The 101,435-nt window shown below is 38.0% G+C and overlaps 2 protein-coding genes across 13 annotated transcripts; one reads left to right on the top strand and one right to left on the bottom strand.

Moving 5' to 3' along the window:
- Nucleotides 1-299: 299 nt before the first annotated feature.
- WARS1 (tryptophanyl-tRNA synthetase 1) lies at nucleotides 300-28,124 on the bottom strand. Of its 8 annotated transcripts, XM_082317623.1 has the most exons (13): nucleotides 28,004-28,107; nucleotides 26,082-26,137; nucleotides 23,950-24,022; nucleotides 23,026-23,242; nucleotides 21,705-21,912; nucleotides 14,866-14,974; nucleotides 13,990-14,109; nucleotides 13,200-13,382; nucleotides 11,767-11,867; nucleotides 11,154-11,266; nucleotides 9,870-10,043; nucleotides 6,672-6,812; nucleotides 981-3,594 (listed from the first exon to the last, which is right to left on the bottom strand). In XM_082317623.1, exons 4-13 carry the CDS (start codon nucleotides 23,137-23,139, stop codon nucleotides 3,436-3,438), a joined length of 1,422 nt encoding a protein of 473 aa, XP_082173749.1. In that variant the 5' UTR covers nucleotides 23,140-23,242; nucleotides 23,950-24,022; nucleotides 26,082-26,137; nucleotides 28,004-28,107; the 3' UTR covers nucleotides 981-3,435. The 8 variants fall into 8 exon arrangements, with proteins under 8 accessions (XP_082173748.1, XP_082173749.1, XP_082173753.1 ...); XM_082317622.1 differs by lacking the exons at nucleotides 23,950-24,022; nucleotides 26,082-26,137 and adding an exon at nucleotides 300-839 and having other exon boundaries at nucleotides 3,428-3,594; XM_082317627.1 differs by lacking the exon at nucleotides 23,950-24,022 and having other exon boundaries at nucleotides 28,082-28,113.
- Nucleotides 28,125-28,384: 260 nt separating this feature from the next.
- WDR25 (WD repeat domain 25) lies at nucleotides 28,385-101,066 on the top strand. 5 transcript variants are annotated; one of them, XM_082316998.1, is made up of 9 exons: nucleotides 28,423-28,437; nucleotides 28,750-28,811; nucleotides 30,336-30,389; nucleotides 31,036-31,807; nucleotides 66,620-66,767; nucleotides 77,032-77,162; nucleotides 95,513-95,683; nucleotides 97,991-98,131; nucleotides 98,519-99,523. In XM_082316998.1, the coding sequence occupies exons 4-9, from the start codon at nucleotides 31,091-31,093 to the stop codon at nucleotides 98,738-98,740; spliced, it is 1,530 nt and encodes a 509-aa protein (XP_082173124.1). In that variant the 5' UTR covers nucleotides 28,423-28,437; nucleotides 28,750-28,811; nucleotides 30,336-30,389; nucleotides 31,036-31,090; the 3' UTR covers nucleotides 98,741-99,523. The 5 variants fall into 5 exon arrangements, with proteins under 5 accessions (XP_082173123.1, XP_082173124.1, XP_082173126.1 ...); XM_082317000.1 differs by lacking the exon at nucleotides 28,423-28,437 and adding an exon at nucleotides 100,836-101,066 and having other exon boundaries at nucleotides 28,617-28,811; nucleotides 98,519-98,659; XM_082316997.1 differs by lacking the exon at nucleotides 28,750-28,811 and having other exon boundaries at nucleotides 28,385-28,437.
- Nucleotides 101,067-101,435: the final 369 nt, after the last annotated feature.

Raw genomic sequence — 101,435 nt, 5'->3', positions numbered from 1 at the left:
AGTACTGTAAACACAGGCACATAAATATGAACCAATTTTTGTTTAACGACATGACACATTGTACATATTATGTACTTCACTGCATACACACCAAGCTGGCTGTTTGGCTTCTGGATTTCAGAACTTGACTGCTTTATTTTCTGATTTCTTTTTATTACCTTAACCTTCAGCTACTCTAATAATCACAGAACTATTTATTCTGATAACCTAGCTAGCTGAAGGCCAGCTAGCAGAATGAAGACACCACATTTGCTGTGCTGATATTGGGTTTACGTTGCTATAGGGACTGCAGCTTGTTGTATAGATGATTCCTCTCGGTAACAAAGTTGGTGGCCTTGAAAAAAAGAAAATTTTCTTTAGAAGGCACATTCTGCTTCATGGTTTCATGTTGCTGATAATTCCTGTTTTCTCTGACAGTGTCTATGACTACCCAAGTAGGTTTCGGCACGCCGTTTCAGCATGCCTCTTGGCGACCGTGGAAGAGCCACGTGAAGCTATTCAGGATCTGTGCTCTTCAGACAACAGCAATTGTGGCGTATCATGTTTCCACTTAAGTACCAGCCTTTACGCCAAACCTACTGAAGGGTCATTGCAAACGGGTGACACTGACCTTCCCCTATTCCTGAGCCAGCTGCTGTACACAGGGAAATGCGACATCCCGTCTTGCTTGGGATGGACTAATCTTTGGAAAACTGACCCTTATTAGCTTGCTCTGGGAGCAATCTGATGTCTACCTGGGAGGACTGGACAGAGCGGGTTATAGGGCACCCTAGGTCACTACTTGAAAGGCACTGGACATCAAAACAAGGACCGGCTCCATCAGATGACTAAATCAATACCTAAAAGGGTAGGAAGAGAGGTCAAAAATAGAGTAAGTGTAAATTAAGACTTTTAAAAATTAAAAAAAAAAAAAAAAGCGTAAAATCAAAGAAGTTTGATACAGACTTTTATCTACATTTTTATTACAGTGAGATGAACAAAATACGAACAAATTGAGGAAAATGTAATGAACATTGCCTGATAACATTCTTACACATTTCACATATGCTTTTGAAGACTGCCGTGTCTTGACTTTTAAATATCTCTGGGACATGAATTGTAATTACAACAGACTTAGGAATTTTCCAAGACTCCTCTGAGAAACTGTATCATTTCAGAAGCATGTTTGTAAGAATCCAACAGAGTACTTGAGTAAGGTGCTTGCTCAGTAAACAAATAGTAAATAGTTTTGCTATCACTTTCCTTTCTAGAACTTTCAAAACAGATTTTAATTGCTGTATTATAAAATTAATCCATATGCTTAGTTAGAATAGAACACACTACTGTTTCTCCTACAGCATATTTCCCTTTCCTGAATAAATTAAATAAATCTTGGAGGGCAGATCTGCATATAATATTTTAAAGAAGAAATTTGCATTATGAGTTCATAAAAGCCCTTTAAAAGTCAATTTAAGTCTTATATTTTATGTATAGCTTAAAGATGACAAAGAGTGGACTGCAAGAACAGGAAGGTCATCATTAAAGTCTACAGTAACTAAGAATTAGTTTATTTACTACTGGATTTAAAAAGCTGTTTTTCTTTCTAAGAATTGCTCCACCACTTTAAAAAAAAAAAAAAAAAAAGCTTTTCTACTGATTGTTAAACACTTGTTAGCACTGAGATACTACGTCTGTGCGTTATGGAGAGACAGTCGCTGGTAAATATTTAGTTTAATACATTAAAGTCAATGGCATTAGATTAGCGATGCCAGCTCACGTAAATCATGAAGAAAAAGACAAAAGCTAAGCATTGCTGTTTTCAGCACAAGTTTGAAACACATTCAATAGGACTAAACTTGCCTTGCATTTCAGTCTTTCCTCGGTTCCTTGCACAAACATAAACTAATAGGGGCACTTCATACACAACTTGGCACACAGGCATTTCCACCCCAGAAACGCAAGGTCATTGCCGGGGAGGACGTGCCCACTGGGTTACAGAACCGCTGGTGGCGGGAAGGCAGCGGCACCAGCTCCCGGCAGCACAAATAGCCCAGCACGTTCTCCCGTACTAACGGGCTGATCCAAGGCCTAGTGAAGTCAGTGAGAAGTCTCACTCCTGAAAATTCTCCCTCAACCCAAATGTAACCAACTGGCTTCAAAGGTTCACAGTCAAATTAAAGGTGTGCTGTTTGGGTTTTTAATTTTCCTTTTTTTTTTATTTTTTTTTATTTTTAAAGAATGCTACAGTCAATATATGTCCACTAGGCCCCACAGTACAGAACCTATTAAAGTTTAAATCTTTCACACCTCGTTCAAGTGCCTTCCTTATACCACACATCAATACCACCTGTGTTATCAAAGGTATTTTTATTTGATGTAGATAAGACTACGTCTGGGCTAGAAACTTTCTATTCTATATAAATACAAGAGAGAACTAACACTTTGCATTCAGCACTGTACATATTAAAACAAATTAGCTAATAATTTGAATTTTTCTTCCATAAATCATAGCAAAGACATAGAAGTTCTTTTTAAGAAAGGAGATAATTAAATATTACATGAGGTATTCTAACAAAGTATATTTTCTCCCTGGAATACATCTTAAAATAAGTACCCCTAGTTTAAATGACTTGGTGCAGTAAAACAGAACAGACAGTACTAGAAGTATCCCTGTGTCCAGCAGCAAATTCATTTTCACAGCATGATTTAATACTTGATATCTTTTTATAACTAGAAACTAAAATTTGCATGTCTATACTATCTTCTACCTGAGAATATGAAGGAACCGTATAACCTTGTGATAACCTCCTTTCTCCAGAGGCAGTCAGACCAGTTAAATAGCTGCAGAAACTGCAACTTGTCCCAGGTCAAAGAGGAAGACGATAGCAAAACCAGCCTGATATTCTTTCTCCTGTGTTCAGCTCACAGATCTCCATTCTTTCTGTATTGATGCCAGGCCTAAGTCACTGTGCAATCCACTTTGTAACATTCACTATCTTTTTGTGTGCAGCTTGTTCCCAGAAGCCCAAAAGGACGTGCAGTTTAGTAAACCAAGGTACACAGGACAAAAGAAAATGGAGCTATTAATTATTAGTTTGAGATATGACCCCTTACCAACGTATCTAAAACAATTTCCAAGTTAGGCTTTATCATCAAAATGAAAGTTTTATTTATATTTTCAACATGAAATACAATAAAATACAGTGTTGTGCTGACAGACATGCTTTTCTGCAAGATTGGGCAATTCTGTCTTATATATTCTGATTTTAAATAGATACGAGTCCTATTTTATGGGACTTTTCCTGTACCTGATGTTCCTTGTAATTAATTCATTAAAAGCAGTATTTATAAAGCACTGATTGCAGGCTGTACATAACTAGGGAGTGATGACATACAACAGAAGACAACAATTACTCAGTTTTGGTTTATCAAGTGGTAAGTTACATACGCATTTCTTCAAAATTCAAAAGCTAGCTTCCGTGGAGTCATGAATTGCTTCACCATTTCATCTGTGACCTGCTTCCGTCTCTCTTGATGAGCTGCTATCAAGGGCTGCAATGTTTCAATAAGAACCTTCTTCAGCTCCCCCGTGAGCAATTCCCCACTTGTGTATGCCTGTCAAGAAAGTGTTGATTGCTAAATATGGTGCTATATGGAAAAAAGTCTCAGTGACAAGTATTTCTTTAAAAGCCTGGCCCTAGCAAATATAGATTTGCATGTCTTAAAAATAAGCACATGCCTTAGAAGATCATGTGGTATCACTCTAAAAATGTAACTTGCAAAACTGCTTGTTGCCTTTTAAAATATTAAGACAGCCGGGCAATTTCATATGTGACAATTTATATGGACCGAATAAGCTACATTCACAAGAATTTAACTGGGAAATCCTGTAATTATTTCAGGAAACTGCATATTTTTCTCCCCAGAATCTCAGTTCAAATAAACAGTCACCCTAAGCTGTTTTTTGCAGTAAGAGGTACAAATTCTTGTCTTTTTCTCTCATTGCATTTGGGTAAGTGATTAGATGTGATTACAGTATCTTTTTTACAGCAAAGACACTCAGAATCTATGTTCACACTACTAGTCATATTCACAGTTGGTAATTCATTCAGCTGCTCTAATACTGAAAATGCTTTAGCTAGAGGCACAGGCTAACAGCTGAGTGGTTCAGCCCTGGTTAGAAACCGTGGCTGAGGCAGTTCAACTATGATTTGAAATGGCAATAAACATCATACTCTTACCTCCCCTTGTCATCAAGCCATTTGTAATACCAATTCAAGGTGTAACTGTTGCTGATGCTCACTCAGCAACAGTAAAATATGTTAAGACTGAACTGAATTGTAATTTCGGTGGTGGTTTTTTGGGGGTGGAGGGTTTTTTTATTTTTTAGTTTGCTACAAAAACACCAATATTGCTTTCTCTGAGTATCCACTTCTGAAAGCTTCCTCCTCTGGTACCATAACTGAAACAGCTCTGCTAATGCTGCTATAAGCAGTGACTTGATGTTTTCTGATCTGGTTCTGAGGCAGCACTGCAGCAAGCTGCTAGCTGTGGCCTAGGCTTTGTGCTCCGCAGCAGAGTTAGGCCGATACTGTTGCAGTCGTTGGAGACTAACGGAAAACAGCTCAATAAGTCAAAGATGCTCCAGATTTGGAGGTGACTGGTGACAGCCAACATGGCTTCGCTAAGGGAAAACTGTGCCTGACACATTTGGTGGCCTGCTACTATGGGGTTACAGCATTGGTGGATAAAGGAAGAGCAACTGACGTCATCTACCCGGACTTCCGCAAAGCATTTGACACTGTCCCGCACGACATCCTTGTCTCTGAATTGGAGAGACATGGATTTGACAGATGGACCACCCATTGGATAAGAAATTGGCTGTATGGTTGCACTCAAAGAGTTGTGATCAATGGCTCGATGTCCAAGCGGAGACCAGTGATGAGTGGCATTCCTCAGGGGCTGGTACTGGGACCGGTGCTGTTTAACATCTTCGTTGACAATATGGACAGCAGGATTGAGTGCACTCTCAGCAAGTTTGCCAACAACACCAAGCTGTGTGGTGCGGTCAACACGCTGGAGGGAACAGATGCCATCCAGAGGGACCTTGACAGGCTTGAGAGCTGGGCCCATGTGAATCAAGTGCAAGGTCCTGCACATGGCTTGGGGCAATCCCAAGCACAAATACAGGCTAGGCAGAGAACGGATTGAGAGCAGCCCTGAGGAGGACTTGGGGGTGTTGGTTGATGAGAAGCTCAACATGACCTGTCAATGTGTGCTTACAGCCCAGAAAGCCAACCATATCCTGGGCTGCCTCAAAAGAAGCGTGACCAGCAGGTCGAGGGAGGTGATTCTCCCCTTCTACTCTGCTCTCATGAGACCCCCACCTGGAGTACTGTGTTCAGCTCTGGGGCCCCCAACATAAGAAGGACATGGACCCGTTGCAGGGAGTCCAGAGGAGAGCCACGAAGATGATCAGAGGGGTGGAGCACCTCTCCTATGAAGACAGGCTGAGAGAGCTGGGGTTGTTCAGCCTGGAGAAGAGAAGGTTCCGGAGAGACCTTATAGCCCAGTACCTGAAGAGGGCCTACAAGAAAGCTGGAGAGGGACTTTTGACAAGGACATGTAGTGATAGGACAAGGGGTAATGGCTTTAAACTGAAAGAGGGTAGATGTAGATTAGATGTAAGGAAGAAATTCTTCACTATGAGGGTGGTGAGGCACTGGAGCAGGTTGCCCAGAGAAGCTGTGCATGCCCCATCCCTGGAAGTGTTCAAGGCCAGGTTGGATGGGGCTTTGAGCAACATGGTCTACTGGAAGGTGTCCCTGCCCATGGCGGGGGGGTGGAACTAGATGATCTTTAAGGTCCCTTCCAACACAAACCATTCTATGATTCTATTTCCATAAGGAATTTACAAGTCTGCATGGGGCTCAGTAGCTATCCAACCCTGCTCTTGTGTGAGAAAGAGTAGAGGGTTGGAGAAGAATCTGCAGCTCTTTACTTTCTTGCAGCTGTTCCCAGCAGGAGAAAGCTGATAAACCAATGTGACATGGGTACTATCAACTGTGGAGACTGCCTTCCACAGAATGCATACTGCCTAGTATCGATGATGATCATATAGCTGAAGGAAGTGAAATGTCTTACTACCACCTCTGGGGACAGAAGTCTGCCAGACAGGTTTAAGGAAAATGCAACTTAAATGAAGCAGTTTTTGCTTGGGATCAGTGAATCAATTCCTCATTACATTTCAATTCCTGTTATATTTCTTGCGATAAGGAAAACCAAAAAAACCAGCAAGCTTTAGACATGAGCTTTTGTAGTTTTGCAGAGTATTTAGATACCTTGCACATAAGGAACAGGCACAGTATATTATACAATTAAAACAACTCTAATTCTAAGGTGGCCTCATCTGAAAGGTTGGGGACATATTGTCCTACACAGTGTTCGAGATCCTTATGAAAATACTAGGGATTTTTTTTTTTTTTTTTAAGAAGATCTAGATTGGCCTGTGAGAAAGAACAACATTGCAAACAAACAAATACAGAGGTCTTAATATTGAAAATTGCAAGGGATGGAGAGCGCAGGAGTAACACCACAACTACCTTCCTGGAGAAGGTTCATAGGAAGACTTAATTACAGCTTTGTCCTCACAATAAGGAATGGATAATATTATCTTCAACTTGGCTACTTACCTGCTTCAGTTGTTCAAGCCTGTCATCATCTTCTAGGAAGAAAGTCAGGTACATAAAAGACACGTCAACATCACAGTTACCTCCATACTTCCTGTGCTCTTCAATGGTATCTCTGCCTCCCGAGAAGGCATGCTTGTTAATCTAAAACAACATAATGGTGTTATGGTATAATTTCTACTAAATTCTGGATTACTATATTGTAAACAGACGTCTGTCACAATCCTCCAAATTCTATATTAAGGGCTAGCTGAAGGGTGAGTGGGGCAAGTTAACACAGAGCCTCAGGACTGAAGCAGCGAGGCAAAAGTAGGTTCTTAGAATCCAGCAGGGAAAAATGGCTATACACATCCTCCTCAGACTGCATAACCAGAACAAAAATGAAGAAAAAATTAAATATAATCACCCAAGATTTTAAGTCCCAAGTTTTTTTAACCACCCAAGTTTTAAGTCCCTTTTGCTGAAGCTGTTGTCTGTTGGATAGAATTTGTGCTTACAGGAAATGTACTTCATGCAAGAAAAAATAAGATATTCACTTCATCAAGAAATTAATTTTGAAAGAGATGAAGAAGGCATGGAGAATTTTGAAGAAATCCTAGAGAGAACCTAGTCTCTTCCTCTTTTCAGGGAAAAGGAAAACAAGAGAAAGCAAAGTTAAAGATTACAAAACTCTGGCTAGAATGGCTAAAATTAGACAAGTGCCCAATTGTTCAGTCTAAAAATGGAATACTTGCTGACTGCCCCCCACTCTTTTTAAGCATAGCTTCCTATGGGCAGATGAACTACACTGGTGAACAGATCTACCTGCTCATCATATTCCCAGTAAATTCAGAAGCCACTGGCCTATTTTGAAAATTTATACATGTGTAGAATTCTCAGAGGATGCTAATCTTCCTACAAATTTAAAGAAAATAAATTGCCAGGAAGAGAGAAAACATAAGCTGAGCTTTCATTTGGCTCTTGTATCTTTTCAGATATCATCATCAACCAGCCAAGAGACACACATGCATATGAAGTAGATTTTTTTTTTAGTTCTGGTACCCAGGAACTGTTAAACATTTACAATTTCTGAACATTCTTACTATCTGTATGACTGTCTAGTGCTTTTTTGAATCTTTCTAACCACCATGTTACAGATGATGTCTTGTGGCAACAAATTACATACAAAAATGATGCACTGATGAATATCTTAAGAAAATAAACTGCCATCTGTCACATTACATCTATTCTTATGTTGTAGGACAGCCTGAATTAGTATCTGTAAAACTAAGTTTTTACATATTGTTTTGCACTTCCCCTCACCTCTCTCCTTACTGGATTTTGAAAGACTTTGTATGAGATTTTTTCTATGTCCCTCATCTCTACAGTTTGTCTTCTTGCTAAGGTGAGAGGGATTAAATACAATACGCCAGGTGAAGTCTCATTATTGTTTTACACAAAATGTTTCCTATATTAATCTCAAGTTCATTTTTTACATATTCTGGCAGCTACTCGTTGACTGAGGATTTCAGTGATTTACCTAGTGATGCACTGATTTCCCTGACTCAGTACAGACTTAGAATTTAAATAACAGTTTCTAGAAAAACAAACAAATAATTGAGCTGTAATTTGGTGCTGATAGGTGAAATAAGAATAGTTTATTATAATGTTGCCATTAATCTCCTTGGATTTCCCAGAAGCTTCTCAGCCTTTCCCAATATCTAGTAATTTTTCATCTTATATTACCTGTAAGTTTTGAACCTCATTACTTAGCAATGTACTAGTGACCTGAAAAATGCTGTCAGCAGTAATTTTTTTTCTGCAGCAGTGGCACTCTCTTTTTAACCTTCATCCATCACCAGAAGTCACCTTTCCTACTCTATTTTTTTATTTATTGGCCATAACAATATTTTGTCATTCACTCAAGCTCTATTTCCATGAAGACTTGTTTCTGATGGGCTTCAGAAGCTGAAAAAAATCTCAGTTTGTCCTCCATTACTCAATACTTCACATTATGTTCACAATTTTCTCTTTATAGCCTTTATATTCCAAGTAGCTAGAATTATTTTGTTATTTTTCCAACTAGTTTAAAGACAGCAGAAATGGGACTTTTTAACTGGACATAAGGCCTCTTAGATCTCTTCGCAGATTACTAGCTACTTGCCAGGAAAAAAATGGAAGGATGTTACCAACATTGCCCCTAACCATGTAACCTCTACTCTGAAATTACAGGCTTTTTTAAAAAGCAACAGTGTAACTGTGCAAATAAACTGGAATTATTATAAACCAACACATGAAGAATTCCAGTTCTTCAAAACAGTACTGTTTAATCAGTTTCTACATAAGCTAATGAATAGTTATGAGATTGCTACAGAAGAACCTGACCTATACTTGGGTTTGTCAACCATAAGAGAATTAATCCAAGCCCACCCAGCAGAAACAACATATACATATTTTTTCTTGTTTTGACAGATAGTTATTTCATGTCTGGTTATCATGCCTATAAATCCTTTTCCAACGACTGATTTTTATTTATTTTTTTAAATACCACAACATAGGGGAACTTTTGCCAAACTATATCATCTGACACTGGGTAAGAGGGATTTTCCTTTGAGCTAGAAGGAGCACTAGAAATAAACTCAGATAGGAGAAAGTACCTTCTAAAACTTAGGTGAAATTCAACATAATTATTTGTGAATTGGGGGGAGGAGTGCATGGCAGCAGCAGATCCCCAAGCAGCAGGAAAAGTCTGACCTGTGTTGTAACAGATACGGTGCAACGCTTGGTGCTTCCAGCATGCAGAGGCAGTCAAGAGAAAGAGCTGTTTATTTGATTTACATCATGGACTGTCAGATTTCAAAACTATGGCACCATAATATTTATTTTTAGAGCATGAGCCTCCACAGCTCTTATTCTTACACCACTGCTCTGCAGATATCAGATAAACAAACATGATGTTTTGTACATTATTCTAGCTAATGTTTGAACTGTTAGACAACAAGTTGTTGACTTGTTAGTTGGCAAGGCAAAAGATTATATCTGATAGTCTAGCTAAATTTGCATAACTCAGTCAATTCCTGAAGATGCTTTGCCATGAAACGTATAGGAAAAAGAATTCAAATATGTTCAAAGAAAACGTTAAAAAATTGCCATTGTAACTGTGAGGACCACCACTCCTCTTTGTTATAAAGCTTTGCGCTCTCAGGTTTTGCAGATCCTTACCTTTGTCTTGATTTGTTTGGGTGTATCAGTGAGGAAGATGGAGGAGTTTGGGTCACTAGCACTCATTTTTGTCTGAGCTCCTTGCAGGGCTGGGAAGAAGACTGAGTGCAATAAGGCTGGTTTAGGATGTCCAATTCTAGGTGCTACATCCCGGGTCATTCTAAAATAAGGATCCTAGAACAACCATCAATAAAAGCACAGAATAAAGCTGAAAAATGTGATTTAAAAGCTGATCAGTGCTGACTCGTTCATGCCTTAATGGGTGGTCTCAAAAAACCAACCAACCAACCAACCAACCAACCAACCAACCACAAAACGTTCCAGAACCTACTTCCAATCCAGTTCATCCAGAGGAACAAACACATAAAATCCCTTTTTTTCATTTCCATAGTTTCGCTGTATACTCTGATTCCCTCAATTAAATAGGCATATGTACAAAGATTTACATGAATTCAAATAGTTGTGAAAACTATGCTTAGTACACCTGGAGATGGATGCAGACTAAGATGCAAGCTTCCTCCCAAAGTGCTTAACAATCAGCACAGAATCTGAACTAAATCAGTGATCAAGCTGCCAGCGCTGTGCTGATGATCTGACTTAAACCAACTGCAATAATATTACTACATAATATTGTGGCTGATGAATGTAATTACATCATCTTCCAGAGACTGTGCCTGTGACTAAAATAGTTAAAGATTCAGAGAGTGGAGAATTTGATTCCTAGAAACAATACTTATTTAAAGTAATGACGCTACCACTGTCATTTGGAGCTGATGTTCTTCCAACCTCTCTACATTGATCTGAATTGTTAAGGTTCTGCAGCCTTTCTGGCAAACTATTTCAATGCTTCTTTATTCTTACTGATAGAAGGTTTTTCCCTGAGGTTCAATGTAAATCTCTTGTGCTGCAAGTTAAGCGCATTATGTCTTGTCCTAGTTACCACGGAGATGGCCAAAAGTTTCTTCCTACCCCCATGTCAGTACACTTTTGCATAGATTTTACTGCTTTTGCTTTCATAGATGTCAGCTCACTGTAAAGCGGGTTGAGATCAAGACAGATCCAAGACTGGCAAGAACGAGTAACGCATAAATACATGACTGTTGGGTTAAGCCTTCATCTTTGTCAGGACGCAGCACATCATCCTTTTATCTCTTCCAGCTTCTGCCCCAGAAAGGTGCTTGCAGGAATGTTTTACAGATGTTTTGATATACCACCATGAAGCTTGAATGGTACATGACAAAAACAAACGCATGAAAACCAAATTAAGTACTATGATTTTCTTACCTGATCGATAGCACATGGGATAAGACACTGAATGTTCTCCTTGCCATTGAAGATCTGTGGAAATGATGAACTGAAGGATGGAGCAGCTTGAATAGCAGGAAAGCTGATCTTTCCTAGAAAACAACATGTTTGGAAAAGCTAAGAAGCCAATATAAGCAACGATAAATAGAGAGAACTTTTTGAAACGCACAAGTGAATCATTCAAATACCCAGTTGAAGACCAACATCTATCTTTATCAAGCAGTGTTGCCTTATCTGAGGAAACTTTTTAATCTTTGCCTTCTATGATGTCAACAACAAACATAGAAACTAATGAAAAAAGGCAGGCTGTGATCACAAAGGTTTCAGAAAAGGTTCATCAGCGCATACTCTCTTCATCATTGAACTATCTACATTTCCCAGAAATACAATTGACTGTATCATCACTCTGAGCTGCTCATTGTTTTTTCTCTTTGTGAGCGAATGACTAGAAAGCTACCTATCAGGCAAGTTCCCCTCTAAGATCTTACAATCATTGCTATATGCATGCTGTACTCGTGAAGCATCTCAGATTAAATAGTGCCATAGAGAGTGAAAGCAAGTATCACTTCTAGTAACTCATGTTCTTTCCTACCAATGCAATCACTGTCTGTAAAGCCAAAGATTCCTTTCACTTGGTTAAATGTAACATGCTTCTGAACTTTGACGATGTTTTTGTAGAATCCGGTACTTGACCTGTGAGAAAGAAAGTGGAAAAATAAAACAAGAAGAGCAGAAAAGTGTAAGTAGAAACTTTCACTCCAAAAGCTGAGAATGTCAAAAATCCTGCAGGATTAAATCTCACCGTTTCGGACTTTTTGTGGCCCATTGAGAAGATTAGTAGAGAATTATTTACAAATAACAATTTTATGCCTTGAAAGTTTAATTTATTCTTCCCTCCCCTCAACATTTACTGCAATCATTTTTTGTCACAATTAACTGTGTAAACCCAGAAATATTTTGATTTGGAAATGGTGCCCAAATGCCTCACAGCGTCTGAAGTTTACTTATCCTTACGCTTCTCTGTGAACTCAGACAACCTGAATGGATCATGTCTTCTGTGTTGCTTGGTATCCCCAGTGTGTATCCCATACAGGACACTGCAGTTCACCAAAGGAATAGTAGCTCAAATCCTCCAAATTCTCATTTTCTACAGGCTAAGTTCCCTGGTTGGACTTTCTCTGTCACCAAATACAGCAGCAGCATTTCCAAATCAAAAATAACTCAGCAACTTCTTCCTTTTTTATTTCTGCTGAAGAGCTGAAGCAAAAAGAAACAGCAGTTCTGACCTGCCCTCGTTCAGCCACGGGGCAGATCTGTGTTAATGCAACTTTTCTAAGACAGGAAAGTCAGAGGAGTGAAATGAGGAAAAACTCCTTTGTAGGCTCCGCATTCTGGGTGCTGTATGTTATACAGTTTGTCTCCAAAACATGTATTCTCTCATCCAAGACTTTAAGGAAGCTCATCACCCCACATGGAAGAACAAAGCCCACAACTTCAGTTCTGAACTCTGCCATAAAACTTCCTTCTGAGAAGGCAGTTCCAATAGCAGTTTCTTTTACTTAAATCTTCTTTAAACTTTACTCAAGGTTCAAATAATGATCTTTCATGCTGTATTACTGAATTAATTGACCACAACAAGTTGCTGAAATGCCTTTCATTAATGCAGATGAAGTGTAAACACATCTCAAAGATTTTGATATCATCTTAAACAAATCAATCTGATAGTTTCTTGGTGGTTTAGGTATTCTTATAATTTAGCCAGTTTAATATATTTTTCATAATTTAAATTTAACATTGCACACACAAGTATTGGTTCATATGTTATACAGAAGAATGACAATAGTATATATATAAAATGTTATAAAGCAGAAAAACTAATAAGTTTCTGTTTTAACTGTTGTCAAACTTGTCTTGAAGCTTTCAAATTTAGATACACTTATTAAAACATTGCTGGCTGTCAAAGTTGGAGAGAAAATACTGACTTTTTTTTTTTCATTGCAATGCCCTAAAGAAATTTATACTTACCCCAAATAGTCTAAATCAGAAAATATGAAGGTTTTATTGACATCAAAACCACATGCAATGATGTCTTTTGCATTTTCTTTAGCATACTCATATGCCTTCTCAGTTGTCAGGTCCTTCCAGAGGTATTTCTCATCATCAGTTAACTGTATAACTAAGGGAACATCAAATACTTCTTGCAGCCACCTAATAAAAGCAGAAAGATTTTATCTCAAAGTAAGTTAAAATGAAGTCATAAATCATGCAGCTAGAATATTTTTATACATTTAAACAAAAGGATATAGAGAGGTCTGCTTCTCTTTTCTTTGTACGCATATGCAGTTATGTTTATGTGAACAGAATTAAAGATTTTATACAGATTATAATGACAACTTCCCTGGGAAAAAGACTCACACTTATTGTTTCCTGTACATATGATAGCTGTCACCATTTGCAATGGAAACAGAATTCAAAGAGACTTCTTAGCTCTTTGATTCCAGTTTCTCTGTGTCCGGCTGCTGCAGGCACATTATACAGTAATGTTACTGAGTCTCATCACAAACTCATTTTTAAGAAGAACAAAAATTCTAAAGAGTACCACAGGGCTGAGGGTGCAAGGAAGGGCTTTATAGTGATGCAGAGATTATGGTAATTTTAATGAAAAGGTAAGATTGCATTGTTTAAGTTCATTAATATTCACCTCAAATAAACAGAACTCCTTGCAATGTATCATTTTGGCCGTTCCATAAACAGCGTTCAACATTTCCTTAGGAAAAAAATCTTTTGATTAATACAAATGGTAGAAATAACTTACTTTGTGAATATAAATGGGATAAGATGACCAACATGCATTGCCTGAGAGGATGGCCCTCTGCCTGTATAAAGGTAAAAGGACTTCTTATTTTCATAAACATCAAGGATTTGGTCCATATCTCTAAAGAAAAAACAGAGAAAACATGATGCAACTGTTTAGGAAGAAACAACTACAGCAGAAAACTTCTATTCAAAATTTGAGTGCTTTTAAAGCCAAACATATTTATAAATAAAATAAAGTATGTTAAGGGTCCTAGAAATAAAAAGGTTTTGTTTGTTTGTTTATTTAATTTAAGAAAAGTGTTGTCTCTTTCAGTGTCCACAAAAAAACACTCAAAGAAAAATTAAATTATGTCCTGAATCATGCTCAGGTACTTATCTGAAAAGTGCTAGCTGCCATGGGTCAAAAGCCCGTGCATGCTAACAATTAAACAGGGTAGATGACTGGCAGGCTGGTGCTTAAGATTGTTCCCTGAGCCTTTTTTATGCAACAACACATATGCTTACGTCCACGAGCCATGTGGACCCTTGATGAAGTCAGCAGTGACACCATATAAGCCCTGGGGTTCTTTGCTAGGCCAGTTCCTCCATCTGGCTGCTAATGTAGAGTCAAAATGGAGCCTGTACAAAGCAAAGATTCCCTGCACATTTCCTCTTCAATTTGGGATTAGTGAGGATACATCAGAAACTGATACAACCAAGGGTTTCAAATGGTGCCAGGGTGAACCTGCAGTAGTTGCCAATTTCAAATGACGCAGTTGCCTTACCTTGGTGTAAAAGAACATGGTCTTTTGCTGGTCATAGGTTTCTCCCAATAACGCTCACAGAAAGTTTACCTAATTGGACCTTTTTGAATTTTAAAACAAGAAAAACTCACCTGTGAGAAAAAAAGATTCCTCTACGTAGAAAGCGGTGAGGTTTTTGCCCAATAGCTCTTTCTATTCGATTGATGAGATCTGTGTCAATTTTACTGCTACCAAACCGAACTATAATAATAATAAAAAAAAAATAAGAATAGCGTAGCTACAACCAGATCTTGGATTTACTAAGAACATACTGATTCAGCCTACGTTAAAAAGGACACCTCCGTCTTCAAGTCTTGGGTAAAATGTAAAATGGCTAGATTTTCCTGATTCTTGCCTGGAGTCCCAGCAGTCACCTCTGATACTAACTCTATGCTAGGAGGCCCAGTCTATTCACAATCTGTAGTATTGCTCCATCCCTGACTGATTATAACCGCAATTTCCTTATAGCGGGACTACTGATCTTCAGAACAAAAAACATTCCAAAGAAACATATTTAGGTCAATAACTTGACCTCTGTAAGCCATAGGATAAAACTGGCTGCGAGGCTCTGAATGTTTCTTTCATGATATCTAAATTTTCTGCCCTCAGATCACATGTTTTTTCACCTTTCAACCCCAAATACTCTTCTGCAAACTTCATTCTTCTTTTATATGGCTGTGATTACAGACACTGCTCCCCTCAAGAGGCTTGAAAAGGTAATGCATAATACTCTTCATTACAATCAAGTAGGACTTATTACTTGGTGGTTTAGGAAATCAGCTGATTAACAACATTTTGAGACATAGTCATTGAAGAAAGGTTTTGACAGAGTGAAATAGCAATATTTTCTCCTATTCCCAACAAAACTGAACTGGGGAAATCTTTTATTTCTTCAGTAAAGCTTCCTATACTCCAATTTCAATTCTTGGACCCTAATAAGCAGGTGAATGCTCCACGATTTGGACTTGATCAAAAAAAATCTAGACAAGTATCTACTCTTTGCTACTATTCTGCTCTATTCAGCTTTAGAACAACTTGCACTATTTATTATTGGGATTGCCAAAGTATTCAAGAGAACAAAATGGAGACTCTGGATGTAAAAATACATTTTATATGTACATAATATCTACATCCATCTATTCTGAGTATCTTATTAAAAAGAGACTACACTGGCAAATTCTCTGGTTATAAGACGTGTCCCACATGGGATAAGCACTTAGGTTTTCCTAGCTGTAACAGGAAATAATCATTCCACAGGAACATATTCATGACATTTGAGAAATTTCAAATATCTTGAGTTTCGTAAGGAAACTAGAAACAGAAAAATTAACTTTAACCCATTCATTACGCAGCTACTAAACTATAACTTACATGACTACTATAGTTCTGCCCTGTGGAAAACACCACAATCACTTTGAAGACCCCACATAGAATCAGGTTTACTTTGAATTCCATCCTCATGCATGTTCCTGCCTCTAAATTTTCAATTTCTTTTTAAAGCCAAAAGCAAGTAACATATTAAAAGCCTTCCTGCAGGGATATTGTAATTAACTGAAATGTCCTTCCAAAGACTACAACTTCATACTAGAGCAGGTGAGCTTCTAATGTTACATCCTAGCTCATGGTAATGATCCTCAGCTGGACAGCATAACAGTACACCGCTGGACAACGGAGACAGACTATTCCAGCTGGAGGCAGAGCTCTCCACCTGTGTTGGTTACCCAATGTACTGCCTTGGGAATGCAACTTATTTTACAAAGAAAATTAATGCACGGGGGCAGCAAGGAGTACTGAGCACACTGGGATAATTTGAAAAGCTGAATATTCGGACACCCTGGGCTTATTATACTAGACTAGACTAGTCACTTCCCTGGAAAAGGGAAAGGAAAGAGGCCTTCCAAACCTTTACAGCACAGATTTTCAAAGCTCAGCAAGGAGGCTATTTTCAGTCCATCAAGGCTTTGCATACATCTCAAAAAGGACTATTTAAAACCATAGCCATCCTAATCACTGAGACTGCAGTGCTCACAAGGGATTTATGAGGGATGGGACAGAAGAGTCGGATCAGCATGTACCCTGGAGCACTGGGATGCTGAGAAGCCCTGAGCACAGGGAGTTCCTCTCCTACACTATGGCTGAAAATGGGGATGCATAAGTTTGTTGTTATGTGAACTACTGAACTATTTGTTATTTTGTTCTGTGAACTATTCGCTGAACAGCCTTTCACAAACAAAAATCAGGAACCCCCACTGAAGGAAAGACTCAATCTTGACAGGAGAGAAAAGGATCAACTTGGAGGTAAGCATTTCTGCTGTTCCAGACCCTCTGTACCCATTTCATTTTCTTCTAGAATTACTGGTTATGCACAGCATTACTACAAGGCTTTGTATATAGTCAGTAAACTTGAAGTTAGTAGGAATTCATTACTAAATGGGAGGGAAAAGTAGGCCTATTATGCACCATTATCCAATGGGAAACAAGTTCGTGCTTACAATTGTTCATTCACTCCAGGTGAATCAAGCAGGGTACTGTACAAGGGAAGCACCAGGGCCATCCACTAACCCATTAAAATAAATGTCACTAAAAAAGATGAATGCTGGTTCACAATTCAGCAACCAGTGCTTTAATCCGTATGTTTTCCAAGCGTTATCACATCTGCTTGTCCTAAGGAAACCTTAATTACTGAATGAATTTCTTCCTAGCAAATAAAATGCATTACAAAATGGCAAAGTAATTATAATCTGGATGAATGCTAAAAGAGACCAAATGAACATGAAAATGTTTGATTCGGCAGAACAATAGCAACTGGTAAGAGGCTAATCTTACAGAAACCATGAGAATGCCCCAGACTAATTGGGGCTAGCCACCCTAGAAATATTTGTATACTGTCATAGAAAGTGATTAAAAGCTCTCCGATATATAGAATACTTTACTGGAAATGCGTAAACATCTTTATTAAACATACACAGACTGCACAACTCCCTTTTCTTTGTCCATCTTAATCTTTCCTATTAAAAAATTGGATATTTTTTCCCTACCTATTTCTTCTTATTCCTCTTATGGGGACCTTCCATACATTTTATGCTCTCTATCCACTAAGAATCTGCCTTCCTAAACAGCTTCTGACAAGGACAGTCTCCACTCCTTAACAAGCTTTTAAAAAATTCCTAGCTTGCTTTTGATCTCTAGTGTTCTAGCTTTTACCAAAAGACAGCTTTCAACTTGCTGTACATAAGAAGTCCTGAGAGCTGCCATTTTCAAAAGCATATTTGCATTTGCTGAAAATTTATTGTGTACTTTTCCTCTTTGCCATTGTCACGTTGTATTTGCATACAGAAAACGAATAGCCTACTATTTGTTATATAGTAACTTTACTGACCATGCCAGTCTCAATAAGCTTTGAACAGTCATGGCAACTGGTTGAGGTTCCTCAGAGCTGGAAGAAAGCAAATGCCGCTCCCACCCTGAAGAAGGGACTGTGGAACTACAGGCCAGTCAGCCTCACCTTGGTCCCTGGGCATGTGATGGAGCAAACAGTCATGGAAACCATTCCCAAACATTATTTAAGACATGAAGGTCAGTGGGTGTAGTCAGCATGCATTTATGAATGGGAAATCATGCCAGACCAACTTAGTAGCCTTCTATCATGATATGACTAGCCTAGTAGATGAGGCGAGAACAGTGGATAATGTTTATCTCAACTTCAGTAAGGCTTTTGACACCATCTCCCATCTCATTCTCACAGAACACTGATGAAGTCTGGACTAGATAAAGTGGACAGTGAGGTGAACTGAAAACTGGCTGAACTGCCAGGCTCAAAGGGTTGTGGCCAGCAGCACAAAGTCCAGCTGGAGCCCAACATTAGCCATGTACCCCAGGGGGTTGATACTGGGGCCAATACTTTTAACATCTTCATTAATGGAGTGGGTGATGGGACAGAGAGCACCCTCAGCAAGTTCGCAGATGAAACCATACTGGGAGGGGTAGCTGATACAACAGATGGTTGTGCTGCAATCCAGAGGGACCACAGCAGACTGGAGAAATGGACTGACAAGAATCTCGTGAAGTTCAACAAAAGGCAATGCAAAGTCCTGAATCTGGGGAGGAATAACTCTGTGCACTGGTACAAGCAGGAGGCCAACTGGCTGGAAAGCAGCTTGGCAGAGAAGGACCTTGGCATCCTAGGGTCCCGGTAGACAAGGAATTGAACATAAGCGAGCAATGCACCTCTGTGTCATTGAAAGGTCAATGGCCTCATGGGCTGCATTAGGAACAGCGCTGCCAGAACATTGAGGGAGATAATCCTTCCCCTCTACTCAGCACTGATGAGACATCTGGAGCATTAGGGTCCAGTTCTGGGCTCCAGTATAGGAAGGACATGGACATACTGAAGTGAATCCAGCAAAGGACCATGAAGATAAAAGGCTTAGAGCGTCTGTCACACGAGGAGAGGCTGAGAGAGCTGGGATTGCTGAGCTTGGGGAAGAGAAGGTTCAGGGGGGATCTTATCAATGTATATAAATATCTGATTAGGGAAGGGGCGGACGAGTAAAGAAAATAGCACCAGACTCTTCCCAGTGACGCCCAGTGAAAGGATAAAAGGCAATGGGCACAATTTGAAATAAAGGAAATTCCGTTTAAACACAGAAAAACCTTCATTTCATGCACATGGTCAAATATTGGAACAGGTTGCCCAGGGAAGCTGTGGGATCTCCATCCTTGGAGATATTAAAAACCCTACTAGGCAAGGTCCTGAGCAACCTGCTCTAGCTGAAACTGCTTTGAGTACAGGAGTTGACTAGATGATCTGCAAAAATCCCCACCAACTTCAACCATTTTGTATCACTGGCAATATTCAGCTCACGGAAGTATCACCATGGTTAGCATACAAAGGTCTTTCTCACTCATCCCTCTGCTCTTTGCTCATGCTCAAACAGGGAAAAAAAAAATTCTCTAGGGGTGTTCACATCTAGTACTTAGCTAACAGAACCTTTCTTCCCAGAATATCTCTAGGCTGTTTTGTTGTGTAACCATACACTTAAGTACACATCTAGGATAACCATTTGAGAAGAACATCCCTTTCAATTACATGGTGCTTTTAGCACTTTCATTTCTTCCGAGTAAACTGGCAACTTTCTCTGGTACCACTAGTAAATAAACAGATTATAGGTGGAACAAAAATTTCCTTTACAGTAAGACCTATCAGATGTCAAGTTCTTAGACAAACCTTTTTATTAGTATTTTTAAAAGGGGGAGGAAGAGGAGGAAGTTTATCAATAACAAGCAGTAACTCTTTCACTTCCTGAAGTGGCTAGGCTAGCATTCTCTGAAAAATTTCCAACACATCACTTAAAACAAGCAAAATGACTCATCTACCAAATTCCCCAATCTGCTAGCAGTGTAAAGAAGTAAAAATACTTCAGCACAACCCACCGCTGGAGGGTAGATCAAAAGGCCATACATATACACACACATACACAGTTACTGGAAAGAAGAACATTGCTGTTCGGCTTTAGCATGGCTTTAGAGAATTGTTTTACAGTGAAGTCATGCTAGTCATGCTCAGAAAGACCTTGAGATTGTGCCAACACAAGTATTCCACTCTTCCCACTTTTCTACAAGACTTGGACCCTCCCCCCCCCAAAGAAAACAAAAAACCTTCTCCATACCTCCTACACAAGTAACAAGATGATGAGAGATCTTGTCCATTTCTAGATTCTAACGATTATCTTTCCTCCTTCTCCCCCGCTGACATGTATTTTTCATAGAATCATAGAATCATTTAGGTTGGAAAAGACCCTTGAGATCATAGAGTCTAACCATAAACCCAACACTGCCAAGTCCACCACTGATGGTGATTCAGCGAGACCTGGACAGGCTAGAGAGTTGGGTGAGAGGACCTAACGAAGTTCAACAAAGGCAAGTGTAGGGTCCTGCACCTAGGAAGGAATAACCCCGTGCACCAGTACAGGTTAGGGGTTGACCTCCTGGAAAGCAGCTCTGCAGAGAAGGACCTCGGAGTCCTGGTGGACAACAAGTTAACCATGAGCCAGCAATGTGCCTTTGCAGCCAAGAAGACCAATGATATCCTGGGGTGCATTAGGAAGAGTGTGGCCAGCAGGCTGAGGGAGGTTATCCTCCCCCTCTACTCTGCCCTGGCGTGGCCACATCTGGAGTACGAAAGTATGAGTACTTTTTCGTACTGGAGTACAAAAAGGCAAAAATAGTAAAAATTAATGAATAGTTCTCTCACCTGTTTCTATGCTAGACTCAAACAAGCTATAAAAACAAATAAGGAAATTAACTAAACCCCTGTTTCTTAAATTACAAAACTTTGCAAGTTTTGTAACATCCCTGTCTAAAAAATTTTCCATTACATGCATGTTTTTCAGATGCAGTGCATCTTTTTCATCCAGCCAGCACTTGGCTGTTTGACAGTGTGTCTTGTGAAGGAGTCATTACGCTTATAGATTTCTGCATTAGTTGTGGATCATCCCTGCTCTCCCTAATTCCGAAGTCAAGGCAGATGCGGAGAGATGGTATGAAGAATCCTACAGCCTAGTCAGAACGCTCATGGCTCTAGTTGTTCTGCATCACAGCCACTGAAGATGCAGATATTCAGTCACAGTGTCTTCATTAACATAACTTCTAATAACAGTTCTTATGCCAAAAAACAAACTACGAGTAAAACTTTTATCTTAAACTGAAAAGTTCTTTGCAAAGTATTTAAGTCTCCCATAGGAGATCCCTGCCTGGGAGATTTTCAACTCCTACAGCAAATACTTTAGACATGTAAATGCTAATATTAGACATAAATTAAATGATAACTATGACGGTTTTGATCGAGATTTGTTATTATCCCTTGTTGGTTTTGTGGTCATTAGGATCACTTGACATAAATTTCTTAGTAGCAGTGAAGAAAGAGTTATACCTATGAGTTTGTCATAATCCACGCCTTTAGCATTTGATGTCTGCACAGTCCATGGGTCCACAAAATCCTCATCCTCTTCTTTAGTTGTACCATTGTTTGTTAATACAAGGTCTCTCGGAGGCAAACCTGCCTGATAATCTTGCCCTGTTGTTGTTTTATATGACAGTTTTAATGATAATAGCATCCTCACTGCTGCATCAATTTCATCCTGAATAAAGGGAAAAAAAAAAAAAAGCTGTTTGACTTAACATACTTAAGACACACAAATACATTAATGTCCCAACCCTTCAAAATCCTGCATCCATGCTTTGACTTGAATTGCATTATTCATGAACTCTAAGCCTTTATTTACATGTTTGCAGCATCACTGCCAAAGGTAAAAGAAAAGCAAACAGTAGGTGACTGTTTCCTAACTGGCAGAATTTAGAGCATCACCATTGCCAAGATATTTAAGGCACCTCTGTCTCACTTTTCAATTTCTGGCTGAGGAAAAAAAAAATGCTTGCTTGCTTTTCAGAGGTACAACAAGCTTAACATTTTAAGCACAAATTACTAAGATATATAAATATAATATAAATTATTATCTAATTTACTTTACAATGCTTTTAGTGGCTCACCTTAAAATAATTGATTCATTACAATTCATTGACAGACTTGAAGACAAACTAGAACAAAAAGTTCTTTACAACTTCCATTGTTAAGACCTTATTAATACAAAGCTATTGTAACATCTCATGCAAGCAATAAACAGATTGACACTTTATTCGACTCCCAGTTTTCAAGGCTTACTCCCACAGGCAATACACTAAGAGAGCCCATATTAAAACTGACCTCTCCTTGCCAACATAGTGATGACAGAATAGGGAACTTGAAATTAATGGCAAATTACTAAGTTAATTAAGGGAGATTAAGCAGGGACTGCCAGTACAGTTACAGGAAGACATATTTGCTAACGCGTACAATAATATATGGAGAAAGAGATTTTAACAAAGAATCTAAACCTGGGCAGAATACAAGGGATACAAACTTCACTTGAAAACCAAATACCTGGGATCCCATCATGTAGCATGGCAACTAGCTGAAGCAGACTTCTAAGCCTATGACTATGTTCTTACTTCAGCAGTAAAGAACTTTGTTCTTGCTAGTAACTACCTTGCTACAGGTATGTCCACAGTTCACAAAATGGACATAAATATTTTTTAAACAAAAATTTTTTCTTACTACAATACAAAATAGATCTCAGAACAATCATATTCTTCAGCACTCTTAAAGACAGACCTAACTTGAAAAATGATGGGTTGAAAACATGAAGTGGAAATACCTTTGGTGCTTTTCCTGCTTTCAGTGCTCTGACTTTCTCTCCTTGTTCAGTTACTCTTTCAAACAGCTGAAGTGGACTCAGAGATTTCAAATCACAGTTCGGACTATCAGCCATTTTGCCAGAACGCAAAAGATCTGTTTATTTACAATTCAACTGAAGTTAATGTCTTCCAATTCTTTGGCTTGTGGAGTCAAAACAGCAGCAACAACAAAGAGAACTGTAGGGCAAAAAATACTGTGTTTTATTCTTTTGTGTATACCTTGAAGATTAGATGAACAGAATAAGAATATAAAAACTATACTGACCCCACACCTAATTCTGTTCATATCAGACTGATAAATGTGGAGATATAAACACAATGAGCTTCAGTTTCATAGAGAAATGGACCAAGACTGACAAGAGTACCAAACAAATTTAGAGATCACTCTTAAAGTTTTTTGTCTAAGTACTTAACACTAGAACACCTTTTCAAACTCCTGACAAAAGTAAAAGTAATTAAATATATGTACAATTCAGAGCATCTCAGAACAGTTGGTAGAGGTTATCTGATTCCTGATTAGTTAATGTTTTTGTACTACTTGATACCCTGTCAAATTATGTATGATAATGAAATTTTTATAACTATCATATGGAATTTTGTCTTAGTATATGTAATATAGTACTTCAGCCCTAAGAAAGATATACAAGAGAAAAGCTTAGTCATCTTCTTTACAGCTTTCCTCCAGAGGTTACGAAACACACTGATGATTAGTGAGAAATGCTGCTTTCTAAAGAACAATCAGTCCTTGGGTAAGCAATAGGCTTTAAATTCAAGGAACTATTATTTCTCAGGGGTATGTAGGAAAAATAACCCTAGGAGATGGCTTAAGATGATGAGATGGCCGAGAATAATAACACAGCAGTCTTCCTGTGTCCAATGTATACCTTGATCACTGGAGCTTCCTATCACAGAGCACACCCATGCTTCCACAAATGGGCTTCTCTCCCAGGCTAACATCTATAACATTGTATATATTAATAACATCATCTGAAAATTTCTTATCGGTCTATTAATTAACAGCAATGAAGACTTTGGAAAACTACAACTGCATAGTTTACAGTACACTAACACAGAAAGTACAGAAAGTTAAATAATGCTGTCAAAATGTTAAGTAAGCATACAGTTTCTCTTATCAAATGCATTAAAATAATTTTCACTCTACATCAGAAATATCTTGATCTTTGTCCCATCAGTTATAATCTAAAATGTTATAAATAAGCTCTGCTGTACTTAATTTTAATGAGTACCTTGAACACCTCTTAGTCATTTCCAAGACAGGAAACTCCTGTAACATGGATTGCATTGAATTAACTCATACTTTACTACATATACCTCCCATAAAGGTGGCACAGCAATTCATGGTATCCCAGCAATTTCTTCCTCTAATTTTTCTAAAATTACCTGATAAATTGTCTTTAGATAATCTCTGATATAAAAATAGAGTTTGATTTATGTCTAAGAAAGCTGGTGAATCTGTTATCAATATGCCACGAGTGAAAACTCATTTCAACTGCAAAGGCAGAATTCCTTATTTTAAGAAATACTTATTTTCAAAAATTATTCATGCTCAGCAGCTATCTGTACAAAATGATGAGGTCTTTAGAAGTATATATGCTCTGAATAATTTTTTTTGTAAAAATTCAAGCATCATGCTGTTTAAATATTCAGAACTGAGGATAAATAAGCATTAACTTGACATGGGAAGAGAGTTTTAAAACCACTAGAGTTCTGTTATAGTGAGCTTGCCATATTTACATAGAAGAAAATAAGTGTTAAAAATGGGTAAGGAGGACACCATCTGTCAGAAAAACAACACTGTAAGTGAAACTGCAACTACCTCCAATGAATCCATTTGGGATGAACATACCACAATAACAAGGTACGCAGAGAAGCATATAGAGAATCATAAAAGAATTTCATAAAACCTGAGGCTGTTAAAATAAGATAACAGTGCAGATTCTAATGACAAAGGTGAACTGAGGGAAAAGTAAATTTTCCATTAAAATTATCATTGCAACTTGGCCAGGGTTGTGAAGTGCTGCCTCACAATCTGACATGGTTGATTTATGCAGTCACCCAAGCTATTGTATCACTTGTTTTCTTGAGGAAAGTGATGTCATCTAAATTCATACACTGATGCTTATTTTACATGCACTGTATTCAGATGTGATAGTGACAAATGCAATGCAAGTTGAAAGAGCAAATTAACTTCATACTGAGTTGCAAACAGCAGGGTATTGGAAACACAGCATTCACCCTAAGCATTCTCTGTCATGCCACGCCCATGTCCATGAAGGAAGAACTCTGTGCCCACGTAAAGTCCTACTGACTTGCAAAGGATTATGTCTCTCTGGAGAAACTCCCTAGCATATTATTGATCCATTGCTACGCATGAAGCATGAATAGATTGAGTTTACAAGATACATATGTAACTGAAGTGAATCATAAAAGCTATTAATAAAAAGCCATGTTCGTTTGGCTCCATTTCCCCAGAATTAAAAAAGAAGAAACAAAAGCATATAATAGTTGCATTAGCTGTTTAGCAGTATTTCAAAGCCTTCCTTCTACAAAATAATCAGCCTAATCACAACCTTGGTTATATTTACCTGGTATGTATTTAAACTGCCACTGTAAAAAGCCTTCACCTGCCTAGAAACTTAAGAAGGTTGCTTTGATAACTCGCTGGTTACCAAAACATATCTATCATTAAGGCTTTGTTTGTCAGACAGCTGCAATATTCCCAGATTTCCGCTTCAGTTGAATACCCTGAGAAAGCTGAGGAGGGTATACATCCACTTGTTAATTTAATTTGTTTAGTCTATTAACACTGATACCATACTTAGATTACATAATTGACTAAAATAAGACTGACTAATGTATTATCAGTAATACTTAAGTTTTTAACCTGATCTCGATCCCTTCAAGCTTGATTATTTGCAGTTTGACAGTGTTATTTTAAAGAGGTAATTTGAAGCATATCAAACAATTCTCTGATGTATTCCTACAATTTACTTACATTCTTTTATTTGGATACTAGTGTTTTCCTCTTTTTCATGGGCACAAGATATTTAACTGGAAAAGAAAGTATATAGAGTAAATTCATATTAGAAAATGTTTATGAAGATTAACACACATCCTTTCTGTAGGAATACACCAGTTATATTTACTGGCTTCAATTTTACAAAACAGAAAAAGGTAAACAGGAATTATTCTTTGGTGTAGAACAAATTGTGACTTGGTGTTTTAACTTAATTCCTGAACGTACTTTCTTCCTGATAGATTGCCTCCATTCAGAAAGGCTGAGATGTCACAGCTGAGACTGAGCACACATACTGGAAAGCAGTATAACAGAAAGACTCTTTAAAAAGTTTGCCATAATATGGATTTAAGCTGAGCAAAGAATCCCAAAGGAAGGTGCATTTTCATTACGAAGGAGCAAAAGTAATCTAGTCCCTGCAACAAGAGATGAGGATATTATGATTACAGAATGCAAAACATATTGATTGCTACCTAAAACTTATCTCTGTTTACCTCAGGACTGTCCTATTTACTGGTGGAATTCAAGCCAGGAATTCAGTAATATGGAACATAGGTCTTTATCTTTTGAAATTCGTAAATACAATTGTGAACCATTTAAAAGAAACAACTGGATATTCTGCATTTTATCAAGACATTTTTTCTTGCTTTCTTCTGAATATTATGAAAACTAACAGTCCCAGACACATTAGATATCATATGCAAACAGATTTGGAGGAAAAAATGATACACAGGAACTTGAGAATGGACTACTAGGACATCTAGGACCAGAGTCTAAGATGAACTTAAAAGCCTCACTTTCACAATGTGAACTTGAAAGCTCAGAATTATGTGCCTTTTCTATCTACACAATGCATGGCAACTTGTAATGGGTACTGCTCTTGTCACTGTTTCAGAATATTGAATTGTCACGAGACAAAGCTCAAAAATAATCCTTGGCATAGGTATCAGAAAACAACTGTATTCTTCTCTCTTTCCAGTTGGATGACAATCACAGATCTATGATCATTTTCACTGTTTGCTATCTGATCTGGTAATTTAGAGACCTGAAAATCAAAGAACAAGGTTTCACGTTATGTTAAGAAGAGCTCTTTCATGACAAACATTGCATGAAGGTACATCAAGACTTCCAAAGAAAACAGTAATACAAAAGTCCTGAAAAAACTTTCATGAATGAACAAAAGAATACGAATTTAAGTCTAACAGCACTTATGTACCTGAAAACTGTTTTGCCTCCTGGAAATAAAACAAAAAATGAACAGTGAAATTAAAGCAGGTAGTACGCACACAGATGTCGTGTGAAACATGCCTTGAGATGCACTCCAACATAGGCTGCATTTTACAGCAAGCCTACCTTCCCAGTCATGGTAATCATCAATTTATGTACGAAAATACAATAAAAGTGTGCAAAATGATTCCCTGAGATGATAATATGACCACTCTCATCTGATGAAAGTCCAATATGAATCTTTACTATACTATAGCTATTAAGGGCTAAGCTCTTGTGCAGGAACGATCACGCATAAAATCAACCAGCAAGCTAACGTTTCTAACCTGGAACCCTGCAACGCTTCCCTACCACACGCACGCCCGGGCAGGGCAAGGTCAGCTCTGCCCTCCCTGGGCTGAGCCCCATTTTCCAGCGGCCAGGACTCGCCCCCTCCACCGCTTCCCAGGGAAAAGAGCTTTCTCTCCCGACGCGTTGGCGATGTAGCCACGGGGGTTGCGGCCCCGCACGGAGTGGAGGAAAAAAACCCTCAAGAGCATCGACGTCTCGCAAAGGGAGGGAGGAAATGTGCGCCGCAGAGACCCCCGCTCCCAGCGCCCCGCACCGGCCACGACAGCCCCTCGCCCGCCCGCCGGGATCTCTCACCCAGGCCTCATTCCCAGGCCGGCCCTCACCCGCTCGCCAAGGCCCGGCCCGGCCCGGCCCAGCCCAGCCCGACCCGGCCCGGCCCGGCTCAGCTCCGCTCTGCTCACCCCTCCTCTGTCACTGCCATTGCATCACCCCGCAGCCGGCACGTCACTCACGACTCCCGGCTGGGAAACGCATACCACCGGAACCATTGTTTCCCCCTGCTCTCCCTCCACCTACAGTCAACAGCCCAACGAAGCGCCCTCCACACTGCCCGCAGCGGTGGAAGAAGGGCTCCACCGCGCCCAGTGAGCTGCGGCTTGACCCCTGCCCTTCCCAACACCCAGTCCCTGCGGAAGGACGGTGTCACACAGAACGGGACACCTTGTTTCCACCCGGCGCGCTTTTAAACACGGAGCCGCGGCAGGCCGGCCAGTGAGTTCCGGGCTGCGCTGCCGGCGGCGGCGGCGGCGGGGTGCAGGTACCCGCGGGGCGGCCCCGGCCCCGGTGCCGGGCTCAGGCTCAGGCTCTGTGGGGGGGACAGCGGCAACGGCGGCCGTGCCGGGGTGGAGGTGGCCCCACGAGTGGCCTCGGTGCTCGGGGGGTGGGGGGAGGGCGCGCGTGTGTGGAGAGCGGCAACGGCTCCGGTGCCGGGGAAGGAAACGGCCTCGGTGCCGGGGTCCGCCGGAGACCGCGCTCAGCTTTTACGTCACGCCTGCGTTGGCACAGTCACTTAGCGGGCGTGTGGCGTTGTGCCTGTCAAACTTAATGCTCTTTGGTTTAATGGGTACAGGTAAATCAGTCGTGTGAAAACGGAAGAAAAACAAAAGTTCTGTGAGTTTCCCTCGTAGCTTGGTACGTTGTGAATCATATCGTTAATCAATTCACAGTCTAGTTACAGTATGTTTCCAATGAACTACATTGTGGCTTGTTTTCTTTTTTCCCTGCGTTTTTTTTTAGTTAGGGCAGCGTTAGCAACTTTGGGGTGGTGTTTCTTTAAAAACAGAAGTTGAATGGGAAGTCTTAAGAGGACAGAGATGCTTTGTTTTTACAAAAATACTAAGGCTTATGGATGATGTGTGTGATGGTGTGGATTTATGCTGACCAAATGTAATGGGACAGTTTCTTTCCAGTATACCATAGGAAACTTTTTTAACCTGGTGTGTGCAAGGCATTGTCTTGCACTTACCTCTGAATCTCAGCTTAAATTTTTTGTGTTAAAAGAAAGTAAAGTAACTTTGAAAGTCTAACCCAATCCACTTGTGTATCTTCATTTATAGCTTTCAGCCAGAGGTCAACTTGTTACTGTATTTGTTCTTTGAACATGATGCATTTTGGCTGGGGCCTGTTTTCAGCACTGCAATACAAATAGTAACCACTTGTTGCAATTATAGAAACGCAGTCCTTTAAAGTTACTATTTATTTTATAAGAGGTTTCAGTTTACTGCTAAAAAATTCAATTTACTGTTTTTGAATTGATTTGTTAGTTAAGTTTTCCTGAAACACTACTTAATTTTTTCCCTTGGCACTGTTTAAATGAAAAGCGGTTTTAATAAAGAAAGCTGTATTATTAAAAAAAGAATTTTTCCTTGCTCTTAATTGCTGTCACAAAATTCAGTTAAAGAAAAAATGTCCTCTAGAGGGAGATCTTGATGCTTCTATGTGCTAAAACGTTAGTCACCTCGTTCCTTGTTAAACATCTTGATCACTTGTGTTGGAAAGGATCTGTGATGATGAATGTGTATGTCTTAATAGCAACCTGTCTTCTGGATCTGTGCTTGGAAATTTCATTACAGAATACAGACCATAGCCTGTAATGTAACACTTCTGTAGGTTAAATGAAACATGCTTGTTTTAATTCAAATAGATCTAATTCTGAAGTTAAATGACTTTAAATCTTTACAAGTTCCACTGTAGTACTCCTGCAGTAGTATTTGTAGGACCTGCATTTGTGGCATCAATTCTGCAAATGCTTAAGTAGATACTGACTTTCATACAGCATTCTCATTTTAATCAAGATGCTTTTGAAGGCAGCTTCTTCACTGACCTAACCAAAGAACTTCAGCAGCTGATCTGAAAGTGCTGTGGGTTAAATCACTTTAGCATGATGAGTGCTAACAGCTGGGCCAGGAAACAAAGCAGAAATGAAATGTCCCATTTAATCAATCTTAGCAATTGCAGGATAGCGGTACTTTTTGACTATAAATAGCAGAGGTTGAAAGATTATTTTTGCAGACATATCAATTGTTTGAATGTAGTTAACCCTATACTCCGCACGCTCTGTCCAAATTTTTGGAAGAAGCTTGGTGGGATTGTTATGGTGGTGAGTTATTCAGCATGTTACATATGCAGTCTTAGCATGATATGTCTTTCTTGCAGACACTTTGAAAAAGTATTCCACAGTAAAGAAGGCATCTGTGCTCTTGTTTTTCTGTAAGTAAATGCAAACAGTGAATTCCGTATAGCTTCTAGCATAAGCCCGTTCTGTAAAAGTAAAGGCGGTGTGGAACTTGCTCTGTGGATATAATTGAAAATTTCCTTATACTGCAAGACTGCTGAATGGGTCAAAAATGTATTTACTTTTTTAATTGCCAGGTGAATCCCTTCAGACTTCTTTCAAGTCATCTGTACAGTTAAGAAATAGATATTGTTAGACTGACTCCAAAATAGTTGTAGTATTTGTATTCTTGTAAATGTACATACAAAAACATTGCATAATTAATTACCCCTTTTTGTGTGTATGTGTGGGGAAGTGCTACTGCAGGTAAGGTTGAAGTGATTTGCAGTACTTATGTCACAAGTTTGTTTTCCTTTTCATGCTCATTTTCATTGTTTTGTGGTATGCAAATGCATCTCTGCAATGCATTAAAGATGTATGCAGAGTGCTTGGAGGCAAACCGTGTTGCATAATTGAATGTACAGATGTGTTATAATAGAGGAATAAATTCCTTTAATAAACAGGAATAAAAGTTATGGATTTTTTTGTTTGTTTTAAGAAAAGCATATTTATATCCTTAAGTTACTCAGATTGTAGACTCTGTAATAAATTGTGCTCTAAATAATTAATTCTTTATTGTAGATCATCATTTTGGAGGATTCCAAATGATTTCTGGAGTCTGCTGTGTCTAGCCATAATGAGTTCGTCACTGGTTGCTTATGATGATTCAGACTCTGAGGCAGAAACTGAAAAGACTGAAGTCCCCAATACTTCTAGCAGACACACAAGCCTTCCAAGTTCTTCTGTGGATCGTGTTCAGTACTTTGCACCTGGTAGTTTGGGTACAAAATGTACATATGAAATGCAACCTACTGAGAACACTGACAGTTCTGGCACAAGCACTGTTTGTGAAGATCCCCCTCAGCATTATGCACAGAATAATAACACTGATTTGACACCTCCTTACTGTAGGAGAGCATACTCTGGCCATACTGCATTATGTATGTCCTACAAAAACTATGAACAGACATCAAGCTCTTCTACAAACGCTGGACATGGTATTTCCCAGAAGAGAATACATAAAGACAGTACTACTGCCATAAAAGGGATTAGACCATATATCCCTAAAAGATTGCGTCAAGAAAATCCCAGTATGCCTGAAAAAAAAGAATCTGATCAGAGAGATAACTCGGATTGTGATGTTAAGCTAGGCACATCAGGAGAGCAGACTTTGAGAAAGATCTCTGAATTAATTAAGCCATATTTGGGATCCAAATATAAATTAACGGAAGTCCCCAAAAGCTTAATATTTTACATGTCTAAACACAGCGGCCCTGTTAATGAAATCCAGTGGTGTCCTGTACGAGAACAAAGTCACATGCTTCTCTCGGCTTCTATGGATAAAACAATCAAGGTAATGTAAAACAAGATGCTTTGTGGACCAATCGTCAAACATAAAAATACTGTATTGAATAATGATCTTCTGGGAATAACATCCTTGCTTGTGTGTATTTAGCAGTTCAAAAGTATTCAGAATTTGAGGAGATGCTTTGCAGTACGAGACCCAGCCCAATCCTTCACTGCACCTACAGTCAGTTCCATTATTTTGGAATGTGGTTTTTCTTTCGCATTAGACATGTCAGTGTTTTAGATCTTAAGAAGTTAGATTTCTACTAGGTCATTTCTTGTAATCTGTATTAATGTTAGGTTTTCATTATTTCCTACTGTAATGTCACAATGGCCATAAGCACTATGGTCTGGATACAGATTCTGCCTTAAGGCATTAAACAACTGACTGCCAACACCGGAATAATATTTTGAGCAACTTTACCTTTCTGACAGGCCTAAGTGACTACTGCTGGACGAGGGTATGTCGGGTCGGTTGGATTTTTCATCTGAACTAGTGTAGCAGGTCTTGCGTCCCAGAACGGTGTCCTGTCATGATCTAAGGAGTCTTCCCACTTTAAGTTTGTTTCAAGGGTCAATTGCTCACTACTTAAAGTGTATTTTCCTTCTAGCTTTAGTGAATTTGGCTTCAGTTCTCTGTTAATTTAGTCAGTCCAATGAGTCTTACTTTCACTTTAACAATGGCTAGTAAAAATATTTTATGCGTATGCTTTCCCAGATACAGGGCTAGCACCACCTCTGTGTTCAAATAATAGTCCTCCGAAGTGGGTTTACGCAGTGGGTTTACATCGTTTTGATAAGAGCGCACAGAAAGTGTCCTTTTTGGTGGACAGCATGCTTTATTGTATCTAACATGTATTTAACGTAGCAGGTACAATTATTTTAAAATTTGGTGCTAAAATTTAGGGCTTTAAGTAAGTCTTACTAAGTAAAGAGGCAAGAAGAACACCCTTTGTATCAGCATACTCCTAAAACCAAAGGAGAGGAGGGAACTTGAAAACTGAATTTGAATTCTGATTTCATGTAGGAGAAAATATTCTTAAATTCTCTTAATAATATTGAGGTTTTTTTTTTTTTTTAACTCTTGCTGTTTAATTTGTGGTGGAGAATTGAGTTTCATTTGGCTTTTGTATGATTTTTCTTATCTTGGAATTTTTTTTTTCCTTTCCTCTTTCCCCAGTTTTGCCATGGGGCCCTGTGAAATATGTGCTGACTTTGCGTCTTTGAAGCAGTGATGTTCTTGAATCTTGGACTGAGTTTTGCTTTTTTCTCCCAATGTCTATTAAAGCACTGGTGCTCATGGAAGAGAAAACCCCAGATCTATAGCATGAATAAAATTTACTCCTCTCAATTGCTTATCTTTTATTCTCTTAAGTTATAACTTCACTGGTTCTGTAGTCAGCATAACCTGTCACACCATCCAAGTCTAAATACTTTGAACTGTGCGTAATTCTTCCTTCATCTTCTTTCCCAAGCTTTTTTTACATCTTTGTCTTGAAGATTAGATGGAAGAAAAAAGTACCTTTGGTTTTCTTTGCAAGTGTTCTTTAATATGTTGAATAAGTTAAATATTGGCTCCTACTTGAAGAACAGACTTAGAGGGAAAAGACTAAGATATGCAAACAGTGCTGATGGGGATGTTTTTGGTAAGGAGCAATTTAAAATCAGATTGTACAAAAGTATATGCACCTCTGACTTCAATATGTCTGAATTTGACTTTTTGTCTTAAACTGTCACACCATATGCTTAATGTTTGTTTACTGTCCCAGAGCCTCATTTTACTGATGAGTGAAATTATGGATGTGTTAAATTTGGTAAAACAATCTAAAAATCAAAGCTGTTATTGCAATGTAAAATTATTAAAAAATGGAAATAATAGCCTGTCTGTTATCTTTCTCTCTGCTTAGAAGACATTATTTTTCTAAAGTAGTGTTACCACATCTGATTAGAAGCAGTCTTTAACAGTAAAGCTGGTTTTTGAAGAAATCTAATTGCCTTAGGTGCCCCAAACCATGGAAGTTCAATGTAATTAGAGCCTGTTAACATTGGCAACGCTTCAGAGCATGCGAGTCTAAAACATTAATAAAGTAATAATGTATACAAAGTATATTAAAACACAATTCCATATTTTGGAAGGTAGCCTGTAGAGAAATACCTATGAATGCTTCTTACTGTTATTTCGTAATGAAATCGAAGCCTATAACAGTATGAGCAGTAGCATCTTTAAAATTTGCACCTTTACACAAGTACCTCTCAGGCCAGTAGAGGGCACGGTTAGATTAAGTATTGACTTGATGGTATGAAACTAATTTTGCTAACTTTCTAGGGTCATGAGCCCATAAATCTCTAGTGACTATGACAGCAGTAGCTTATCTTCTGGGGATTTTTTGGCTGTCTACCATTGCCTGAAGTTCTCCATTTTCTGGTGTAAGCGTAAAACAACTGATTGAAAATGCAGATGTAGATGTACTATTTTCTTCCGATCCTGTACCTTCCCACAGCTTACCTTTTTTGTTGTTTTTTTCCAAAAACACCTGCTTGGAATTGCTAGGTTAAATCCAGGCAGTGGAAGCATGGTCTCTTTCCCTTTAATGGAATATGCAGACACTCAGGACATTTGCACTATTTACTTTGAACATCAGATTCGGATAAAACTCGGAGCACAGTCAGAAGCCTAAAATCCCTGTATGATCAGAGAGAGTAGGCAATCTAAAGCCTCAAAACTGTATACTTTTAGGTACTCATGTGAATAACAGTAACTGAATATTTTTATGTGTAAATATCTTGGATTCAGTCCTTGTATTTGCCCTTTGCATTAAGACATTTATCTGTTGAAGAGTTCAATATTAGTGGAGATTTCTCAGAACTGAGAGTTCTGTCTAAGCAGATCTGACCGACTGTGGTAGTTTAAGTTGTGCTTAAATCAAAAGATCTATAGTCATATGCAATTTTTGTAGTATTTAGCCAGTTTTGCATCTTTTATATGTTCTTATGTGCTTAAAAATTTTCCTCTTAGATTTTTCATCACAAACTAAGAATTTCCCTTTCTGGGAAAGATTTTTTTTTTTTTTTTTTTGGCATAGAGAGGAAGAAATACTTGGTTTAGTTATCTTAGTTTAGTGATCTTAATTTATTTATTCCCATCTAAATTACTATGACTAAATCATCCATATCACACGGGATATATTTAAAATGTATGTATAGAACTGATTATGTGGTTTCTTACTTTTTAAGTGTGTGTATGTATCTTGTTTAAATCAGGGGAAAAGAACAGTCTTCCTGTTATGTTCTCCCAGATTAACCAACATGCACTTTACAATCTTCTTTATGAATCAGTGTAAGTCATATTAAAATGTTTGCAAAAAATGAGTTGATGTTTTCAGTTTGTGTTGACTGAAGAACAGCCTTGTGTCAGGAAAGATCATCTGAAGCAGTTTGTATAAATATCTTGCATATTTAGGAAGGAATGCACTATTTCAGAGGATTTCATATTTTTCATTAAAAGTATTTGCTCTTAATTTTTTGTGTATGGCTGCATTTAAAAAAACCCAAACAGTTATCAAGTGCTACAGTTGAAAAAATCAGTTATCAGTTATCAGCTCTAGAGTAACACTTATACCAGCAGATGGGGCTCCTCAGCATCTTGGAAACTGTGCCTCTAAAGACTGGAAGACTTTAATGTTTGCCTCCATGTTGTATGTTGAAAGACCAAAATTAAAAGTTTATGCATGTGTTGCAAAACGTATAAGAAAACTTCATAGAGACCTGAAAGGAAGATAGAATCTCATATGGGAAGTGATACCTATTGCAGATTAATTACCCACAGTTCTTCAAATCTGGAGCGTTAAGAGAAGAATATTTCATGCTAAATTTTAAATTTGTAAGGAATGGAAAACACCCCCAAAACTTAAATTTAGGCTTTGGCAAGTCTTTTACCCTCTATTTTCTTAGGATTTTGAGCTTCCTCTTTGGAAGGGGAAGCTGATAGTATTTCTAGCCTAGGTAGCTGGAGAAAGGGCCAGGAAACCTGATTCAAGTTAGGGAAAGTACTGTTGGGAGCTCTTGTTGTGGCAGTGCTCTTCTTCACTATTACATCTAACTGTATTATCAGTGGCTTATGTTTCTAGTTTAAGTATGTATTTTAAGGATTGTGAAACATGATTGTCTGAACTGATTAAATTTTGTTTTCTTTGGATAACACTTCTCTACCTTTTGTTTGAATAGCTGCTGTAAATGAAATTTAGGCTACTACTGCCATTTTTGTTTTTGCCTACTTAAACACTGAAATAGTGTTTGTGATTTTAATATCTCGTCTAGTATTTTTTGCATAAATTTTGAGACTCAGCACTGTTATTAAAGGTACTTAGTTTCCATAGTGTGTGGTTATTCAACGCTTTCTGAACATCAGACCTTGTTTTGGTATTTCTGGTTTAGAACCCCAAACGTAGAATGCAGAATCACAGGTTACCACTGAATACAGCTGTTTACCTTAGGTAGCAGGGTAGATGAAAAGTTGTCTCTTGAAAGACATGCTTACCAATTGCAAAACCACTATATGACATTCACATTGTTATTGTCTTTTATTTGGAAGACCTTGTAATTGCGTAGAGCCACAGAGATGTAAACATTTTCATTAGTTACTTATGCTGGACTTAGCTTTTTAACAATTATTGATAACTTGAAGCTTCCCATATCATTATTCTGTATTTCCTATTTTGTCTTAAAATTAACTCAAGGTAACGTCTTTCCACAACCATCTGTAAGCTTTTATTTCTGTGTTCCTGGTTTTCTATTTAGAGCATCACAGCAGGTATTCTATTTGTTGTAAAGTATTTCTTCATTTTCAGCACTTTCACCCTCCGTTGATGAACAGGATCAAGGAAAGAAAGTACTGATTCTTCAGTGTGCAAAATGTATATTAATAGCACTTTGATGGGATGGCTTGTATTGTAACACATTGTTGGAAGTTTTTCTTATGCATTTTGTTCCCTACTTGCCTAGTTGAATTGTATCTCCATTTAGTCACAGCTGTATCTATACAAGGAAAGCAAAAGTTTTTAAAATAAGTTTAAAAATGTCAGCCTGTTGAACAGAGGTGTTGCCTGCTTCTCATGATTAAAAACACAAGAACAGCCATCCTGGTTCAGACCAAGGCTCTGTCTAGCCTAGTGGTCAGTCTCTAGTAGGGTTCATAAGTAGATGCCTAGAGAAAAAGAACAAGTCAAAGGTTTATGGTGCCTTTAAGTCCTCTTCTGGCCTCTGCTTTTTTTCAAGTCAGGGGATTGCTGAGCTCCAAAGTAGTTCGTCTTTGCAACTTGCTACCTCAAGAGATCTCTTCCAGATACTTCTTCAGTCTTATGAGACACTTTTGTGATCATTAGATCTAGAGTGGTATATTACTCGTACTAGTCAAATTTAATGTATGGATTTTGCTTCCTGGAGTGTGTCAAGTACTCCAAGAAATACCATTTTTATTAATATTTTCAAAACCCTTTATTCTTTTGTGGTTGTATGTTCGTTAGGAGAAAGATAGCATAGTAGTATATTCTAGGAATTTGTTATTCTTGATCCTGTTTTATCGAACTGAAAGCCATGGGACACGATAGCCTCCATTCATCCCTATAATGTGTGTAGCACTGATGGTAGCAATAGAGATTTCCTAGATACTGCCGTTACCCTGCCTCAGAGTAACAAACTGTAACGTTTCTGTTTTCAGCCATTCTGCACACAATTCAATTGAAATAGGTGGTGTTTCTTGTTGTTCGGTCACACGCATGTCTGTTTATGAAGGAATGAATTTAAGCTGCCAGCATATTTCCTATAAACTCATGGGTAGCTGTCAAATGGCTATAGCTCTGTTGCTGCTAGGCTAGATTCAAACTGTTTCCTAAGCAATATTAGTTATCGTGCTGCTAGTACCCCAAGTATTGCAATTCTTGGATTAATTTTAAAACTCTAATTGTGGCAATGCTCCTTTAACTGTAGCTGATGCATAAGATGAGAATTTGGGGAGTCATCCTATTTAATACATATATTCCACTTTAATTGAAATGTTTTAAAACAAGATCTCTCTGATGTTGGTACACTTTTAATACTATATTTTAAAAAAACAAGAAGTTTTCCCCATTATCTTGGAAGTGGCAAGGAAATGCTCATATTCTGGAGATTGTGTCCTTACCTAGATGTGTGAAAATAGCATTGTCATTTTCTTGTTGAAGAGGCTATTGTTGGAGAGGCTACTGAAATACTGAAGCTGACTTTTCTTTATGATGCCTTGTTCTGACCTTCTTCCCTTGTCTGTTTAGAACTACGTATGTTTTTTTCCAAGGACTTTAAGCTCGCTGATTATTAAGATGGAAGTACACTTATTATATGATATATGCATAGTAATACCAGTTTCCTGAGTGCTGAAAGGGCTTCTTTGTATACCTTGATCTTTTTGTAACAGAATTATTTCATATGCTTCAAAGAGAAGTATTCTCCATAATGCTTATTTTTTAAGAAAAGGAGCATCATGCAGGAAGGAATATGCTTGACCATCAATGAAAGCTTCTGACTGTGTTTATGCCTAGATGATAATACAGGTCAGGATGTAACAGCTAGCTCACACAATTGTTCTGCAAAAGCCATTAGCACAAGTCAGCAAAGAACAGTTCATGAAGGTGGTGGATTTTGGTCTCTTCATCCCAAAGGTATGTGTAGGTAAGGGTTGTTCCACATTTGGTATGTTAATACCTAGATACGTTTAGAGATCACTGTTACATAGAGATGTATTTTTTAAATTATTTTCTTGTTTCCAGCAATGCTGTTGTCAAGGAAACAGAGATCCTTGTAATGCCTTTGTTCACTTTCTCAGAATCCACAGCTGGAGATGACTTGTATAATTTTTATTATGTTCTTGGTAGTTGACACGCTCTTGTGCCTCAAAGGATTTTTTCAAAGGAGTATGTTTCTTTGAGTATAAATAACACCATCCCGGTCTCTGCACTGTTTGATAGGCCATTGTTTTCTTTCCTTCTTCACTAATAAGTACTAAATTCAATGCTGCTTTGGATTAGAATTTATCTTAACACTTGTGTGAAAACTGACATTTAAAAAAAACGGGGCAAAACCACAGTGAACCTCTCAGCTTCTGGGTTAGGTTTTCAGTTCTGTAAGGGCATTAATTTTTCTTGAAACTTGGCAATGTCTCTTGAATTAAGATCTCCTTAAAGAATACTAGTGTAGTCCCCCAAGTGGTCTTGCAAAGCATTTTTGACTGCTTTGTGCCCATGTTAGAGGATGTGGCTCTGGGGGAGAAGAACGGGAGAAGATGGATATTTCATGGCACAGCTAATATGCTTGTGTTTCCCCCCAAAATTGGGAATTATTTAAAGAAAAATTCAGAAAATAATGTTCTTCCAAGAGCAATAGAGTTAATAGAGCCTGGCTGTATCTTGAGGCTGACTGTAGATCCTCTTCAATTTCTCTCTCCTTTGGGGCTTCTGCAGTGTCTTTCCCTTTTATTCAGCTGATTAGCTTGATTAAGCCTTGAGGGAAAAATACTGAGACCTCTGTGAAATTTGGTTGACATTGACCAATAGGTGCAAAGTGGCCACAGGTGAGATACACAGGGGACATGGCTGTTGTGACAGTGTTATTTCACAACCCTTTCTTTCTGCGGAAATCTGAAAGGATGGAGAGTGACTTTTGGATATCCTTAACAATGATGTGGAAGAAAGGATTCTGTTTCCTCATGTCATCTAAAAAGGCTTTTGGTTACTTGTGTCATTACTTACAGAAATACCAAGAATATTAAGTGTTTACCTGACTTTTTTCTTAGAAACCCCTCTGTCCCGAATGGCTGAGATCTGCACTTCTTTTCTACTGAGAACTCTTCCAGCTGTTTACGAAGTCTCTGAAGTAGCCTGTAGCAGAGAAATAAGCCACCTTGTCCTCCCCCCAGCATAACCAGCCTGCTAGGGAAGAAAACGTCAGGGCTAGACATTTCAATGAAGTAGTGTCTCTAATGAAGCTTAACTGGTATAGTAATAAATTCAGCCCTCCAATTATGTGTAGGATCTCTGTGGGCAGCCGCTGTGCGGTCTAACGTCAGAATGTCACCTGAGATGTGAGACGTGTAGTGGTGTTATCTCTCTTCTGGATGCTTCAGTAAGATTGCTGGTGAAAAAGTCAGGATTTTGGTGTTTGGAAAAAATTGAGCTAGAGTAGTTTTAAGTCTTAAGTGGCTGCAATACATTATGGGAGTATCTCAATTTTTTTTAACAGTTGAGAAATTCTGTATATTTCAGCTGTTTAAAAATATAAATAACACCAGTCTAACTTTGCTTCATTTCTAGAAGTCTAGCTTTATAGAAGCATCTCACATACTGCTATATATTTTAAAAAAAAAAAAAATCTGCTAACAAAGCTACAAGGCATCTTATGACTTCGATTCCTTACCTCTCTTGGTCTGTCGATGTTGTCAAGGAAACAAATTTTTGAGAAGGTTTGCTCTACTTTTTCAGGTTCTATAGAGAGATTACTTGTGTAGAATTTATCCAGCATCAGGAGTAGAAACAATTTGCCTGAAGTTTCTATTCTTTTCAGTATGTTCGTGTCCTTGCTTTTTTTTAAGCAGATTTTATTTTTAGCATGTGTGAAATAGCTGCATCTTTAAGGTCATAATATCAGTGAATGTACCAAAGACTGTTGACACTTCATCTTTAGATGAAGCCTTGATAGAAAGAACTTTAATGACATTTTGCTATGTATTTAAGCTATAAAGACAACTGTTAGTTACAGATTCCCTTTAAATTAAAGGGGAAAGAAACATGAAAAAAACCCTTGTTCTTCAGAGAAGTTGCTTCATTACTGTGGAACTAATGACTTACTGTCCTTTATCATACATCTCATGTTTCATTGCAGTAATCCGCCCTCTTCAAAGAAAAAGCATTTTGTGGCTAGTCTGGAACTGAGCTTAATCTGTCTTCCAGTACGTATGTGTTGGCTGACTGGCTGGTCCTATAGGATGTTATGACTGAGCTTTACCTTCAGTGTGCTTGTGGAGGCTATTTATTTATTTAAATAAAACTGCTGATTTTCTTCCAGGACACATCTAAAAATGTAGTTATGGACACTTCTACCTTTCTCAAATGTTTCAGTTGGTTAATGGATTAAAGATATTGGGCATGACAGATAGGAAAGACTACATGTGCTTGTATGTTGTGCATGTGCCAACTGTGTAACACCTTGCTTTCTGAAGTCAGATTTTGGAATTTGTCCTGTTCTCTAGTCATCTTGTCTTTTTCCAGATTATAATTTCCTCATTAAAAGAATTTTTTCTCATTCTGAACATTGTGACTAGTACTGTATATTGTTATATATTGAGGAAGGGACACAGCTGGTTCTCTGTGGAAAGGATGACTATTAGGGATGCAGGTGGTTAGGGATGACAGTCATTTTAAGCATGTTAAAGCTTGGCAGATATGGTAATTCTAGAACTATGTTAACAATGCAAAAGAAATTAAAATTAATGAGGTAGTTCAGTCTTACTCTGCTTGCTAGTACTGAAATAATACTAGTTATGAATGTCCTCATTGCCAGCAAAACACATAGCTGCTTGACATAATTAATAGTTTATTTCCATAATTAATTACCTAGTTCTGCTCATATTTAAGACTGGTTTATGTCACTGACATCAGTGGGTTTATGATTGCATCTACATTTTCCATAGCCTAGAATTTTTCATCTGTTTGTTTTTTTTGCAGTTATTTTGCAGTTATTAACATTCTCAATAGCCTTGGGATTAATAAACAATTTATTTTCTAGTTGAAAGAATGAAGAGTTGTAAAGAAAACGTTACTTGCCCAGGCTCACCAATAAATGAATGCAAGATTCATAAAAGCTCAGGTTTTCAGATAGCTGTTTGAAATCACTGACTGTATACTGCCCCTCATAGTTAGATATTACTTCAAATCGGTGTGGGCCATAAGGCTGCAATAACTACTTCTTAAAATAAGAAAGCCACCTGGTTAATGTTGGGGATGGGACAGAATTTGCCTGTAAATTTGGATTAGGTTATTTCTTACAGATAGAAATTTGTCCTTAAGTACAACTGTTTACCATTATTTTTAGAACTGTTGTAGCTATTGCACAAACGCTGCCCATCGTGCACCTGCTCACAGTGTATCTGGCTGTGCTGTGCTGTAGAACAGCTGCCACTCATCTGATGCTTGGGTTGGCGGACCTTGTCCATAGCTGTTGTCCCTGCTGGGTCAAGTTCTCCCAGTGGATAATGAGCAAGAATGAGACAGCTTAAATTGCTTCTTTTAATTTGTTGTGTTTGTGCTTATTTGTTTTATTGACTGTATGAATAGAAGAGGTGGTTATCTGATTTTATATATGTACATATATCAGTATAAAGCACAAGTGGCCTTAGCTGATTTGCAATTTTATATTGAAAAAGTATGATAATATAGAAATACAGTACGAATAAATATGTTTTGAATTTTGATACCCACTGTTTAACTGAAGCCTAAGGGGAAAAAAAAACCAACTAAACAACTTAAAAGAGTTGCTCAGTGTTGGTTTTCTCCCTCCTATTTCAGAAATAAGTCATAGATCAACAGCAAATGGAGTGTTTCAGAAGCTGGGGCATATACAGTAAGACTGTACTTATGTTCTGAATAGAACAGCGTTTCTTACTCTAGTAGTGGATGTTCAAAATCTGTGGGATGCAAGTATCTGTGGGATATGGTTTTGTGCACTTACTTATCCAGTCCTTAGTTACCTGTAGGAATTGAGGACACTTACCACAATTTACCTCCAAAGTGCTGTAAGTCTGAAATTGAGGTGTTTAACACTTAAGAGGAATCCCCGCTTTTAATAGAGCATAAATGTCTGTGACTTGGGGAAGTGATTGGTGCTAATGAATATGATATGTAGAGGTGAAGGGAAAATCAGATTATTTAATAAATGGCTATACTAATTTAGCTAATTATCTCCTAGGGAGTTGTAATACATTTGAAGTTCTTCTCCTTTGCCTGCTGGTAAGATATTGATTGCTTAAGTGTTTTTTGGGCACAAGTACTAACTGCTAGTAACCACTACTGTGATTGTGCTTTTAGATGTTCTGAACACGTTTATATCATTCTTAACACACTGCTGTTACACTGTGAAGTTGATGAGAAACTGCCAAATTTATGCCACGTTATTCTTCTCCCATATAGGTTCAGCAGTAGAAAATCTAGTGTTTTTAAAATAATTAATAGCTACTTGTTGTTATTTATTGGCTTCTCTTGAATTAGTTGAATATGTGCATCAGACTGCTTTGCTTTAACCATGTCATCCCAAATATGCCTAATACTGTGTATGAAGTAGATAATTTATCTGAAGTAATTTTTTGTGTATTCTTTATCTCAAGCCAAAATTTTAGTATATGTAGCATACAGCTGGGGTGGGGATTTAAGTCTCTCTGCCATACTCGGATTTGCCTTCTGCTAAAATAATTCCAATTTTTCATATTGTAAAACAAACTATAGTTTAAATCACTAACTGATTTATAAGTATATTGTAACTTCCTTTCATTTCTTCATTTTTAGGAACTTACCATTTGATGTACCTCCACAGGGTTAGCCATATTACAATGATTAGTCACAAAGCACTTACAGGTTAACAGCAAAATAGGTGAGGATTCTTCCCTTTATTTTGGTGTGTGTGGGAAGTTACTTCTCTTGCACTGTCTGCCCAGCATGAATGTACAATTGCTATTTTGTAGGTACAAAAAAACCTAGTCACGCTCATAACTTTTAGCTGGCTGAAAATGTGATCTGTATGAACATTTTCCTTAGAGTCAATGGTTTATGAAGAATTTGTGATTAGCTTCAGGCGTGATTATCCCAGAATCTTTCTGCACAATAAAGAACACGCTACATTAAAAGATGGCAATCGACAGCAGAAACACTTTGCTGTTCAGAAGGATAGAGTTGCTGATTTTAAGTATCCTTTACTGGATATATATACTTATTCACACATTGCCTTTTTGTGAGCTTTGCTTGTGATGTAAAGGTTGCGTGTCTTCAGAGTAAAAAATATTTTTTTTTTTTTAACAGGTGGTTTTCTTTTTAGCTTTTTTTTTTCCTTTTTTTCCTTTCCTTGGCTGCTTGCCTCATTATTCAGCATTTGGTAAGCATACCTCTTTTGCAAATAGTGGGAATGAGCTAAAAAAGATTGATTGGTCCAGATGACTAAAATATCAGATGAAGTCTCTGATCGTGTAAGTCTTACTGCTTGGTCTGATTTGCCTCAGCTGTTCTTGTAACTTGTATTAGATATTTTGGCTGAGAATTTCTGATGTTTCATTTGGACTGCCTAATACATAGGGTGTTAAATTCCAGGCTCCCTTAGTACAAATCTCTGCAGTAATTCAGAGAATACTTAATTTGGATTTTAAAATGGTTTGAGAAAATAGCATGCGTAATCTACATGTTGGGTTATGATGTGTATGGTCTAATACCATCATACTATCTCTGTAGAGCAGATGAATACAGTTGAAAAACATGTTTTAAAATGTTGCTTTCCTCTTTAATTTGCTGTAAATTCAGTAATGAGCATATGAAACATACACATTTATTCTCCTGAAATGTCAAAAGGCATTATCTTATCATACTTCCACAGAAATAAAATAGGAGAACAATACTGACAACATAGTTTTGCTTTTTATTTATTCCTTTTATTCCCTGGTTGTGTTGTTCTAAAAAGCAGTACCCCTTGGAGAGTGCCCAGCTGCTCTGGGCCAGTTAAAATCTGCAGTAGCTTTGAGGACCTGTACCATGGCAGTTGGCCTTCAATTAATGCCTGTTTGGCAACCTGGCTTGCTTTAGGCTTACCATTTGCATTCAGTAATGTTAGCGTAATGTAATGTCCCACTGCCCATTTTATTCTGCTGACCACTTTATATGGGAACAGAAGTAGTTCTCGTGCAACTTTCCAAAAGTGACTGTCACTTAATTTTGACTGTAAGAAAGTGTTTCAACAGTATTTTTAGTGTTCTTCCACAGAATAAAGAGAGGGACAAGAAAGATCTATACTAAGTTTCAGGCCTCCACTGTATTTCTTTTTTTGGATAAGCCTGAGTATGTTGTTTTTTTTCTGAAACGTGCCTTGAGCGCTTGTTGGAGAGCTACAGATGTGATTTTATTGACTAGTTTGGTTGAAGATTGCTTTTATCTGAATTTGTCTTTAGTAGGAGTACAGCAACATGGTCTTAATTCTCACTTGTTCATCTCCAGGGACTTTATAAACATTTTTTTTCTTGCTTTCTCAGTCCATTTACAGCTTAAGAAAACAGATATTGGGCAGGGTGGGTGACATGTAGATCTCTTAAGGAAGTTCTTCTCAAACCTGGAATTGGGAGTCTGAGATGAATGTGCTGTTTGGGGTCAGGTACTGTCCTTACACTGGTGAGAAAAGGACCAATGCTTTCTTGGAGGATGGCATCCCCCCGAGCAAAGTCCAGCTGGCTGCTGTTATAAGCAGGGTGCAGAGTCGGGGGTTGATGACCTGCAGCAGGGAGTGTCTCATACCCTCCTCTATTCTCTCGGCAGTCGGCACTGCCAGTGCTTGCGATGCACCTTTGAAGCAGAACATTAAATGTGGACTTATGCAGCAGCAGGAACTGTCATTTAGACAAGGTCAGGAGTTTCTTGGCACTACAAACTTTTTCAGAACATTTGATTTTTCTTTTTTTAGAAGGATTTCACCTTATTTTTCTCTTACCTTTGGATAATTCTTGACAGAACTTTCATCAGGAGAGACTTCAGGTATAGAATAAAACTGCTATTCAAACTAGGTTGAGAGATACAGACCCGCAGGACATCCTTATAACATACAATTATTCACGCTGTTATTTTGACTGATTAAAAATCCTCTGTGTCAAATAATTGGAGAGCAATAGAGTAAACGTAATCTAGTGTATCTTAGAATGTTGCCTAAATGTTTCTTCGCCATCTTGGAGCACATTATTCATTGATCTCTTTTCTAGTGGAAAGAAGCTTTCTTTACTCTTAAAAGAATAAAGGATAAAATACTAAGGCATGACTGTTTTGACACCCTGTTCTTGGGGTCAGTTTTTTCCTACTTTCAGGGTTTATTTCTCCAAGGAGTCTTGATCAAGACCAAGATCAGTGTTGACGATCAAAGCCTCCTTCCTTCTCTGAAGACAGTAATGGTTATAGCTTTTTTCCCAATGCATTTTCTGATTTTTCACATTTTTTGCATTATGCATTGTATTTCATCCTTGTAATGAGGTTGAATTTTTCTTTTTTTAATGAATTTGACTTAGATGTAAACAAGATGAAGAAAGTATATGACCTAATGTGGATAGTATCCTTAGTATGCACAGTAGTGGTACCCCTGGCTTGATGATGAATACTTTCAAAGAAGCATCCCTCATGTCAGTCTTGTGATCTTGAGTTCAGTTAAGGAAGCTCAGTCATTTTTATTTTTGTTTCTGTCTGATGGTGTGAGGAATTTATTTTTAACTGTCTCTTCCAAGAAAACAATCAGAATTAGTGTGTTATTTCTCAGCTTTTGCCTGAAGGAGAGTTCTTAACAAAAGCCATGTACTTGCATTTGAACACATATCACTATATTAGCAGGTAAGCAAAGGTATCCAATTTTCCTGAGCAACAAAATACTTGATTACAGGTCTAATGATAGTTTAAGAGGTGTTTTCAGATGTGCTGAAATCAAGGACTTGAAGCAGATGAACTTAATTATCTTTGTGAATATTCACAATCACATTATGTACTTTAAATGTCACATTTGGAAATAGTGCCTCATTGCTAGTTAATTAACAATAATTACTCAAGGTAGTACTTATGTTTCTGGAATTTGTTACCCACTGTGAAAAATGTACTTTGCTTCTAAAGGTTTAGCAGTATAAAAACCAGATTTTACTTAACTCATTCTTAAAGTGTTACTGTTGCTTAGGCCCTCCGTACTTTTTACCTTGAGCATTGCTGCATGGAGAATCAGTTATTCCCTTCCATTTGCTCTGCTACATCTGGCCAGTGTTTTTAACATCTGAACCATGCTGTATATAATATTTTATTGCTTTTTAAAAAAAGCAAGCAGTTGATTTTTTTTTTAGCAGAATAAGAAGATAGAAGCAGTAGCAAATTAGACTGACAGTCTAGATCCATCATGAGGTGTTACAAAGGTGTGTTGACATCTTCAGCTAAAGAAATACGGCTTATGATAATACCTGAAGGGTTTTTTCAGTCATAGCACCTATGCTCAGTATGTTTTTCTCTCTGTAAGGATGGTTTTTCTTGGCAAAGAGCATTATACAACCCAAGATAGCTTGCGCTGCAACCAAAAAAAACCCCCCATAGATCCTAGAAAATCTTCCCTGTGTTCTAGTTTTCAGCTTCCTTCTTCCATCTTTCTTTGGCTTTCATGTAGAAACTTAATTGAAATGTCAAAGGATTCCCTTCAAGTTTTTTCCCTTAAAAAATAAATCTTTCTTCAATGATGATAGTCTCCTTGTTTGCAGCAGCACACTTTACCTGTGCTTATGTGTGTATATGTGTTAAGATATATATATATTTATATATATACAGAGAGCTTTAAATTAACAGAAAACCTCTATTGTCCATTAGTTGTACTTACAGACTGCATATTCTCTTTGCTTGCACACTTCATTCACCTGTGTGACTGAGATGTCCATTGAAATCCTGGTAATAATGTGTAACTTATATTTCATAATAATCTTTTTCTGGAAAGTATATTAAATGCTTTACAGTGAAGTTTTTAATTTGTGACAGCACTTACAACATGCTAAACAGATGTTTGAATTCTCAGACATCAATTTAAAGCTAATTCAGAGAACAGCAAGAAAAGCTACTAAATTTTAGAAACAGTCATGAAGATTAATTAAACTAATTATCTGTGCTTTGTGCAGTGGGAGTGGAGATAGCTGCAGGTACATGAAGGCATAACCAAGGAAGTGATGAATATTGTTTAGAGTGGTAAAAGTATTTAAGTGATGGCAACACAGATGGAGAAGAAGCTGAGTGATAGGAAGCTGAAATAATAACATGGATCTGATTGTGGAAGGGTCTTCAATAAGTTATGTGAAAATAGTGTTGGAAGTGGTAAGCACTTCATTGGGGAAACTTCCCAATAATGATTTTTCAGTAGTAGAATGGCTTGGAGAAAACAAGCTTTTCACAACTAACAGGTTTTCATTTTAAGTATTTGGAGAACATCATAGACCCATTCTAACTGAATGGTAATGTTCTGAATGTCAAAAAGCTTTCACCCATATGTCTGCTATGTCAAATGGGTTGAAGCAAAATAACACTTATTGCTTAATTTTTTTCCCAACTTTATACATGAAGGACCCTTCTCTTTTCTTTGTAAGGACTGATGAGAAATCTGCTTTTGGGTATCTCAGTATAGAGCCTGGTTTATCAAAAAAACTTGATAGGCAGCTGCTGACATTATGATTGTTTATTTTAGAAATTGTTCATTTTTATGTGCTTAAATAGGAATTAAATACTCCTGAAAAATATGTTCAAAACTAGTCACTAATCTCCTTAAATTTCTGTTAATATGCAGAAGCCTGTAATGCTACTAGAATTTTCAAGTAACCCAAACCCAAGATATTTACCTTAACTTTTAATTTTTAAATTATTCATTTTGTGGTTCTACAGTGAGAGTGAAGTAAATGCAATGACTTGCGGTAGTGAAGTAACGCTTCTTCTAGGTGTGTCATACAGCAGTGAGAAATGCTGAACCAAATTCTACTCGATGTGAGATTGTATTGCAGTAGTGCCAAGGAGTTGAGCACCCTGGCACGTATGATGGAAGTTACTTTGGGTTTATGTGCATGTTTCAGTGCTGCACTGCATAGAGCAATCAAGTCAGCTTGGGTGCTGGAAGCTGCAGAGCAGGGTTGGCGTGATGCCTTCATGAGCTAGGTAGGTATTCCTCTGGGGTGAGGTTAACAGCGGGATGTCTCATGGTACCACTGCACTGATGTGATGGCTGTGTACGTTGGCGCTACATGAACGTAGTCAGAGGCAGTCTGTACTGATAGAATAAAATTATTATGCATTATTGCTTGCTAAAATGAAGCGTGTTCATCAGGCTTTAGGGGAAAAAAAAATGTGTGGGAGGGGCAGTGGTGTGTAATCTTATAGTTAAAAATAACTTAATTGGGTCCTATGTAAATGCCAGGCAATGCTTGTAAGTATCAGTATGTTCATATCTGCTCCTTGATATTGCCATTGCTTCATAGTTTCATGTCAACATCCAAATAGGAGAAAGCTAGTTTTTAACCTGGTTCTAGATTTTTAGTATGGAATATTGTTATTTTCATTTCCAGCTTGAAAGGTATGCTCATATACCAGCTGTAAAATGAAAGTTAGTAATACTATCTCCTTAATATGGCACAACCACAATAATTATGCAAGCTTTTTACTTAACTTCTAAACTATTACTATGGAGTAATATAGTAGATACTTTTTAACTTGTACAATTCTGAGTATTTATAGAGGGTTTCACCCACACTTTTACAGCAGGACCTGTCACTTGAGCTGTACTACTAGTTTAAATTAAAAAAATTAGTTACATATGGAAAATAGCTTTGAAACATTTGAACTACAGTAATAATAATCCCTCTTTAAGGCACAGCCTCTTGTATCTTAAATTGCTGTCATTTTTCTCACCATGTGATAGCCAGGTAAAGTAAATAGAGAATTTTTAGATGCTTATCAGCTTTAAGAAAAAAAAAATCGTTTTTTTTTTTAAATTAATAGTGAGGCTGTGTTTAATTGTGTTGAATCTATTATTAAAGTAAGCAGCCCCCTAGTGCATTAATAAAGAAAAGGCCATTTATCAAAGTCTTTTGGAGGATGTGAAAGAAATAGCTAGCTGTTCTTTCAAGGTTACTTTTTGAATCTTAAAATTTGATGCAAACTGTTCTGCTTTGTATTGATGAAAAATATAGTCAAAGATCTGTTGCTCAGCTTCAGGTTGGCTATATAACTGTGCTACATTATAGGACTGTAAGCGAGCATAAAGCCCTCTCTGCTGACTAGATGTACATTAGGTTTGCAAATTACCTACCAATGCCCTTCGGGATCAAGGCCTTCATGAAATCATTGTCAATAACTTACTGTTGGGTTGACTTATCTAATAGGTTGTTCTTCAGGATTTCACAGGAGAGAGATTAAATGTTATAAAGTACAAAGTACAGGAGCTCTGTAGGGCAATCTAAATGATGTTATAGGAACTGAACTATATTACAAAGAGGAATATTAGACATATTTGCAATCTTCTGTTATTTGTCGTATGAATGCCAGGCCCCTTTCTGGCTAATGCATTGCATAGATATGCAAAGGAGAAATAACAAAAGCTAATCAGTTTTGTTTTATGTAAAGTTGTTAATATGTAGATACTTGAGTTCCCTCAAAAAAAAAATAAAATCTAAGTATTCTAATGATGCATGTTGATGTTGTGTAAATTGCTTGGAGAAGAGGAGCTGCTGTAATCACTTCACTTGAAAAGTGAATATACTTAAAAAGAAAATAGGATGACACAGCCAATGTTGTACATCTGTGCTAAAATTACTGTGAATTAGTCAAGTCTCAGTTAACCTGAGACAGTTGGTGTAATGTTGGTGGGGGCTTTACCAACTAGGGAAACAAACCAAAACTGTGCCCCTCTCTTTAGTATAGACACACACGGATGTGAAGAGCAGGAATGAGTGCAATGGCCCCAGCACGCTGGGGATAAATGTGGAAGTGAAATATTTTTGTCTGTAACATGGGGGAAGCTGGAAGGGAAGGTGAGACTTCTGTTGGTCGCAGCAAGTTTCTTGGCATGCTTACCAGCCCTGCAACTCTGCAGCGTTCCACCAGTGGGCCAAAGAATAGTTACCGTGATGGCCACACTGGGTGAAGAAACCTGAGTGTGTGTTTGGAGGGAAATTGCAAAAAAAGTTTAAAAAAATGGGCAAGTTCCTAGATAGCCACTGCAGAGGAGGATTTGTCTCTACTACATTTAAATGTCAAGAATATGCTGAGGGAATACCTTTTGTGTGCGCTGCTGCACATGTTAAAGAAAACCTAGGCTCTGTGGAAGACAGCTATCCCCACCTTTGGTGCAAACTGTTTGCTTTCAGTCAGCAGATCTTATAGGAGGCACTGAATAACCTGGGAGCCAAATGTGAACCTTTGAGAAATGCTGAGGTCTTTAGGGCATCTGCCTCCTGCACTTCCAAATACTGGAGACACTCCTTGTGAGTGGCCAGGAAATGCAGACATCCTTAATGTAATAATCACTTGTATCTCGCCACATTATTCATTCTGTGATGCTCTTCAGCTTCCAGGATTTAACAGTATTTTTCAGACTTCATTCTGGGTAAAATCTGCCTTCAGCCATCCAGTGGAGACCGACCTGAGCAGGAATTCCTGTGCAGAGAGATTTGGATCTTGTGCTGATCTCGCTAAGGAGAATCACCAGTGAGGATTATGGAAGGCAGCTTTGTGCTTGGAGTTGTTGTCTGGAGGCTCTTTAATTTACATAGGAAGGACACACTTCAATTCACATACAACAGTTCAGTGTGTGTGTTAGAAGGCGTAATATTCACAACATGTATAGCAGCTTGTTCCAGGGGAAGCAGGAGACCAAACCTTGTACCCAGAGACCTTTGTCACATGGACCATAAACTTCCTGTATGTTTTCCCCATTACTTTCCCCAGTTCTTAGAGACGTGTAAAAATTATAATAGTTCAGTAACGGTACAAACAATTGTTATATAGCAGGATGTTTTCCACAGGAAAAATAGGAAAGATTCTCAGTGTGGGTGACCTTGGTGTAACTTGAACAAGCGGAGGCTCCTATATTGTACATCCATCCTGCTAAATAACATCTTATAGAGAAAAATCTTGAAAAGACCTCAACCAAAGTTTATCCCTTCAGGCTAGGTGTATTCTTCAGAGCAGTTTAAAAATGTTCAGTATAATTTTAAATAAGCTGTCAAAATAAATTACCTTTTTTGGTGCTCTCTTGTTGTCCTGGCTAAACTGATTCTAGTACAAAGTTCTCTCTGCTACAACTAAAGTTTAGTCTTATCCTTAGTGTCACTTAAATAATCAATCTGCTTGTTGTATTTCTCAAACTGTATTCCACTCTGGGAAATGAAAAAATTGTCTCTTACTTCAAGACCTTTACTGCAAGAACTTAATCAAACAGTGGGCTTGCAGCCATCTTTTCTCTTCACCCTGGTTTCTGAACTCCTGCAGGATAGGGCTATTTCTGTGGAAACGAATCAAGCTGTTAAAGCTGCTCTGCTGCCAGGTGGTTCTGATATTTCTTCCTCTGAAGGTAAAGATTGCTCCAGCTTGTTTCTAATTGTGTAATATAGCTTCAGTAAAATGCTACTACAAGCTGTGGTGGGCAGTCCTGAATTAATTATTCATTTGGATATTAAAATATGTAGCCAGAATCAAATATCTTCAAATCCATGATAACATGGATCCTACAGCTTAATATACGCTCAACTTTTTGCTGTTCCCAGTGTGTCTAGATTAGTATAGTTTTCAGAAGTTGCAGCTTCCCTGCCTCTTAGAGAGACGAGCAAGTGCTGTGTGTAATGTGAGGAAGTCACTTGCCTTCACTTCAGGTCTTGGTACTGCAGAGTTTATTATGCTGAAGCCTGCAGCGGAGGGAGCTACGTAGTGCAGAGGATGCTGGCATCTCTGTCCAAGGGTATTTGCTGCCAGCTACACTGCTGTCCCGCAAGTGTCTTGCTGGCCTTTAAAGGGCTCTTAGCCAACAAGGCTATATTTAGAGTGGTCTGCTATCAATGAAAAGCAAATTTTCCCAAATCTTGGAACAGGGGAGAGGACGCTGCTCTTACCTCTATTGCATCTCCATTCTTTGGAATCTCTCCTTTTTAAGAACAAAGAACTGGGAAAACTCTAGCTGTCTGCTAAAATAGAAGTCAAAAGAAGGATCAGTGTATTTGAAGATCTTGATCTCATTACGTGAAGAATTTATGCTGCAAACAGTTGCAATTTTCTACTGTCTTTTAAAATGATACACGCAATATAAAACATTCTAAGAAACAAATATGTGTTTTTGCAGAAGGAATCAATGTGTTTCCAAAGTCTATCGATGTAATTTCCCTGAAGTTTTTAAATGAGCAGGCAAGATAAAACAGTTTCAGGAGAATCTTGTTAATAATGATGTTTTGGTTTCAAGGAAGGAAACTAGAACTGTGAAGATTTCACTTAGCAATGTAGAAAAAATACATAAAAGTAACATAAACATGTCGGCTTTCTCTCAACTTTAATGCTGTAAAAAAATGTAAGTAATTAAAAATGCTAGCAACTGCGCAATGATTGTGTTTTGAACAGATCTATACCATAGGTTCTAACCAACATATGAATTAAAGCTCTAATATATATTACCAGAAGCTAAGCTGCTTTTTCACACCACTCTGTGTACCTGCCCACCTTGATTATAGTTTAAATAGATGACAAAATGTGATAGTTCTCTGGTTGTGCAACGTGTTTCCTCGGTTTTTAGTTTATGCCCTCCTGGGACGGCAGTCATGCCTGTAGAGAAATTGAGATGCTGTCGAAGGAACACTGAATTGTGTTAGTGCTTCTCTTTGTTGCCCGCTTCCCTAGAAGTACTTTTAAACAGCAAGATCATCTTACTGAGCTTGTTTTAATATTTTTTTTTTTTTTTAATTTTAGTGGGAGTGGAACCTGTGCTGCTAGTACTGTTCATTGAACAAGTAAAATACATAGCTCCTACTGTATTTAATTTGTTGAAACTGATTTTGTGACTTTTCAAATGTGCCTTGTTTTCCACTGTCATACTAAAAATAAATGCATATTTGAGACTTGTAGCCTTCAGCCCTGTTTAAAAAACCAAACTTCTCTGCCACACACACTGTACGTGAATAAACTTTGTGCCCCTAAAACTCAAAGCTTGGTGCCATATCTTAACTAGATGTTCACTGGAAATGCTACAAAACAATGAACTGGAGTCAGATGGTTCATGATTGTGTTATGAAACGAATTCTAAAAACACCAAAAGCACCCAAAACCCATTCAAATAAGGAATTGTACACTGGTTTTATTTTCAGGTGAATATGGGAGTACTCCAGCATTTAAAAATGCTCTGAAGTCTCATTTTAAAAACATGTCTTTAAAAAGACTACTTCAAATTTAAAAGCCTTTTGTTTAGATAGTGATCAAAGATGTTAAGAATTAAAACAGATATTGATCCTTAAAGTATTATGACACTTAAAAAATTAGAATGCTACTTTATCTTGCCCTTTAATGTAGTATTTAATATCAGGCATGTGCAACACATTATAGGATGCTCTTTCATTTGTCGAATCTAGATCTGTCTATGTTATCTGGTAATACTGTTGTCACTATTCAAACTCATAATTGATTTTAAGTGCATAAGTGGTTCTGGTTATTCCAGTTATTGTTTAAACAGTGTGTATATATAGACGTTTAGTACTTTGACTCTGAAACATGTATTTTGAGTTGGCTGGGGAAAAATTTTTTACTTCTAAATAGTGTTGAGTAATTTATTCCTCAAGAAAGATGCACTGGTTCCAAGTCTCACCCTCCTCTCGCCTTCAGCTTGTAATTACCAGAGCTAAAAAATCAACTACTGTTGAGGTTAATCAATTTTCATTTATTTTGAGTGAGAGGTTCAAAACTAAAGTACCTTTGTAACAAATGATAGGCCAAAGCTTGCACAGTAGCAATCATACTTCAATAATGTAATGATACTCTAAAAATATCATTTAATAGGTAGTAGTAATGTCTTAAGTCTGTGCTTACTGGATCCTTGGGAACACAGATTACTTCTAAGGGATCCATAAAAAGTGATTAAGAAAAGTTACTTGACAGTTGGCTTAAGGTAGCTGCACAGCTACAATAACCAGCTGATGTCTGGTTATTGTTCCCCTGAACCCCTCTCCTGAGCGGTGCCTGTGTCAGATTCTGCCCTGCTCATGCGTGGGAAGACGGATCTGGTCCCTGTTCAACCGCGAATCGGCAGTGGTGTGATGTGGCTGGGCCGGTGCATGGAGAGGATGCTGCGCTCAGCATCGTGTGCGCTGCGGTGTCGCAACACGCTGAGGCCCAGACAGCTCGCTCTGACACGTCTCCTGTCTTGGAAACTATTCATCAGTCACTTCACTGGGGCAGAGCCACGGCACAATAAATGCTAGATTAGCCTTGTAAGTGTGTCTGAAATAACCCAAACTTTCTGCAGGGATGACTTATTCCGATTTTGAGGGAAATGATCTTTCTGGTGGAAAGTGAAGCAAAGCTTAGAGAATCTCTAGACTGAAAAGAGAAGCCTTTTTCAGTGCCTAAAGGTGAAGAATTACTATGTATTTAATAAACGTAAAAGTCATTTTGCAATATTTTGCCAGATCCAAATGCTTATCATGTAGTCATAATATATTGTCTAATTGTTCTCAACTGCATACTTATGCAGTATATGTATGAAACCGCTAATTGCTTAATCAGAAATTAATATTGGCGTTAATATTCCCTGTTAGGAGGGTAAGTTATAGTAGGTGCTGTAACACTGAGAGATTAAAATCCAAATTTTCAAACTCAATCTAAAGCTTAAAGTGCCAACACATCTGGAAATTGGACCACTTGGATCTTAATTCTTACATAAGCAGAAGGTTAACAAACTTTAAAATTGCAAATGAAAGAGCCAGAATGAGGATGATGTAGTTATTTTGAATTAGAATACCTCTTTTTGGTGAGAATTGCATTTCTCTCTTTAAAATGGTGGTACGGCTTGTAATGAAGTAGCTTTACTGTTGAAGTTAAACATTATAATGGTCTTTTAATGGCACCTTAATGGCCTCTCCGAGGACTTGCACTGAAATAATTTTACCTTCTCATAATTGCGCTTCATAATGGACTGCAGCAGCACAATTTAAGGCCTCCTTAATTTTTTCATTGGTTTGTTAAATATAACAAACCTTCTAAGTTACCATTCTGTCAAACAAAGGAAGTATTAGATGTTTTTGTTGTTGTTACATTAGATGTATCTTCGACACCTAAATATTTTGTCTGTCTCAGCAATAATAAGGTAGTAACTGATTTTTGAAAAATTTTATCTATATGGTGGAATAACCATAATGTGTATATTGAATTGATTTGCTGTCCAAGAGGAGAATTTCTCGTGATATGCTCTTTACTTCATGTGTATGTGTGAATCAGAAGCTAGGTGTCACGAAGAAGTAGATTATTACATATCCAGTGCTTATGTTATTCTGTACAAATAGCCTGAAAGAAAGTGCCTGTTCAGCTTTGTTATTTTTGTGAAGCCCAGGTGCTGAATGGAAATAGTTCACTATAAATCTGGCACGACTTCAGCTGAACAGGCACAGCTACAGATATGCCATAATAAAAAGAAAATTTCACAATGAGTTGCTGTGTCATGAAAGCACAAATATAACTGCTATTGAATAACTTTGAAACTTTTAACTGTGTTTTCATGTAAATGACCTGGCAGGCCAAGATTTTACCCAGTTCATACTTCGACAGTTTTATTTCAGTTCTTGTCAGAGAGATGTTAATTTTTGGTAAACATCCTTTATAAACAAACTAATTCTAATCTGTAGCTTCAGTTTATAAAGGCAGCAGGGCCTATTTCTGAATAATTATGTAATACTCTAGCATTTATTTACTTTAATCAAACAATTAAATATGTTATTAGTGTCCTGATATTTCATGTTGCGACATCCATGTGTGCATTACTTGTCAACGTTTAACAACATTTCACCCGGACACGAAATGTGTGTGCATGCGCTATCCAAACAACTGTAAGCGTTGTGAAACGCGGGAGGATTGAGTGTGTTTGTCCAGAAACTGCATATAATTAACAGGGGAAGAATATTGAAAACCACCAAATGGAAATAATGTCTTGTCCCAGCTATCCATCTTGTCTGTCTTTCTGTTATTCCAGACATGAAAATCATCCTACAAATAAGAATTCACTAGTGTCCATGTTTTCTTTACTTTTTCCATTTCTGAATCAAGGGGATGGAAAAAAAGTGATTTGCAAGTGAGATTAGTGTGTCCTGAGAAAAATACACCATGTGGGGTAAAACTTTTAGCTTTTGATACAATGGCAATACATAATTGACAAATTCTCTAATAGAAATGTCTATGAAATGTTTATATCAGTCTTGTTCAGCCTCTTACCATTACCCTTTTTTTTATAATTTACATATTTCTTAAGAGTTCTGTTTGCCAGTTTTAACTTGAAAGGGTCCCATGGAGGCTACATCAATTATTTATATTAGCAAAACCCCAGCCAGTTTGTAAACTTTAAAATTATTTATGTTTTTGGTTTTGATTGGCTGATTAAATTTTCCTAGTGCTACAATTTAGCTTTTGAAGTATAGAATCGTTAGGTGTATTTCCAAGAGTAGATGGCCAACAAATGGGCTTAGGTTAAGCATAGTAGCTCTCGTTAGTAAAGCTTTACCAAGAACATTCCTGTATTGTATATAATCAGATGGATAGCTCTTGCCATAGTGGTGTGGAGGCTTTGTTTTCTTTTTACAGAACTCTATTTTACTTACCTTGTCCCTCCTTTTGGCAGCTGAAAATGTCAATGTTTTATCTTAATCTATTAGTGTTTTTTAATAATCATTTTATAGGATGCTGGCAGCTCAAAGTACACTTTTGATTAGGTTTTTATTTTCCTGTTAATGGCAAAACCACCCAAATGAAGCTTCACAATTAACAATTATGGAGCCTTTCTTGGGGAAAGGGCTGCTGAGTTTCTGTGGGAGGGAAGATTGAAGTAAAACACACCAAATAGTTGAAATGTATTTCATAGGCATGCTTAGTATGTTAGTGCTGCTTCCTGAAGCTGAATGTAGTGCTTGTACTTAACTCAGCCTTTGCTGGATTCACCAGGATTAACCAGTTTTCACACCACTGACTATGCTACTAGTATTATAACTTAAAATGCTTCTGCCTGAATAAAACCCCTACAAAATAAGAACTATCTTAAGATCTAATGTACTGATCTAATTTTTTTTTGTAAAAGAGAAGATTTTTTCCACCTCATTGGTTTGATAAGTGTACTTGGAAAATTTTAATATTAAAATTTTTGGTGGAAAAAAAATGAAGTGAGACCTTAGGCTGGCTGTCTCAGCTAATTGAATTTATTTATTTTTTTCTACAGTAGTGAGGGTAGTCTAGTCATAAACTATCTATATACAAACTCTTATTCAGATATTAAAGCAATAATAAAGTTGGCTCTTTTTTATCAGCCACTAGTCCTGTGCTTTGGATTAGTGAGACAATAGTGTTTTGAGTTATGTCTGCTGCAAGAAGAAACCTAGTGTAAATCTGTAAGTGCTTGCTCAAATGACAGTGTTGATATGTGCTTCTTAGACTGTCCCTAGATTAGGAAGATGGATGTCATTTAAAATATGTTCCCTAGCACACTTTTAAATTGTCCTGGAGCAAGTGTTCAACACATCTGAAAATGTGTTAGCTTTATCTAGCTTTACAGAATCCTGCTGAACAACTCTTTTTTTGGGACACTTTAGTTTACAAATTAAGCTAGTATGCCCAAAATGTCATCGGTCATAGTCTGAACAATCTGAACATCTATTTACATCCTTCATAATTGTATGAAAATAAGTTTATTAACACTTACAGGTTATACACTAAGCTAGACCTTAGCTCGTAGTTTTTCCTGGACCTTAGCTATTAGTTTTTACGCAGTTTAACTACATGTTTCGACAAAAGAGTGCAAACACAGTGATCCATTTTGTAATTTTCCTTTCAACAAATTGTCTTCTACTAAAACTATAATATATACTAGCTATAATATAGCTAGTATATATTATAGTTTTTTTATTATATTATAGTTTTTATAATTATAAAACTATAATAAACTAGCTCACTATTTTAAGAAAACATTAATTGAAACACCAATGAAACATTCTAAATCTTCCTATAGTTACTCTAGGAATTTATACATGTTACATGCTCATTCAAGATCAGATTTTTTTTCAGTCACACAGCGGCTTGGAGAGGCTTAGGCACGCCTACCTACTCTAATGCTTGGCTACTTACTGCTTTTCAGCTATTTGTTGCTTTTTTCCTGGCTTTCTCTTGCCTCAATTCTATGAACAAAAGAATGTGTCTGCATGTGAGTGACTACTTCTTACTGCTGTCGGTTATAGATACCCAAGGGGCACTTTTAGCTTTTGCAGTCTTGCCCAAAGCTGCACCTCATGCAAGTGGGGAATCTGAAGAAGCAGCAGCAGCAAATACCTTTTAGTAATTTTTTCATGGGACTACTTCTGCCCTCTAGCCCATTGACTATTGAAGAACCTTTTAAACTACAGTTCTGAGCCTGCTTTGCAAGCTAGAAAAGACATGATTTTCTGTAGATAGTGTGGGGTTTCCTCCTTTACTGTATTTATTAGAAATTACAGTATTTAGATATTGATGAGATCAGAAAAGCAGTATGGTTCAGGGAGTACCGTTCTCTTGAATTTATGCATGTTAGCAGATATGACATGTTCAAATTTCAGAGATGAATTTAGTTCTGTAGTTAAAAAAAAAAAAGAAAGAAAAAAACCAAACTTTTTTTTTTTTTTCTCTCCTTGAGACACACCAGGGTGCAATGTTATTCCAAAAAGAGAAAGGAGAGGGTCATGTCTCTTCTGCTTCACAAGTCTGTGAGCAACCTGAGCCTGCTTTGGAAGGGAGCAGCCTATGTTCTAGTTGAAGCATAGAAATTCTTCATCCTTCCTGTAGCTCAATACGATCCCACATCGTCTTGAACAGGGCTGTTTTTTAAATGCTATCTTTGTAGTTAGATTGAGAAGTTGGAAACGATTTCTTGCTGTCGTTCATATAGTAGGAGCCATTGACAGAGGAAGTTGGTAATTACAGAAGAATGGCACAACGTGGTTAAACGGAAGGGGAAGAGTTCTGTTATTTTAGTATGGATGTTATGTTGAAATTAACTTGATCCATTAAAAAAGTTTTGAATTTTGTTATGTATGCTCCAGAAATTAATTTCTTGTTTGGTATTCTTGATTGGCTCTGCTGTAGTTCCTTTATGCATGCAAATTCAAAATGCGTACAACTTAATTCCTGATACTTGCTTCTAACCTCTAATTTATCACAACTGAATCATTGTTCCTTGGTTCACTGTGCAATTAGTGACTGTCTGTTAGAAAGAGAGAGGTGCATCTATTGAAAAAGTAAGGCTGCTATATTTTCTTTTCTGCAATCTAATTTGCTTGGAGGCAAGCGCATTACAGATAATCATAGAATGACAATGGAAGAGATGTGCTCAATTTCTAATTTATCAGTCTTCATATGCTAGATGAGTTCTCACGTTACTTTGGTTACTCTGTTTATGTTGCTGTTACTTTTTTTTTCTAGGAATGAATGCCTCGTTTGGATGGTCAGTAAGATAAAAGCCTTTATTCTGTGTCCTATGAGCTGGTCGATAGCCTAGCAGACCCCTGAACGTTCTTCTGTGGCTGCTATTTACTTGAGTATCAAATGTTTACCCTCTCCTGCTTGCTTTTGTGACTTAGCGAGAGAGTTTTTATTATCTTCAACCGAAAGTACTTTATTTTCAGGCGCTGTTTTCCTGAAAGCTTTCAGTCAGAAAATAGGATCTGGAAACATATAATCTATAATAAATCTCATCTGTTACATTGCTTAGTTGCTTATGTGATTTGTGAACTTTTGATCTGGAGGGTGAGGAGGTCTGGTTATATTACCTAAAATGTTGGTTACAGTATTTTCACAATGTTCCGAAGCTATACAGGAAAGCAAGCAACTTCTAAAGCCTTTATGTCCAAATATTATGAAGTATGTGGAAGAGCGATTGAATTACAACATGCCTCAGAGAAAGTAAAAAGAAAATTGCTTTTGTAAAGAAATCTCTAGTATAATTTTGTCACTTGGCTGTTTGTATCTGCCGTTTTGGCCCCATATATTAATCCTAGCAGATAACTATGTAATCACCATACTTTCTATAATATGAGAGGAAATGAAACGAAAGCAGTTGATGGAAAAGAAATGGAAAGGCAATCTTATAAATAGTGAAGTACGGAAGAGTGAGAACTAGTAGTGAAATATGAACCAGCTTGACATGTTAAAGCTAATTTTAATAAAATTGGAAAAAATGCAGTTAAAGTGTTCATGATACCTTGATGCCGGAAAGGTATTGAAGAAAATGTTTGAAAATAACTAATTTCAAAGCTTTGAGTCTTGGCTGTTTATTTCTTTCAGATATTGGAGAATTCTTTAGTTTATAATCATAGATTTAGGTGAGATAATACAGTAATATGAGCATTTTTCCTAATAACAGTTGCATATTTTATTGTTTTCAGGATTCTTTTTAAAGGGAAAAGATGGACTGATTACTGTTTATAGCATAAAACATTGCTTGAATGTGTGGCAATAACCAGTATTTTCAGAGTAGCAGGCTGAAATGTGTGCTTTTAACTTTTTAACTGAGCAATTAAAATTACATCTGACATCACAAGATAAAAGAACAACCTCAGGTTTAATGAGAACTTAGTATTTCATCTGGAAAGAATACTGACTGTCCGTTAGATCCGAGTTTTGAAGTCAAGCAACACCACTTAAAACAGTTGATCTCTTGGTAAAAATAATTGAATGTAAATCTGTCCTCCTTTCAGACAGATGCATGATAGTGTCTAGTCCTATAATACTTGATACATACGTTTAAATGCCTATGAAGGAAGATATATATCTCAGCCTGTGTATTTTTTATTGAACTGTTCCCCCTGCCTGAGTAATTTATTATGTACTAAATAGGTAAGCCTTTATTCCACGTACATCTATGAGTTCATTTTATAAACCTTTATTTTAAAGGTATTTATTATTAGGCATGCTTAAAGTTAGCAGCCTTTAGTATTTAAAATACAACTTTCTAAATAGTTCTAAGACACTTAATTTCTTAAAAACACTTACTTGAAATTAAAGCTGTAGTTGTTACAACTGTCACTTTTTAAATTGTAGTGTTGCTGCCTTTGCCTTCAGCCTTAGGCTGTTCTTGGATACAAATTCTTTTTCTGAGGTCATATGTAGATGCCATTCAGAAGAATGAGTTTGGCATCCTCTTCTGTAAGTGTCTGTAATTCATGTTACTTTTTGACAGAGAAGTTATGTTCAACAACTTCACTCACTTGAAATAGGAAGGTTTTAATAGTCCTAATTCATAGGGGACTCTTCTGCCCCCTGGTTTGTAATAGGCCCTGAAAAAATTTTCTTTTGAGGCTGAAGTCTGGTGGCTATATTGTAACCTAGTTCTATATTCTTTGCAGAATTGCCATGCTCTAAACTAGTTGATTAGTGTCTGTTTGTTTATTATTTACCTTGGTAATTTAGAGAACATGCTTCTGGGTTCAGGCATCATGTTGGATGCTCTTTGGGGATGCAGCTTATTTCATTGACTCTGCTGGTTACACCCATGCAGTCTTTCAGGCTTATTGTTCCGTCCTGGTTTGGGCCAGCATATCCAGCATATGGAAAAAGTGAAGAAAGAAAGAGTAGAAAAAAATAATTTCCACACAAGTTATTCTTGAAGCACTTGACTATCTCAGTTCAAAGAAAAACCCTGAAATGCCTTTCATCCTGGGGAAACTGTTAATCTGGCCTCTGAGTGTTTGGCAGAGGCAAACTCACATGCAAAGGACTCATCCCTTTGCAATCCCCTTCCTCCTTTTTTTTAATGACAGCAGCTGCCTATACAGAGTGAGCATCAGCTACTGAGTGGATATTCATCTGAAGCTTTGGATGGAGTGTGTTGGAACTCCCCCTCTAGCCACATTTTCCCCTTATTACGATTAAGCAGTAGAAATGCCATACCACAGGAATGGGAAACTGCTTAAGAGACTGTCTCAGAAAATGCAGACTTGATGGTGGCTTTGTGATGATCCTTTGATGGGATTTGAAGCATCTTTCCTTGGTCATGAAATACAGTAGATTCTCTATTTATGGGCGTAACACGGTTAACATCGCTGTCACTTCTAGAGACAAAACAGTGTTTGTAACTTGGGACAGACACACTCTGTTACAGCTGAGCATTCACAGCTCCCATCTTTTCATAATTTCTTATTTGTACAGGAGGTGCATAGCTTGTCCTTTAATTGCCTTGTTTTGGGTTCTGCACACCCATTTCTGTTTCTTGATGTGCAACGGCTCACCTTTATATGACTTTCTATGGGCATGGCTGCATGTCTTAAGCGATCGCTGAAGAGCTAACTGTAAATACCAAATACTACTTCTTGCAAATAGCAAGTAGAGCTTCCCTTTTCCTGTAGAAGATGAATATTGAAACTTAAAACTCTGAAATTGTTCCCCCCTCTGAATTTGGGATGCACTGCACAGTATCCTCCTTGCAGCAGGGCACGCACTAATGTATCAAAGTTACACTGAGCTAAATGCAGCAAATGTGAGACTTGAAGGAAAATACCGGGCAGGTCATATGCAACCACATGTAGGATTGAATGTACCCAGATGAAGCTTGCAGAGCGTTGCCACTGCACAGCAGGACAGGGTTTGCTATGCTGTTCTGCTGCCTTGTTTGACTTCTCTGTCCATTTAAGCTGTGAAGCCACAGCAGAAGTGGCACCTCTCAGCATTATTTAAAAGCACATTTGTGGGCTCCAGTGAATTTGCATTGGACCGTATCTTGATGGAGATCTGTCCTAACTTTCTGTCTGAACTGACTGCTTGTATTGGGCATAAACTGTGGGGTTTGGTAGCAGGAGCTGCAGGGTTCCCCTGTGTGGGAGGAGGTTGCGAGCGGCCCAGTGCTGCTACAGCTGGTTTCAGCTTGCTCTAAAATGGATGAAAACAACTCACTGTGGGCCAGAACTTCAGAGGAGCATGCGGTGCCTCTGTTCATGTGTATTGAAGAAAAGGAGCAGCTGCTGAGGGCAGAGGACACAAGGAAACATGAGGATGTGTGTGAGGACACACAGGAGGAGATGGGAGGAGATAGGGGAAGAGATGTACATCTGGAGAGAAGGAGCAGAGAAGCAGTAAGAAGCAAAGAGCAGGGGACGAAAAGAGTAAGATGTGAAGAGAGGCAACAAGAAACCTCTAGGCCCTGACCCCAGCCTCCTGTGACAGCCACTGTCTCGCCAAAGGGACGTTGAAGGGACTGAGCATAATGCCTGGTGAAAACAGGGGAAGCTGGGGTAGGAATAGGGGAGGAGAAGTGCTGGACTGAAGTGGGGCCTGGGGAGGGAAGGTGCTCCCTAAGTGCTCATTTAACTCTTGGTCTTTTTTCCTCAATACTTGAATCTGTAATTAAAAGTTTATGTTAATTGGCAATAAACTTAAGTGAATTTCCTCAGTCAAGACTGCCTTGCCCACGCGGCTCCAATTCCAGAAGGCATTGCAGCACCACTGTTACCTGAGCAAAAAGAGCTGATGGAAAGCGTAACAGTGGAGAGAAATGTGGTATCTGGTAACTTGTCCTGTGTGCACGGGCAGTGGTCTCATCCACAGGAGTCGATCGTTTGTTCTGTTTGGAACAAATGGAGGGAAATGTGCAGCTTTAGTGGTGTGCTTTTTCCGTTTATGCAACTTTTTTTTAATCAAGTGGGAGCTCAGAAGTGCTGTTGAACTTGCTTTACTTCATCCTTCTTGTGAAAATTGAGTTTTCATACTTAATCACTAAAACATGACAGAAAAATATCTGAAGCATGTACCACCTGTTATTCCTTTCATCTTGATTCATTCATTAGCTTCCTCATATTAAAAGCCCTCCAAGACACAATTAACCCTTTTCTAATACTGTGAAGCCTGAAATGATCATTAAAACTCATTAAAGCAGAGAAACTTACTTTCAAAAGCAGTTCAATATTAAAATTTTCCTGATTTCTTTTCTTGTGGATAGGGTAGAATACTTAGGGTATGGCCATCACGGTTCCAGTCTTAACTGACTATTCAAGTAATTAATGATAATTGGTTGCTTTGCATTGCAGAACTGTGCTCTGTGCTAGAAGATACTTTGATGAAATAATTTTCTGTAATGGAATGTTGTCTTCTGAGTATGGACTATGTAATAATGATATTGTCAGCGAGTCCTTATTGTCCAGTAAGAAGAAAATATAATTGAAGATAAAAATACATTACCAAAAGCCTTGCTTTTTTCTCCCCCTTTACATTCTCCTGTATTGTGAATTGTGCTGTTGCCACAAGAAAGCAAACATCTACTTATATTTTCTGATTTACTGAGTTGTTTTTGTTTTTAACATCTTTTAAAATGCACAAACATGCAGTCGATTTTATTTTGGTACTAACTTCAGTGGTCTTGTGTCAACATACATGAAGGTTGAATTTGATCTCACTTTAAACAAAGTCATTTTTTTGTATTCTGTTAATTACCTAATCTGTTCCCAGCATTAAATAAACAATTTAGAATTGAGAAATTGATTAAAATAGACAAAATTCAGAATAACCTTCTAAGCTCATAAGCAGTGTTGTTTTCATCCTGCCAGTTTTTGCAGGATGAAAATAATCGCAAAGAGAAGTACCATGAAGTAAAATGGTGACTTTAAAGCAATAAACTGCCTTGGGTTTACTGAAACTGCAATAAAACTATCATGAAGCACTGTCAAAGTGTTGATTTATTTGTACTACTAATATTAGAAGTAATAAAATGGAGGATTTACTGGTATGGTTATAGCATTTGGTATCCATTTTATTAGACAACTCAACAGGTATTACATTGTATCGTACAATCATAGGATGTTTTATAATCTATCTTCACCTGAAGCAGAATATTCATAGGGAAAATAGTTTTGATATTTAGCCTTCTCTCATAGAAGAGAGCATACTGGATCTTTATATGGGTGATTTGTTGCTAAACTTCTAATTTATCTTAAAACTATCACAAAAAGAGCACCATGAAAAGGACATGGTTTTGATTATTGTGAACTATATTTGGTAACTGAAATTATAATTCAGACTAGTTCTATTTTCTAAAATATGTTACTTGGAAACAACTGCCTTTCTCTTTAAAAATTATTTTAAAAAATGAGAAGGACTATTTATGTTCTGAAAATATTAGCTGTTATATACTTAAAAAAAAAAATCGGACAACTAGTAGATGAGGATTTTCAGAAGTGCTCAGCATCAACCTAATTCTGTCCAGAAGAAACTGAAAAATGAGAGGACTTAGACCAGTCCTTAGAAATCTTAATGTAGGTGCATGATGATATTCTTATCTGCCTCCTCAGTGAAGTTAAGGTAAAATTCTACTTAAAATGACAAACTGAGTGAGAAATATGATAATAGTCTATAGGCAGATGTGAAAGCTGTAATCTGCTAGGATTCCTCTTACTCAATGGAAAGCAAGATATGATAGAGACAAAAAATTGGAAGAAAAATTATTTAAAGGGAAAATGTATTTGGATACATCCCTGCACTGTGGACAGCATTATGAATGGGAAAGTATAACATGAATTGCCATTAAGAGCAATGTAGACATTTCAAGAAATAACACAAGTCGTAAAAATGTATTACTGATTTGTGCCTTGTTAATTAAATGCCCTAATTCTAATCGACCGTGCAATTATTTCAAACAGACTTTTACAGCTTAGCAGATACAACTTCAGAATGCAAAGCTTTCTCAGCCACGATGGTTTGCTGTAGCTACTTTTCAATACATTGAAAAAAATATTGTGATTCTTTATAAAGTTTTCCTTATCCTTCTTTTTAAGGTATGGGATGCTGTAGATACAGGCTGCTGTTTAAAAACATATTCCTGCCACTCCTGTGCTGTTCGAGCTGCCCGGTGGTCGTCTTGTGGAAGGAGGATCCTCAGTGGCGGCTTTGATTCCATGTTGCATTTAACAGATGTAGAAACAGGTAAAGGTCACGTAAGGGTGCATTATAGCCCTATCTTTATTGAGTACAGATAACTTTGGATCTTGTTAACCTTATTCTTTCTTCTAAAAATATACATAAAATCTATAGATCGAAGTTAGAATTCTTGAAACATGTCCTCACTAAAAAAAAAAATGTCAGCAATTAAGGGTATCTGGAGATATTTAAGAAAACTGAAATATTATTAACTTCATGATCACATGTAATTTCTGTTGTTAGGTAATGCACAGAAGAACAGAATGAAACATGTATTTTTTATGCTCTGTCATGATCATTCATTAAAGCATTTGAAGAGCCTCTTAAGGCTGACTTCAGTAACATTTATACATATGATTAATTTAAACATAGGCTTGTACCTCATTCTCAATTGGGTTGGTTTTAAGTTTGTGCTTAAAGTTAATTGGGTGATTTTTTTTTTTTTTTCCTGAATAGGACCTTTATTATGAGTATAGAAACTTAAATTCTGGTATGAAACCTTGAGACTGAACCTGTGTTGCTTTGATGCAGTTGTGAATTTGATTTGGGATTTGATTGTTGTGACCTTAACAACTAATTTCCTGGATGCCGTCTCTCCTCATGTCTCCTTTACAAACTAAAGTGCTCCTATCAGCTATATTTCTTCTCTCCTTTATGTACGTTGTCAGCATTCATACAGCAGCATTCATTGGGGCTGTACATAATAGGGCACCTCTGTGTGTGTATAAGTGAAGGATTAGGCCTAAAATAGTCCCTTGTCAACTGAAGAGATGCAATTTTATTTTTTCCACTTAATTTATTTTTGAACGTTTAACTCCTGCAAACGTGCAATACTTTCTTGTAAGACTACAAAAGAAATCCTTACAAAAATTACAAGATGTTCTTGTCCAGGAACGTTTTCTCTTAGGTAAAAGTAAGAAGTACGTTGTATGTGACTATCTGGAGAGAAGAAGTCCTATTCAGATAAACTGGGAAAGTGGCCAAGGAAATTTGTGACTTTTTTTCACATGAAAAGAAGATTCTTTTCCATGCTCTAAGAATTTATTTTTCTCAACATTTGTCATACCAGAAGTATTTAAATTCAGTGGTCGCTGGAAGGGAGCTGTTGTGGTTTGGGAATGTAAAACATGTGACACAGTTACAGAATATTGGAGTTTCGAGAATATTCAGGTTTGGTAATGAGGAAAAGAGCCTTATATATCTGATGTAGTAGAGTACATGAGGTTAATATACCAAGTCATTAATTTTGTCAGACTTCTTGTCTGTCTTTATTTTCAGTCGCATTGCAGCAACCTTCTCAATTCTAGTCTCATGTATAACTGAATTTTACTAATCCAAGGGGATTTAATTTTGACTGTAGCGCTTACAAATTCTAAGCAGAATGGCTACTGCTGTTAATGGGATTTATAGCAGTAGAATAGATTTTTATGTGCTTGAGTCATTCAAAGGGACTACTGTGGGGAAAATCTCATTTTATAAAACCATAGAACAAATTCCAAAGATATGTAATTTTAAACATATATTTTAGTTTCTAACATCTCTTTGACTTAACTGTGCAGTGATGGCATAGTAGTCTGGATTAAGTTGATTGTAGTGGTTCATTTGAAAGAAGGTATTTCTAGTGTTTTAGGCAATGACAATAGTAACAAATTATATTTACCATGTTTCAAGACAGATAATCTTATAAATGGTTCTTTCCTTACTGACTTGTGAGTTATGTAGTATTTCTAACTACTTAAATAAACTGTATGTGTCAAGGCAAAATAATGCTTATAGTCCTTGAAAATACCAGTTATTCATTATTGCCTTATTTCAAGGACGCAGGATTCATTGTAGCTCCTGTGAACTGCAGTTGTAATGTTGATGTTTGGACCTGACTTTCAGTGATACACACTTCATTTGGAAAAGTATGATATTAATGACTGGAATTTTATTCTGATTTCCTACGCAAGCAGGCCAGTTTCTGATTTCCTTCTCTGTTGTAAAGTTACTGTTCTTTTCATACATTTCAGTCATTTTTTTTTTTTTTCAGAGAAACAGGGCAAGCAGTTTGCTTCTGGAATTCAAATCAATTTGATATAAAAAGCCTCATTTCCATTTGAAAAAACACTAAGGCAGCTATAAGATTGTGATTTACATTAGTTCACTGAATCATTCATTCCTCCTCACTCTTCATCAGTGCTGAGATGATTTCTTCTTTGATTAACTTCAGATAGATGTTAGAACTGTTCCTTCACAGAAGACTTTTAGATACTTTTTTGGACTTCAGTCTTAATTACTTTCCATTGCTAGACTGAACTAACTACCAGTGTGTTTAAATGCAGTAAATGCATGCTCGTGGGTTTTTATAAATAATAATGCTGTCTTTAAGGCTGTATGCTCTTGTCTCTTGTGTATGTTGTTCTGGTTCAACATTTTTCTAGTCATGTTTGCTAAAGTCTAATCTTTCTCAACTTTGTTTTCAGTATAAATTTTATATATTATATCTGTGTTATAAGAATTGCTGCATGTCCTTCACCAAAAGAAACCTAAGAGTCTGAAGAGAATTCCTTTTAAAAATTTAGGAAAGGTTGCAAATACAGCTTAGTAAGTGTGTGGTATTGAGCTGTTCAGTTGGTTTATTTTTGTCATTTTGTGTTGTTTTTCTGTTAGGAACATAGTTTCTGCCCTATTAAATCAAAATTGTAGTCTAGCTTAGTGTTCTGGGTCTGATGATAGCTAGTTATGAGATTCTTCAAAGGAATGTGCCAGCATTGCTGTAATAAACAGTGCTAGAATAAATTCTCCAGGAAATTTTGTTTCTAAGATTGGACTTAAGTTTGCGTATCCTTTGTCCTAGGATATTGCATTTTCTGGAGCGGTTTCCTTTTTTTTTTTTTTTAATCTTTGTAATCTGAACAACATCAGAATAGAAGCAAACACTGAAGTCTCATTATCACAAAACAGAATGTTTGTTGTTGTTGTCATAGAAATCCTGATGCAAGGGCAGAAGACAAATCCATGAAATCTTGTCCTGCAGTTTTACAGGATCAAACTTTTTCCCCTTGTCAAGTGTATTTAATGAGAGCTCTTATATATAAAAGAGGTTAGCAAATGTGATGCCCATCTACAAGAAGGGCCGGAAGGAAGATCTGGGGAACTACAGGCCGGTCAGCCTGACCTCGGGGCTGGAGAACGTTATGGAGCAGATCATCCTGAGTATCATCACACGGCACGTACAGGACGACCAGGGGATTGGGCCCAGTCAGCATGGGTTTATGAAAGGCAGGTCCTACTTGACTAACCTGATCTCCTTCTACGACAAGGTGACCTGCTTAGTGGATGAGGGAAAGGCTGTGGATGTTGTCTACCTGGACTTTAGTAAAGCCTTTGACACCGCTTCCACAGCTTTCTCCTGGAGAACCTGGCTTCTCATGGCTTGGACGGGCATACTCGTCGCTGGGTATAAAACTGGCTGGATGGCCAGGCCCAAAGAGTTGTGGTGAATGGAGTTAAATCCAGTTGGTGGCCGGTCACAAGTGGTGTTCCCCAGGGCTCAGTACTGGGGCCAGTCCTGTTTAATATCTGTGTCGATGATCTGGATGATGGGATCACATGCACCCTCAGTAAGTTTGCAGACAACACCGAGTTGGGCGGGAGTGTTGATCTGCTGGAGGGTAGGAAGGCTCTAGAGAGGGATCTGGACAGGCTGGAATGATGGGCCGAGGCCAATTGTATGAGGTTCAACAAGGCTCAGTGCTGGGTCCTGCACTTGGGTCACAACAACCCCATGCAACGCTACAGGCTTGGGGAAGAGTGGCTGGAGAGCTGCCTGGCGGAAAAGGACCTGGGGGTGTTGGTCAACAGCCGTCTGAATATGAGCCAGCAGTGTGCCCAGGGGGCCAAGAAGGCCAACAGCATCCTGGCTTGTATCAGGAATAGTGTGGCCAGCAGGACGAGGGAAGTGATCGTCCCCATTTACTCAGCACTGGTGAGGCCACACCTCAAGTACTGTGTTCAGTTTTGGGCTCCTCACTACAAGAAGGACATCGAGGTGCTGGAGCGTGTCCAGAGAAGGGCAACGAGGCTGGTGAAGGGTCTAGAGAACAAGTCTGATGAGGAGCAGCTGAGGGAGCTGGGGTTGTTTAGCCTGGAGAAGAGGAGGCTGAGGGGAGACCTTATTGCTCTCTCCAGCTACCTGAAAGGAGGTTGTAGTGAGGTGGGGGTCGGTCTCTTCTCCCAAGTAACAAGCGATAGGATGGGAGGAAATGGCCTCAAGTTGCACCAGGGGAGGTTTAGATTGGATATTAGGAAAAATTTCTTCACTGAAAGGGCAGTCAGGCATTGGAACAGGCTGCCCAGGGAAGTGGATGAGTCCTCATCCCTGGAGCTATTTAAAAGATGGGTAGATGTGGTGCTTAGGGCCATGGTTTAGTGGTGGACTTGGCAATGCTAGGTTAATTGTTGGATTTGATGATCTTAAGGGTCTTTTCCAACCTAAACGATTCTGTAAGAACATCTAAGATGCTGCAAGCAGGAAAAATGGGCTGATAGGAACCTCATGAAGTTCAACAAGGACAAATGCAAAGTCCTGTATCTGAAATGGAGTAATCCTGTGCAACAGAACAGGCTGGTGCTAAACTGGCTAGAAAGCAGCTTTGCAGAAAGATACCTAGGGGTCCTGATGCTGATTATGAATCAATCATCAGCAGTGTTCTCTTGCAGCGAAGAAGGTCAACTTCATTCTGGGCCAGATTAGCAAGTGTTTACCTAGTACATAGCGAAGATGATGCCAGGCTCTTCTTAGAGATGCTCAGTGAAAGGATGAGAGGCAAAGGACAAATATAGGAACACATGAAACTTTTTGGCTCAACTCAAGGGTCATCAAACACTATAACAGGTTGTCCAGAGAGGCCATGGAGTCTCTGTACTTGGAGATACTCAGAACTCATAGTCATTTTCTACTAGTGATAGTTCAGACACTTTGTTATTTACAGAGTAGTAAGTAGTGGTATATTCAGAGAGCACTGAAAAAAAATTAATTTTAAAACAATTCTAGGTCAAGTATGTTTGACATGTAACTTCTATTACATCCAGATGTAATGGAGATGCTCTACCAACTTTAGAAGGGTAAGTGTATTTTAAAAATTTATTTAAAGCTATTTTATTTTTGGAATATATGTTTTATTCATCAGTGGATTTTTCATTAGTCACAAATGAATTAGTACAATAGCATAGGCAGAACATTGGCTGGGTTGATACTATTTGCATATTGTAGATACTTTTCATTTCTTTAATATTATGACAGAGGGAATGTTCCAAGAAATTTTGGCACATTTCCTATGTTGCCAAATGCTACATTTGTATTTTAGTTCATGGACTGAGCTTGATTTCAAATATAACTTCCTCAGAGTTTTAATGATGAATTTAAATTCCCCACTATTTTGAAAGTTTTCACATTACCATGGCTAGGATACTGAAATTAAGCTGTTGGTTTTGAAGGAAAGTTCAGATTATATATAATGTGGTCACATAAATCTGTGTTTGTTTTGTTTTTTAACTTATTTTACACTATTTTGAGAGTTTCTTAATGGAACATTTTGTACCTCCAAGAGGATGGTCCAAATTTGCTTTTCTATATTTTCTTTTATATATGGATTCGGTAGTCCTATAGATAAAACATTATAATTGTTAGGAGAGAATAAGAAGAGAGAAAAGTGTTTATTTTGGGGACATTTTCAAGGGTAAAAGATAAAATGATTTACTACTTCAAGCAGCTTTGCATGCCAGGAGCTTGTGACTGTAGGGGAAAAAATTAGGAAACACATATAGTCTGTATAACTTTAGTTCTTGGAAAAATAATAAAGCAATTTGTAAGCACGCTAAGATAAAATGGATAAGTAACAGCCAACATTGATTTGTTAAGAACAAATTATGTCTGATCAATCTAATTTTCTTCTCACTATTGTGTGTGAGAGAGATTGTGACTATAATGAGATTTTTTCTAATGTATTGTCTCGTGTCTTTTTGTAAACACAGTAGGGAAATCCCTTCTGTTTAGCAAGATTACTCTCATGTCCTTGTAAGTCTTAGGCTTCACTTTTCTTTACAGATTAGTGTAAGGAAGTGAATGTTTTTGGATTATGCAGGTAGGGGTGTGAACCTGAGGACCACTAAACACAGTTACAGAAGCATCCTGTGCTCAATAACTGTGCTGATGTTCTGTGAAAAATTCACAATGTTAAATAGCCTTTAAAATATCTGATTTCATAGTTGAGCAGTTTCACAGTAGGCTGCAGCATGAAGGAGCAGAAACATATGTTCAAGATCTTTTTAAAGATTTTTTTTCATACTGTGTTTGTTACTGGTGGGCCTTTAATGAATGAGGAATTGAATTAAAGCACTTCAAGAATATAAAACACACTGCAAAGATGTAGTAGATATTGTTACTGAAATTGTGAAAATTGAAGATTGAGAGAAACGTTTGCTTTCTGCTTTGGAATAACAAGCTCTCATACAGGAAAATGATATGTGGTATGGATTTTGCCTCAATTAGCCAAATAGATTTTGAGAAGATGTAATTTTCTACAGCCTATGAGTTGGTTGGTATGCTGCCTTTAGGAACTAAAATATAATAAATATATACACAATAAAGGTATATACAAGCTTGCTGATTTACACTCGTTGTACTTTATTATGGATAAGGGAGTCTTCTCCTCAAAGGACATCTTTTGCAATATCTAAAATAAAGCCCCCAAAAGTTGAATGCTTAATGTCAATAAACTGAATAATCGTAGACAAAAATCTATATAACTGTAAATACCGACTTCCAGAAAGGTGGAGTAGGGTCTCCAGCAAACACTGAAGCTGGATTTCCCAAGCCATGGGGCTGGGTTTTGTCACAGCACAGTTACGGCATGGGAAGCAGCAAATTCTGCTCATAGTAGTAAAACACACTAAATAAAGTTCATCCGGAAAGGGGCTGAGAGTTGAATTAATTGTTTTAATGTACCGGAATGGCATGAGCTATTTTGCCCCACATCATCTTCCGCAGTGATCTGTTCCATCTCTCAGATGGATATTTTTCCTAAGTTTCTGAGGTTCTGAAAGATTTACGGTGCTAGAGGTTTCATAACTGTGCAGAGAACGTGCCTCAGCACTTCAGCCCTGCAGTCCTAATACCTAAAAGGGAAGGGTTTAAGGGATGTATTCATATAAATGTTAGGAAAGTTCATTTTGCTGGGTTCAGGCGTGTTTGTATGGCAAGCAGTCTGATTTAGATTCTGTGTATTGTGCATAAATTTCAGTTCTAGCAATAGGAGGGTTTCCTTCCTGTACTGTTGTGATCCTCCCCTTTTGGGTATGTTTTCTGCTGCTCCTTTGCTTCCATGCTCTTCTTTTCTACATTCCAGCCTTTTTCTCGTTTTCTGTGACATGGCAGTAGAATGAAATTCATGTATGCATCTAATAACACCAAACTCTTCAGAACACTGTTTACTGAGCTTCCAAAAAGAGACATTTGATTGAATTTCATGTGGGGGGGAGGGGGGGAGAATGAGAGAGAGAGTAGAGGGTTGTATTTCAAAGTATTAATTGGAGAGCCTGAGCTTTTAAAATTAATATATCCTGGTTGCTCCTCAGACCAGTCAAAAAGCTAGCATGGTTAATATCTGCATAAAATGGGTTAAAATAGGAAAAGGAAGGGGGGTAGAGAGTATAGACATGAATAAGATGGTCAAGTTGTTTGCATTAATTTTATTTAGTATTACACTATAATGTAGAATTCATAGAATTACACTGTAATGATCTCAGTGCTATGAGAGCTTTTGGATAAATAACAGACTCTAGAAGACAAGAAAATGGCAAATGCAGTGCCCACTTCTATTTTAAAACAGGGGGAGATGGAGTAGGGAATTAGAGAATTTTTAGGTTCTGGAGAAAATATTGAGCAAATGAATGAATTACTTGAAAATAGCTGGGGATGAGACTGAAAGGTGGACTAATTAATAACAAATTGTGTTAAGTCAGTCTTCTTTCTGTGGAAAGGGCAACAGATCTTGGAGTTAGTAGATGAAATGCATCTTGAATTTAGTGCACATCTTTTTTGATTGTGTTTTACCTGACTTCTCATGTCTTAGGCTAGAGAGCACAATGGCAAGAAAAATATATTTATTATAGAAAAAGCAGAAGTATAAAAATATATTTATATATAAAAATATATTTATTATAGAAAAAGCATTATAGAAAAAGCAGAAGTCTTATGGATGTAAAAACATATTTTAGTAAAGTCAATTAATTAATCTTTGTCGGAAAGTTAGATGATGAGTTCTACTGGATCACTTATTTATATGTTTAATGCCATTTGGACAACACACTTTATGGAGCATAATGACCACTTGATGCGTCCTTTATAAAGCTGTTTGACAGGATTAGTACAGGTAGGCTGCATTTTTGCTAATTTCTGGCTGTGGTACCATTGAAAACTTGCTGATTATACTCCCAGAGTGTTTATTAAAATAGGTACTAGTAGGAACCAAATTCCTTTGGGAGCTAAGTGCTTATTAAACTGACTTATGGGGAAATTCAGTATTTTCTCAAGTGCTGTGGATGAGAATAAGATGCATGTGTATGTGGTTTTTCTAAAGCCTGCAAACGATGCCTGGTAGTGGCATACATGAGAGCAATATCTTGTTGCTCCTATAACTGATGATTTTAATACTTTCTTCCTTCCCTGTGGAGTCTTTTTTTTTTTTTTTTTTCCTTCTTCTGTAGATGTTGGGATACTGAAAGCTCCCATGGTGAGAGATGGTCACTGTTGCACAGGACTTGTAGAGAGAATCTCTGCTGCCATTATGACTTTTTTCTCTTTTTGTGGAAGGAACTTATGGACTAAATTAAGTCTTTCACTCAGTAGTGACAGAGAGGCCATTTAGATCTTGCATGGGTAATTGGTGAAGAATCTTTTTAAAAAGAACAAAAAAGCCCCACAAAAACCAGAGTTCACGTAGAACAACACTCAACCCTCCCTTAGGCTCCCTGCCATGTATTTTCCCTGCCCCTGCTAGCTTGAAGAGCATGAGTGATGAACTAAAAATCTCTCTCCTCTTCTTTAAAATGAATAAATAAATAATTTGACAAGTCTTAGCCTCTTCACTGTGTAAGTTGAGTTCAGCAGATGAGGAAATGGAACTGATGATGAAATCAAATAAATTGGCTCCAAATCATGAAATAAGCATAAAAAAATATCTATATGAATGATTTTCAGTACTGTTCACCTAACAGGAAGTATTTATATCTGTCACTAATGTTTTTAGCTCAAAGTATTTTCAGTTGTTCAAGAAAGTTGTCTTAAGACAACTCTCACTTGCTGAAAATGTAGATTAATTAATATTTTAAGAAGCTTTTGTCATAGTATTTTACTTCTGCAGTACTTTCTTCACTGTGGCTTAAAGCAGTAACTTTATTTAATGCACATCTTTATATGTGATGTGTAGAATATAAAGCACAGTTGAAATTGTGAAACTGAGCAAATGTATTTCTCTTGGTCCATGCTGCTGTTCCAAAAATTACATTTCAGTGAATGTACATTAATATCATGAATTTGTTGGGACGAAAGGAAGCAGCAGACTGTGGAAAAGTCCTATAAATTAACCTAGCTGAATTCTGTTGCCTTCGAAAGTGTCGACAATCCAATTGATACTAACCACAGGATCCTGTGGAGATTAGTGTACACAATTAAATGTTGGGAACAGCGTATCCATGGGAACAGCTATTGCCTTCATATGATGGTATGCAAATTAGTTCCTACTTTCAAGATGAAGTTTCACTCCTACCTTCACAGAAAGATAAGTAAACAACTCAAGAGTTGTAGTATAGTTTGGGACATGGTATTTCTATACAGACAATGTTTTGTTCTAGTTATTTTTATCCCAGTCAAAGAGAGACTATGGCTTCTCTGTAGGGAAACATTCAACCATTACATTTGTAGATTTAGTCCTGCGTGTCAATGGAACTGGGACCTTGGTGAAGCTCCTCTCCTTAGTATGTGAAACCACTTGTTCTCTCCTTTCAGTAGGAAACAGTCAGTGGTGCAGGGGCAATTTCACGTGGATAGAAATTAGTGAGTTCAGTCTTGTATTTTCAGTAAATCAGAGTAGCCCCAGATACTTGAAATGTGTTGATATAAACATATTCACCTTTGACAACCTTGATATTTTTGAAACTAGGTTGAAATGCAAATATATGTTGTCTTCAGCTCAAATTTTAATCTCCACTTCTCACTTTGTTTTAGGGAAGCAGATATTTAGCAGCAAAAATGAATTTAGAATCAGCACACTGAAGTTCCACCCTACAGAGTCAAATATTTTCATTTGTGGAGGATTCAGCCCGGAAGTTAAGGCTTGGGATATAAGGACTTCTAAGGTAATGGAAATCTTTTTTTTTTCTTTTTCTTTTTTAGAATGGTTCCTAGGTTGGATGTGCTGTGCATTACTAAGCTGCTAGATGTACTGGTCTTTCAATGAAATGTTATTCTGAAGTATTTTGCATTTGTCATTAATTATGTTGCCATTTGTCGATATGAACCTCTGTAAAGTTTTTGAAGCACGAAAAGGAACATTGAACACAAATGTGATTTCTTTTTTTTTTTTTTTTTGTTTATGTAAATATGAGTAACATATAGTTGAATTAAATAAAGCCAATAGCTCACTTCAGGATTGTGAAAAAGGCAGTTGTGTACTAGCAAACAGTACAGCTAACTTGTTCTTCAAGCTGTTACATGTGGGTCAGGATGCTTGTGCCTGCAGCTTTCGTGTAGAAGCCTGGAGTAACTTTACATTCATGAAGGGCCACAGAGAGGCATGTATAGCCTCTGCCTTTACTTTATCCTGAACCATGAAGAACTGTGTGCTTCCAGCTGCCATTCAGAGCTCAGGTAAGACCAGAGCTGCACTCTGCCAGTGGAAGCGTAAGGCAAGCCGACAGCCTCATGTACGGAACAGCTCAAAGAGCAGCAGTGACTGTAAAGTGAGTAGTTCTTTGTTTTCCTTTGAATTTCTATGTGGGTAGATCCTACTCATTGTAGTTAGCCATCTGTTTGCTCTTGAGGGTGACAGAAGGGATCTGAAAAAGATAAGATTGCTTATCCAAACTTTGTCTCTGTACTTTGATGTACTAAGAATAATAGGTGAGAGATGTAGGCAGATACATTTAAGGTATGAGGGCTCTAACGAGGGTTCTGAAATAGTTATGGGAGTTGCTCTATTCAGGAAACACATTATTATTGTGCAATTAACAATCTAATTCCTGTGCTGTGGTTGTTCCTTTTGAATTTGTCACTGATGTGTGAGACAAGAATTTAATTGTGTAGGATCTATATTGCAGGCTTCCCTCACACGAATAAGTTCTTAAAAGAAAAACTTTAGTAAGTGCATATCAAGACTGCCAAGTCTGAGGCTATTCTGAAAATAATTTTTCTGTGAGTTTCAGAGTTACAGTGTCAGCATGAAAACCTTCGTAAAAAGTTTGACGGGATTTACTCCATCCATCATGCTTGTATGATGGCTAGTTTTCCTTGATAAGGATATGAAAAGATACTCAAAGCATAATTCTATGAAGGAAGATTCTAGTTTTAGATTGCCAAAATTGTAAATACTTATGATAAAGAATACCTATGTAACTTTTTTAAAAGTTATGAGATTTCCCATAGTAACTCTTCCCTCCCTCCCACTGCCTTGCACTGATATACAGTATTCTGGTGTTGTCAGTAAGTGATTTTGGTATACTGTCTTTAGCATAGGCAACTTATAGAACATAAAAATATGTATCACACAAATAAATAGTACCAGTTCAAAGGGTGTTTGTTCCAGGTGATCAGAGGTTACCCTGTAAATTTACTGTAGAACAAAACCATTACGTTTTTTCTGGCAGGGGGCTGGAGAAGAAAGACTAATAGAAGTCTTCTCTCCTGAACGGCAGAGGCAGTGGTTTCATAGCATGCAAATGAAGTAGGGAATACAATTGTTCTTTCTTGAGATTCTCATAACAGTAGACCTTCATTGTGGGGAGGAGGTGCAGTCTGTAATTGAACTTAGCTGTCCTTTTTAACATAGAGAAGACAATGTATGTCATGGTGGGCTGAATTTCCTTTAAAATGTAGTTCAGGAACACTAAACGGGTATAATCTTTTTAAGGCTTAAAGATTGTTGACTGTATTGTCAAAATTTGAGATATTTGGTCCTAGTCAAAGAGAAGATGGCAGATGTAGGTGGCAAAACATTCTTTCTGAGATTTTCTGACTTGATGCAATAAGCTTTTCTGTAAACAATATTGTAGTTGTACACAAAGTCAAATGATAGTCTAGTTGTGTACAAAGCCAGAGACATTCTTTCTTTCACCCCCTGTAGTTTCTTTATGATGGATTTTATGTCTGTGTATGTCTTTGAGTGACTATTTCCGAGAATCCTGTAAAGATAATTTTTCTCTAGATTTGAAATCAACTCCGTTTGATGAGCATGTTCATGCCAAAAATGGCAGTACCTCCAGCTTGCATGTGTCTAAGGTGCCCAGTCTCTACAGATGGAAAATGATAAGTGATCCTGTTCTATAGTAACAAATGACCAAAGTGGCACGTTGCAAAAATGTGCCTGTCTGGAAGAGTAGCTTACTGTTGGATACAGTTATGGAAGAATGTGGTTAGAAAACTTTCATAGATGGTAGGAGACAATCTCAAATATTGATAGTGGAGAAGGCACTTCAGTTTCAAGGAAATAGAAGATTCATTTACAATGGATATTTACAGTTCAAGGGTTATGCTTGAACAAGATTTTTTTGCAGCAATTCTGATACCAGAGATTGTGATGACAAGACCTGAGGACAATGGAAAATTGGCATTGACTCAAGTAGAATTAAAGGGCTAAATAACAGATGTTAATGCTTGTGCTAGATAAGTTAGTTCTGAGTAATCTCCTGAGTCTGATGCTCTCTTATTGTCAGTATGTCTGCCAATGTCTGTATTTTGATTTTATCTTTGAATGGTGTTATGGTGGCACCAAGACAAATGGCTTGAAAAATGCTGTTCTTGGTGGTTTTTCCCCCTTGTGACATTTCGGAGTTTGAGTAGTGCTTTCTCTTTGTACCAGACAAGGTATCAAGCAGTATTTTATTCCAAGCAAAGAAAACGCTAAGTGTGTTCATCTCTTAAAGCAGCTCCTTCCTGTTGGGTTTCAAATTCTGGCGCCTCAGCTCAACCACAGCCAAACTGTCAGTTGATATGTCTGGCATAGTTTACATGAGGCATTATTGCAGTGAGGAGCAGACAAATGTGTTGAGATGGAGGGTGCAGTAGAAGATGAAAAGGGAAGGGGCAATGTGCAATTTGTGAAGTATTGGCCTTTGTAAAAGGCATTGTAAGAAGGCAAAGGAGCACACCCATACTGATAAACTGTAGACTTTAATAGTCCACCCATTCATATCTTCTGTAATTCTCACTACCAGCAGCCTGGCTTGAGGTGATGTTCTGACATAGTAACTTTTGTGTAAACTCCATCTGGCAAAATTGCAGAGGAAAACTGCAGTTTTCAGTACTTTACCACTGCACAGTTAAGGAGAGAACAGTTATGCTTGGGATCACCTTTGCATAGGTTGCAGGGGATGACATATAAGCTGCGTGTGTGTCTGCATGCAGAGCCAGTAGTGAACGCTTTAGGTGACATCTATGGTTCATTTCCAGAGGACAGACACCGTAAAAACAGTTTGTATCTATGTAGAAGAGGAACATGAATAATTAACATTTTATTAATTTGACTATACATTCAGTCTAAAACAGCCCTCATGTTTTCTACTAATTAGGGAGTATATTATCTTTATAAGATACAATAAAATACTGTTTGAATCTTTATGCTATTCTGCCCAGCTGTGGTTTTTTGCCTCCTTGCTTACTGATCTGGGTGTGGTGCCTCTTTCAAATGAGCGCAATGAGGTATTTGTCTTTCCATGGGCCATTCCCTATCTGCTTTTAACACTCTTGCTGAAGTAGCTGGTACTCAAGATTGTTACATTATGAATTTTTTCTTTTTGACTGAGTGTATTGCTGTTGTGTGCAATATGTCACAACATTGCATGCTGTGACATCCTTTGATCCCATCTTATGATGTGATTTCTCAAAAGGCAGTGCATTCTGTGGCAAGGATGCTACATACAGCAAAAATGAGACTAGCAGAATAATGCATTTTTATCTCTATGACTAACCATGCACTCATTTTTGCAGTGCTGAAGCTCCAGCCTTGGAACCTGCCTTAAAGAGCTGTCCATCACTGAGGAATGCACACAGTGGTTGTTCCTGTACCTGCAGGACATTCCAGTGCTTAGAAAGATTGTGTGTAACTCTGTTTCCATAAGCTAATGCTAATGAAGAGTCAAGGGAAACATCCCATCATATTACAAGGAAATAATTTAATTTCTGAGAGAATAAATAAGTGAATGAATGCGTATTCTGACATGTAAAATAGGAAAGGGTTTAGGTTTGGGAAAACAAAAACCCCAGCCTATTTCTTTTGTACAGATCCTGTACTGGGTTCTGTCTGGAAGCTTTTAGAAGCTGTTACCTGCTTTGTTCATTAGGAAACAATTATATTCATGTAGAACTTCATTGGTTGGAAAACTGGCCAATTAAGTAGCATATGAGGAATATTAATTTTAATAACGAGCAGTGTCTAATCACCTTAGAAAGTGGAAGGTGTGGGTTTAGCCTGGTAACAGATATTGATCTTTGTCTGTTTTTTTGACATATTTGCTCATTTGAAAACTGTAATTTTGTATGTACTGTGATTGTTTAAAGCAGCAGTGTGGTTTACTTTCTTACTCTCTTACATTTCTAAAAAGGGGGTGAGAGCTTCTATTATCCTTTGATTCCCCCCCCCCCCGTCTAACATAGCTGCAGCTCAGTAATGGGTGTAGACTGTTAGACACCTACATTTGTCTTGGTTTTAAAATTTGAAGAATTCTGTGTGTGTACTGAGTGAATATGGAAGGTCATAGCTGAGTGGAGAAAAGGGGAAAAGTATCAAACTCTGATTTCATTGCTTATGGCTTCTTCTTGCAGAATGGCTAGTATCACCTATGCATCATTACTGCAAAATAACATAGTTACATTTCAAACTTTCAGCCACGGAACAGTATGTTGGTGTGCTGGTTTTGGCTAGGGTAGAGTTAATTTTCTTCATAGTAGCTGGTATGGGGCTATGTTTTGGATTTGTGCTGGAAACAGTGTTGATAACCCAGGCACGTTTAGTTATTGCTGAGCAGTGCTTACACAGAGTCAAGGCCTTTTCTGCTCCTCACCCCACCCCAGCAGCGAGTGGGCTGGGGGTGCACAAGAAGCTGGGAGGGGGCACAGCCGGGACAGCTGACCCCAACTGACCAAAGGGCTGTTCCATACCATATGACGCCATGCTCAGCATATAGAGCTGGGGGAAGAAGAAGGAAGGGGGGGACGTTCAGAGTGATGGCATTTGTCTTCCCAAGTAACCGTTATGTGTGATGGAGCCCTGCTGTCCTGGCGATGGCTGAACACCTGCCTGCCCATGGGAAGCAGTGAATGAATTCCTTGTTTTGCTTTGCTTGCGCACGTGGCTTCTGCTTTACCTATTAAACTGTCTTTATCTCAACCCACGAGTTTTCTCACTGGTACTCTTCCAATTCTCTCTCCCTTCCCACCAGGGGGGAGTGAGCGAGTGGCTGTGTGGTGCTTAGTTGCTGGCTGGGGTTAAACCACGACAGCTGGTTAGGCATGAATCATCAATATCATGAGTATCTCATGTCTGTTTGTCCCTAGTTTGGGGGATTTCAATGGATTGTTCAGGTATTCCTGCTTTCAGCTTATATTGTTATCTTTGTTCACAAGATAAAAACAGGATGCTTTCTATCTTTTCCATCTTACACAGTTAAGGCCATGTTCAAGATTGGATAAAGTGTCCTGGCCAGTATTTTGAAATTTGTCCTGTTCTAACAAGTGCTATTTGCTCTTAACTGTAATAGATGTCTGAGGCCTCTTGCCACTTCATTTCAGTTTTGACGCAAACAATCTTAATATCTTTCAAGTGCTTTCATCCTAGTACATTACAAGATTTTCCTGTTCTTTCAAGTGTGTTAACCTGTCATTCAGCTTGGAACCATGTGTGGGTGAAGTAATCATTCTTTTTTTTTTCCCATCATCATACTCCTAATAGCCTTTTCAGGCTTTGCAGCATATTTTGTCAACAGAGTGAGCACCCTAAATCAAGAGCTTGAATCTTGTTACTCACTGCACATTGAAAACTCAATTTCAGCATTCACTGGTAATTCAGTTTCAGAGGTCATTCATGTGTTTTAACAGGCTATCCGCTTGCACATCTTAAATTTAACTATGTGAGGCAAAATGATAATTGTATTTCAGGAAATGAGAGAATTTTGGTGGAAATTCAGAGCAAAAGCATTAAGCATCACAGAGATAGAGAGAATGACTAATAACAAAAATATTGTCCAATTACACATACATATGCAGTGGTTGAAACGGGCTTCTTTATGCCAGTGTGCCACACTGGTGCTTTCTCTTGATTGAAAATGACATAGAAAAGCTGATAGTGGTATTTTTCCAAATTAGTACTTCTGAAATCTCGCTTTGATTTTGATGGGCAACTAATTTTAACAGGAGCATAAATTTATGAGCATAAATTAGTAATATTTATTCATGTATTGAATGTGGTATAAAAATTGGATTTCTAAGTCCCAGAAAAAATGTATGAAGATAGGTTTGAGGCAGCCTTTCAGCTACTAAAACATTGAGAAATGTACAATGAGCTATTAATCAGAAAGGCAGATATCAAAAAAAAAACAAGGAGGAATGTTGAAAGACATTTATTGCTATCCCTGTTGTGTTGAGCAAATAGGCAAAATTATTTCAAATGTAGCATTGGGTATTGAGCAAGATAAAGAATGAAAGAACAATAAGGGAGTTAAAATCTTCAAGATAAAGCTAAGCAATATACTTCAGAGAAATGAATGGATGGGACAGCTTGTTAACGGCTCAGTGAAATGTAAAGTATACAGGCATCTCAAAATTACAGAGACAAGTAATCAAAGCCTGAAAAAAAAAGAATAAAAGAGGCAGTTGAATAGCATGTAGAGATTTATTATAGTGGTATTTCTTTTTGTTTGTGTTAAACCCAGTTTTGTCTCTCTGGTGAAGAGATTATTCTGGAGATCTTATATTGCTGTATAACAGATTGATTAAATTTATGAAACATTTGGAGAATGTTTATAGAGACTTTATGAAAAGACCAGAAAATTTGGAAGTGAGCTGCTATGTTTAAAAAAAAAAAAAAAAAAATCTCTGCAGTGTCGACCAAGGAGAGAGCATCATATTGAACAGCCCCCATGGGATCTTTGGACCTCGGAGCTGAACCTAGAAAAACCCTGTAAAATGCCCTGTAAAAAGAATTGTGCAATAACACTGAGACCTTAAAGTAGTTATGTATTTTTGAAGTATTTCCTTTCTCTGAGCTGTGGAAGAATTTGTTAAGATGTTCGGCACAAACCAGTTGAATTACACAGTCACTCTCCATTTTGGCTGATCTACATTAGCTTTTCAGACAGGAGGCAATATATATTCCAACCACTTATTCTACCTGAAATTTTAATATTCCTTGAAATTCCAAAGAGAACAAAGGGTTGAGACTTGTATCCTTTAGCTCAGGAGTAAGGACTTTATTGTGTTCATAAATGAAAATATGACTACAGATAATTTTTTTCTTTTTAGTTTGGGTTTCTAAGCTTACACAGATGTAATATCAGAACAAGACTAGAACTGTAACTGTCTTGTACTGATAATGCTTTTAAAGGAGCTAAAGTTCCTTATATCATGAGTGAATTGTCAAACTGAATTGAGAAGATTTATTTACACGTGTCAGCAAGGTTTGCATAGTGTAAAGCAGGGATTCTATTAGCTCTGCTGAAAGGAGATACAGCACTCAAGAACTTGCATCTGAATGTTTTCATTTAAATTTTCTAAATGTATCCATATAATTATTTTTGAGTTTTGCATATTTTACCTTTTATTTACATTCTGCTTTGATTGATGAAACTCTTAACATTTTGTAAGCGTTCAGGAACCGGTTCTTTGTCATGTGCATACGGAAATGCAAGGAACTCTAAAGGTAGGGAGATCACTAACATTTTTTTGGACGCTGTTAAAAATAGAAGAATAATTTATTCAGCTGTTGGATGTAGGCTGTTTTTGATCACTTGTCTGTTGATGTTCATATGTCCTATCTCATAAACCACTGAGCTTTGGCAAGAGCTATCTGCTATAGCTGTCAGAACAGCAAGTCCTGACGAAGCACCATGCAGTAATCTGGAGAGGGAATGAGGAGAAGGCAACAGGGCTGTGGCTCTGATCTTTAAGCAACATTTGAAGCTCTTAGACCTCCATAAATGCAAATCCACTGCTTATGTTAAATAAGGAGGGAAAGAGAGGAAGGGTATCAAGCAGTGGAGACCCAGTAGTATGACCTGACACAGACTTTGAAGGAAAGATTAGTTACAGCTATAGGAATAAATTAATTATAAAGAAGAATAAATGATGGGAGTTAAGTGAAGGTTGATTGTGTGAAGCTTACTTGGTGTCATTCTACAATTTTGGACTTTGATAGAGCAATTAGAGACGCTGGAGAAGGTAGGGACTAACCTAGGTATTGTAAAATGAGAAAACTAGCTAAAGGGGAGATCTCAAGAGAGGAAACTGACTGGAAGGAATTTACTGAAGTGCTTCAGGCATGGCTCCTAATGGAGACGACATTTATTATTTTATTTTTGAAAATTGTTTGTTACAGAAAGTATTGTGCTAGCACAAGCAATAAAAAAAAAGGAATAGAATATCGTGCAGGAAAAATAGCAATGACTTGTTAGAAATGGGAAGAGTACAAATTAATACAAAGGTCCAGCCTTTTGGGATTAATAATAAAATTTTGTCAGGACATAAAGAAGGTTTCAAAAAAGGTGAATACAAGGTCAATCTGTTGGAGTGACAGGCAAATTTAAGGAAAACTTAGATTTGAAGATTTACACAAAATTTCCATTTTTGAAATTGAGGTCTTATCAGCTTTAGAACAAATTAACTAGAAAAATGATGGAAGCAGTTATTTTGAGCTTTTAAAATTAGTCTAGAAATGCACTGCAGAATTTTTATTATTAACAGAGGCCAAGGTGGAGTAACAACAGTTGTTTTTTTTTTCTCTGTCTTGGTTTATTACTCTGGATCAAGCATTGTTTAGCTACAAAATTGCAACCACCATCTACAGCTTTATGCTTAAAAAGAAAAAATGAGAGAGATGCTCTTTATGTTGTTGAGCTATTTCTCCATACTTGAGTTTATAAAGAAATAAGCTTAAGTCATTAAAGCACATTTAAAAAAATTAATAAATTTAGAGTGCAAGTCCAGTGCATTTGTTTCCTTGGAAACATGCTATTGCAATTTCTTTCAGATGAGATGCAGTTATTTTAAGTAGCATGTATTTAGGAGACCTAATGAATTTGTCTCTGGATAGCATATAAATATGAAAAAGGGCTGTAGAAATTGGTGGAGCTACTTGCACTTCTGGTTTCTATAGAAACAGCCAATACATTGTCATGTACTGGTGGTATTAGGAAGAACAATGTAATTAAAATAAGATGATTTATTCAGCGCTTTAGAAAACTAAACTTGTTCTTCTCACAGTGAGATAAATCCTTACTGAATCTATGTGCAAAAAGTTCAAAGAAATATGGTGGGGGTACATTTGTACTTGCATAATGGCATTTGTTTTTAAATATTAACATTCAGAGGTCCTTTCTGAGTGTGAAGGCACATTTTATGTGGCTGTATCACATACATGAGCCGTCCTGCTGTGTTTGTTTGGAAACCTCATATGGTGGTATCGCGGATGAGAATCGTAGACCTGTCTGTGCATACAGTCTCTCCTGGAGCAGTGCTCCTGGAGAGACTGAAATGGGCCAGGAACAAAACATGCTTCCTTCTGGAGCCTGAGTATTCAAGTGAGAAGCTGTTGAGGAATAGCTGTTCCAGTTTCAGCCCATTTCTAAACAAATTTTACACCCCCAGCAGCGACCAGTATGCCTTTAAAAAACAAGAATATGAAAGCACAGCAAACTTCTTTATCACAATTCCCAGCACTGGTTACCCAGGCCTTTCTCACTTACAGTTTGGGGACTTCCTGCACCACAGGTAGTGCCTTTGTCTCTCGTGGCTCTCTCTGAGTTTTCACGCTATGGCATTGGTTGTTCTTGATTTTTTTACGTCTTCAACATCCTGTAGCAAGGAATTCAACTTAAATATGTATTGTGTGAAGAAGCATCTCATTCTGCATGTTTTGAAGCTGCCTCCTGCTAGTTTGCAGTCTAAATTCTTATAATGGAAGAAACAATTCACCTTCTCCATGCTGCTCAGACTTTCTTTCTGATTCTTTCGAATTCCCCTCGGTCATCTCATTTCTGTACTGAAAGGTCCTTGGTTATTGCTCCTCATAGAAAAGCCATTCTGTATCTCAGATGTGCCTTGTCTGTTTCCTATATACAGATTTCACTTCTTATCCTATTTGAGGTGGGGAGATAATTCTAAATAAAAAATCTGATGGGAAAAATATATTTTTTTTTTTTCCTAATAAATGGCTGATACTTTCCATCACAAGATTCTTGTGCCTTCTCAAGCAATCTGAAAGTGACTTTAAAAAAGACGGTGTGCATTGTTCGTACCTAAAGTCTCATAGACCAATACCAGATTAAGCTCAACCACTACTTCATTTTAATCAGTCTCCCTTTCCTTTTAATTATTCTCAAGACCCCTTCATAATCTTGAGCTGTGTCAGAAAACAGAGCAGTTACAGACAAGAAAAAAATATGTAAGCAAAATAATTTTTTTCAATTACATAAAGAAAAATACAGCAGTCTTATGTTAAAGGACTTTAAAAGGACTGTAGCATGCTTGATCTTCTTGTCTATGATATTGCCATGTGTTTTGATTAAAATTGCCATTATAGTTTTCAGATGGAGATCAGAGACCTAAATTGGATTTGTCACACGGTTGTGGTTTTATTGTGAGCATGTAGCTAAAAAGCTACAAATAGTAGTCGTCTGCCTCAACACCTTACTCTCTAGAATAGATCAACATAAATGGCTTGCGGTGCAGTAGATAAAGTTTCTATTTTGTGCAAAATAAGCTTTGTTTTAAGTTAAAACGCACTTTTTATTACTCGTAATGGTGTAGTACTGTTTCACGAGGAAACTTAAATCAGTCCACCATTGCATTAATTACTCAACATGCCAGTAGGAAGAGGCAGTTTCATGCCAAAGCACTCACTCTAAAAAGGTAGGACAAGAAGTGCAAGAAAAAAAATGGCCATTTTTACAGATTGGAAGCCATGGCACTGACTGATTAAGGGTTTTTTCCACGACCATCCAGATTGCCTGTAGTCCTATTAGATTTGTTTTGAGACCACATCTCCTGACGCTCAGGGCAATGACTATAAAAGCATGTTTCTTTCTCATCACTTGCATAAAGTTTGAGGGGATTTTAGAAGAGTGCAGTGCACGTAGGTTACAGGTGACCAGCATGGAGCTGGGGTGAGCAGCAGTGTCTGAATTGCTTGTGTGGAGGCTTTGAGCTTTCTTGACAAACAAAATAGCAGGCATTGCATGTGCTTTATGCAGAGAAGTATTATAGAACTCATCTGAAATATATACCTCGAATTCAGCATCACAGCATGCTTTTCAAATCACCTGAACCATAAGAATCTGTTTGAAACTGATTTAATTTGCTTAAATTACCTTTCTTGTAGAACGCCTGCAACCATAAACTCTTGCCTTAGTGAAGAAGCTTTATTATTACGTTGGATTGTGTTGACACCAGAAACTATTAGGCCTTCCTTTGAAATGATTTCTTTTATGTCCAGAAAATGCTTAGCCTGAAGTGGACTGTGGTTTTCCAATGCTTATGGGTGATAAATCTGCAAATAGAAAAAGAGCAAAAGCTGTTATTAACAAACTAAAGCCAGCAGGGTAGGGAAACTGGTGCTTTCCCCAAACAAGTTCCTCAGGCATGTCATGAATTAATTGTCTGAGGTAGAACAAAGCAGGTTTAATTATGAGTACTTTGCTGAGCAGGGGTGTTGCAATTAGTTATTTTTGAAAGCTATCTTTATGGGGGAATTTAAATACTATGTATATCAAGTTCCCAGCTGCTATTCAAAGTGTTAATTTATTGTTCTCTGAGTCAGTTCTTAGGATGTGGTTTGAAGATTAAACAGCATAGTTTTTCTGAGGTATGTATCAAACATATAGAAAAAGATGGTCTTTTGTACCATTTTTTGTAAAGACAGTTTCCTGTGGCAGAGCTAAGATACACAGGTAATTTGGTTAGATATCCTATTAAATAACAGACAAGCAAATATATTTAATGATTAGCAGTGAAAATGTTTGAATTGATAGTGGCAGTTTATGTAAGAGCCCAACAGAATTTCAGCAAAAATTAAAAGTATGTGCACATTACCAACTTCACAATCTGTTCTTTACTGAGAGATGTCTATTGCTCCAAAAACTGTTACAAACAAGGCCCCAAACTAAACCCTAACCCCTTAGCAGTGCTGGACACAGTGTATGTATGGATATGTACACATACCTACACACATTTCACAAGGGTTTTTTTAGAAGACGAAGACCCAAACAGTATGTCTGAGTTTTTCATCTTTAAAATAAGAAAATATTAAAGAATCGCTACCATGAATCACCATTTGGGACTTTATTATCATTTATTGTTCTATATCGTTCTTCTTCATTTCCCAGCATCAACTGGCCTTTGTTTCTGCCTCCCTGTCCCTGTTTCTGCACATTGGTGCTGCTCCGTGCTCTGATCTTGCCAACTCTCCGGTTGGGACTTGTCACTTCTGTGAAGGTGCCTGCTGCTAAGTAGCTGCCTTCTTCAGTCTGACGGGGTGGTAAAGCCTTTTGTGTCCCCTCCTCTCAATTTAACTTTATTTAAGTTCTCTTGCAGTTCCTACAGCTGTCAGGTTTCTGTATGGTTTTCCGTTTCTCATTCCAGGCAGCTATTATATTTTGTATTTTTTTTTTTATTTTTGCTCCTACAAAATAGCTTAATTTTCTACTTTACTAATGAACTATGGACTTCCTTTTATAACTCTGCAAGAAATAGCTATGCATGGTGATTTCTCCATAGAGAAAGTCAAGGCTATAAATATGCAAATAACACTTTTGGCTTTACAAAGTTTAATTGCTTTGTATATTATGCAGATTCCTAGGCTGAAAAATCTGACGAGAGCAAGTAACACATTTGTATATTCACTATCTTAAAAATGCAGGCAGATTGCTGAAAAGTGTGCCAGTTTTTTGAGTCTGCAGGTTTACATCTTGTTGATGTTATTACAGGGTGCGTAGGGTGCTTGCATGGCTGAGGTTCTTCACTGAATGCAAACATCGCGTTTCTAAACTGTACATTTCGCAGAGCCTGTGAAAAGCAATTGGAGCAGCTGCTGCTGTCATCTTTCTATGTGCCGAGATCACAGGAAGCAGAGCTGGAAGGGACCTCAGGACATCATCTAGTATATCGCTACCCTAAAGCAGGATCACCTAGTTCTGATCATTTCCAAACAGTAATACAATTTTGAGCTTGAGGCAAGAATCAGGAAGTTCTCATGTTGTGTTTGATATTTGAAATGATTTTTCTTTTATTGGTTAAAGTATAAAACAGAGGTATAATCCAGGATATTTCACTGCAACACCTGAAAATTATTTTTTACAAAATGTATGTGCTTACAGTATCTGTAAAAGGTCTGGGCCCTGAAGTCAGTAGTCACGTGCTACGTTGAGGGTATAAGGTGGGCACTGAAACACTTCACAAAGTTGGGAACCATTTCAGTATAATACTTCAAGCACTTTCTCTGCTCTGTTGGTTTTTCTAGTGGTGTTAGAAGAAGGACTAACCTCAGAACCCTGATGGAAGTGCAGGCTGCTATGTTTTAGCTATCTTGGAGAGAGAAAGATTTAGATATTTATAACTACCAGTTTTCCAGTGTCCTAGTTTTAAGGATCACCATATTCAGAGAGAGGGATTGCTTTGATCTGGCCACTTGCCTTGAAGTTTCTCTTCACTGGAGGCAAATCAGAGAAAAAGAAAGAAAAAGTATTGATTTGCAAAATTCAAAGTAGACAACATAGATGCAGAATTTCATGAAGAAAGGTGGAAAGAAAGGAAATTCAAATTGTTCATATATTCCTTAGAATAGTTCAAAATCTCTCTTACTTTTTAAGCTCCAACTCACAGGCTGTTAAAATATTCTGAATCCTGTGGCTGAGGACCCATTTCTGCCTGGATCCAACCCACTTTGGTATCAGTCCTGAAAGAAGATCTAGATTTGGGAACTCTGGTGTTTTTGATTTGGGAAGATTTGCGAACTTTGGTATTTCCTTTTACATCACAAACTTCTTTACAAGTTGTTCATATGCATTAATTACATGATGGGAACTAGTGGGTGAGCCACATTATTTACTCTTGAGCCAGATGTGCTTTGTAGTATTGATGATTCTTTCTTTCCCTCCTGCCCTGCGTTTTCAGCAGTGACAGAAAAAGCCTCTGCTTCAGCAGAAGCAGCAGAGACTGCCTCTTGCCAGGATGGTCGGTAGGCAGATGAGGTGGGAGGTGTGGGACTGAATCCCTGTAGACCAAGGCAGGATCCTGGCTGAGTCCTTAAAGCACCGAACTGTTTGACAGCAGCACTCCTGTCACCTCCATCTTTCCGTCTCTGGCAGCACTTTAAAAGAGCAAACTCTGCTTGGGTTTCTTTTTTTTTTCAGGAGAGGGTGTCAGACTGAGTCCTTAATGGGATTGAGGTATCTTCTGCAGGGTGAATGATGTATTCTTCTTCTGAGCGTGTCCATGTTGGCCTCGTAGACAGTTTCTGACTGAGCATGCAACTTTTGCTCCCTTACTGTATGGTCCTGACACCAGGGTCTCACCACTTGCAAGTTAAGCAACGACACACAGCAGCTGTGTGTGTCACTTTGGAGAGCCTTGAATCATCAAGTTTACTCATCCCCAGTCATAAACAGTGATTTACAATTAATTCCCGAATGATCAACAAGAATATTCACTTCTTGCCATGTCCTTTTCATACCCGTAAGTCCCAAATCCCCACTAACCTAATTACTTTCCTTTCCCTGTCTCTATAACTAGCTGAAGACTTTGAGAACAAAAAGACCCAAAACTTACACTTCTGAAGTGTTCTGGAAGGAGGAAGGAAAGATCCTCAGACTGATCCTCAGAATGCTCTGAGTTCAATCATAGAATCAATCACAGAATACCAGGTTGGAAGGAACCTCAGGGACCACCTGGTGCAGCCTTTCTTGGCAAAAGCATGATCTAGGCAAGATGGCCCAGCAACCTGTCCAGCCAAATCTTAAAAAGTGTCCAATGTTGGGGAATCCACCACTTCCCTGGGGAGATTGTTCCAATGGCTGATTGTTCTCATTGTGAAAAATTTTCCTTTTGTGTCCAATAGGAATCTCCCCAGCAGTAACTTGTACCCTTTACCCCTTGTCTTTTCCATGTGACTCCTTGTAAAAAGGTAGTCTCCATCTTCTTTGTAGCCACCCTTTAAATACTGGAACATGGTGATAAGGTCTCCCCTAAGCCTTCTTTTCTCAAGGCTGAACAAAGCCGGGTCTCTCAGCCTTTCCTCATAGAGCAGGCTTCCCAGTCCTTTGATCATCTTGGTGGCCCTTCTCTGGACCCTCTCCAGCCTGTCCACATCATTTTTGTATAGCGGGGACCAAAACTGAACACAGTATTCCAGGTGTGGCCCGACAAGTGCTGAGTAGAGTGGGATAATGACTTCTTTGTCTCTGCTTGTGATGCCCTTGTTGATGCAACCCAGCATCCTGTTGGCTTTCTTTGCCGCAGCAGCACACTGTTCGTTCATGCTGAGCTTGTTGTCCACTGGGACCCCCAGTTCCCTTTTCCACAGAGCTGCTCCCCAGCTGGGTAGATCCCAGCCTGTGCTGCACTCCTGGACTATGTTTTCCCAGGTGCAAGACCGTACATTTGTCTTTGTTGAACTTCGTAAGGTTCTTGTTAGCCCACTCTTCCAGCCTATCCAGGTCTTCCTGCAGGTGGCCCTCCGTTCCAAAGTGTCCACTTCCTTATTTAGTTTGGTATCATCAGCAAACTTCATCAGGGTACACTTGATCCCATCATCCAGATCACTTAGGAAGATATTAAACAGCATCGGGCCCAATATTGATCCCTGGGGGGACCCCCCTTGTGACAGCTGCCAGTTTGAAAAAGAGCTATTTACCACCACCCTCTGGGTGTGGCCTGTCAGCCAGTTCCCCACCCACCACACAGACCATGTGTCCAGACCGTAACACGTCAGTTTCTCTAGGAGGAGGCTGTGGGAAACCATATCAAGCCTTGGAGAAATCCAGGTAGATGATGTCCACCGCTTGCCCTACATCAACCGAGCAGGTTACTTTGTCGTAGAAGGCAATCAGGTTTGTCAAGCATGATTTTCCCTTGGTGAATCTGTGCTGGCTTTTCTCAATCACGTGCTTCATTTGACTTTTGATAGCCCCCAGGAGGATTCGTTCCATAACTTTCCCAGGCACTGAAGTAAGACTGATGGGCCTATAATTTCCTGGATCCTCCTTTAAGCCCTTCTTGTAGATGGGGGTGATGTTAGCCTTCTTCCAGTCTTCTGGGATGTCCCCTGATCTCCATGACTTCTCAAAGATTATGGAGAGCGGCCTTGCGATGATGTCAGCCAGCTCTCTTAACACCCTCGGGTGGATATTTTCAGGGCCCATTGATTTGTAGGGGTCACGCTCCTGTAACAGTTCACATACCAACTTCTTCTTCACTGACAGTGGGTCTGTGTTTGCATCAACTTGGATTTTTGTTCCCAAGGCCTGGGGCCCAACAGTGCTGGTAAAGACAGAGGTGAAGAAAGTGTTGAGAACCTCTGCCTTTTCAGTGTTGTTGGTGACTAATTCACCTCTCCTCTTTAACAGTGGGCCAATATTTTCCTTCTGTTTCTGTTTGTTTACGTACCTGAAGAACCCTTTCTTGTAGTTTTTGACATCTCTGGCCAATTTCAATTCAAGCTGAGCTTTTGCTTTTTTAATTGTATGTCTGCACACCCTAGCAATGCCCTTGTAGTTCTCAATGGGTATTAGTCCGCTTTTCCATCTCTGGTTCACTTCTCTTTTGGTTTTGAGCAGACTCAGAAGCTCCCAGTTAAGCCAAGGGCGTCTCTTGGTCCGTCTACTTCCCTTACCTTTAAAGGGGAGGAACTGTTTTTGTGCTTCCAGGAGAGTGTTCTTGAAAAACTCCCAGCAGTCACTAGCATCTTTGTTCTCCATGGAAGCTTCCCACGGAATCCCTCCCAACTGAGCTCTGAGCGAGCTGAAGTTTGCTCTTCTGAAATCTAAAACCTTTGTCTTAGTACAAACCTTCAGCGTGCTCAGCAGGATCCCAAACTCCACAATATGGTGATTGCTGCAGCCAAGGCTATCATGAACCGAGATATTACAAAGCAAGTTTTCTTGGTTTGTGAGTGGCAAGTTGAGCAGTGCCTCATACCTGGTTGGCACATCTAATGTTTGTATGAGGAAGCAGTCCTTTAGGCATTCCAAGAACTTGATGAGAATGTGTGAGCTGCTGTCTTGTTCTTCCAACAAATGTCTAGGTAGTTGAAGTCACCCATAAGGAGCAGGTTCTGTTGACCCGAAGCTTATTTAAGCAACCCAAATACTGATTCGTTTGCCTTATCGTCTTGGTTTAGAGGTTGGTAGCAGATGCCTACTGTAAGATCCCCCTTGGAGGTAACCCCTCTGATATTGACCCGGGGCATTCAATAGGGCTTCCACAATTGCCGTAGTTGACTTCTATACATTCAAGGTTCTCCTTAACATAGAGCATGACTCCTCCCCCTCTTCTTCCCTGTCTGTTTTTACGAAACAGCCTATAGCCATCCATTGCAATCTTCCAGTCATGTGAATTGTCCCACCATGTTTAAGTTGTTCCTATGATATCATAACTTTCTGACTGGGTGCAGAGCTCCAGTTACTCCTGTTTGTTCCCCAGGCTGTGTACATTGGTATACATACGCTTGAGGTGGTTGGTCTTCTGAGTCTCATCTTGGGAGGCAGCTAAGGAACATTTGTTGCTGCCCTGGTTGGCCTGGCTTATTCCCCAGTTGGTTGCAGTGGCGTAGCGTTGCCACTTTGGACCCCGAGTCCTTCAGTTTAAAGCCCGCCTCACCAAGTTGGCCAGCCTGCTGCCAATGATTCCCTTGCCTCTTCTAGGGAGTCTATAAGAGTTCATAAAGTAGAAGGGAGTTTGTGTAGACCCAACTCCACAACATTGTGTTGTCTAAAGCTCTTTCTGGATCTAACTCTAATTCCTTGGCAATTTATAACAGAATCTTATATAATATATAAATTGCACAAACTGATGCTTTCTTTTATCTCATTTAATTTTCCTGTGTGTGGACTCTTTACATACGTTAACAAGCTATTTAATACACTAGTACTTCAACATTTAATAATTAGTTCCTTTTTCACATTTTAAAATAACATATAATTTGTTGGAAATAGTTATTGATACAAAAACAGAAAACATAAGTTATCATGTTCTTCTAATCTGTCAAAAAATAAAAAACTTTTTTATCCACTAGGTGTTAAGAGTGTACAAAGCTGCAGTACAACAGACATTGGATATACTTTTTCTCCCTGAAGGAAGAGAATTTCTTACAAGCACAGATGCAGTAAGCCGGGACTCAGCTGATCGTACCATTATTGCATGGGACTTCCAAAGTGCTGCAAAAATCTCCAATCAGATTTTTCATGTAAGATTAACAACTAGTATTGTTTGGATGATTTAGTATTTCATGCTTGTCAGTGTTGTAAAAAAAAGCTTTTGATTTTCTGTAAGATCGTTGTGTGATGTATAAAATACTCTTAATGTAAGTTGAGGGCTTGCTTTATTTTTATATTTTAAAAACACACACTTGTTCTTAAAAATGACCTTGAAGACTGATAGGTCTACTTGTGTTAAAAATATTTACATTTCAGTGCTCATTCACTGACATGTAAGCTATATTTAGGCAAGGCCACTGCAGTGTCATTCTAGCTTGCCAGTGGTGCATGGCAGTAGTTGCTATAGTGCCATGTTTCTTTTCCCACACTTTTTCATATATTTTTCATCAGCTGCAATGAGGGCTATTGACAAATTGAGTTTAATATTCACATAGTAATAGCAACCTGATACATGCATATAGATATCTAGTACGGCGTAATCACAGAGGCAAAATTTACTTTTATCAGTGCAGGTGCAGTATTTCTCTCAGTAATCTATCCAGGCAAGATTTTTAATGGACTAAATTGTCTAGAAAGGCTGACAGTTTCAAAGGAGATTACCGAGGAAGTTAATAGATAATTCCAACTCCCTGGGTCTTTTTTGAAAACCCAAGTCTAATATCCTATGTAATGTAATATGATTGGATTGTATATAGATGCTTTTTGGCTGAAAAGGACATGTAGTTGATGATCTAATGGGATTGTTTCATGTTTAATTTCCACAGTTATGTCTTTGCCCAATATTGCATGTATCTACATCTTGGATAGGCAATAGGGGAAAAAAAAAAAAGCAGTGAATATATAAAGTACAGACCAGTCATGTTCAGTATCAAGGAGTAAAAACCAAACAAACAACTTTTTTCCCTTATCCCCTGCCAAACAAACCAACAACAAAAACCCCACAGCCTCTCTTCTCACAACTACAGCATCTCTGAAATGGACTGTTTTCCCCCTTTTTGCACTGTGAATAAACAAAACTTGGTGGTGATTTTGGAAACTCTGCTTTACTTCTCTGAATTTCACCTTTGAAATCTTCAGGGTGGGAGAGAACCCCTGAGCTCTCCAAACAGATTAGATCCCAACAGGACTTGATCTATTGCTTGTCTGCATTAACAAATGCATAGTTAAGAGCTCTAAAATAACCCATTGCTACAGTATACCCAGCATAACAGCACAGTGCTCCTGCAGACTGTGTTGTGCTTTCTGATCCTTTACCATTAGACCCAGTTTCTCCCCAGAAGCATGCAGTGCTCTGCCACAGAGCACACTCCTAACCAGGCACACTGCCTAACCCTGTTTTGGTTTCTGTTCCAAATACCTTACAATACCCAGAACTTCCTTCCCAGTTCATCACTTCCAAACCACACAACCAAACCAGTCTGATGTTCTTCCCACTCTATCACATAGCCCATGGTGTCCAGTGGTCACCATCAGCCTGATGTCCTTCACATGCAGACGCATCCTACAGCCAAAGGTCTCTTAATTTGTATTCATGGGGTCAAAATTCAGCACTGTGTCTTTAGGTTAGGCTGAAAATAGAAGAGGTTTGGACCTGGTGGAAACCTTGCTAGAGCAGTTGATTTCTGATGCAGTCATCATTCAGAGGTTTGAAAGTAATATTAATTCAGTCTTAAGTAGGAGCACTAGAGTAAAGCCAAGTGTTATTAGTTTTTGCAGATATTTATGAATTTACAGCCAGCAGCAGTCTACATGGCAAATCAGTCTTATAAGGAACTTCTGACTTAGTAGGCTAATAATGATCCCTTTTTTTTTTTTTTTTTTTCTTTTTTATAAGAGTGGGGTGGGGAAAGGTGTCTGTTTAAATGGGGCGATTTCTATTCCTGTCAGCGTGGCCAAAACTGAGAGGATGGAGGATTTGAGAACTGTACAAGGTAGCATGGAAGGCACAGTATGGCTATGAAGGAGGGGATATGGGAGAAGAGGATTCACTTTCACATTCAAACTTTGGCTTTCCTTGGGCAGGAAGAGGAGGATTGAGTACCGTCAGGTTGGAGTTACCTTTCTGCAGCTGTTCTGCACTATAATTGTGGTTCAAAGGGAGATGGGATTTTGGTCAGTATCTAGGGAACTGGGGTAGAGAATTGATTTAATATTTGTCTTGGTGTAAGACTCAGTGGATTGTAAGGAATTCAGCATCTTTATATAATGTATACTATGGAGATGCCTTATGTATACCTTGCCTTTTATGGTCTTTCAAATATGCCAAAAGATAACCTGAATCATTTGAACAAATCTTTTGTTTCATACAACAGAACTTTCTTTAAAATTATTTTCAGGAGCGTTACACTTGCCCAAGTCTGACTCTGCACCCAAAAGAATCTATGTTTGTTGCTCAGACGAATGGGAACTACATGGCTTTGTTTTCTGCCCAGCGACCTTACCGAATCAACAAAAAGAAAAGATACGAAGGACATAAGGTATCCTTCTTCACTGGGAACTTAGTATCCAAGTCTAGAAGGAAGATAGATAGCAAAGTACCTGTGCTTTTTAATATGTCTGCTAATAGGGTTTGATTATAAATCAGTGATAGATATTAATTGGCTTCATTTGCTTTCCTGTGTGCCAGTCTATTTTGAATCATATGCACCGTGAAGAAAATAGTTATTAGAAGTCTTTATGAATACTTAACAGCTTGATTAAATAAGTTTGTGTTATAGCTGTGTCTTAATAAACACCTGGAGAAGTCCTTAGTGTATATTTATTTAAAGATACAAATTTTTTTTTTGTACTATAATAATTCTCAGTATATCACAATGAACTTTTCTAATCAGCATCAGGAGTTACACTGTTATTGATTTTCACAGGTGGAAGGATTTGCAGTGGGCTGTGAATTTTCTCCAGATGGAACACTTTTGGTGACAGGAAGTTCAGATGGCAAAGTGTTTTTCTACAACTTTCATACAGCTAGGATTATTCGCACTTTGTCTGCACATAAAGAAGCTTGTGTGAGTGCAATATTTCACCCAGTCTTGCCATCGCTCCTTGCAACATGTGATTGGGCTGGAGAAATCAAGATCTGGCAATAGCAAGCAGAGTTATTTTTCAGGATGTCTCCTGTTAGTCTGTCAAAGGTGTAGGAAATAAACCACGGTATGCAATGTGAAATTTTGTTGTGATGTGTTGTAAGCAGGAGAGACTGTTGTCTTTTCTTCTATGACCTCTAAGTGTATGCTTTCATAATGCAGTTAACATGGTCTTGTACTTAGCTGCTGAGCAAAGAAGTGGTCTTACTCTCTCCTTCGGCCCTAGTGACAAAGTTCTGCCCCTTTTGTGTCAATCTTCTGGTGCTCACCTAGCCCCACCCTGGTTTGAGTAGCTAAACTTAAGAAAATTATTGCTTGTTTTATGTAGCTTTTCAATGCAGCTTTCTTAAACCAGGTTTTATCATAGAATCATAGAATCATTTAGGTTGGAAAAGACCTTTAAGATTGTCGAGTCCAACCGTAAACCTGACACTGCCAAGTCCACCACTAAACCATGTCCCTAAGCACCACATCTACACGTCTTTTAAATACCTCCAGGGATGGGGACTCAACCACTTCCCTGGGCAGCCTGTTCCAATGCCTGACTGCCCTTTCAGTGAAGAAATTTTCCCTAATATCCGATCTAAACCTGCCCTGGCGCAGCTTGAGGCCGTTTCCTCTTGTTTGGTGAGGACATATTATTTAACAGAGGATGATGTTCAGATCAGTTAATGCTTATTTGATCTTCCTGGGATTTTTTTTCACTAGTTTAAACTAGTTTTCACTAGTTTAGCTCCCTGACCTGGTCACTGAAGGGTTAGACAAGCAATAGTGTAGTTCAAGGCAAAACAGCTTCTATGCACAAGAAGGGGGAAGATCACAGGGCAGGTGGGACTGCTTCATTTGGAAATGGGTATCTGTTACCAGCTCAACTTATTGTAAAATGCCTTCTGAGAATTCCAGGGAAAGGTGTGCCAGATAACTTGAAACTAATTTTGAAGTCAATACATTTGTGTTCTTGAAATCCTGATCTTTAAACTTGAGTTTTAAACTTACATTTATGACTGTACATAAACAAAGCAAAACTTTGTTTGTAAAAATTTTTAATGAAAAAATAAACTTTTTTTTTATACATGGTGTCCGTATTTCACTATTTTACTCCTGTTATTCTTGACAAGTTAGTACTCAAGACTATCATGGAATTGATACCTGGGGGGAAAACAATTAATACGCTACCCTAATTTATTGTGAACACACATGTATTTCGCCATACTTGGTGTCATTTAGACACAGAAAATTGTCATCATGCTATTCAGTGCAGGGGATGTTCTTTGACATTCAGACAGGAGCTGGAATATTCTGCAGTGACTAGAAAATTCATTATGCCATAACTGTGTACTTACATATGTATAGATTGCTTGTAAATGGATTTTAAATTTGCATTCCATGCATTTGTATTGCTTGGTTCTAGAAATTATTATCCATTTTATACGTGTGTGTGTGTGTGTGTGTGTACATGTATGTATCACTGAAAAAAATATGTCTATGCATCACATAAACCATGTGTATTCCCAACCTTGACTCCATATAAATATGTGCTACCTTCTGGTGAGTGCTATAAGCTTGTCTTGTGTTTGGTCTGATTAGTCCATAAAGGTGTTTTAACATACACAGCATAATTGTATTGAGTAAGTTGTCTCTGTCATGGAATCCAGAAGTCGTGTATAATAGTAACTTTTCCGCTGTAGCATCTTTTTATTCTTCTGGTTTTTTCTTATTGGCACAAATACAAGGCAGTTTTATCCATTTTTCACATACTCAGTTAAAACAGTTTTTTCAAAGAAAAGTTTTCAGAAGTCTTGCTAATGGCAGATTTCAATTAAGCAATGAGCAAAATGTACTCCATTGGTTTGTAGTTTGTGTTCCTTATAGCTTGTACTAAGAAATAAGCCTGTACCGAGACTGTGGATCCACAGATATATTATTTGAAATCTAGACCAAGATATTGTGGCTGCATGGTTTTAATCATCTTATCAAGAGTTATGATGGCTTTTAACACAGGGCATTAAATTTTAGTGAACCATGCAACGTAGCACAAGTAACTTTTTTTTTCACCCCAGACTGTTCTTAATTTCTTGCTTCCTTGTTTGGCAATTAGGTGTTCAACGGGAGCCTGAACTTTGCACTTCTCTTGACTGTGCCTCTAGCATACAAGCCAGCTGGACCCTTTAAATGACAACAGGTTGGGTGATTTGCTGAGTTACTCCTAATTCAAGCCGTGGGATCTTCATACATGTGAGAAGGAGTTCAGCTGAAAGTGAAGTCGTAGTTGCCAGCCACTGGGCAGGCTGAATCACAACTGCACGGCATTTTCTAAGAAGGTGGCTCTGTGTCCTTCCCTCCAGATATTTTAGTTCAAAATGTGCTATTGCCACTTTAAAACTTCTGGCAACCAGTTGTGTCTGTATGAAGGATGGGCAGCACTGTAATTGTGTGATGCATCTTGTTAGCTCCACAAGAGATTATCTGTCTGTTATTTTATTAAATACAGTGTTGAGAAAGGCCTCTGAAATAGATGTGAGCTCATGGTAGAAATGCCTTATTGGATGAGGCCCCAGCTTATGTGAAGACTGCTCTGTATCTGAATGAGCTCTCAGCACATTCATCCTCAGCTGAGAGCACCGCTGGACAGAGTGAAAGGTCCGAGAGAGCAGTCTTTGGGAATTATTGCACATATTGTACAGAAAAGTAACTGCAT

The sequence above is a fragment of the Platalea leucorodia genome (assembly GCF_965183815.1).
Source record: "Platalea leucorodia genome assembly, chromosome: 7".
Classification (NCBI taxonomy): domain Eukaryota; kingdom Metazoa; phylum Chordata; class Aves; order Pelecaniformes; family Threskiornithidae; genus Platalea; species Platalea leucorodia.
The sequence above is the reverse complement of the archived record's forward strand: the minus strand, read 5'-3'. Positions and strand labels throughout refer to the sequence as shown.

Excerpts from the sequence above, each read along its gene's own strand:
- WARS1 (XM_082317624.1), bottom strand. The coding sequence starts at position 23,139 with ATGGCTGATAGTCCGAACTGTGATTTGAAATCTCTGAGTCCACTTCAG. Across the intron at positions 14,975-21,704 it reads GGATTATGACAAACTCATAG|TTCGGTTTGGTAGCAGTAAA; the intron begins GTATAACTCTTT and ends TTATTATTATAG. Across the intron at positions 11,868-13,199 it reads TCTGATTTAGACTATTTGGG|GTCAAGTACCGGATTCTACA; the intron begins GTAAGTATAAAT and ends TCTTTCTCACAG.
- WDR25 (XM_082316997.1), top strand. The coding sequence starts at position 31,091 with ATGAGTTCGTCACTGGTTGCTTATGATGATTCAGACTCTGAGGCAGAA. Across the intron at positions 31,808-66,619 it reads CTATGGATAAAACAATCAAG|GTATGGGATGCTGTAGATAC; the intron begins GTAATGTAAAAC and ends CTTCTTTTTAAG. Across the intron at positions 77,163-95,512 it reads GGGATATAAGGACTTCTAAG|GTGTTAAGAGTGTACAAAGC; the intron begins GTAATGGAAATC and ends TTTATCCACTAG.